The following is a 106,883-nucleotide window of genomic DNA, read 5'->3' as shown; positions in this document are numbered from 1 at the left end:
TATTGGGTTTATGTGGCAAGGTTTTGGTAGCAGGTGGGCTACACGGGTGGCTTCTGTGAGAAGATGCCAGAAGCTTCCCCAATGTCCAACAGAGCCAGTTCCAGCTCCAAGACGGACTCACTGCTGGCCAAGGCTGAGTCCACCAGTGATGTTGGTAGCGCCTCTGTGATAACGTATTTAAGAAGGGGTAAAAAATACTGTGCAACAGCAGCTGGGAGAGGGGACTGACAACATGTGAGAGAAACAGCCCTGCAGACACCAAGGTCAGTGAAGAAGGAGGGGGAGGAGGTGCTCCAGGCGCCAGAGCAGAGATTCCCCTGCAGCCCATGGGGAAGACCATGGTGAGGCAGGCTGTCCCCCTGCAGCCCATGGAGGTCCACGGTGGAGCAGATATCCACCTGCAGCCCGTGGAGGACCCCACACCGGAGCAGGGGGATGCCCGAAGGAGGCTGTGACCCCCTGGCGAGCCTGCGCTGGAGGTTTACCCAGGTTTGTACTTCCCTAGTGTTGGATGCAGTGGCTTCCAGGAATGTTTCATACATGGAAGTAAGGCCCCGTCCAAAAGTGGAAACTGCCAATTCCCTCAGCCACGAAGCCAGTGCTGGCATGACAGCTTTAAGGTGTTCACCTCAAGCACAGCATGCTGCCCATGGAAAATGGAAGTAAATACAAATGCACCTCCCACCAGGGAAAAGAATGCCAGTGGTTACACTAACACTTTCAACTTGAATTCAAAAGACCATGAGCACCTCCCTAACCAACACCATTCTAGCGTTACTTAATCTGGATTAAGTGTCTCCTGATGAATAATGTAAAGTTGAAGGAACTTCTGGCTGAAGAAGAGCCTAAAAGGCCTTGTAGGGATTGTTGCTTTTTTGCCAGAATAGAAAGCTTTCTGTTTCAGCCACTAGAATTTCCTGGGGAGGGAGGGAGGAAGGCAGAAGGCTATATAAATATAAAATTGTAAAGATTTCACAAGTACTCTGAAGAAAACAGCAGCTCCCTGGAGAAGAACTGCCACTAGCCTGGCTGGAAATCAGTAAAAGTGCTGGCCCCACAAAGAAAGCTCATGCTTCCAGTGACCTTGGAGTTTGATGCAGAATGTGAAGGGAGGGCAGATAAAAGTGTCACAAATCTCCAGGCATAAATTCTGGCTACGAGAAAAGCCCTTGAGAGCATCAGTTTTATTATATTGCACTAGGAATGCTTCTAGATTTAGAAGCAGCTTAAACAGCCACAGTCAGCAGCACAAGTCTGCGTAAGCTCACTGCAGCAGTTCTTCACATCTACATTTATTTGCTGGCTGGACTGCGTTGCATCGCCCTAATACATTAGTCTTATTGAGTCTGCTTCCTTCTGTGCCAACAGATTAGCATTAGCCACCTTAATAGGACTCTATTAACATTTCTTGATTGCATTAGACACTGGCATTGCCTGGACTCACTGATTTGATTTACAGTGTCAATTACTGCGTATTTTATTTTATTATTTTGTTTCAGAGAACGAAAAGACCTGCCCTACTTCAAAATACAGGCTAACTCCTCGGTAATGACACTTGATGCTTCTATGTCAGCGAACTTTATCAGATTTGTTGACTGATTCTTAGCAGCCAGATTTCAGCAATTTTTGCAAACAGCGTAGCAACTTACATTTCATTTCAGTTGTTCAGTATCACAATTTCTGAGGATAGAAGGGGAAACCATGTAGAAATGCAATGCCTTTAACAGAAATCCACTACATCACTAATTTGCCAGTCACAATAGTTGAACTAGAAGCACACGTGGTAGCTCCCATAGGCTGCTGAGGCAGCACGACACACTGACAGTAGGATAGAAGGGGAACATTTCCAAGTGGCAGAAGGAGAGTTCACGGAAATGCACAGGTGCTTTTCTTCTAGGAGAAGCAGAAGCAAAGTTTCCTACCTAAACTGTTTTCTTTTGCGTAGTACTGCAGGTTGCTACACTTGCCTGTTACAGAGGGTGCTGACTGGGGGCTTGCCCTGAGCACACAGCCACAATAACAGCAGGGGAGAAGAAAAAAGCAGAGCCATCTTGCAGCACCATGCACAGAAGCTGAATTCTCTAGTTAGGCTAGCACTAACTGTAATTAATTGTAATTAGGATTAATTATAATTAAGATTACAATCAGTTATTTTCTTCTGTAAAAAAGTCTTGCTTTCTTTCTTCAACAAAGAACAGCTGGAATTCCATTGGTACTTTGCTGCATCTGTGATCTGGTGACATGAGGTGAGGTGATGTGATGCATGAGTAAAATGCAACGTTGAAAAGCACTCTCTTGATTTTACCTGCACTAAATCATTTCACATTTTAATTTTTCTGTGGCTGATGCTATCACGTATCTGCATGGAGACAACTCTTGCAGGACCTACAGAAAACAATTTTCCACGTCATGGATATACTACATCTGGGTTCGTCACTCACCATACTTCACCATACACCCCAACCTCACAGTAGCTCTCATTATATAAATTGCTAATTAAAAGCAAAGTCACTTCTAAACGTTGCTGAAAAAGAATCAGTTAAAGTAAGATTTATACATTTATAATATGCTCATTAGCCAATTTACCCATGTTAGATATTGATTTCCTTACCACTAAGATGTATATGTAAGGATCACAACTGAAACCTATACCCTGTACAGCAGGAGCTTCCATAAGGAGAGAGCAGCAGATACAATCAGTTGCATCCTCTTGTGATAGGCAGTAAAATAGCTAACTGACCCCACACTTGAATGAGCACCTAAACTCATCCCTGAAGAACGTTCAGCCACTCTGACCCTCATTTACCAAAAAACCCCCCCAAAACCCAAAACAAAAAGAAAATAAGAAAATCCTCTTCCCAGGAACTTCCAGGATCTTACTTGAATAAGAATTGCTACAGAAACAGTTCCACGTCCTGTTACGTGATACTCGTACTTCTGTTTGAGGGCAAGTCAGACTGCACCTCTGTAGATGTCATCCAAATTAAGACAGGAAGCAAATTTCATCCTTGGTGTTTAGTCACTGTACATAGTTCCACCGAACTGCAGAAGAAATAGTTCCTACTCATGTATCAGCAGCTTCTAATGCTATCTATCCAAAGAAGAAGAAAAAAACCACTATGATCATGCAATCTCTGATATGTTCCACAAATAGACCTAAGGAGCAGAACAGCCACGGGAAAGGCCAATTCCACTTTCACCCACAAACACCAGCAGGGCTCATTTTCTCATAGTTTCATAAGCAAATTATCCTGCTGAAATCAACAGTAGTTGAAAAGTGTATATAAGAGAAGAATCAAGTCTAGTTTCTCCTGGTCAGGAAGCATAAACCCAAATTCTTTCCAAAGGCACCTTTTTTTTTTGGTTTGGTCTGGGTTTTTTTGGGGGGGGTTGTTTTGTTTTTAAGAAATGTGACAAACTGGCAGTGATAAGCAGTGCATAAGTGCACTTCATTCCATGTGATCTCAGGGTGTTTCTAAAAGAGAAAAAAAACCAAAAAACCACAAGAGGAATTAAAGTGACCTTACTGGTCTGTAGTCAACACTCTCAGGACTAAGGAAATGGAAGAAGAAAAACAGACAAGAAGTGAAGTAAGGCCTAAGAGGCTCTGAAAAGCACTTTAAGAAACAAAGGTCTTCCTCTGAAAATTGAATAGCTAATGCTGCTGATTCCCGACTTCAATTCAACCACTTTCCTATATCATTTTAAAAGGTCTGGTGTCCAAAACCCATTCATCTTGTAAGTCCCAAGCATCCTAAGACAGAAGGGCTCACCACTGTCACTCAATAATTCCACACGCTCTGCTATCAGTACCAAAACTGCTGTTTCAATATTACTTGTTATGCAAAGATTGTATTTAAAATGCCTGTCAAGTCAGGAGAAAGAAAAGGCATCTACTTGTTCCATTCCAGTAACTGGCATTACCTCTGACTTAGAATAAACCAATACTGTACACGGTAGGCCCCAGATCTTTAGGTGCAATACACGCGGAGATGAAATGTGTGCAGAGCACAGTAATACCTTCTGTAAAACGGAAGGAACGTTGGCCTGCGGAAATGATGTCCTCTAGTCGACAGCACACTTTACCAAGAGAAAGGGCTCTGCCATTGGATCTAATGAGTTGAAAAGTCATTTTACAAATGCACCGGGAAATAAGCCTAGCCCTTCTGTGAAACCACAGCCATGTTACCTTTCTTCACTGGTTCTGCCTTCTCCTCAGCTTAAATTAGCTTTTACAAACACTGACTGCAGCTGAAAAAGAAAACCATGACTCGAGTCATCACTGTTTACAGCAGAACTTCATCAGCAGGATCAGCACAAACACTTTGGGAATGAAATAGCAATGATTTTATACCTGAAGTGTATTTGTGAGAGGGCAGAGTAGCAGAACAGTAGGCACAGTCCAGAAGCATCAGTTTAAGAATCACTCCAGCATCTCCTAAAGGCCCCCTTCTCCTTAACAATGCACAAATCAATGGTTACTTTGTCAGGCAAATAGGACAGATGGAAAGAAAGCCAGCTGATCTGAACGCCAGTCATAGCAGCCCCTCACGTGCAGTGGCAGTATCACTAATGTACCAGGCTAGTCCAATAGACCATCCAGGCTCAGGTGTGCTTGTACCAGACCTTCCAGGAAGATGCATTCAAGCAGCCTGGGATAAGAACAGCAGTTTTCATTCGATGTAATTACAGCAGTGGGCTTTCCTGTAAAACTAATTCAATGCAATTCACGTCAGTGTCATAATATTACAGATTTCAAGCTTTGCAGCAGGCCCAGCAGTTTGCTACATCTTTTGCTTGGTAATAAGCATTTGCCAATCAAGCCTAGACATAAGCACATGCCACAGACAGGCAACTATGAAAAAAGCACTCCTGAATACTACTACCACACCAACCTAGTTAACAGAGACTAAATAGCATACAATGTTCTCATAGCTACTGAAAACTCAGTCTTTTACCTAGCAAAGTATTGAAGATTAATTCAATCTCAATAAAAAAATAATCAAAACTAGACTCTGTTGCTCAGATTAAAACATTTCCACTTGTCAAAACTTGCTTTAGAACTGTGACCATTTTGAATTCAGGGATGGTTTTCCTAATAAAACTAAAAAGCAGAAGTCATTTTTCCATTTGGAAAGAGATGCTGGGTAGAAGGAATGACCTTTGCTGTTGCCATTGACTGCTGTTGCATAATAATTCTTCTTTCTGTTCTGCTGGTTTCTGATGCCTCCTGCCCACCCATTAAGTGATTTAACTGAGCTACCCACACAGTGCTACCTAGTGACTACGCAGTTAAGACTTACTGGAGGCCAAAATTACCTCGTTATTTTCCAGATAAGCTTTATGTCTTCTTTGGCAAACGTAATACTGAAGATGTACTTTAAAAAGACGTGAATTTAACTACTGGAGGCACTCCTCAGACTGAGGAGCTCAGGGAAGACAGAGGCAGATGCTGATCCTCCCTCCAGTTATTCCAGAGTGAAAACTACAGTACGCTCAGAGTAAGCCCTCACCTGTGCACAGACCACCAGAAAAGAAGGACCGTATTGCCATTATTGTTGGCAGGGCCACACAGAACTCATCCAAAGTCACACAGTGAATCTGCAGCAGAGACTGGAATTGAAATTAAATCAGTTGAAGTTGAAATGAAATCCACTGCAAGTGGAAGGGGCTGGGGGGGGAGTGGGAGGCCTATGGAAGTGTGAGGCCAAAGGGAGAGAGGGAGAAAAAGAAAAGTGGGAGGCGAGAGGGAGGTCGGAGAGAGAGAGCACACAAGGCCAAGGGAGATAAGGAAGAAAAAAGTGGAAGGCCAAGGGGGAGAGTGCTCAGAGGGGAAAGTGGGAGGCCAGACAGGTGGAGGAGAGAAGGAGGAAAATATAAGAGAGAACCTGATGGGAGAGATGGAGGCTGAGAGTGATAGGAAGGGGGAGGGATGGGCTGACGGGGAGACAGCAGGAGGCCAAAGGGAGAGCAGGCGCAAGGCCAACAGGATGGGGTGGCCGGAGTGGGAGCAGGTGGCTGGCCGGCGGGGGAAGCAGGAGGGGAACGGGAGGCCAAGGGGGAGAGCGCGCAAGGCCAGAGGAAGATGGGGAGCCAGAGTGGGGAGGGGGGAGCCCCAAGGAGAGAGGGGGAGGAAAATAAAAGAGTGGCAGGCCATGGGGGAGGGGGAGGAAAATAGGGAGCCAGAGAGGGGAGGCAAATAAAGGAGTGAGAGGCCAATGGAGGGTGGGAGAGGCATCCAACCAGCCTAACTGGTAGCTGCTTAAAAGGGATGTGATCCTGTTTCCTTCTTCCCACCAGGGAGAGCAGTCACCTGACCCTGCAGTTGAGCCTGTAAAGACTGTAAAACCAGCAGAAAACAAACTTTCTAAAAATTTAAGATAACAAAGAGTTTTCCACCTGTTTGGTTCCCAGAACTAGACTGCAGAAGAGCTGGGGAAGCTTGGGAGCTGGCATGGGAAAGAGGTGGAAATACGCAAAATTTCTCTTACTGTTGGCAGCAAGCCACCAGATCATCAAACCATACCTTCCATTCATGAACCTGCAGTACTCTAAGTACAGGCTGAGTCGTGCCCTGCTGAAATCTGTGTACATTCACAGTCTTGTGAACTGCAGACTTGGAAGCATTGCTGGCACTTCAGAAAGAGGACAGAAGAGGAAGAATTAAAAGGGACAGAGGTGCAAGCTTTGAGGACAAGTACCAAGAGAAAGTTCCTGGTTTAAGAGGCAGCAAGACGAAAGGCAAGAAGTCAGGAGCATATAAGTGGGAGAAAAGGAGAAGAAAGGTAATCCTGAAAGGGCAATAAAGCAGGGTCTTAGAGTGAACAAAGTCACTAAGTTTATCAGAGAAGCTGCAGCCCAGAGAAGAGATGTTACAATACTCCCCCTGAGAGCAGTCCTGGGCTGACAGAGGCAGTGTACTGAGACAGGATTTCTAAGAGGTGGGAAAAGGGTTGACAGGTACAAAGGAAAAGTTGAGAGGTGAAGGGAAGCATTAAGGGAAGAATAAAGTGGTCAGTTTTGGAAAGAAAGCAGCTTGGGACAGGAAACAGAGAGGAGAAGCAGCTTGAAGACAGTCAGCAAGATCGAGCAGATACCAGGAAAGGCTAGAAAGGGGAAACGGTCAGGAGCTCGCTTTATTCTCATTGTGGCTGCATTAGTCTCTAAATAAAAATCAAAAGGAGAGCAAAGAGCACAGGTGACAAAGCCAGAGACATAGTTAAAGGCCGAAGAAAGTCCACACAAAATGCAGGTTCCCTTGTCAAGAAGTCAAGTGAAAGAGCTAACTGTCCAGACACCACTGTGGTCAGAAGTACCCAATATAACCAACTCCTCTCTCCCATTCCTCACTCAGTGTCTTTCGCCTCATAGCAATTCAGCAGTGACAAGTCCCTGGTTACCTACTCTGTACATCCTTCAACTGCTAGTTCTGCAACAGATGGTAAGGACAGGCATACATTTGCTTATTGAGTACAGGAAACAAATCAAGAAACTAAGCCATGCAGGCCTTTAAGCCCCTATTTTAAGGTACCAGTGACATTTCCAGTCTTGCACTTTATGGGATTAGTGGTGAGATGGAAGAAGAGAGAGAGGAGGTTTAATATGGCTCCAAATCCTCGATCAAGCTTTCCTGTAAATGTGGTACATCTCTTAGAGCTGTTTCTTGATGCTTCAGATGCCAGCTTCCTCACAGCAGAAATTAACTTCACCCTCCCTCTCAGCAGTATCATCACCTCCTCCAAACTCACTCCTCAAAACCAGAGAAGATATGAATATTCTCTAACCTTTTCCTGCAATGACTGTAGGTGGACTGCCTGCATTACATCTGAAAGACTCTACTTTCACAGTGCAGACATTTTGGCTTTCTGAGGAGGATCTGGCATTTTTGAGTCACTGCTGTCAAAAAATGAAGTAGGAGATGAAGAGCAGATACCACACCACCCTCACAGGGACACGTCAGGTAGCGATCTGCAGTTGCCGCTATGTGGTTTTGCAACCTACAATCCTGCAAATATCCAAGCATTTCTGCGCAGGGACTATTCTAAGTGCTTAAGATCTGGAGTCCATTAGTGAGATCTGGCTACTCAAACGAGTCAAGTTGACCACCTCTAAAAGCCCTTTATAAGCACACGTGACATTCAACAGTGATCCAGCAGCAGATTTCATGGCTACTAGAATGATGGTCTTTCTTTGTATTTGTGATAAGGCTACAGCACTGGCAGAGGCTGCAAGGCAGGGTACGTACAAGCAAAACAGCCACAACATTTCTATATTTGTGCACATTTCAGCTCATGTTGATAAAATCAGTAGGCTCAATTTATAAAAGCAGCATGTTTCCCCTGCTCCTAACCCAGATATGTTCTGCCAGAGCTCCTCTGTGAATGGTCAGTTCTTGCTTTTCTTTACAATAAGTAGTGACAACATCGTAAAGCTGGCACCAAAAGTCATATTTTGTCTACCGAAGTGAGTGGAATCACATCCAAGAGAAGTACCATCCTTTAAAATTCCTGTGCAAAGTTGGGTTTGAACAAGCAAGCTATGTATGCAGGCTACATTACTCAAGTACCGCTGAAAGTGAAAGCAATGCTCCCTTATTTTCCTACCAAAGTTAAAAGGACTGCAAACCAATGCCAAAGAAAAAACAATGAGTCTTTTTTCCTATTTGATTATTTCTTCATCTTCCAAAGACGGAAAACCACCATTTAGTTCAATACTATACTTGCATCTTCTGAAATTATTGATGCCTTCATGTTCCTGAGCGCTATGTCTCTGGGCTGCCATCAATCCATGCCTATTTTGGGGGGATAATAATAAAAAAAATAAACACTGCTGGGCAAAAACTTTGGGTTTAGCTTTAATATTACCATGCCGCTGTAAAGCTGTGCCAAGAACTGGCACCAAACACCAGGCAAGTTTCACATACAGACCGGCAGGCATTCAGTCATAACACAGTTAGGCCTTCACCTTCAAAAGCAATGGGCTCTGTATGCAACCTTAGAAGAAAACCACTTCTGCAACAGCAAAAGGTTTCTCATCTGTTCTGCTAGCTGGCACCGGTCATTCATGCAGACAGAGTACATGCCACCTGGTGCGGGGCTGCCACTGCCACCAGGCATGGCGCGTCAGGGCTTTGCTGCTGAGTATCCCCAAGCCCTCTGGCCCCAGCCCCAGCCAACCGACCTCCAAATTGCTCAGACTCTGGAGGAAGCATGAGTTAAAACATGTGAACCTGCAAGGCGCAGGAGAGACTGCATCTGCCGTTTCATTTCAGCAAGTCCGACCCAACAAGCACACCTTTATTATTTCCAGAGGAGCCCGTGGCTGCTGCGTCCCAGCCGATTTCTCCCGAGCAGGCGGCAGCGAGCATCGGCTCCACAAGGCGGCAGCCACAGAGCTCCTCCAGAGCTCGGAGAGACCCCTCCCGGCCCAGCAGCGGCAAAGAGAGCCGGGAGGAGGCCAGACAGCAGCGACCGGGGCGGACGCCCGCGACGCCCCCGCAGCCCCGCGCGGCACTCCCGCGACCACCGGCACCGGCCGAGGCGGGCGCCGAAGGCGGAGCGGACGGCGCTCGGAAAAGACGAGGAGGGGAAACGCACCTGTGTCTCCCTCACAGAAGTTTCCATTTACCGTCGCGGTGGGCCGGCGGCGGGGTCCGCCCGGCGCGGCGCGCGCGGAGCCGGGACCGCCCGCGAGGCCGCCGGTGGGCGGGGAGCGCGCGGCAGCCTCACCTCCCGCCGCGCGGGGCCCCGCGCTCCCCTCAGGGCTGCGCCCGCCCCGCCCCGCGCTCCCCTCAGCGCGGCCCCGCGCTCCCCTCAGGGCTGTCCCGTCCCGCCGCGCGGGCGCGGCGCTCACCTGGGCGCGGAGCTTTCGCCATTTCAGGGCTGCCCGCTCGCAGCCGAGCCGTCGCCAGCCGCGTCAGGTGCTCGCCCGCGGGGCCCTCCCGGCGCGGCGGCACCCCGCGCTTCGCCACCCCATCTGCTCCCGGCGGAGGCCCCGCACCGCCCACTCGCCTGCGGCGCTGAAAGACGCGGCCGGGAGACGCCGCCGCGCCGCTCGGTCCCGCCGCGCAGCCCGCCCGCCGCGGCGCAGCCGCCGTCGTTAAAGGCGCAGCGAGCGGCTCCGCGGCGAGCGGGGGCCGGGCCCGGCCAGCGGGGGGATGTGGCCGCTCATAAGCGGCCCGGAGAGAGCGGCTGGCGAGGTCCGCGCAGTCCTCCGGCGCGGGGAGGGGCTCAGCGGCGGAGTCTCCCCGAGCCCGCCCGCAGGGCTTGCCTCGTCTCGTCGCTGCCGGCAGGGACCCGAGCCGGTGCGAGGCACAGGCCGAGACCGCCTGCTACTGCGGGCGGCGGGGCCCGGAGCGGAGGCCCTCCAGGGCTGCGGCCGGCTCGCCCCGCCCGGTAGCCCCCGCGGCGCGCCCGCCGGGGAGGGGTCGCGGGGCTCTCTTGCCGTCGTGGTGCTCCTCGGAGCCGCGGGCGCGGAGCGGTCAGAGGAGGAAAGGGGACGGCGTCTGCCGCCCCGCTTCTGCCCCGCACCGTGCCCGACTCCGGTGCCCTGTCCGACTCCTCACTCCCCAGGGGAGTGAATTACCGCTGGCCTGCTGCTCTGGCCCGGGGTGCCAGAGGGCACAGAGTTCAGTCACTGCTGCAGCATTACCCGTGCAAACCGCTCCTGCAAGTGGTTGCTCTGGATTTTAACAGCCAAAATCCTTTGGCTGTTGCCAAGTCCTTTGTCAATGCAGTGGTTGAACTGCTGCAACGCACTGCCTTTTAAGTCGGCTGTAGGCAAGTAGCTTACAGTCTGCTGAGAGAATCTACGAAGTTGGCATACACAAAGGCATAATTTAATCTCTTATTTCCAAAGCTGATGCTGTCACCTATGCAGAAGCCCAGCACAAGACTTATGCTTCACATCAGCATTATTTCAAGAAACCTACCTATGCTGAAGGCACATGCTAGCAAGGGTCTGTCAGTGATGCACATCCAAGAAAATAACCATTACAGACCAGACACTGACCTACTTGCACTGTAGCCTTCTGAAAAGTCTTCATCCTTCCCATATTTGCATTCAGTCTGGGCATACAAAAGCACGAGCAATGAGAAGCTGTTCCTAGGCTGAATTCACCCAACCCTAACTAACTGCTGTTAAGCAGTTTCATAAAAGTAACTGAAGTGAACCACAGTAACTTTTGAGAAGTGTCAGGCTAGCAGTCTCCATGTCAGCTACCATGTAGAAGACACACCAAAACAGATTCTCATAATCATCTGAACAGAACTTTGAATGAGAAGAGAAGTTTTTCTAGGGCTTGGAAGAACTTTGTTTCCAGGTAGCAAACAACCAGGGAGACTCCCATGAGACATTTACCTGTCTTATTATCTCTGTCCTTCACTAACTGCACTCAATTTAATAGCCAGACCAAGAATAAAATGAAAGTGATTTCTTTTCCATGCTCCCCAAATCTTCATTGGGCAAGAAAGAGAGAGAACTTGCCTAGAATAGCTCTTCTATTTAGAGATGTGAAGCAGTTCACACAGACACAAAACAATGCAGCCATTTACACAAAATGTCTGTACAATGTATCCAAAATTGTTTTATCAATAAAATTTCTGCATAATATTCTGGGTAAATACAAATATCAAACTAAGTCAATTCAGTCTCTTCCTTAAGCAGAAAACACAAGATGCAACAATTTAGGCATTAACATGTATATGAGACTCAAGCTCTGCAAAGTGTTTTCAAAACCACCATATTCTATGCTCCAAAAAGATTTGGCTGATTTTACTGGAAGAATAACTTCTCTTCTGAAATGCCTCGAGAATTTGAACTGTATGGAGAACAAGAACAATACTGTACTCAGATCCGATAAACATTAAATTCCTCTCTCCTCCTTTGTCCTCTACCCCCTTTTGCTGACAGGGAAAGCAAAGTACAAAGACCAGAGGCAGAAGTGGAATCTAGGTGTACATTCCCAGAGCTCTGCCCACCATGCTCAGAGGTTCTTCATTAAGCAACTCCTTTCAACTTACATCACAAAGAGCAAATTTACACCTAGCAGTGACACCACACTACAGGATATATCCCCAGCTACTATATTTACATAATATGGTAGTAGGCAAAGGCTGGAACTTGGGTCAGGAGGCACTACTACCATATCAGTTTGATAGACACTGCTTTTTCCTGCCAGCTCAGCTCTCTCTTCCCTGCACTCCTTTGCTCAGAGAAAGTAGACCCTGAATAACATGTAAGAGCAATCTTTGCCTTTAATCAAAGTTATATTAGTGCCTCTTTGAAAACACACTTTAAAATCAGATTCTGACCCAGCCATTGAAAGAAGATTGGATTAGCATTTGATAACAGTTTAATAGGATTGGTTTGCAATTTGAACATAAATTGGCACCACCATCAACAGGTGCCCCATCCATTGTTCAACAATTTTTTATGGAAATCATACCAGCACACTGTACTGGAAGAACATGGTTTACAAAGCAGCTTTTCCATTTTCCATGCCCCAGATTCTATCATCTAGGAGTCATTGCAGATGTGCTGTCTCCCCACCCACCATCCTCCCCCAAGGAGACAGAAAGAAGTTAGACCTTTGCACAATAGCTCTGGATGTAAGAAAGCACAAGCTTTGTTGTTGTTCACACACACCACCACAGTTATTCCAACACATATTCATCCTTAGCGGCTCTTTTGCACTGGGCTAGATGCAGTGACTGAAAAAACAAAAAGGCTCTCCATTGGCATGGCTGCTTGAGCAGGCAGTTAACTGCAGCCTCTGAAGGCAGTAAGAACCACAATGCCTCCCTCAAGGGGAAAAGATTAATTTACATTGTCCTGAGTCCTGAAAGCAGACAACTGCCAGCCCTTGACAACATAAACCTCCAGAAATTTTTTCTTTCTCCTGAAGACTTGCAAAAGCTCCAGAGATTGCCATTAAATCCTTGTGGTACATTAAGGCACACAGTTTTTCTCACGCATTACAGAGGACATGTAGAACCTCTACAAGAGTCATAGCCAAATAATAACGTAAGAAAAATACACTAAGTCGTGCAATGGCCTGAGCTGGAATGCCTTTAAAGATATTTATACATCCAAGTACCTGTTGAGAAAAGAATCTAATTCCAAACACATTTACTCTTAATTCCGAACACGTTCTGTTTTACTGGTGACCGAAGTTCTTCTCCTTACAATATGTCAGAGAAACTCCTCTCAAGACAAAGCCTCTCTCAAAGGATGCTCGCCATCATTACTAGGTCTTCTGGTGTTGCAAGGTGTCTAATTATAGAAATCAAACCTTGTACAAAACATGGTTTGCATGCTAATTCATGCAGAAGAAGATCAACACAATAGGCAGTGCCATGTGTTAGAGGCAATGCAGAGCCACCTGAGGATGGGAGCTTGGAGGAGAATGCTATCAACTGACACTATTGACCCCTTGAAAACATCTGCCCACCTAATGATCCAAACCTGCTCAAACTGGGCCGGGAAAGTTGCTCTAGCTGTACACCTTAGGTCCTAGGCAGCAAAGCTGAAGGTTGACTGGATGTTTAATATCTCCAGGACTGAATTCAAGTCTGGCTTCTATAGAGTTGTGCCTGCTGACACTAGGTTCCATCTTGTTTAAGCAGCCTTCGGAGCCAAACCAGGAGACTGCTGAGGAAGTAAGGGAAATGGAAGATCTGTCCTCTAGAGCCAACATTGTTTGTCCAAAGTCAGAAGACAATTGCTTATTTCAAGAAGGGGTGATGCTGAGTGCAGTTCCGTCCGCAGTTGTGGGACTTCCGTGATAGAGCAGCGTGGGAGGCAAGGAAAGCAGCTGATGAGGAGGGTGCAATGAAGGTCAGGAAAACCCTTTAAGCTCAGTTTCTATATCCTCCTTGAAGTCACCGCAGAATCTGAGAGGCAGCCCTAAGGAGCAGACACCACATTGAGTCAGAGAAAACAGCAAGCGGTAGAGCAGCTCACAGCCAAGTGTCGCACGTCAGCCACCCACTAGAAATGGGTTGCACTACGCTGTTTTACTTGGAAGGACTGAGAAATTCTCTGGCACCAGATACACCTGCTTTGTGGCTGCTCATGCCAGTGAAACAGCCAAAGCAGCTGTCCAGGATCCAAGAACAAGCCTTGAGATGGCAACTCTTGGCAACATAACTTCAAATAGCTTGAGAGGCCTCTCCGCACTGTTTATATGTCACCCACAGCCAAAATAAAAAAGAGGCAGGATATGTCAGAGTCCAGCACTTTAGACGAAAGCAGCATTCTGCCAAAAACCAAAGGGAACAAAATCATAATCCACTGAGGCATAACAGAAGACAGCAATGGATGGGCAACTGGTCCCAACAAAGACTTCATGGTATTCCCAGGTACAGGGAATTGTCTAGCAGGACGGTACGTGGCTTGGTGAGGAGGCTGTGATGTTGCCAGGTTGCTGCTAGCTCTAGTTAATCCCAGACACCAGAAAGGCCTCATACATCCCTTATTATTAAGGTTGCACTGACTGACATCAGGATTACTCAGCTTTGCAGCTGAAGCTGGATGTGTGGCTGTAAAAAGTCCACAACAGACACAAGGCAGCCAGACAAATGCCTGGGCCTGGCAATGAAAATTTTCCTAACAATATCACAGGTCTTGCTCGGTAGAGAAGGAGGGTCTAACTAATGGCCAAGACAGCTGTCAATAGCTGCAGAAGCAAGAGCTGAGGGAGGCTCAGTCCTGAACCAGTCAGCCCCCTCATCTGTTACTTCTTCATTGGCTCTGAACTGAAAGATGCTCTTTCCTCCTGCCTCAAGTCTTATCAATAGCCAGAGCCTATCCAATTAAAGGTCTATCAGAGCAGGAGCAGACTTGTACTGATCAATAATGTCAGGGCTGAGGCCTTCTTAAATGCAGGCAAGGAAAAACAGTACTTGCTGTTTCAACTCCAGTGTTCTCCACTATTGGTAGCTACATGAGGAGGAAGGCACAAGGTATAAAAACAGATGGAAAGAAAGAAGATAAGAATTAAAATCACAGGATTTAAGCAGGATTTCATAAGTAATTAATTTATATCTAGTATTTGTTACCAGACTGCAGAATCACTACTTTAATCAAGACTGTCTGTTTTCTCTGCACTGTTTACAATTCTTTAATAAAAGGGAGAGATTTGCTGAGCACAAGGCAAACAGCTTCCAGTTCCAGATGGGAGACAGAAATACAGCTCACAAAAACTCCTTGGGTACAAACGAGAGGACATGGAAGATGTGCTCCAGATCCTACAGGAAAGCTCCCACATTCAAATATGCCCATATAGTCATGACTTTTCATACCTGGTAGTGCTGCAGAAAGAGTTACTTAGAAGCAGCAATCCTCCATGTCCACGCTAAATAGCACACCAAGGACAGTGATCTCAGCAATTTTCAGAAGACCAGTTCCACAGATTAAAAAAAGCAAGTGTTCAGAAACTAATGAATCAAAACTTAAAGGAATAGTATGAAATTGTAGCAGCTGTAGATTTTTATGCTGTTACTTTAGGGCAATTTTGGCAGCTTTTTTGTCAAGTTTTGACATGGGGAGGGGAGGAAGATGGAAAAGGAGGGCAATGTCTTAATTTTCAAAATGTTAGAATACAGGTCGCGTTTGTCAAGCTTTCCACTCTCAAAAATCAGGACAGGAAAGTGACAAAACACCACATTGAGAGGGAAAGGAGGAAGAAGCAAGCAAACCTAAAGATACAAGTTTTATCTAGATTGCTGCAGACACACAGAAAAAGCCTAAGTTAATCAGCATCTACCAATTAAAAACAAAAGCTAAAACCTGCCATGCCTACATACTGGTTTGCTCATACTATAATCTTATCTTTCTGGTTAGATATCTCATTCTTTCAATATGGAATAGCTCAGATTTTGTCCTCTCTTGCCTCCCAATCTAACCCACTGTTAAAGAATAACCCAGACTCCCCAATCTCCAATATTACTGATATTTGCTCTGCTTTATTGAGCCCTTTCTGATTTTTCCCATTAAAAAAAGAGGAAGACTGTGATAAAATTGCAGGGTCTCTCCATTCCAGTGGATAAGCACAGGACATCTATTCCTTCCATGTGGAAAAGTCTATCAGTTTCCCAATGTTATTTTTCATAAGGGCAGCCTGTTTTTTCTAAAACATTGTTATAGTGGCTTCATGCGTTGCTAGGAAGCCTTCTTCCCAGAGCCTGATTGCTGGTCCATAGCAGAGCAGAATGTTAGGAAACATCAGCAGGAGGAAGGACTATGATAAATGCAAGAAGATTTGTTGATGAATATCAGCTTGATCCTAAATCCATCTTTTTTTACTAAATGAGGGACTGAGTATTTGAAAAAAAAGCTGGATACATTCAGGAGAACAAAATTTAAATGCTAAAGGAGTAATCAGACAGCACAGCTCTCTGTGTGCTTTAGACAGTAGGCTATTTTTACTCATCTGTTTCCTAACTGAAATGCCGAGGGGAGAGGGAGAGACCATGATGCCAGGATTTTGAGAAGCATCTATGGAGCATTCCTGTTCTGCAGTGCAGCAGCTGTTTGCACAGACATACCCAATCGCAATTTCCACTGGCTTTCTCAGGCACAGACCAATCTCAGCTAGGGCAAGCTGCTCATCCTGCTTCTGGGAGCGACACTGCAAAGCGGCTGAACTCTGCTACAGGTCCACAGCTCATGGCACCCAGCCAGGCTCGTGGATGGCTAGCTGCATGACAGACAAACCTGCATGAACCATGCTCACGCTCCAGTCCTACTATGAGCGAGGTAAGGTAGAGGAGCCCAAGGAGTCAGGGAAAGAAGGGTAGCTGAAGTTGTAGCTACTCTATTCAGCAGGATGGAGACTTTCACACCATCCTGCCATGCCACCCATGTCACTTTGAAGTTAGATCTATCCTTGATAATTATGTGACCGTCACAGCTGAGAAACTCAGAGTGGCACAGCTAGGCTGGCATTAAATTGTCACTGTCAGATACCAATAGCTGTGTAGCTGTGGTATCAAAATGCTTATCTGAAGCTGCAAAGGGAGTTACTCGTGTAGTTAGGCCCTCTGAGTTCTCTGCTACTACAGGTATATTGCAATGAATAACCAAGTAAGACTGTCAGCTATCAACAGCCATTATAGCTTGACAATAGCATACACATTTCTTTATACCATGTTTACAGAGTTAACAGTTTGGAAAATCCCATCATAGATAAACTGGAAATGCACAATGCTCCTAAAAAAGCATTTTTCCCCCAGGACTTGCACCTTGGTTTCTGCTGGTACACAAGTTATTCAGTACCAGCTCTCAAAAACATTCATGGGTAAAGAAATGCAGATTGTTTGGGTTTTTTTTTTTATTTCCTGCATATTCAGAAGGTACAAATATTCTCAGTTCACTCAGAGCTGGTTCCTCCTCCAAATTCAGCTAAAAAATTCAGCTAATAATTTGGTAAAAAGATGTAGGGTGGGTGGGAGGAAAGCCCCCCAACCCATATTTTTCTATCCATCAACACACAAAGGCACAGACTGAGTCAAGAGACTGACTCCTGTCGTGGTTTAGGCCCAGCCGGCAACAAAGCACCATGCCGCTGCTCGCTCAGTCCTCCCGCCCGGCGGGATAGGAAGGAGAAAATACAACGAAAGGCTCATGAGTCGAGACAAGGACAGGGAGGGATCACTCACCAATTATGGTCACAGGCAAAAACCAGACTCGACTTGCGGGGAAAGAAAGGAAACCAATTTAATTTGTTACCAATCAAATCAGAGTAGAATGATGAGAAATAGAACCGTATCTTAAAAACACACCTTCCCCCCGCCCCTCCCTTCTTCCCGGGCTCAGCTTTGCTCCCGATTCCTCTACCTCCTCCCCCAGCAGCACGGGGACGGGGAACGGTGGTTTGGGTCAGTTCATCACACGTTGTCTCTGCCGCTCCTTCCTCCTCAGGGGGAGGACTCCTCACACTCTGCCCCTGCTCCAGCGTGGGGTCCCTCCCACGGGGGTCAGCCCTCCACCAGCTTCTCCAACCCAAGTCCTTCCCACGGGCTGCAGTCCTCCACGAACTGCTCCAGCGTGGGCTTTCCCACGGAGTCACGGCCTTTTCCAGGCCCAGACACCTGCTCCGGCGTGGGGTTCTCCACGGGCTGCAGGGGAGTCTCTGCTCCGCCGTTAACCTCCATGGGCGGCCGGGGGACAGCCTGCCCTCTCACCACGGGCTGCAGGGGAACCTCTGCTCCCCCGCACCTCCTCCCTCTCCTTCTTCCCTGGCCTCGGGGTCTGCATGGTTCTTTCTCTCACATCCCACTCCTCTCTCCGCTGCTGCTCTCTCCTCTCTTCCTTCCCCTTCTTAAATATGTTATCACAGAGGCACTACCACCATTGCTGATGGGCTCGGCCTTGGCCAGAGGCAGGTCTGACTTGGAGCCAGGGAAGCGTCTACCAGCTTCTGACAGGAGCCACCCCTGTAGCCCCCGCCCCGCTACCAAAACCCCACCACACAAACCCAACACACTCTGCAGCCAGCTGTGCATATGTTGGGTGACTCCTTGCATTTCACTTCATTTCCCTGAGCCCCATTTCCTCCTGTCTGTAAAGAGAGGCATGTGATGCATTTCATCGCCTGTAATACAATTCTAGATTTATTAAGATTTCCAGTAATGGTTTCTCTTGAAGCAAGCAAGACTTACCTACTACAACTCCCAAACTGCCAGCTTCTTCCTTCTTTAGAAGGTATCTGATCTTCACATTTTGAGGAAACAGCCTCCTAAGGTATTCACAGCTTCCCGCCAATAGACAATTATCATTGTCCTGCTGATACACACAGAGTGAGACCGCATACTAGGCATTGGCTATTTCAATACCGCTTTATCTCAGTAAGAGGAGTAAAACAAAAAAGTCTCTACCTGTAGGCAAAGTCACAGAATGCTGTGCAAAGGAGAGGGAAAAATCTCAACATTAATTAGAAACTTCCCTAGAAGTCACAGACTGGGGGGGATTGGGCAAAGCTGACACTCTAGTGGCAGAACTCTGGCTAAGGGTGCTCTAATTTGTAAAGTAGATTGTCTCAAGGGTCTATTTAAACAAATTAATGCAATAATGCAGCTGAGATGCAATGAGAGCACAATGACTCAATTTCCTCTGGCGATACTACTAGCAATAGCTAGTCGGTACCAGCATTGATATGATTTAGCTTCTTCAACGTGGTAAGAAGGTGTGGATTGAAGAAGTGATATGCGCCCTTCAATCCTGCTAAGATGGATCAGATCCAGTTAGGTTACTGTCTCAGCAAAAGCCACCACAGTGCTATTAAGAATTAAAAAAAGTTTTCCATTGTTAGAGTGTTTCCAAATAAAGCAAGAAGGTACACACCTTGGGCATACCAACCTATCCACTTTGGTAAACATCTGTCAAAATGGAAAAGTAAAAACATTTATTATCCAAATCAAAAAACACTGACACAGTGCATTGGAAAGACAATGCTACTTGGCGCTTTGGAGACTTGAAACTGCTCTGTGGGCATCTGGCAGACTTCAGCAAGCTTTCCTCCCACGCATGTATGTGGAGCTTTTTTCAGCTCACACAATTTCAGTTCAACAGATGAATCTTCCCCTGGCTCAGCTTTGCTAAGACATGCTGCCTAGAACCACAAATGAAGCTGATGCAACTGGATTACTCAGTTCCAAAATCAGGCCTCCATATAAGCCAGGGCAATGCCATCAGTGTAACGCAGAAGAGCAAGTTAGTAATCCATGAGTGGAAACATTCCCCCCCCCCCCCCCATTCCCACTGCTGTTAATAACCTCTCGTTAGGGAAGTCTTCATGCTGATGTTAAATGTCACTCTACACTCCTGCCTCAGACTAGTAACTTACTCACAGAACATTTTTTCCCCGTGGCACCCAGGGCCCTCTTATTTATCAGTACCATGTAAGAGGCAGCTATGGAATCATCTGTGTAATCCATAGGGAGAAACAATGTCAAGCATGCAGAAACTATGCTTCCAAGGCTGACATTTTCAAACTCCTTCATGACCCTTCAAGCTCAGCTACTCCAGGTTACAGTCAACCTTTCCCCTTCTCTGACAAAGGGGATTTTGCTACATATTTTACAATGAGGCTTCATCCTGGAGCCACAGTACCTGGTGAGCTTTCAAAGAACATTACTGGACTCCAGATATTTTTTTCCCCTGCTTCCTCACCACAACCCAATTCATCCTACCTTTTGGCACAAGCCAGGTGCATTAGGCAGACATTCATGGTTTTCAGATTTGGGAACAGTTTTGGGGAAGATTGAACCTGGCAGCAAGGCTATAGTGGAGAGAGATTTGCCTCTTCCACTTGTTCTGCTTCTGCGTAACTCGCTGCCTAAAGGGTCAGTGTCACATTTCCCTCAGGACTAAACATACACAAGGCAAAATAAATCCATTGCATCTTTCCCACGGCGTTGACACTCACTGATCCAGAGCCCTGCCCTGTCTGGGACTGGGTGGCAGGGCTCTGCTGGTCTTAGACTGGTAATGATACTGGTCCCCTTCTTAGTAAGACCCACACGGCACAACATGTCACTAACTTCCACCCCAGCCCTGGGGAGTTCTGGCTGTGCCTGCAGGTAAAGTCCAAGCCTGCAAATGTTTCCAGACTGTTCTTCAGGTTCTGGGAATGGATTGAAATCTGGATTAGAAAACAGTTTATTGGGGCTTAAATTCATAGACAAAATGTGCCATCAACAGCTTTGTCACAAAGCAGGAAAGCAAAGTCCCTGGACCTCAAGAGCATGTATTTTAGAGCCAGCACCCCCCCACCCCCAAAACACAAGGCTCACGAGGGCTGTTGGAGAAGCAAAGGGTGATGTTTCAGAAAGGGAACAAATGTGCTAGTTGCTGACTTTTCTTTGATGGGCTGTATTATTCTCTGGGCAGCCTTCATCTTATACAGTTGGTTCTGTTTTGGACAGATTCCAGGACACTGGAAGAGCCAGCTTAAGGAGCTGTCTATATGGAATAGCCCAGCTTGATCTCCCTTGAGCATTTCAAGTTGGGTCCATTTGAACAATGCTATTTATGTTTCATTAATACTGTGGACTTTTTGTTCTGTGCCAGCTCAAAAAGGGACAGAAATTGCTACAGTGAGTTAAAAAAAGGAAGAGGAAGAAGAAGAAAAAAAAAGAGAGCATGTGCATTTTAAGAGGTTTATTAATAACTGACACCGATGGTGCCACCTCCCGCTGATATAATCATTGTTAAGCATGTGCTCCTGAGGTTGTTAGAAATCCACGCTGGAAGTCTTGACAACAGAGAAACCACTCTTTTCTTTCTTCCCCTTTTAAAGAAGTTTACTTGTTCTCTGTCTCCTTCCTGCTCACCCAGTTATGTTCGGCTGTTTTTTCCTCAGCCTAAATACTCAGACTGGTTGCAGAAGCAGGAGAGGGAAGCCAGAGGAATGGGGGCTGGGGGTGGGGGGGAAGGCAGCAGCAGCCTTACCTTTAGTTAAATTGATACTACTTAGTTTCATATTCAGAACAAGCTTCTTTTCCCAACTGAAAGACAACAGACAATTATAGAGCACGTAACCTTTCATTTGCATTTCAGCCACACGTACAAACCTCAGAGACAAATGAAAGTTCCAGTGAAAACACCTTGACAGTGAGCTAGCTTTCATTCAGCTGCCTGCACTGGTGTAGCCCGCAGAATTTACAATATGAAGACCAGGGTCTTTGCAGATTGCCCCAAACTGAAGGCCAAATCCTGACAATTGCTGAGCACTATACTCCAACTGAAGTTGTAGCAGCTTGTCCCTACCAAGAATTCACTGGAACAACTAAAGACCAACTCCCCAGACATGAACCTTCATAACATTGCTATTCTCATGTTTGACTCACAGAAGGAAAAGAATAGCCAAATATAAAAAATTAAATCAGTGCAATAAATAAATGAGACTCAGATTCCCAAGAGAGGTTAAAGCCCGCAGAAATTTGGGATTTCTTAATTTCTATCAGGCAGATGCAAGTAAGATGTCTCAAGCTTTTGTTCTGCTCCTTAGAAGGCTGAGCAAAACTTCCCTGAAGACAAAGGGGGTGGTAGCGGAAAAAGAATTGCAATTTAATTAAAAAAAAATCAGCATTTTCTGCCCATGACTTCATCAGCACTGATTGTTCTCTTGCTCTGCATTTTGTTTGATCAAGATAACGTCACTGACTACCACTTGCTCAGAGACAAGTGCATTACAGAATAAGAATTTAGACTGCTGTAACAGAGCAGAACACAAGACATCAGTCCGTTCTAGGTAGCCTCACAGGGTTTACTGTATGAAGAGTAGCTGGTGCCGGACTGGCAGTGCCAAGTTGTTGATGGCCTCACAGCAGTCTTCAGCCAGGCCAGAAGACCAGCCTTTTGCTATGTTAGCCGCTGCGGCACAGAGTGCAGGGGTTGGGGCAGACTTCTTCCTCCCGGCCATGGCACCTTAAAACACCAGCCATAAAATAGCAGTGCTCTATTGCTGTCATTTGATTTCCAGTTCAAACACAGCCCGTAGAGAGACTCTGTACAGTTACTAATCCCACACAGGCCCCTGCTGAAGGACTTTTACAACTACAGGGATAATGAAGGGCTGTTGACTGGTAGAATGGGCAACCTATTGACAGCCATTTCACTCACAAAATGATCTAAGTTATAGGCTTTCCTTGCGTCCAGGCCTGTTAAATCTTATTGTTTCCTAACCTCTGACACATGCACAAACAGGAAGCCAAAACCTTTCTAAAAAGAGGCAACAACAAAGGAATTCTAATCAGTTAACACGGACCAGAGTAAGTCTTTCTGCAGAAAATCTTCTTTATAGGATATCCACCCTTCCTCCCTCTCCCAGCTCCTAAATCTTCCACAGGTAATAAGCCCAGTTTACATTACACAGTGGCCAGGCTGAGATAAACCAAAGGGCTTGGCAGGCTACAGCATCCCTCAGCTTTCAGTCCTGCAGGTTTATTCCTCTACGACAATGTGCTGTTATACACTGATCCAGCCCTTTTGGATCAGGGCTGCATCCACTCCCAACCGTGTCGGTTGGCTCAAGGTCAGGTTTATGTAATGAGGGTGTGAGAAACAACACTGAAACAGATCCTTAAGGGAACTAGATCAAGACACCAGTGACATTCAGTCCCTACTGATTTTAGTGGGAGTCCAAAGGAGTAGCAAGCAGCTTCAAAAATCACCACAGTGAGCCAGGTTCTGGCTTCACAGAGCTTTCAGGTACCAAACAGAGGGTAGAGGATAAGTGCTTATTGCATAAGGAAAGGTTACAATTCTCAGTATATACAAAGTATATGAAAAAAAAAAAAATCTGTATTATAGAAGTCCTGAGAAAACATTCCTCCCTATATTAAACAGCTAACTGAGCATGACTGAGAGCTACTCAGACATAATTCATTCTCTCTCTTTATTCCTATCCCTTCCTCCCCCAGTTCTCACACTAATCTAATGGTCTGGTGCACCATGGACTCCCCATAGGAAGTCTACCTACATTAACCTCCAGAGAGCTGGCCTGCTCCAGAAACCTGAGCTCTGAGCAGAGACCAGTCTCACTCCTTCAGCGGCACTCAGGCAGCTTTCCCGGCCCCAGAAGGAAACACACAAAGTAATCCAGCAACGCCTTCTGCAGAGCGAGGTGGAAACAGCAAGCCCATAGCCCCACACGGTCCCAAGCTGCAGCATTTTCACCCTGGTTACCTTCTCACACAGGCTAAGACCAGTAACACCAGAGTCACTGCAGCTGTGGCCAGTCTAACCCACTCAGCTCCTCTGCTCCTGCACAGAACCACGGGCTCTTTCCTTGTCGTGGCCACTACAAGATTGCTTTGTCTTGGCCCCTTGAGCCACTAGTCACAGCAACAGCACCCTCCCAGGTATCGTCCGTGGCATGCACCCCAGTTTATCAGGGTGACCCTGTCTTTTGTGTGTGTGCCTCTGGCACAGCTAGACTGAAAATACAAATCTCCACTGAGGGAAAACGGGGCAAAAGGAAAGCACCGACTACAACCTTGATGCTGTGGGACCATATTCTGTGTTTTTTTAAAGCTGGAATCTATAGCTAGATTTACACGCATATATGTGGTACAGTAGGAATCTGATTGAAGAAAAACTCATGTAGCTCATGAATTAGCTCTGAATTCAGCAATTTTCACACCCATGCCTATATAATTGTGTTAAAAGTTTTGCATGTCCAAAAGCATCCTGGCAAATCAGGGGGCTGCTTAAAAGAACATTTAAAACCGAAAAGTAAATGTATTAAAAATCAGTCCTTGAAAAATACTGCTCAGCAGCAGCAACTGAGTTTATTCTGTGAAAAGAGACATCTTCCTACAGCACAAAGAATAAAGAAAACAACGAGTAAAGAAAGACGTTGTCTCCACGAAATGAGTGGAATTACGGATTGAACTTTGAACACTGGGTTACATTTCCTTCTGTGCAGGGTAACACCTGCAATTTAAAATTAAATCCTGTTTTGCATTTATTTCAGTTCTTCTCAATGAGGTATTTCAGAAGGCAGGTTCTGCCAGCCAGACCTCTGTTCCACATGAATATTGTAGTAGTGGTTAGGAGCTCCAGTGGTCAGGCGCTTCCCGCCATGTGCTAGGAGCTGTGTGAACGGAGGCAGCTCAGCTGAGGTTGGTAAACCCTTTTACCAACACATTGCAACCTCTGTTATGCAAGAGACAACAGGCAGACACAAACACACTGGTGGAGCACAAGGAAACATGATAAATGACCACTTGGGACCACTGTCCTTCAACCTGCTTTTCTCTCAGACCAGACTACCATCCTAAAACATAAGTGCAATCTAGTACTTCAAGCATGCTGCAAGAGGGAATGTAGGGTCTTCTGAAGAAAAACATACTTGAAAAATATTATGTTCTTCCAGGACATACCTTGAGCAGATACACTGAAGCAGATCTTCTATTTGGCTGATAGTTGACTGACATGTACATCATGAACAGAGCCCCTTTTCCTACTGCTGGTGAATCAGTTCTCAAAAAAAAAACCCCAAACCCAAAAAACCCCACCTCCTTTTCCTGGAAGGAAAGCAGTCCATAGAGAAGCAGGATGTGCAGAAAGTTAGCCTCCAGGAGTAACCCAGAGATAGAGCAAGCCAAAGAGAAGAAAGGAGTTCAATTACGCTCTTACACTGACATTAATGGAAGTTGAATTAGGTCCAGCATTAGTAGAAAAAAGTAGCTCTCCAAAGCACTGGTAGAGCAAACACTGTTGCCATAACTACCTCACTCCCAGAAGCACACCGATTTAATTTCTACAGTTAAATATTTACAGAGTAGATTGCATGTTTTCAGGAGTTGCAGGAGCTGCTCGTAGAATGCAAATGCGCAGTCCTGTCTTCAGGGCCCTCACAGAGGTTTTCCAGAGTCACCCCTCCTCCCCTTGCTTCATTGCTCCCTACACACCTAGTTATCTGTCAGGAAGGAGGAGCACGGCTGCCCCAGGAGGGAGGACAAGCCAGGAGCCGAGGGTACCCACGGCACAGGCTGGGAAGTGACTGCACCTGCAGGACACAGTCCCGCAGCACCTGAGCAAGGCAGGATGGTGACAGTCACAGGTCCCACTGACAGCCCAGGCATCACCAGACCAGACAAGGCAACCAGTCGGAGCCAAGGTCAACCTGAGAAGTCCGGTCAGGGAGTCTGGATGAGCAGGGGACAGGGCTGGACATGGCTGTACCTGTGGTGCAGCTTCGGCAAGGACCGAGGACTGGCCTGAGTGCAAGTGGGGCTCTTGGCCATGGGCAGAGGTCCCAGGCAGGATAGTCAGGGCAATTAATGCCTGTCGGTGCACCCAGAATATGGCACTGCCCTTGCACCAAACTGCTCTGATATGCTTCTACGAGCCACCACCTAAATCACCCTGAATAACTCTGTAAACTTTAATTCTACTTCAGCTATATAAGACTGCAGCAATTGGTATTTGTTGGAGTTGTCCACACGTCTATAGAACCACTGAATTCTTTCATCCTGTTTTTGCTTCATCCCTCTCACAGCTCTGACACTGAAGAAACTTGCACATAAAGAATCAAGAAAAAAACAGGCCTGCAAAGATCTTACAATGGAAGATCCATGGAATCTAGTCCAGATCCATGGAAATGGATCCTCTGCAATACCAGGTAGAATAGTATGTTTTGGATATCTAACCTGTTCCTAAAGACTTTCAGCAATGAGAAACAGTGCAGTCTCCAAGAAAACGTATTCTTCACTATCTATACCATTAAAATACTTTTTAAATCTAAAACTGCTTCTGGTACTTCCCCATGACTTAGCTTTAAAGAAGTATGGACTCAGATGCATGACAGTGCTTTAAATAAGTGCATGGCCAGTTAACATGGCTCATTAGATGCACAGTTAACAATTGCAGTGGTATTATGGTTGCACATTTCAGCCCCATATGTAGTCTCTGTCAACATACTGTGACAAGAATCATGCACGTGTATAACGTTTATCCAGCTTGATGCCGATTTGTCCCTTAGGAACAATGACATGCAGAGTCACTTTAAGATGAAGCTGTACAATTATGAAATTTTTCAGGGTAGCAACTTTGTAATTGTCTAGCTTGCATGTGTAAATAAAGCATTACAAAATCCTTCCATTAAGTTCCTTAGGAAGGAACTTCACTGAAGAGTGTGAAGTCAGGGATCCTAAAGCCTTCATTCTCCACACGTTTCTGCTCCAGGAAGGCACCCAAATGCCACAAAATTCTCATCCAGAATAAAAGTTCACTTTGGCATCATCAGTCAGAGGATACCACTCATGGCACCATGGGATTTAAGACAGAAAGTATGTTTACCTTGACAGATGACGACGTTACTTCGAGGCATATGGTAGTCTGACTCTTGTAATGTTGCCAGGTACTCCCTTGCATGTTGGGTGCTGACTATTCCAAATGGGTTCAGATGGAAGTTATCTTAAACTAAAAATATGTTCAGTCCTAAGAAACAAGTGTTGTTTATTAAAAAATAAAATATCTTGAAAATACTTTCACAAGCATATATACACATACATAGAGACACTATGGCTTTAATCTTTTGGACTTAAAAACAGGCTTATCTCTATAATCTTAGAAATAAAAAAGATAGTGTTTTAAATTACAGAAATCACACATCAGCAAAGTCACACATCAGCAGTAACATTTACATCATTACATTTGGTGTAAATTAAGACAAACAAAACAGTAAACCAGGCTTCAATAAAAACAAAATTATTTTAAAAATGTATATTCTAATTAGAGGAAATTAAAATAATCTTAGAAGGTTAAAAATGATTCTGTTATAGGTTGAACACTATTGGAGAAAAGAAATTTGTCAAAGGAAACAGACTGTCATATTGTTTTTTGGGTTACCTCAAGGGTTGAATTCGCATTTCCCTAGAATACTACCATAATTAATTATTTCTCATTGCTCGCTCCAGACATAACCCAAACTAGTACATTGATTACTTGAAACGAACAAGTTAATTCAATATTGCAGAAATGCCAATTGTTCATTTATTTTGTTGTTCTTGATTTCAATGGGATTCTTAAGAGTAAGGAATGTGGGGTTGGATCACTAAATGCTGATAAAATCATATTATTTTAGACTAGTTTAAGAAAAAAAGGAAGAAGATCGCCATGATGTGCTCCTATGGAAAGGTCTCGTTTGTCTGTGCATAATGTACTAGTGATATTCAGAAACCAACAGAAGAGGTACTACATTCAGAAGTTGATTGCAAGAGTCCAAGCAGGCTGTTGGCCTATGAGTACAGCCAATGCTAAGTGTTTACATCTACTTAATGCTGTGCCATGAGAATCCTTCCTTTGGATAGCCACATCCCCAAAAGAACTAATCCTAGTATATATGATAATGGTTTTATAAAAACCTGAGATGAATCCTTGATGGACTTAATTCATTTGGTGAGCAGAATCTCACAGCCTTTTACAAAAACATGAAAAATGAGATCTTCTGACAAGACTGTTAGACTGAGGCTGACATTGCATTTGATAATGGGGCAGATCTGAAAGCATTTACTGTGCTGGCTGCAAAAACTCTGATGTGAACACAGCTTCTGCATAATCCTCACAAACATCCTGCAGCTCTGCTGCCACATCACATAGGGCTTCTTCTGTTAGTTGTTCTGCAAGACTGAGGGAGAGGGAGGGAAAAAAAGAAAAGGAAAAGGTTCAGAAAGTCAGATCTGAAATTCCAGTCATTCATTCCATTGATACCAATGCTCTGATTTTCAAAGGCAAATACTCATGTTTTTTCATTCTTTCTATTGCTTAGCCCAAGAAAAGATCTGATATGTGTTCTGATACGTGTTGTATAAGATATCAGAAATTCTTTCCTCAGTCTGCTTCATAGCAAAGGACATACTTCAGGCTTCAAAGTGTTGAGAGATCTCAGTTGCTTCCTTTTTTCAAACTCTTAGATACTAATCCTGCATGGGGAATAAGAGTTAACATACTCTTATGTTTATGTCATATAACATATGGTGCTCATCCAAAGGCCATTGAAGTAAATGGGAAACTTCTTATTGATTTTAGCTGCCACTGAATCAGGCCTTACTGAGAGCAATAAAGTTTAAGGAAAAGTGAGGCGAGAAATTTCAGTTTTCAGTGATCTCTGGACCACAGCAGATGTTACAGAAGGGAAAACTATTTTAGTGTAAGAACACAATTGTTTACTGGCCTCTTGAAAAGTTCTCTTCAGTTTTGCCTATATTCTAAAATATCATAAAGTTACTCTTTCTAAAGTCTCAAAGTCTTTCAAGCATAGCATGGCAGTGTTTCTTTTAAACATCGTGATACTATTTTATGTAAAAAGATTTATAATGCCCTCTGGTGGTAAGAATAAGTCAATGAAACATGCTGGATAGCGGATTGCATTTGTAGTTTGATTTCAAGTAACAACACCTATCAGGCAAATGGCAGCAGTGGAAATCAGCTGTCAGAAGGGGAGATTCACTGCCATTTAATCCATCTGCCAATCCCAAGAAGGTGCTGGTCCTTGAACTACCCAGCCTCACACCAATTATAAAAAGGAATACAGTTCAGAAGGCAGAATGACAGTACTGAGAACTGACAAGGCATATTTCAGTGGTTTAGTTCACTAGATTCAAATACAGTGGTCTAACCACAGTTATTAAAACATTTGCCTACTTATCCACAGTTGGGAAAACCATCAACATACATGATTAACTTCACACATGCCAGTCATCTCAAATATTGCAGGACCTGTTCCTGGAAACACTGATGCAGATGCCAAATGTTACTCAAATGAGCTATATCACTGATTTCAATGCTACTACATTAAAAATGTGTGCAGAATTTTAAAAACTTTTGGCAATTAAGCCTGATGTCCAACCTGCCAATACAGACAATTATGGCAAACCACTCCATCTACAATCACTGAAGTTAGATTTTGTAATTCTTTCTTAATACTCCAGAGTTTTCTTTCATTTCTCTCCTCCCATAGTCAGAAGTCTTCTGATTTCCACTCTGCAGGGAATTAACGGCCCCTCTATGCCAACTGATGTTGTGCCAGTATTTCTTCAGTTCTGAAAGAACAGGACTAGCAAGGTTCAAGTTCAGCCTGTACTTCCATGCTTTTTTTGGGCTGGGACTTTACAAGACCAATAGGTGATTTCTGAAATATATCATACATGCTGAAAATGATTTCTAGGCAATTGTAGGCACTCACTCAAGAAAAGTACAAGGAAATGATAACCAGTGATATAATTTAGTTGCTATACCTGTTACTGAGCAATCAAGACACTTATTCAAGCTTCAGTGCAAGGGTGGGTATTTCAGCTTACATTGCCCTGCTTGCTTAGCACACATTGAGCGTGATAAACAAATCTTCTTTGCCAGGAAGTGGACAGCAGAGAGACTGTTACTTATTGCTTCTTGACCTCTTCTATTTGTACTAAGGGATGGTAAGCCACCTATGTCACACTTCCCGCAGTGAACTCCATGAAGCATGAAGACTTATGGAAGAGAAAGCACTGAAATCTGCGCTAAGGCCAGTAGTCTCTTTTTAAAGAATATCTACTGTTGTTCCATGAAACGCCAACTTCATAATCCCTCACCACAAAGATTATAATTTGCACAGTTAGTTACTTACAGTGCTTTAATTCTTTTTCACTCAGCAAAAAAAACCCCTTAGTTTTGTTTTTCTTCAGTTTACCTGTTGATGATAGTGTTCTGAAAATTATTTAAGTTACCCTATATTTCACACCGTTGTTTTTGTGGTAACACCATAGAAAGATGTGAAAAATAATCACTCCTCCAGGACATTCTGCTCCCATATCCTTTCGCTTTATCCAACTACCTTAAAAATCCATGAACACCAAGTACCAGTAGAGAAACAGTCCAATAGCCAACTGCTTCTGGCTTTCAATTTGGAATTTAAATGGCCCCCTCCCCACTCCTTTCCTGAATAAGGACAGAAAAACGTGTTCAACAGCTGATACATACCTCTCAGCAATCTGCCATGGATTGAAACTGCCTACCGCCTCATGGGAAATAAGCTTTAAGTGATGCTTGTATCTGCTGTTATAATCCAAGATGCTCTGGAGCATATGCTTTGGCACAGAGAGAGACACATAGCACTCTTTCTGTAGAGAATTCCGAGTCCAGGGCTGCAGAATGTCATTTCCAGTCTGCAATTTCTCCTCTGCTTCTTTGTTTTCATCAATATCACTGGAAATATAAAATAGTCATTAAGCCAGAACTAGATTTTCAAGTATCTTTTTGAAGGATCAGAAAATCTCTTCCAATAGTAACCATAATTTTCTGTAATGAAAACACTACAACGAAGACACACAGCTCTCATGCACCACAGTTTAGTGCCAAATAGTATAGGCCGAATATTCTACTTACTTGCCATCAAAAAGTTTTTCAAATAAAATGTCCATTTCTGGCTCTGTGCATCTGATTAATTTGGTTATCTGAATTGGATGAGGAGATGTAGGTCTTTTAGCTGTTGATGCAATTTGTTGTTCTAGAAGGAAGAAAGTAACACTTAAAATTGTTTCTTTGGAAAAGAAAAACTACATTTACTGTAGGTAAGTCCTCACAAAGACTTTTGCTTCTTTTAAGGGGAAGTCCTTCAGATAAGTAAAGTACTGAAGGTGACAAGCCCCTAAAATGTAAATTCAATATCGGATTTCCAAGAGCTAGTGTATTAAAGCTGAGCATTTTAGAAATCCTACCTTTAGTATAAATAGTTTGTTGGGTCAGTGGATACTTCTAGAGGAGAGAGAGAAAATACCACTCTAAAACTACTGTAGTCTATTAAGCTTGGCAGTAAATCCAAGACATGGAAAAAAAATCCACCAAGATTTGGGCTAAGTCTTCACCAGTCTTATTGTGAGATTTTCCAACTGGTGTAAAACAACACAGTTCCATTAAAGTCAGTATGTAATCAGATACTCAGCTTGGAAAATCAGTGTAGCTTCACTGTTGTACTCAATCAAATAGTAGGATAAAGAACAGAGCAGGGGGATGGGAAAAACAACAAGCATAAATCATCCTTATTAGCATGCCACTGTGGCAAATAATATTAAAGTATGTACACTTATGTATGGGAAACATCAAACTATTGTTTGGAATGCTACCTCTCCTTAGTGAGCAGTTTCCTCCTAATATTACTTAGGTCCCTCTCAATTAAAAATGTAATCTGATGTGAAAAGTTAGTTATATTTTTCATCTGAAGGACTTCACATTCTTTCATTTATTTTCTATCCAATAAAAACAAGCAGGAAAAATGTGATTAATGTCAACTGGAAGCATCCAAACTGTGTTTTTTTCAAGGATTAAATACTTTTTGCTGAAGCACATTGGATAATGAATTCTGTACAGAAAAATCCAGATTTTCTGAGGCTATAAAAATTAAACTTGCATGTATGTTGCAAGTTCTAAAAACAGTATCACCATCACTTGAAAGGAATAAGGAAAGAGAAAAATCTTCTAAGCTTAAGTAATTTAATATTATCTTCTGTGTACTGCCAGAAGAACCTTAAACTGTCATGGATTCACAGCTACACTAATATTTACCTAACACTTACTCTTGAACTCTAAGCCATTTAAACCAAGGGTTTATTAACACAAAGGAAAGAAAATGGGAGAAGCAAACTAGAAGATAAATATCTGCTTGCTCCTGCCTAAGCAAATCAACAGCAGGAACAAACTGAGACTGTTTCACTATACCTTACCTCAGCCTGTGAACTCTTAAGAATAGTTTCGAATTTATCAGCATGAAAAATGATTACTGCTAAGTAATTAATGGTGTTTCAAAGGAATCAAGTCAAATGAGAACACACTAAATACTCTTTTCAATATTAAGATTTACAGATTTGCCAGTCCCTTTCTCAAAAGCGAAGACAGGCAAGTCATGAAGAGCTTAACAAGAAAACAAGTGAAGTGGCTTTAGGGTACTTCAGACTTAGAAAGTAAACTAGCCGTCTTCTGGAGTAAATTCAAGTAGCTTACAGATGAATTGGAGTTTATGTACTTAAGGAGTATCATCTTCACTGCACAAAAATCATTGCTCACATTTTGGTAGAAAAGAAAATATCTAAGCTAAGAAATGACAGATGCCTAGAAAAGGGACAACATTCAAACTTAACATCTGATGATTGGACATACGTGTACAAGATTCCTATCCTTCAGCTAAGTTGCACTAGCAGTGCTTTCCATCCAAATGCAGCCCCAATAAAGGCAAGTAGAAAATGACAGCCTGTTCTCAGAAGAGATCCTTCCTCTTTAAAATATTGATTTTAGAACTATATTTTAGAAACAGTCCTCTGAAACGAGCACCTATAGTAAAAAATGTGTCTGGATGGTGCTATTTGATCACACACAATCCAATGATTTCTATTTCAAAACATCTGAATTTAAAGATACAGATTACAGGAAAAACAAGTTGCATTAAAAAGACACTTACCTGTTCTGTCTTCCTGGGCCCAGAACTCCGAATCACTATACACAATCTGGGTGAATCTCCTGCGTACAGCCTCCTGGTATCTCTGGTTTTGAACATACAAAATTAATCAATCAACACATACCTAGCAGTTCAGCTGTACTAGTTATCACCCAATAGGAAAGCAGGTCATGATCCTCCTTGGTCAAAGTAGGCTTATTTTGCCTAGTTAACATAACACAGAAAAGGGGTAGGGGGCTGAAATCACAGATAATCATCTCATTCAAAATGCCATACTTGAAGACTCAACTAGTTGCCAGTACCATGGCAACTCCTCCCATTTCAGATCAACAGCAGTTAGCCAAACAACTGAAGGGCCCTCACGCTGTTCCTGCCTTACCAACAGTGAATTCAAATGTATGCTTAAGTGCTTCATACGGATAAGGACACTGCACAATGCAAGCTTCACGTTTCCGACTTATGAATAGATCTCTAGAAGTAAATGGCACTAAACTCAGTAGTTCCAAGTTACGATAAATTTCACTGAACACAAGGTTGAAATGGGACTTGAACCAAAAACTATGGCAAAGCTGATCAAAGAAAAATTTTTAAGAAAGCAATATATGAGAAAGTTCAAGTCAAGTAAATGATAACCTCATGAATATTTACATATAAAGATGGATCAATAAGGGCACAGGTACCCATGTATTTGTCTGACTTCCCCATGTTGCCCTGTAAAATATTTTGGATTGCCAGACCATATTTCCTTGAGATGCTCATGCTACTAGAATACTAGGATCCTATATCACAAAAAAATAAAAATAATTAAATTAATAAATATTCAAATACTCTCCAATCTGTGAGATAATCAACATAATCGCCATACTGATTCTCCCATTCACATATGATGATCTAAGCCACAAAGTCTGGAGGTGGGAAGCAAACTCAGGTCTACCAACTCCAAAGCTAGCAATAAAACCATTAGGGCAAACATTCTTCTTCTACTCTTACACTACGTTTTGCTGGAAGCGCAAACTCCTTCCAAGTCTTTAATTTCATACACTGATCCAGTCAGACCTTGCTTCATTTAAGAATGTAGATACTTACAGATATTACAATTTATGGACGGTAAACAAGAAATTGGCACTAATGAGACCAACCAAGAGAGAAAATCTTACTTCAATTTCTTCCATTCTTTGCAACATTGACTCCAGACTATGAGTGTCAGCCATGGGCAGAGCCTCAGTCTGGGGTCTCTCATGCTGCTCCATACTCCACAGTTCCTGAGCAGTATCTTCCAAAAGATCATCCAATAGCTTTTCACTCAGAATATCTGCATTTGCTGCAACCTGCTATTTAAAAAATAAATAAACAAACAAACAAAAAACCACACAGCCAATGCAAGAAAGAAAGAAAAAAAAAACAAAAACAACTAGGGGGAAGAATGCTTACAGATCAAACATTTCTTACAGCAGCTTATGACTTGCATTAAGTTGAAAAGAAACTGTGTGTTGCCCCTTTATAAATGTTTTACAGGTCTAAAAGCATCCTTCAAACAGTGGCATGAGCTTGACTGTATTACCTGTGTCCTATCTAATAGAGGTTCTAAGTGCTCCCGTACTGCCTTCGCAACTTTGTCTGCATACTGGGTTGAAGAAGCACTTTGTGACCTACACAAAAAAGAACAAATGACAATGCCATTCTGAAACTTGGTATGACAACAATAATTTAAAAAACCCAAACACATAAATGTACTTTTTGGGGGACCGGTAGGAGTGTGGAGAAGGCCATATCAGATCTGACACCACTTATTAGCTCTTCAAAGTAAGTAATTAACTTTTGTATTTTTTTCATTTCTCTTCTGCTAAGGTCAGTTAGAACCTTCACTCTTCTTGAAGTTTCTGCTTCAAGCCATGCTAGTCTTCAAAAATAAAACAGTAACAGAGGGTTACAAAATGCACATTCTAACAACTGAAGAATGAAATCACATGATTCTGAGTATTAGTTAGAAAACTTGCAAAAAACTTTAGAGAGAAAATTAATACTGACTTTAAGACCATATAAGCCAGGAAATTCTGTTGAGAACCAGGGATCCTCAATTATGTTTCTGCTACTGGCAAACAGGCAACTTCATGGCTATCCACAAATACTGCCCGGAGAGACGACTCCTTATCTTACCATGCACGCTGCCTAATACAGATCCAGCAGCTGGATAGCAGTTGGATCTCCTGCTTCAACCGCCACAAACAGCAGTCCCAAAGCAAACTAAATTTGGGGAGCCCTGGTCTACAAGATGCTGAATATAGTTTAAAATAAACAAACCTGCACTCTATTACTGGCTAGGACAAAGATATATATTTTGTCCTTCTGGAACAGAGAGATAATATCTACCTTCTTAATGCAGTGCTGTGAATATCCACTCTGCATACTGTGTGTTTTGTCAATGCCCTGCCTAGCACAGTTTGGCCTGTGACTCCCAGACAATACTTGGACCTGATCCAGGAAAAAGCATAAAGCAATGGCACTTCCCAGGCTGTATGAATGAGGCCACTTTGTGCCGAGTGGGAAAAGAATACAACTATCCAATAGTGCGCTGTGCCGCTTGCCTTCGTGGTCTCACAGCCAGGCCAAATCCATCCTATTTACTAGTACAGATACAGCAGCACTTCCACAGGAAAGCAGGGTAAAGACGGGTTCCACTAGACTGCGAACATACCGCTTAGGTGAAACCGGTGGAGATGTAGGGTTTGGAAGCACGCAGGGTGTTCTGCTCTCCTTAACAAGTCGTTTGTTCTCTTTTAGCTGGAAAGCTATAGTTGGCTCTTGAAATCGGGCGTGCTTTCCTTGAGGCTGTACCTGTCTTGATTTTAGAGATTTCGGCATTCCCTTAAAATTAACACAATCACATTAAAAACATATATTCCAATTGTTGAATTTTTAAAATGTTTTGCATTCTGCTTCAGAATTTGTCCTGAAGTCATGCCTGCTGCCTTTGTTACACAGTTGACATATGTGGAGGTTTTACAACTGATTTAAAGCGAAGTACAACCGCGCCTGAAGAGAACATGCTTAATCCTGCAACCACTATTTTTGCAAACAGTTCCAATTTTTCCGATGTTGCTCTTCATGGGGAAAAACTTCTTTTGACATCTTCAGAATTAGACTCCATGTTAACCCTTAATAAATCCAAATAGAAGGTTTCCAAGGTAACATTTTATTCAGCCGTAATATTGCCATATTTGTATTTCCTACAAGGACACTTAGACTAGTCCCCTCAGTATGAATTATTGAAATGCTTAACCTTCCAGCTCACAATCCTCACTGATAGATAGATGTGGGAAGCAGTAAAAGTTACATATGCGTACATCTATGTTACTGTGTCAGATCTGATTTTTCAAGCTGAAGGTGATACTCTGAGGAAGGGGAAAAAAAAGGCATTTAATAAAAAAACCCAACTATTTGCAAAATTTAGCACTTTGAAATATTCTTTAAAGAACTCATTTGTTTGCATTACAGAAGCCTCTTGCTGGTTGCAAGAAGGACTTGCCAGAAACCAGAATCTGTATTGTGAAGTTTTATAATTTCTGTAATCAATGAAGTAAATCTGCCTAACTTATATCCTCCTACTAACATTAGCATTAGCACAACATCACTGCTGAGTGCATTTTTCATGACAGAGGATGACCAATAAGAAGAAAATATTTCAGCTTTAATTTCAATTTGAAAAATAATCATGCTAATTTCAAACATGAAACTAGTTTTGGTGAAAGTTTTCTTGCTAATTCTGTTATTCACTGTTTCTAGTTGTACAGTGCGTTTCCAAGGAACAACAACACTACTTTCAAAAAACATTTGATAAAATAGTCATAACCACTAGAAATAATGTAGGCAGATGACATAGTTTATCCCCCTATGCCTGCTAGCTCAGAATAAAAAAATCGTGAGGAAGTGCAAAGCTTGACAGTGTCTTACACTATATAACAAATCCCAGAGGACAAGTAGAAGAAAGCATAAATTCTTTTATCACTTCCATACCTGTGATTTTGCAGGTGATAATACGCCTTTCTTCTTCAAAGGGCCGCTTTCAAGGATGGGATCTTTTTTTACAGCTCTAGCTCTCACCAATGCATCTAGGCATCCTTGTAAAGTGGCATTTCCCTCTGGAGTATGTGGGTCATTTTCTTCTTGGAATTTATTGTGCAATATATGAGCACAACTGTTTGCCTTCTGAACTGCTGAAATATTTGCAACATGTCAATGATTATCTGTATCAAAAATAATCAATAAACTTTCAACTGTAAGTTGAAAGGGGCAAGAATCATCTTTATTTCTACATTTGATACTTCTGTTATGCTAGGTAGACTTAATCATGAGCTTTTAAGCTCTACCATAATTTAAAAAAATCAAATAAAAAAAGAAAAAAAACCCCTTGTATTTCCTGACAAGTATTAAACAAATTGTCTTTCTTACACTGTTTCAATGAACAGGAGATTTTGGGGTTTGTGTGCATATACATATCTATACATATATAGATATTCGAAAATACACATATATATGAAAATCATGGGAAAGTCTTTTGGTAGTAATTGCCATATGAGGTCTAGGCAGTGATAACAAAACATTCTTTTTTAGGCAGCAAGACACGTGGAAACCATTAGATGCTTGTCAACATACTGTCTCTCTGGACTGCCAAAGACGAATTAATCTCACAGAATTCCTTTCACCCTTACCTAGGTGTAGAAGGGAATACTTACTATTCTGGTAAAAAACAGTATGAGGTATGAGAAAGACACCTCAAAGAAGAAAAACAATTAATGTAGGTTATATAATAATGTAATAAGCTACAATGGTTTTCATGAGGTGTCAAAATACTTCAGGTGGTAAATTTATCTCACAACACCTTGAGAAGGAATAAAGCCCATTTCCTTTCATATATGAAGTAAAAGAACAATAAAGTAAACCAATTCTCAACGGTTGCATGGCGAACTAGTAGTGAAAAAAACCAAAGTCTTCAGCTTAACTATCAGTTAACGTGTCTCTAGGTACTGAAACTGTGATTACTGTGCAGAAGACATTAACATTAATGAACTGGCAAGAATAAAACAGTCACCCCTCTCAAAAGTAGGGAAACTGCACAAACCAAGGAAATTCTGAGCCAAGGCTTCAGTTTATCTTTTCACTGTAAACAGTTAAACAACGATAGCTTTGTTGGAGATTTGCTAACAGTCAGCGACTTTGCATTCCAAAATAATATATTTATACAGTATTATCTAGGTAGATATTTGGAAAATTCTGTATGCACCATTAATGTCAACTTGTAAACTGCCATTTAGGTGTACACCGCAGAAAAACAATCCAAGTGTAGCCCACAGTAAAAGAAATGGACAAAAATAGGAAGACCATGATGATAATAATAATAATAATGTAGTTATAGAGAGGCATATAAACCTGCAGGTCTATCATCTCAGGGGAACAGCTGAAAAAAATGCATAACAAGGCTACGTGAATCTGATAACTACATATGGGCTGTTATACACTTCTGGCCAACAATACGTAACATACTACAAAATTGAACTGCAGATGGTAAGTTAACTGATAAAAATGTATTTAATAATTCAAAATACAAACCAGTCAAGAGACTCCTGGCAGCTGGAGGTTTTCTAGGTTCTTGTCCATGCTGTCCCTTTAAGATGAGAGGTTTGTTTTCTCCTTTTGGAGATGTAAGCTGCTTTCTGGCTGGAAATGTCTCAGCATTCCTTGGAGATTTGCCCTGAGATGCTGAAATACATTTCTTCACTTTTTTTGGTGTTTGTTTCTTTTCCAGCAGTGAATCCAGATCCTGCACCAAATATTTAGAATTTTAATTACTCCCTCAGTAAACCTGATTTAATAATGAGAAGCAAATTCAAGAAATTCTAAGTAGTTGGAACTTTTTTGGTGTGGTTCTGTTTTTGGTTTTTTGTGGTAGTGATTATTTCTGATAGCTTGTTCATGCAGAAGTTTCTTCATATTATTAACTTAAATGTTACAGAAAAGGCTTACATTTTTGTATTTACAATTGACTCCAGCAAATGATCTGCTTACAGCATGTTCAAAAAGAAATGGACACAAAGGCTACAGACAAAAAAAAAAAAAAAGGCCACATGACTATGGTAAGACAGACAGACACTTCTTCCAATGCTAAGTCCAAACTTAAACAATTCTACCTCCTTTCCTGTTCCCAGGCAGTTAGCACTGTTACTGTTTGCATAAGCAGTTCAGAACGGTAAAAATAAAAACACAGCTCTTACAGTTGGAACAATATTTAAAGGAAAATAAAATATCTTATGGCTATTTTATCAGTTGCTTTTATTCAAATTAGTTAAATACTGATTTCATAATAGTTCAGGTTACATAGGTTCTTACTTAAAAAAAATAATCTTGTAGGTAGGAACTGCAGCAGGAAACGTGAATCAGAACTTTTCTATTATACCAACAACATGTTTTAAGACATCAGATATCACTAACAAAAGCCATTTGAAGGGCATAGAGCTTAAGTAACTCTTGTAGCTACAACTTCATCTTCTGCCTGGACAATTCTGCACCCACCACCATGTGTGAGGCTCAGATGCTCATCACTAATCCTGATGACTAAAGCTTGCATTGCAAAACAATGAACACATAGACACCAATGTATAAAATGCAAGACCATCTAAGGAACCTGAAGGTGCGCAAGTCCATGGGACCTGATGAGATGCATCCGCGGGTCCTGAGGGAACTGGCGGATGAAGTGGCTAAGCCACTATCGATCATATTTGAGAAGTCGTGGCAGTCTGGTGAAGTTCCCACTGACTGGAAAAGGGGAAACTTAACCCCCATTTTTAAAAAGGGAAAAAAGGAAGACCCTGGGAACTACAGGCCAGTCAGTCTCACCTCCAGATCCTCCTGGAACCTACGCTAAGGCACGTGGAAAATAAGGAGGTGATTGGTGACAGCCAACATGGCTTCACTAAGAGCAAATCGTGCCTGACAAATTTGGTGGCCTTCTACGACAGGGTTACAGCGTTGGTGGATAAGAGAGGACCAACTGATGTCATCTACCTGGACTTGTGCAAAGCATTTGACGCTGTCCTGCAGGACATCCTTGTCTCTAAATTGGAGAGACATGGATTTGACGGATGGACCACTTGGTGGATAAGGAATTGTCTGGATGGTCACACTCAAAGAGTTGCAGTCAACGGCTCGACATCCAAGTGGAGACCAGTGACAAGTAGCGTTCCTCAGGAGTCGGTATTGGGACCGGCGCTGTTTAACGTCTTTGTCGGCGACATGGACAGTGGGATCAAGTGTACCCTCAGACTGTTTGCTGACGACACCAAGCTGTGCAGTGCAGTCAACACGCTGGAGGGAAGGGATGCCATCCAGAGGGACCTTGACAGGCTTGAGAGGTGGGCCCATGTGAACCTGTTGAAGTTCAACAAGGCCAAGTGCAAGGTCCTGCACATGGGTCAGGGCAATCCCAAGCACAAATACAGGCTGGGTGATGAGTGGTTTAAGAGCAGCCACAAGGAGACAGACTTGGGGGTGTTGGCTGACGAGAAGCTCCACATGACCTGGCAATGTGCATCTGCAGCCCAGAAAGCCAACCGTATCCTGGGCTGCATCCAAAGAAGCGTGGCCAGCAGGTCGAGAGAGGTGATTCTCCCCCTCTGCTCCGCTCTCGTGAGACCCCACCTGGAGTACTGCGTTCAGCTCTGGGGCCCCCAACATAAGAAGGACGTGGACCTGTTGGAGCAGGTCCAGAGGAGGGCCACGAAGATGATCAGAGGGCTGGAGCACCTCTCCTATGAAGACAGGCTGAGAGAGTTGGGGTTGTTCAGCCTGGAGAAGAGAAGGCTCCGGGGAGACCTTATAGCAGCCTGGCAGTACCTAAAGGGGCCTACAAGAAAGCTGGAGAGGGACTTTTTACAAGGGCACGTAGTGATAGGACAAGGGGTAATGGCTTTAAACTGAAAGAGGGTAGATTTAGATTAGATGTAAGGAAGTTCTTCACTGTGAGGGTGGTGAGGCACTGGCACAGGTTGCCCTGAGAGGCTGTGGATGCCCCCTCCCTGGCAGTGTTCAAGGCCCACTTGGATGGGGCATTGAGCACCCTGGTCTAGTGGAAGGTGTCCCTGCCCTTGGCAGGGGGGCTGGAACTAGATGATATTTAAGGTCCCTTCCAACCCAAACCGTTCTATGATTCTATGAATTCTTTCAGTCCTGAAAATGGCAAACGAATCAGAAACTGGTGCTTTGTTACCATTATCACTACCAGTCCTCATTCTACCCGGAGAGCCAATAAGGGCAGGAACAGCGTCAACAAGAACAGCAGCAGGTAGCTTCCGTGTTTAGGATGCAACTCTCTTTTAGACCACCATTATTTAGGAACATTAGAAACATATTTATACATTAGAAAATAAGGCCTTTAAAAAAAAAACCAAACCAACAGTTAGATATTCTGCCATTTCATGAACACATAATATAGTTTGCAGTCTCATATTTCACTACATCTTTTCTGCCTCAGCAAAACCAAAATGTTTTTTCCTACCTCAACTTGCAGCAAAATATCTATGATAATGTCAGAAATGGAAGAATCCACTTCTAGTTTGGCGGAACAGAGAGACAGTTGTCGAATGAGACTGCCCAGTTCCTTGTAGTGGGTAGGAATCTGCTGCTCTGTTTGATCTGTAAACTGATGAGCAAATGCCTGCAAGGCTCGTACAGCTCCTCTGTGTGCTGCTGCCAATCTGGATACTGCTCGAGACTGGAAAAAATGAAAAATAAATGCTTTAATAGCTATAGTTTCTATGAATACTGATACTATTCAAAGAATTGGTGCCAAAATTTCATGGAGAAACACTCAGGCTTGGGATAATTCTGATGGATACCAGGCCATTTGTGAGACAAAACAGGCATTTAAGTACTAAAGGTACTACACAACAGTACTCATATCAAATATCATGCTAGATTCAGACAAAATAGCCTGGTTATAACATATTCTGATGTTTCTACTACCTATGCCAACAGAGTACTGTAGTCATGGGCTTGACCCTAACGTGCAACAATTGCACAAACATAGAACATTCTCCATCCTCCAGTTTTTGTTACAGAAGAAAATACAAGTGATGGAAAAGCACAAGAGAACAACGGGACAATATTGGCCAAACAGTAGGCATGATCTCAGTACTATCTTTCTGAAAGATGCTGGGTAGAGAAGAAAATCAGAAAGGAGGCTGATAAGACTGAGTGACATCAACAGGAAGTTAAAAAAAGTACTCAAGAGTAGAACAGTGTTATTCAGAAAAGGAAGTGGAATGAAGAAGGAATTAGAAGCCACATAAAAGCAGAAGACCAACAGCCTTCCTCTCCAGTTTACTGTAGACAGATAAGAACTGAGGAGAAGAGGAAAGCAGCAAAGGCAGTATCAGACCAATTGAGACATAATTCTGTGAGAATGAGATGAATGGTGCAAGATACAAAGAAAATCTCCCTTCTGGAGAGGGCTCAGGTGTACCCTAGACAATCAAACTCCATTAGCTAGAAAACTTTCTGTCAGTAAGCTACTCACATCCTGAAGGATAATTACATCTTACCTTTTTAGTATGTTTGATTTTATGAGGACTCAGTTTCTCTAAATCATCCTGAATTTCTTTTACCTGTTCATCAAGAAAGGAGGGGGAGAGGGGAAAGTCAGTCAGAATTAGCTCCATGTCTATAAATGAACAATTAATCTTCACTGTAACATCTGAGTGAAAGTCCAAATTTTCCAACAGTCATGCTCATCTCTCTGTCCCGTTTTGAGAGAAATTAGTCACACCATTCAGATCTAAACTAGAATGCCGTGGAAGTTCAGAGATAACCCAATCAAATTTCTCTTGTTTCAGTTCATTTCTGTCAAATTCAGCAGAATAAACTAGCTACAATTCATCCCAATTTAAAATGTTGGTTCCTACCTGTTGCTGGAGTACATACAGCATCCGAGCTGACCGTGCAGCTTGTTTCTGTCTCCTAGTGCAAACTTGTTGCTCTTTATCAGGATCTAAAACTTCTCTCTCTCTCCCTAAAAAGCAGGAAATGTAAAGCTTTATGTCTTAATTTAACCTGTGAAAATCCTGATTAAGCCATGATAACAAACATAGTTTAGCAATAAGCCTCTTTCATGCAGAACCAATACAAAATGTATCATATATTTTGCAGGGCTCCCTTGAGCAGTAATGCAAGCTAGTTATTTTAACTCTACATCATGTTTCTATTTAGAATTTGACTAAACATTCTTATACAATACAGCTTATTAGTTATAGCTTACAAAATCACATGTGACGCCTTAGTTTTACAACAAAGTTGCAGGTAAAGCACTCAAAGTTAGGAATGGTTAAACCTCCGGCTAGTTATTACAAAAGAACCAACGCAGTGTATACTGGGGCTGGCTGGGATGGAGTTAGTTTTCTTGACAGTCACCAGTATGGTGCTGTTTTGGATTTATGACTAAAACAAGTGTTGATAACACACCCGTGTTTTGGCTATCACTGAGCAGTACTTGCACAGCACTAAGGCTTTCTCTTTTTTCAACCATGCCCCGCCAGTGCGTAGGCTCGGGGTATGCAAGAAGCTGGGAGGGGACACAGCCGGGACAGCTGACCCCAACTGATCAAAGGGATATTCCATGCCATGCTCAGCAATAAAAAATGGATTTGGGGGGGGGGGAAGGTAGCCATTGCTCACAGATTGGCTGCACTTTGGGTATACCTGTGGGAGGTAGTGAGTGACTGCCTTTGCATCACTTGTTTTGTTTTTTTCTTTCTTCTTCCTCTTTCCTTCCCTTACTAAACTATCCTTATCTCAACACGTAAGTTTTCGTGCTTTTAATCTGTATATTCTTGCCCCTGTCCCGCCGAAGGGGAAACGAGCACAAGAGTGTGGCGCTTTGCTGCCGACCAGGGTTAGCCCACAATACTGTCAGAAAGCACATTAATCATGCTACAGCACAGCCATAAATTAGGTGTCAGACACGTGAAATGAAATTTTGCTAGCTGTTGCCCCCTTTCTCATCACTGATAAGAATGTGGTTAATTATGATACTGTTTTTTGCAGTTTGAATATCTAGCAAATAGGCCTACAGACACCAATATTTTTCACCCATGTTATTAAATAGCCTACCACTAATTTACTATCATTGCAGGTTGGATTGGAACTCACCACAAACACTCAAGAGATACTAAACACTGCTATTGTTTAAACTGGCTCGCCATTCTAGCTTTTATCTACTATAAAAAAAGTAGATGGTTCTCAAAAATCCAGAACTAAATATGGATTCTAATCCAAGCCAAAAAACAGAAAGAAAAACAAATCAACAAACTACTGTACATTTATATAACATAATTATTGTTCAGTCTTACACCTTTTTTAGTCAGTTCTTCAATTTTCTGGACATAGCTCCTCAATTCCTTTTGCAGCCGTCGGACTTCCTGCGTATTTTTATCTTCCTTTTTGTTTACGTTTGGCTTGGGGTCCGGTCCTGTGTCACGGGTGGGTGGAGAGTCCAAAACAGCTGGTATTAGCTTTCCCTCATTTGGTGTGTAGAGATAAACTTTAGCACCAGAGGTGGTAGTCTCCACTTTGGAAGGCTGACCAAGTTTCTGCTGATATTTTAAGTGAGTTTGAGACTTCAGTGCATTTTTCTTTTCTGGACTTTCGAATACTTCAGTCTTCTGCTGTTGTGACTTCTGGGCCAACAATGGTTTATTGACAGCGTCTCCAAACACTTGCTGTTTCACTTGCTCTTCAAGGTGTCTTCGTTTTATGTCCCTTTTGGCTAGCTGAATAGCCAATTTTAGTCTCTCTTCAGATACCACTGAAAACATGCCAGAGCTTCTTATGCTGGGGTCCTCACTTCCAGCTAGATTTCTCTGATCATTGGATGCCTTCAGTTTTTCTATTATAATTGGACGGGGGTTAGAGAATCTGAAAGCCAAGTTCTCTGGAATTGCAGGAACATTTCTATTAAACTGGAGCTGTTCCAAAGTGTAAAAAAAAGCTGATGTTACACAGAACACTTTACACAGGTGATATACCTCTAATGTATAACAGTAAGGAAAATGGATCTTCTTTTATATTAGAATGCATTCTGTCATGATGGTATTTCTTCAATGCATGCAAGGCATTCCGTTCGCTCAAATGCCAGTATTCAAAATGATTTTGAATTAAGCATTTAGATCATCTTGTAAATAACATTAGGCACTTATCTGCAACTTAGGGTGGGCACCTTAGGGAGGGTACACACATTGAAAAATCTGCTCCAAAGTGACTGGGCAATGGACAATGAATGCGCTTATAAAGATTTTTTTAAAGAGTTCTGACAATGAAATTAATGAGTTATAACAACAATTAGTGTCAGTAATATAAATGGGTATGATTATATCATACTGATTTAGTATGGCAGTACTAAATTTACAAAGGTAACAGAACGAGAAATGATGAAGGAGATGCATGATGAAGGAGAAATGGAAAGCTGAAACATGGTACCAGAATAAAGTTCCTAGGTTCTGTTTCCATGTAGTAAAGTAAGAGGTTAAGACAGTGTATTGGTTTAGACTGGGATAGAGTTAAATTTCTTTATAGTAGCTTGGATGGCGCTATGTTTTGGGTTTGTGATGAAAACAGTGTTGATAGTACACCAATGTTTTAGTTATTGCTGAACAGTGCTTACACGATGTCAAGGCCTTTTCTGCTTCTTAGACTGCCCTGCCAGCGAGTACACTAGGGGTGGGCAAGAGGTTGGGAGGGGACACAGCCGGGACAGCTGACCCCGACTGACCCAAGGGATATTCCAGACCATATGACATCATGCTCAGCAATAAAAGCTGTGGGAAAGAAGGAGGAAGGGAGGGATGTTTGGAGTTATTGCGTTTGTCTTCCCAAGTCACTGTTACACGTGATGAAGCTGCGGAAATGGCTGAACACCTGCCTGCTGACGGGATGTAGTGAATGAATTTCTTATTTTGCTTTGCTTGTGTGTGCAGCTTTCGCTTTACCTATTAAACTGCCTTTATCTCAACCCATGAGTTTTCACACTTTTACCCTTCCGATTCTCTTCCCCATCCCACTGGGGAAGAGTAAGCGAACGGCTGTGTGCTTAGCTGCCTACTGGGAATAAACCACAAGAGACAGGTAAATAATATTTACAAATGCAGTTTCTGATCTATACCCTTACAAAAGGACAGTGTCAAGATTATGTATGACAGCATCATGAAAGCAAGTATGAAGATTTGACACTCACTAGTGGGCTATCTCAAGAAGCGGGTCGTAATCACCTTTTTGTAACGATCACAAAGGAAAACCAATTCAGCATTGCTGCAGAAGCCAAATAATACCTGTGTTTGTAAAGCCTTTGCTTCGTTCCTGTATAGCTGGGTAGTGAATGCAAATGTAGCATCAGACATAGTTGGCTTGCTTGGTCCCATCACATTGGCTTGATGCTGAAAATCCAGTTATTTGTCCTTTGCTTACGATTACAACTACGAACATAAGAAGAATCATACATTATTTCTGCCTCTCAAAAGCAATCCCAGGTCTGATGTGAATAACAGATAGAGAACCAACCTGAGGAGGCATGTAGAAATGGAAAATGTATCGTGTGTACTCATACAGGTGGTACACAAAATGGAGAGTACAATCCCACAGTTTAAGGCAAAATTTACAATTTATATCCTTCTTTTACACACCCCCACGGAGAGCTGAGGAGCACCATTACAGACCATGAGGCTCACAGTATGAACTGTAAGAAGACTGCCACAGAACTTTTATAGCTCTTACTTACCTAAAAAGGAAACAGTAGACTGCAACCATAAGAAAACAAAACGGACTTGCAAGATAGCCTAAGGCAGTGCTCAAGGCAGCCGACTCTGTACAAAAAATGTTAGTGTCAAAGGAAAATAGATCAAGGGCGTGCTCATACCTAAACTTCCTCACAGAGAAGGATTTAAAATAAACGCGATGTGTGGAGACAGTCAGTAACTTACGTCTCCTTCATCTGCCTCTGAGAATTAAAAAACGAGCAGGATCCAACGCACAACGCTGTTAAAACTTTCTGTCGCGACTGAACAACAGACTTTGTCTCTGCTCTTCAGCTCAGCTGCACGTCCCTCCCTTCAGGTCTCACACAGCTCGGCGTCCGGCCGCCCCTCCGGCCGCGCCTGCCTGCAGGCCGCGGTCAGGCCGCGCCCCTCGCGAGGGGGACCCCCCTGCGGCGCGACCTCCCCCCAGCCGCCCGCAAGTCAGAGCCCAGCGGCCGGCCTGCCTCACGTCCAGCCCTGGCGGCGACCGCCCGCGGCCCGCGGCCCGCTCCCCGCCTCGTCCTCACGGCATCCCGCGCGGGCGGGCGGGACCGGCACCAGCGGGCCGCTAAGGAACGGCGGGCGGGCGGCCCGGGCCCGGGCCCGCGCCGGGACCTACCGGGACGCCATTCAAACCCGCTCCTGGCAACCGCCGCCGCAGAGGCCGCCGGGAAGCGGCGAGGCGGGCGGAGCGACGCGGAACTACGGTGCCCGACGCGGAGCCCGCCCCTTCCCGCCGCCGCCTTCCCCAGGCGCCATGGGCTGGGAGGAGAAGCAGGTCCGCGGGTACCCCGAGTTCGTGCGGACGGCGCAGCGCTACCACGGCCGGCCCATCTTCGCGCTCTTCTGCGGCGACAAGGATGCCGAGGGCAGGAGCTGGTGCCCGGACTGCGTGACGGGTGAGGCCCGCGGGGCGCGCCGGTGCGGGTGGGACGCGCCGCTCCCCGCTGGGGCGGCGAGGCGGGCGCAGAGGCAGGCGCGGCGGGGGAAGCGCCCTTCGCCCTCGGCCCTCGCAGGGCCCCCGCAGCGGCGGAGCGAGTCCCGCGGGGACCGCGCCAGCCGCCCGCCTGCCGGGCCGGCTGCGCGCCCCTGCCCGCCGGTACGCGCCGTCTCTCCCCCGTTTGCCCGAGGAAGCCGGAGAGGCCGCGGGTGCCCTTCGCGGAACAGGCAGGGTGGGCCGCCGGCAGCTGCCGGTGCAGAGCGGCCTCGCAAGATCTCGCCTCCGCAGCCAGCCTCCGTTCTGGAGGATCCCGAGCGGACTGGACGAGGTTCGGGTTTCGAGCTCCAGCCGCACTTACCAAGCTCGCGAGTCTAACCGGCAGTGCAGGCTGCGACCAGGCGCTGGCTAGAGCTGCTGCCTCACTAACAAGCTGCCTGTGCTGCTCTCGGTTTTGTTAGCCACGTTCCACTGAATGGCACGTAATGTAACATGTTGTTCGGTGCAGGCTGGCACAAAGGCCCAGCAACCAATTACATGCGAATCTTACGATCAGTTAATTCACCTCTGCTTTATATGTCCAGAGGCAGAAGTGACCTACCAGTCAGTGTCTGGCAGTAGAAGATGAAGGCAGTTCCTCAGAAAACACTGCACTGAACTTTCTGGATCATATATGCCAGAGTACATATGGCAACTGCTTACCGCTGTTCTGATGGGTTTTCATAGAGACAGGAGACAATGATTATTTTTCTTACTTGTTAAAGCAGAAATTGGCCTTTAACTCAATGACGTGTCCCTTCAACGTTGAGCATGTAATAAATTCTGCAAAGCTTGTGGATAACCAGATGAAACAAAATACAGATCTCTACCTGAAGCAGACAAAACATTAATTAGCAGCCTTACTGGTCAAAGTAGAGCCGTGTGATTCTGTAGCACAGTAGAAGTATTAACTACTAATAGATTTTAAAAATTGCTCTCTAGCTGAACCGGTTGTGAGGAAGGAACTTCATAACATGCCTGATGAGTCTGTATTCATCTACTGCCTAGTAGGAGACAGAGCCTAGTAAGTAACTGTTTTAATGCCAACAACTGATATAACTTTGCTATTCGTGGACTGGAGGTTAACTAACCTGTTGGAACAACTGACTGAACTGTCCTTTTCTGCAAGGAATGAAGCATTTTTTTGAGTTTTGAGGTCTACACCATCCTTAATGTGAACTATCTGCATGCTTGTTCTGAGAAGTGGGTTGGGGAGGTGCGAGGCAAAGACCTTTGAATCATCCTTTTGAAGGAATTTTAACAGGCTAACTTCAAACTGCGCCTCTACAAGCTGTGCTTAACCCCTTCTTCCTGAACAGCTGGAAAGATCCCAACAATGAATTCAGGAAGAATCTGAAACTAACAGGAGTGCCTACACTACTTAAATATGGAACAGTAAGTGATTTATTGTATGTTCTGGATCTACAGGCATTCAAATGGGAAACTGGCAGGAGCTTATGGCTGTAAATGAATTAGTCATGCATGTTTTCTGATACCCTTTCTTGTTTAAAAAGAGCAGACAATTAGGAACACCTCTTCTGCTCCCACCCATGCACTCTTCCTGGCTCAAACAGTTCCTCAAGAGAGAACCACTCTGCTTTCTGTATAATGTTGTCTATAATAAACATATAGTAAAGAAAATATCTACACTTAGCATGTAGTGATTGAGGGGAGGAGAAAATTCTCAGCAACATATTGTTAGCTTCCTGACTTGAAGCTCCTCAAATTTAAAAAAATCCAAATGCTGAATTACAGGAGTGGAACAAGTTACGTGCAGTATACTCTTGATTCAAACAGACTACAGCTCAAGTTTTAACTTGTGCATATTATTTAAATTAGCAGTTACCTTCTTAGAAATGCCTCTTCCAATGCCAGAAAACCCTCAGGCATTTTTCAATTATTCTTAACCTTGCTTGCTGCACCCCACCCTCCCCAGAAAAACAATTGCTGGAGTATGGCTAATGTTAGTATGTACAAATGGCTCTAGTCTAGAACAGTTTTTTGAATCGCCCCTAAAACATCTCAACTTTTCTTTCAGCCTCAGAAGCTGGTTGAAGAAGAATGTTTTAAAGCAGAGCTTGTGCGTATGTTATTTACTGAAGACTAAATCCTCCAGCAGTCAATCACTTACGAAGATGTTAATCTCAAGTTATTTGCAGCGTCCTTTCAAGGAATCCTTAACCTTTTTTAAAACTTTCATGGTTAATTACTTCAGACTAGTCAAGATAAATGTCATTAAATTCTAGGTCCAAACCTTCCACTAAAACCTTGCAGCAAAAAACTGTATCTTTCCTTTCATGTTCAAATAAACTTGAGTTTGCAAACAGTCTCTTTTCAAAGGAGCTGAGCTCATGTTATAAACTGAGAGAGCACCCTACAATTACTGAAGAGTAAGACTCAACTGCTAAGTTATACCTTTAATAGTGAATAAGGGGCGGGGGGGTAGGAGAAACAGAAAAACCTCCTTATTTTTCCTAAATCTGACTTCACATAGCTACTGAAGCTGTTAAGATACATTTTCAATGCCAAAGATGTTTAATGGCTTATCTGTTCAGTCTAAGTATGATAAGCTGAAGGCTGACAGTCTTGGTGTCACTGATCACGTGTTAACAGGTGCAGTGCCTGCTTCTACAAGGATATGAAGTACAACGTGAATGCAGCACGAATACAATCTAAAATACGAAAATTAAATCCCTGACAGCTGCCAAGATCCATGTTCTTAAAATAAAAACTACACAGGAATAAATGGCAAATGCCTCTCCAATACTGCAAGCATTTACACCTTTTTTCGTAACACAAACTGTTTTCACTACACATACTGTAGAGAAGCCTAACAGCAGCCACTATTTCACTGGCAGAAAACCAAGATTAAGTAAGCTGACTTTAATGGAATAGATACAGCTACAGCCTATTTCCTTCTGTTGAGTATCTGCGAAGTTTATTATTACTTATCTCTGCTCCACTCCTGCAGTCCTTGTCTCGTCACACTTTGATTTCTATCTGTAAAACATGCTGTAAGGAAAACTGTAAGATCCCCCCCAGCAACAATGATTACCAGGTAAACAGAAATAACAAGTAATAGCTCAGCTCGGTTTCAAGGCAAAAATCCACAATTTAGATTTGGTACAACATCATCACTTCAACTTTGCTCATCCTGCAGTTGTAAGAAGTAGTACATGAGGGAGTTCTTAGCCACACTTTGAGACACATCATTATTCTCCAGGGGAAATGCCTCCTAAGAACAGACTTCTGAGCTACACTTTTGTTAGATACTTAAATGTCAGTAAGTAACAAAACTAAGTTTTGTTTTCAAAATCAAGACGAATCAATAACTACAGTAAGTAATGCTCTTACAAAATGTCCATGCTACAAAATAAATTGCAGAAGGAGGTGTTTATCAGTCTTGTATCTTTAAAAAAGTTGATGAAAGAAAAAAAAACCCAGTCACTTGATAAATCAAAAATTAAGTGTACACACACCCAGAGCCAAACCTACAAAAAGGTTCATTCCTCTCTTGTAAATACTTCAGCTGACACAAAGTACACCTTATCATCACTCTTCCAAGTGTTTTTCATTTTACAGAGGTGTTGTTTTGTTGCTGCTGCTCTGCAAGTGCTTGCTGGAGGCGCATTCTTTTCCGTGAATAGTGCTGCCAGTGAAGAATCTGTTGCTCATCAATAAATTTAGCACACTGAGCATTTACCAGTTCTTTACGGAAATGTTCATATTGGAGCAGCTCTAACATATGCAAACATTGAGGATACCTGGATTAAAAATAAACATATTTAATACAAGTTTTTACAAGGTACACTAAAACTGGAGTCTCCAATAATTCTGCAGTTCATTATTTTAGTTTTATCATGTATGTGCTTTACTCAAGTATCAAACCACATAAGACTGTACATATTCCACACACTGTAACTTAATAACCAGTATTAGGCTAGGAAACAAGGAGTCCAATAACAGTTTATAAATGCATATACATGCTTGCTTAGAGTAGCTTTTCTAATTGCTACATTTTATTAAAGCGAATACATAACAACTACAGTATCTGTTTCCAGAGCTCATTTAAAGAACATAACCAAGAACTGGTTTCCCAAAATTTGAAGGAGTTTGCACACTTACAAAAATGCAAAGTCATCCTTTGTTTCATGCAAGCATCAACAATGCAAAATTACTCTTAAATTGTACTTACTGGGCCTAACTGAAGTAGTTTTGTACCATAATGTTCAATAGTTTTATTTTAAACAAATGGTAAAGTGCAGATGAAGGCTGCAAAGGAAGATTCCATGCACGACTCGTGAAAGACAAGTTTTATAATTTTGCCTGTTCTTGCTACATCTGGACTGTTGGAAACAGGAAAATTTATGTTGCATATAAACACAGTGGGGAGGACAAAGGTAAGGTTACAGGCAGAAATCAAATACTGACGTGCTGCTGTACAGTTCATAACAGAAGATAAACATCAAATCATTAAAATGCAGAAGCCTAAGTGATTTTAACACTTACTTCAGGTATTTTGCATATTCAGGTTCTTTCCAATAAAGTAAATATTTAAGATAATTTACAAAAGCTTTATCTTTGAAGTAGCCTCTTTGTGCAAGAACTGAAATAAAATGACAAATAAGGAATTGTCAGTTACAGATGCATGAAAAAAATCTGCCAAACTTGAAAAATACATATTCACAAAACTATACAAAGAGGCACTTTAGTCAAAACTTTATAATTACAATCAAATTTTGATAATTCAAAATGAAAAAAAAAACACTGGGGAAAAAGAAATATTTTTATGTCAACATACTAGGCATAATAAATTAGTCTCATCTCCCTTACGGTATGTACCTTTCATACAACAGCAAGGAAGAGAACAGCTTTTTGAAACAGGAAATTTTGACTGTAGCATCAAAATTGGCAGGGAATTAAGTATAGTACCTGAAACTATTATTAACATTAGTAAAATTCTGTTTTCAGATAAAGGAATACTGTTAACTTGACATTACTTTTTAACTACAGGCTTGAACAACTTATTTTTTTCTCCACCAGATAGATACATACTTTTTTTTCATTTCAACCCATAAAACATTTTACATTTTAAAAAACCCAGCTGTTAGAAATCTAGACAAATTAAATTATTTAGAGACTACCTGTATGCTGTGAAAGACGCATTCCCTTTTCTTTGTTTAGCCCTCTCTCTCCCTGTTTAACATTACCAGTAATACTAAACACCATTAAACTATATTCATTCCTCAGGCTCCTGATATTTACTTTTAAGTACTCACAGTTGAGGTAATTTGGATTTGCCAGACATTGAACAAACTCTAACTCCAGCTGGAACCGAAGTCGATTTCCTGTATCATCTGATATACGAGAAAAACAGTAAGAATTGGACCCACACAATAGATTTGAAAGTAATTTTCTCAGTTTGAGCCATACAGATAGAGATAACATTTAAACAGGAGAAAAAGCAGTAACTCCCCGTAATAAATACGGATTAACTTAGCAAAGCCTTCATTACATGAATCAGTGTTGGGCCTGCATTAATATACACACTGGTTTGGTTTGGGGTTTTTTTGTTGGTTTTTTTTTTTTTTTTTTACAGTCAAGCAAGTACAAAGAACAGAGGAATGCCCACTGACACTTTGTTTAGAGTGAAGAAAAAGGGAAGAGCAAGAAGCCTGCATATTTGTACAGGGAAAATTAAGAAGGTAAGAACAGGGAACTGTGAACAGCCCACTAAAATCTTAGTTGTACGTATTTTTAGAAGTAGCGCAAGGCAGCTTTTTTTTTTTTTCCCCCAGAAAGGTATCTTGATATAGTACACTAGTAGGAATACTGCAATGTTCTCACAGTACAATGTACACTAGTGGTATACTGTTGGGGTTGATACGGGATCCAGTGCTGTTTGACATCTTTATGACCTACATGCTGTGACAGACTGCACACGCAGCAAGTTTGTAGATTATATAAAACTAGGAGGAGTGGCTGAAACACAGGAGGGTTGTGCAGCCATTCAGAGGGACCTCAACAGGCTGGAGGAATGGGCCAACAGGAATTTCATTAAGTTCAACAAAGTGAAATGCAGAGTCCAGCACCTGAGGAGGAATAACCCCGTGCAACAGCACAGGCTGGGGGCCAACCTTCTGAAAAGCAGCTTTGCAGAAAAGGACCTGGGGTCCTGGTGGACAAGTTGAATATGACCCACAATGAGCCATTGCAGCAAAGAAGCTCAACGGCATCCTGGGCTGCATTAGGAAAAGCATTGCCAGCAGGTCAAGAGAGGCGATCCTTCCCCTCTACTCAGCGCTGGTGGGACCTTATCTGGTGTGCTGCATCCAGTCATGGGCTCCCCAGGACAAGGAAGACAGGGATATATAGGAGCAAGTCCAGAGAAGGGACACAAAGGTAATTAAGGGACTGGAGCTCCTGACATACAAAGAGAGGCTGAGAGAGCTGGGACTGTTCAGCTTTGAGAACAAAAAGCTTGGGGATGATCCTATCAATGTGTATAAATATGTGATGTGAGGGAATGAAGACAGAATCAAACTCTTCTCAGTGGTGCCTGGAGAAAAGACAGGAAATTTCTTTTAAATGTAAGTTTGGGGTTTTGTTGGTGGGGTGTGGTTTTTTTTTTTGTTTGTTTGTTTTTTTACTGTGAAGGTGATTTATCATAGGAACATGTTGCCCAGAGAGGCTGTGGAATCTCCATCCCTGAAGATACTGAAGACCTTACTAGACAAGGTCCTGAGCAATCCGGTCTAGTTGACCCTGCTTTGAGCAGGGGGTTGGACTAGATGATCTCCAAAGGTTCCTTTGAACATGAGCTATTCCGAAATTCTCCCAAACAGTCCCATCTTGAATGGTGAAATATGGAAGAACAGCCTACCTACTTGAACCCAATACTAAATCAAAGCTGGGGAATGACAGTTTTTTGCCTGTCCAGCACTAGTCATAAGAAATTCACTTAATATCTGCATTTATGCCCATGACTATATGAGCTGGGGGCTACCATACCAGAAGAGAGGAATAAAGAATCACCTGACTTTCTTAGAATCATGCCAAAGTATCTTCATTTTAAATTTTTTCTTTTTCATTGTCACTGTATTCTAGAAAAAGGTCTCTCTGCTATTGGTATAAACAATGTTATTTGATCCAGGTTGGTTATTGCAGATTTTCCATCACCTATGTTTGTATTAATTTTGAAAACTATTAAATATTTCATTGAGAACATAAGCTCTAGGGGATCTTGATGGGGAAAAAAAAAAAATCCATGTAAATAATGACTCTACATTTAAAACTTTTTTTTTTTTTACAAACTACTAACCAGTCATTTTTTAATCTGTTTAAAATAGCCCACACTGCCTTTAGTTCTTTTAATTTTTGTAGCATCAACGAAGACTAAATAAAATATTTTAAGTAGGAAATAATTATTTATGTAATGCTTATAAAACTTCGGACATAAAAATTAGGTGGTAGTAATCTGATAAATTCTATTTGCTATTATATTGTAGTGACAAGCCTCTAATTCCTTAGTGACTCCATCTCACACCTCAGAGCATTTCCATACTAGAGAGAAATTACTATGTCCTTAAAAAAAAAAACAACGAAACTTGAACAGAGAATACAAGAGCAGTACAATGCAAGTTGAGAACACGGGTAACAATAAGGAGAACACCTAAGTCTTAACCATAACGAACACGTAGCAAACCCTTACTGACGGAAGACAGGCTCTCCATTCTCAGAGCTCTGCTGTTACCGCTAGAGACCACTCATTCACAGGACTGCGAGGCCAACTTTCAGTTCCCAGCTGCGGCCATAGACAGACCTTAACACCAGGATATACATGCTTCTGAAAAGGCTGCATCTAAACACACCTTCCTTCTTCCAAAAAGCTATTCAGGCATAGCACCTAGCCCAGTGTGAAAAACCAATGCTTTCCACAGGAATAAGGATGAAGGACAGACTGGGACTGACCGAAGGCCCTGTGCTCCCAGATCTGCAGCTCCGATTCCTGAATCAAGAGCAAATATTAAAAGTGAGGTCGGGCTGCCATCCGTGGCAAGAGCTATTTAAGAGTTTTGGGAACGCGGGATTTAGCTCTGCCACCACGGACGCGCCCTCTGACGCCCTCTCGCCACCTCCCCTCCCACGGCCTCCGGCAGGGTGAGCGCCGCGGGTACTTCCAGGAGCGCCACAGACGGCGGCAACGGAGCAAACGCGGCGCCGGAGCCGGCCTGACCGGGGCGGAAACGGGAGGGCCCGCGGGGCAGCAGGAACTTCCCCGAGCCCCCTTCTCCGAGGAAGCGGGCTCAGAACCCGTCCAGCACCTGCCGCCCGCCAGGGCGGCGCCACGCCGGGCCCAGCTCCTGCGCGGCAGGGCCGCAGGCGGCCCCTCCCCGGGCCGCAAGCGCTCGGCCCGCCCGCCCCTCGCCGCGCGGTCCCGCCGGGCCCAGCACTGCGAGCTCCGGGAGGCAGCGGCAACCGCCACCCCTCACCTGTCTCCATGGCGGCCCGCCGGGCTGCGCGACTCGCCCAGGCACAAGATGGCGGCGAGGACACCCGCTGCCGGCGGACGGAAACCCGGCGGAAAGCAGCACTGAGGCACGCTGGGAAGGCGGCGGCGGTTGCCCGGCAACGGGCCGGGCCGCGGCTCCTCCGCCCGTGAGGCGGGGTGTGCGCCCGGGGCCGGCGGGAAGGCGGGCGGCGCGGCGGCGGGCGGGCCCCGGGCGGGCCTCGGGCGAGGGGCGGGCGGCCGAGCCCGCCCGGCAGAGGCGGCGGGGCGGCGGGAGAGGAGGCCGCTGCCGGCCGCCGGCGTTTGCGGGAGCCCGCCGGGCGCAGCGGTGAAGGCCGCTCGGGAGCGGACTCGAGAGCCGCGTACTCCGCCAGCAGGGAGCGGGGCGAGCAGGAACGGTCGGTCCGGTGCTGCCTTCTCCTCATGCACTGCAGTTGTCCCACGGTAAAGAGAGTTCCTCGTGAAAGTTTTCGTTCATCATTCTCAGACGTATGGCGACAGGATTCCTCATTCTGCGTTCGTTTTTAGATGCTGAGATAACATCCCTTGGACAAACGCTGCGTATTTGAAATTTTCAGTTTCCTAAAAAATTAGTTCCATCAGTTTCATGAGGGAAACGTACACTGCTTGGAGGGAGTATTTTCCCCATAACAATTCTACACAGAAACATGTAGATAAGATACACAGGAGTTTGGATTTTGAGTATAACAGCCATCATCCATTTACCACTGTAAGGTAATACCTCCTGTTGGTTTTAAAGTAGCAGGGCATATAATATCTGTAGTTGAAAAGAATATTCACAATATCCAAATAACCCAGACTGAATATAGTATTGGAAATATTCCTCACTTTTCAAGTTGCTCTGCTGTCCTGTGGTCTGCTGCAGCTCACTTCAAACTTTAAAGTGGCAGAAGTCAAAAATCAAAGTACTCAGAAACCAAAGTACAAACTCCACTGTATTTTTAAACGACCAAAGTTCAGTTTTACATCAGTCATTTCACTCTGAAAACTTTGCAAGCAAAACAAATGAACCTCCGAAAACTTTACTTACCACTTTTATGTAGCAGTCTCCAAAAATCTGCAAGCTTTCATCATCTGAAAAAAAAAGTCACATATGCAATGCTAGTTCCAATGGGATCCAGTGTAGGCATAAAGACAACATCCTTATGACTACATTTTATAGGCTTGTTTCCTAACCAAAAAAAGAATATTCCTTCTAACAGTAATATGGCTGGAAAGGTTAGTATTTTGTCAATGTTATCCAGATATTACAAACCAGCCATGTGACCTGTCCTGGGAGATGAGTAAGGAGGACATTTTAAGAGCACATTTCTCAGAGTTCTGTACTGCCCCAAAGCAATAGCAACGCAACAGGATTTCTGGAGGAGATCGGTAGATTAAATGTAACTGATCTTCCAGAAATGATGGACTTGTTATAAAATGGGTGCAGAAGTCTTTTCCAAATGTGGCATCAGTTTGGACTGGGACATTGCAAAGCTGGCTGGAGAAAGAGCCTTAAGAACTACTCGTGTCAATAAGCAATTTGGTGCTTATGATATAAAACAAGTGCTCTGTACTTAAAAATTAAGCAGAAATGATTATCTGACATTTTGATCTCTTTATGATCTATATTAAGGGTTACTGCTTTTCTAACTGTACAAAATATTTTAAGTTTGAATTCAATATAAGTGATTTAAAAAAAAAATCACTTTATTAGAGCTAAAATGTGCCAACAGAAATGAAATAAGACAAGTAAATCCATGAACAGCAGAACTTACAAAATCTATTTTTCTGCAGCTTCTTTCTGTGGAGATTTTATAATGTCTAGAACTCTAGCTGAGCTCATGTTAGAGCCCCCTCTCAGTGGAACTGTAGGAGGGTTTGTCTCCAGACAGTCTTTGCCTAGAGAGCAGTCTGCCTTAAACCCACAATGAATATCTCAAGGCTAGAATTTTTCATTCTACTTACCTGGCACTGTTGTTGCTCTTCTGGGAGGCAGTGGCATGGCTTGAAGTGCTCATTTTTGCCATGGATCTTTGCATTTATGTTTTTATCATTGCTACCATTAGCGAGCCATAAATCCTCCAGGTTTCTCAGGAAGACCTTGTGTTCCAGATCTGAACTGTTCATGCTCTAACATCACAGATTTAATGATATACAATGTGAGTAAACAACCTTTTGAAGAAAATTAATGTTGGAGTAATGATTTGTTCTGTCATGTAAGGGAACTTTTACCATATAGGCAGTTCAGTTCCAATTCCATTAGAAGGTAGCTTTGGGGTCAATGTTCTAGTCATGTTTTTTTTCCCCCAGATAGATAAATGCTTGAGCTGGGAAGGACAGAAAAAGGATGATCATGTGTTTATATTTGCAGAACATTCATTTTAACTTTGTGCTAGACAAGCCATTGTTTATCACTTCCAGAGCAGAAGGAAATGCAAAGGAGAGACTCAACCCTAAAATACTAAGCTATGTTTTGATTTTTTTTTCCTCTTCCTGCATGTTGGACAGAGATTTAAGCTTGGACTTTGTTTTGTTTTTCATAGCAACTTTACAATGAGCCAAGTAGATTTCAGTCAACCTCTGCACTTAATTCTTCATTCATTAAAAAAAATTGTATAAGAGTGAAACCAGTTAATAAACAAATGCTCCAAGAGTGCAGAGAACAACTGCGCTGTTGCATCAGCACCCTGGAGAGGAGCCCAGCTTCTGAGGTTGTAAATTTATTCCAGAAGTTGCAGTTCTGCCTGGTGTTACATACTGAATTTTCAGAACTTGGCTGAAGAAAAAGCCCCAATGGTTTAGTACTGTCAAGCTAGCTTAGTTTCACTGCTACAACAATTGTATTATTAGGCACTTGTGCAACAGTACACCATATACAAACTTACCTGAAATCTGACTGATTCCCCCACCCCTTTTTTTTTTTTTAAGTGATTTGCTATTTTCATTTGTTGAACTATTTTCAGTGTCTGAGTTAGCAATTTTCTGTAATACTATCTTTTCCTATGCACTATGATTTTTTTTTTTCCCTGGGAATTGGGTTACAAAAACCATCTAAAAAGGATTTATGCATAGTTTTTCTTAATAAAATAGGGTTGCCTTTTTTAGACAAGGTTTTAGTGGTTGTGGAATACTACCATTGCTATATCAAAACATAACAAGTCACTCCCCAGTAAACACAGACTTTGGGCTAAAAGCAGAGATCAAACAGATCCCATGTGTCTGCATTGCTATTCTGGAATGTGATTTCTCTCCCAAAACTGACTTCAGAGGAGAGAATCCTAAAAAAGGATTGGTCACAGGAATAAATTACTATGTAGGTTTGCCAGAGTTAAGTCAAACATCTCAATTCTTGGCCATCAACACTAGCAACAAAATTGAAAGTCAGGATCATAGTATAATAACTAAGAACATTCTCTAGGAAAAGTTTGAATTTTTTTTCTGCTTTTAAATATCAGTTGAGTCAAACTTTCAGGGTATAAGTGTTAACATATATGACTGTGAGCCAGGAATTTTCCATATTGTTGTGAAACCAGGACAACATCACTGCCTCAGTTTCTTGTTTTATAGGGACTAGACTGCCATTGCTGTTGTTGTCTGTCTAAAAACTGTTTCTGGAACTTTATTTTTTTTCTGAGACATTTTGACAGAGTATGCTAAAATTATAGTGGCTTTATCTATAACACACATATATTATCTAACAAACAGAAATAGATGAGATAATGTTTTCTACCTTAAGCAAATTAAGCTGTTGAAAGTTGAAAACTGCATTCAAAAAATGACACATGGCTGCAGTAGTAATTACAGATAGTAGCTAAGTGACAATAAAATCAAGTTTGTGACATGTCTTTGTAAATGCTATGTTTAGGAAAACCACAGACACCAGGATACCGAAAGGTCTTTCCTGGTCCACAAAATAACATAATGTTTCTACTATCATCAATTATTTGATCTCAATGTCTGGATGTCAACCTTTTTCCAACTGTCACACAGAACTTTGGACTTTTTTTAATATTAAATGAAGTATCCTCCATCTTGCCAAAAAGAGGTCTCCTCTTTAATATTTGAGACATTATAAAGGCACTTGATTCTTTGGAGGACTCAGATTCCATTCAAATTGATAACAAAATATCTCCTGTAGATAAAGATCTCACATGTTCATGTCTATGACTTAGTTCAGAGTTACTTCTGAGGGCTTAAGGGTGGAAACCATTATCTTTTAATTAAAAGTTGTCTATCCCAGTCACCTGTAGTGTTTTCCACACTGGATACTTGTAACTGACAAAAATATAATTTTTAGCTGGATATGCCTTCCACTTATTTAAACTTAAATTTTACACTCACGGGTTTCAGAAAATATTAGAAGCTATAGGCTAGGTTCTGGCATTTTTAGTCACGTTGATTAGTATTGCACTGGCAAGAATACTTTTTAGAAAATGGAATAGTTTATGATGACAAGTACAATATAACATTAGAACTGGCATAGAAACACAGCCATTAAATGGAGCCACTTTTGGGACGTGAAGGCACTGAGACTCCATTAGACACAGGAGAAAAAGTCTTGTCTGAAGTGCTATTAGGTCTTGAAGGTGGACACTGAGGAACTGAGATGTTGCAAAGGGTTTATCTATGACACCGTAGTATAGTGCATTTGCATTAGAAAGAAAAGAAGATCCAGCAAGGCTTCATGATTGAAAACTGATCAAGTGGAACAGTATTTTATACCTAATGCTTGGAATCCAAGACATCCCCTTTTGTTCATACATTTACCCATCTGCTTTAGAATAGAATGCAAACTTGTATTGACATGGATAATGACATCTTAAAGGATTTTACCCATAGAATGCAAGACAGAATTCTGCAGACTGGAGAGTATCCTGCCTCAAATATGGTTAAATAACAGAGAACAGAGTATGCATTATGTTATATTTATAACAAGCCAGTACAAAGTCTGCAATTTTTTTACTCCAATGTTATAATTGTAATTCAATAGAAACAAGATCATAGTTATCAGTGACTGAAACAATTGTCAGAACATATTTAATTAAAGGCTTAACTGTTCACTGAGTTCTATTTTTTGAGGTCAAGAAACTGGCAGGTAATGTGCATCTCAAAAGCCAGCCTATGACAGTCATGGTAGAACAATCTTCATCTGAAGAGTGTTAAACACCATTCAATGGAGCTGTAAATTTGGTGAAATGGTGTGAAAAGACTTAAAAGACTGTGGCTTATTGCAGATGCTGGAATGTGTACTTACATGACTATGGTACTCCTCTAGCTTCAGACAACCATTAGAAAGCAAAGATAAATTCAAAATTAAATGTCAAGTGTCAGAAAGCGGTTTATGTTTTTCTTTAACAAGTTGGTTAAAAATACGTCAGTCTTCTATCCTTAGGACATCTGGAAGGCAGATGAATTTGAGGTCAGCCATTTGCCAGGAGCAATATGCATTGAACCTGAGAACAGTGGTCTACAAGAAACACCTTCACAAAGGTATTGCTTGCCGTTTGATGCCCTTTTTAAGGTGCTCTAAGGAAAGAATTCTGCAGCGAGCCAGGATATGTGGGGCCTGATCTGAAGGAACTCTTATCCTATTGAATGCCAAACAGGCCAGAAACAAACTCATTCCCTAGTGATGAAGGAATGTAAAACTTCCCAAGTCTGAGATCCATAGACAAGCTTGCAGAACAATAAACTGAATGTTATCTATTTTATAATGGTTGCAAATATGAATACTTTCACTTATTTTCCATTATATTTTGGATTACCATTACAGTTATTTAATTTTCCAAATAATACTCCAATAATGATGTCATTTGATCCACTTTCTATGCCATTTCATTTTTAGGCTCTTCTACTGTGGCACTGAGCAGAAGGGCGTAGGGGAAACACCAGGAAGAATTATGTATAAAACTAAGGAAATCATTGGCATTAATTTGGAATTAATGAAAAATGTATCCCCTTTATTTTATAATACGTTTTGACTGCGTTCAGAAAGAAACAATTAGTTAATTTGGTGCTGAAACTAAAAGGTATGCTCACATAGACTACAGGTGAGGGCATTTTTCTTAATAATCACAAGAATAGACCAACAGCTCTGCCAACTGGCATGGCAACATATTCCTTACATGAGAATGTGTTTTTTTATTTAAAAAAATAGGGAAGTTTCCTGGCACTACAGCTGAGAACGGAGGCTTGAGAATGCAGCCTTTTCCTCCAATATAGCCTAAAAGCTCAGGAGCCAGATGACCCACACACAGAGTTACTGTGAGTAAATATAAATTTTGGATATCTAGGTTTAGTTTGTTTGGATTTGTCTATACCACACTAGCAGATAGGGTTTTTTTGTAGATTTTGTAACTGGCACAAATGTTAATCCTACACTTTTTTTGTTGGTTATTTCCAAACATGAATAACAGAAATTAGTAGTGGGCTATTGCACAGAGATTCTCTGACAGCTCAGAGACTGAGTCCTTGTGTAGTGAATGAGGTCAAAACCTCAGGTCTTTTCAGAAGTTTTGAAAGGGAGGGCTGGCATAATGGTCTAGAGAAAGAAAGCTGATGGTAGACAAGCAAGAGCATTCAACTTGCTCATCCCTAAAATGCTGAATGGGCCAAACTGCTGGAACCTGAGCTGCAAGCTCAGATCTGAAGGAGCTTTAGACTTACGTGGGGCCTTGGCAAATCAGACCTCTCAAAACAAGTAATACTAATTATGTGGAGAGCCAGACTTCAAAGTGTTGGGCTTGTAGGTGCTACTTTAATGCTAGTGATAACAGAGCATGAAAATACACACTGATGTACAATACTGATTCAGACTCAAGACTAACTTTCCCCAGGTATAAACTGGAGGAGCAGCTGAAGTTTAACAAACCTGCCAGTTCTCATCAGCTAAGGATCAAAGCTATGAAATCCCAGGAATTAAAATTCTGATAATAAATGACTAATGCTAATTAAAATCATTGGGGCTAAATAGAAAAACCAAGCAATTTATTTCTAGTTTTTAAATCGCTGTGTCTCAACTGCCTGACTTAAGAGAATTGGGGGGCGGAGGGAGGGGGGAAGAAATCACATTCTCCTATTCTTGCACAGGAACATCTAACTATACTAGATATAGCACTGCAGTTACTTTTATAGATAAAGAAGAGAGCTGGAAATGCATGGTCTCCAATAATGAAGATATGATTAGTGAGATTCCTTCCTGCTGGCAAGTAAAACTCTAAATATTCTGTCCACTCACCCATAACCTCACCCACTCATGATGAAAATAACTTTAATTCTTGGTCATTGCAAAGGTGGTGCACAAACAGAGTTTCACAGATGCCTACATCAATATTTGGCAAGAATATAAACCCTCTCTTTAGCTGCATGCTAGCCAACCTGTCAGTGCTTATAGTCAAGATTATACAGCATTCAGGCAAACAAAAGTGCTGAATTCCTTAGGGAGGAAATCTAAATATACTTCTTGTAGGCAAGGCCCATAACCTTTGAATGCCAGGCCTACAGTAGAGTATGTTTGAATTATGTCTAACACATAAACTTAAATAACATGAAGTAACCTAGAGCTATGAATAATTACACAACAGTATAAAGCACACCTTGACATGTTACTTGCATTACATTCAATTTTTTTTTTCTGTACCGCAGAGTTAAAATTTTAAAGTATTTTGAGATTAATTACCATAAAAACACAGTTTCTCTGTGGATGGTTTCTTCAAGCTCCCTTGGTTCCTTGCTCATATCTTACAATTAGTAATATCTCTGTTCGTTAGCTGTTTTTCCTAGCTCAGTGAAAACAGCCTATTGTTTTTTCAATCTATTCCTTTTCCTAGGCCACTTCATGTGTTAAAAAATAAAAGCCACCCCCAAACAAAAACCCCAAGATTTTTAATGTATAGTTTTATATAAAGAAAAATGTGAAACTATAACTCTCACTATAATTATGATTTCTGAGATGCCTGATCTTGCAGTCCTTCAGTTTAACCATTGCAAAAAGAAAAGGGAAAAAAAAAGTCTCAGGATCTGATCTTAGGTTATTTTTCCTTTCTTATGAGCATATTAAAAGCAATACAATACTTTCCATTTCCTTAATTGGGCTTTGGGTCAATCATCACCCCAACTATAAGATTTGCCTTGGAAATTCAAGAGGGAAAAGCTGAAAATTTTAGTGCAAGATGAGCATCCTGGGATGATCACCTTATACACTTTTCCTTCACCAAGATCTTTCCAAACATAAGATATGCATATGCTAGCTGAAAAGAAGAGTATCTCCACTGGTTTCAGTGCAGTTGCAGACATGAAGATCTGGTGGTGGTAGAAAGAAAATCCAACCCAATAATTCTCAACATATATAATTTTAACCAATCAGCTTCATCCTTTTTCACCGGGAGGCTGAGGTAATTTTAAAAAAGAAAGGGAAAAGGGGTACACGTTGAATAAGTGTTCAGCTGGGATCCACAGTCACCCTTTCCAATCCATGCAGTGGATTCATCATTTGGCTGAATCCACTCAGTGCTGCTCTTTTCAATCTCTAAGCAGGTGAACAATTACCATGTTATTACTGGAAGATGCTATGTTGATGCAGTGTAAGCATTAAAGCTAGCAAGACAAAAAAAAAAAGAGGCTGTTAGCATAAGCACTATTTGACCCTGCGCAGCAATGATCTCCATCACAAACACCCTGTGATGGATATTAATAGACACATAGTCATGGAGCACTGTTCATTTCATTGGAGACGTACATCTTGACTTTACACCCAGCTGAATATCTTGGCAATCTTGCAGGGCATTGCTTGCTTTTCTTTCTTGTCCTTATCCCTACACAAGGGTAAACACGCTCCCCTCTAAGATACCTCCGTGTGCTTGTATTACAGCTCCTGCTGTTCTAGGAATGTCTCCCTAGCCATCCAGTGTCTTCACAGCATTTTTCCTAGGTGCTTTGCACCAGTATCATCTGTGCATCTTCTCTGAAGACTAGTATTTTGAACAGTAAATAGCAATAATTATTTAAAGTGTCATTCTTGGAGCACTAGAACTAAAGATGCAGATTTCCTGTAAGCAAAATTTCTAGTTATGATTTCTGCATAATCAAAATTCTCTTGTGGCATTTCTTTGTAACTTTTCCTATTGTTAGGGCATAACCAGGTCTCTTTCTTCTCATCAGGTACGTATTACCCCAAGACTCTCCCCCTGTCCAGGAAACTGGACTGAAATCAACCAGTAGGTTTTTGGAAATATTTGGACACATACACTGACAGTGTAATTGCAAAAGCTGTGTTTCCACTGGTCTGCTGTAGGGACCAGAGTGGGACGTAACTCTGATCATGGACTGGATGCTGCCTTGTTATTGCTATCTCTGAATTCTCCTCTGTCAAGGGACCAAGCCTGGACTATATCTCCATATGATCACAGCCTGTGCTGAGAGAATTCCCAGTTAACCTCACCATGAGGCAAACCCCTTGATTTTGCACAGGTAGGGACCTCAAAAACTGGCTGTGAAATACACTCGTCTAGAGGCAAAGTCAGAAGTGTTGATTTGCAACAAAATTCCAGTTCAGGGAGTCTAATACATCCAATTATAAATATTTTAGCTTCTGCCAAAGTCAAAGCCAGGCTCTGAGAGACCCTTGTCTGAATTCCTGGTCCTCCAGCTCCAAGGCATGGGAGACTGGAAGAACCCTAAAAATACTCAAAGAATCAGTTGATTGCACTCAGATGATCCAATATTACTACTGGCCATGGCAACACAGACCTTTGTATGTGACTTTTGACACCTTGACTTAGTCATCTGATAGAGACCAGCACGTATGTTGTGGTTTAACCTCAGCCAGCAACTAAGCACCATGCAGCCGCTTCCCCCTCCCCCCTCCCAGTGGGATGGGGAGGAGAATCAGGGAAAAAAAAGTAAAACTTGTGGGTTGAGGTAAGAACAGTTTAACTAAAGTAAAATATAATATAATACTAACTAATAATAATAAAAATATAATAATAATTGTAATGAAAAGGAACATAACAAAAAGAGAAATAAAACCCAAGAAAAGACAAATGATGCACAATGCAATTGCTCACCACCCGCTGACTGATGCCTGAGCAGCAATCCGCCCCTCCCAGCCAACTCCCCCCAGTTTATATACTGGGCATGATGTTCTATGGTATGGAATATCCCCCTGGCTAGTTCAGGTCAGCTCTCCTGGCCATGCTCCCTCCCAGCTTCTTGCACACCTGCTTGCTGGCAAAGCATGGGAAACTGAAAAATCCTTAAGTGCTGCTTAGCAACAACTAAAACATCAGGGTGTTATCAACATTATTCTCACACTAAATCCAGAACACACTGTACCAGCTACTAGGAAGAGAATTAACTCTATCCCAGCTGAAACAAAGACAACATAAAACTTTTTGGTTTACAGCTGTTCAGGGTGTCACCTCATGTATCTGTGGGCCCACCTCCATCTACAAACAAACTGCGAGTCCTTTGTAAATGATCGTCAACAGCCCTTTCATCATTAGGAGGACTTGGGACTCGAATTCCACAAAGGGGGAAAAAAACCCAAACCACCATAATTTTGCTTTATTTCTTGAAACCATGTAAAAAGGGAGATGCAGCCCCATACCCTCCTGCTCCTCAACCTGAATAGCTAAATGCCTGAGCATTCAGGAGCTGAGCTGCTCCTCAGCAGTATTTACCAAATGCACTGGATTATCTGGAAACCTAGCTTGAACTTCCCTCTAGGATTCACCTCTGAAGCCCATGGTCATTCCTCAGATGCTAGGTTTCCTGAGTGGAAGAGACATCCCTGATCTCCTGTGGGTAAACAGTACAGAGTAAGGCCACATTGCTGGGAACAGTGTTCGAGGATGCCATTTTCTTTTACTAGAAATGCCAACATCATCTCTATTCCTTGCACAGAAAGGCTCATTTTAGTATTTTGGAAGAGAGAGAGAGGAAGATGAAGAAATCATTGCCAAGCTTTGTCTTAAATCACAGCATACTCAAGGCAGCCACTCTGCAATTTTCTTACATGATATCATAGCTGTTCAGCAGCAATTTTTCCTGTTGTCTTTCACCTACAGTTATCTTAATGAATGCCAACAAACAGTCCAACTGAATCTTTAATAGCTCCTGTGCAGGACACTTTAGTAGGAGGAAGATGTTATTCACAGATTGTTCTTTCCAGTCAGGGAACAGGCATCTCCTATATCAGGAGCATTCAGAAGTGACAAGAAAGAAGAACATGGCCTACCCACACTTTGAACAGCAGTATTCCTGGAATCTAGTCCCAGTTCTGGAAGAATAGTCAAAACAGTCTTTATTCCTAAAATTGCTTACCACCGCCTTCTCAGTGCAAGAATTGCAGTAGGAAGTATTAGCACAGCTGTCCAGACATCATGTACATCTTTGGTTAATCTCTTAGTTAAGAGGTTTCCAGATTCCATTATTACAGGCTCTTTCTGTTGGAGCTTTACTGCAACAGCTCCAGCACTCTCACTGCTAGAGGTTTTTATAGTATGCAGTCTTCTATTTACAGAGTGACTCTGCTACACAGGCTTTATAAATGCTTTACAAAGCGTATGAACTTGGAGCTCTCATCTGCATAACATTAATAAGTATAGGCATTCATACCTCCCAGTATTTATTAGTCTTTTTCTGATCTTTTGACTTCTGCTGTTATGGGGCATCAAGTTACAGCAGAAAAAAACCCCCAAACACTTACCTTTGTAATTTCCATTTCTTAAATGTTCCTCAGGAGGCAGAGAATCCTGACCTTCTCCCTGACCTTAATTTATTGTGCAGACCCCAACCAAATGATGGATAAATTCGAGTGGAGTGGAGTGGAGTGGAGTGGAGTGGAGTGGAGTGGAGTGGAGTGGAGTGGAGTGGAGTGGAGTGGAGTGGAGTGGAGGAACCCCACACAGCTAGGACAGCTGCTGCAGTGAGACATATAAATTAGCAAAGACCTGAGAGGTGTTTCATGGAGGACACCTGCACCTAATTTACTCCCAGAATGTTGGTCATCAGCCATTTAAGTCACCCCCCCCCCAAAAAAAAAAAAAAAGCCAAAGAGCTGGGCCAAGATCACCTGCCAAAAATGTCAAGATTTATTTGTTTGACCACCGTTCAAACAAAGGTGAAGTTGTTCCCCAATATGAGTCCTCAGAGGGGTGATTTTAACCTGTGTATTTTCAGTATCCTAGGGTGACATGTTCGGATTTGCTCTGTATTGATCTGACATCTGTAGACAGATATGAATGAAAACAGTCAAAGGTGAGCTCTGAAATGAGGTGTAAGACAATTGTGTGTGTGGGGAGGATGCTCCCAGAAAAGTTTATGTTGTTTTTTCCCCAGCTTTTGTTATTCAAAGAGGAGCTAAAGTGTCCTGTGTTCCGCGTCCTCATCCCTACCCCTCTTTTTCAGAGGAAATTCTGTTTTCCCCAATTGAAGGATAACTACTCTTAGTGATGTGCACAAAAAAATCCTGGGTTTCTGATTTCTGACTGTATAGCAATGACAAAATATTGAAGTAAAATAGATACTTGCTCCAGAAATAATCATTCTTTAATTGAAAGATTTTGTTAACTTTGTTTCTGGTGGAAAATTTGATCTTCAACTGGCTTGCTAAAATATTTGCTAAGACCCAACCCATGTTATTGTTCACAAAGAATAGTTCACAAATGAAACTACAACAAACTAGTTTCAGTATCTGGAACATTCAGTTCTTTCAAGAATATGGTTTGTCTATAAAAATAATGTTTTATGAGCACTGTAATGAGGCTCACATTCTGACCTGGAACAGTTTATGAAAACTCACCGAAGAGCTGTGTGCCAAATAAGGCTAGCGAGTAATTTCACGTGGGTAAATAAAGTACTGAAGCAAACATGGGAAGGATAACACCTTTTTTCTTACAGAAGAAACAGCCTCTTTCTTATGAGCAGAATCTACAGTCCACATTTACACCGTAATGAATGGGCAACTATTGACTTAGTGCTCCAGAAAAACCTAAGTGGGCAAAAAATAGTTTCTGTATAGTCAGCTCTATTTTTAAAGAGCTACCAAACGTCTTATTAAGCAGTCCCTAATCACCTCAGAGCAGCATGGTATGTCTACTTTTTACTCTGTGCTTCCGAATGGTGAGGGCTGTACTTACCTCTATTCCATATAGGACACAGAAATTCCGTAGAATTTCCTTCTGGAAGAAGAAGGTTCTCCTTCACCATGAAAAGCTACAGGTATTAACTAGCCATGCAAAAGCACAGGATAAATAAGTATATTATTTTCAGCATATTGAGTTCACAGTTACTATACTGGAATGCTAAACCACAGATTAAATAACAAAGCATTTGAGAGAAATCTACTATAAAAAGATAAAGGAACTCCTGATAAATATAGTTTACTTTTTAGGCTTATATTCATGTGCAAGTACAACAAATGGCATAGGGATTTAACAACAAGGGGAAAAGCAGAGAACAACAGACATAATAGACAAGAAATGCCACATGCTATCAGCGTGGACTCAGTATTGCTTTGCACTGCAAATTGCTGCACAAAATCACAAGCCAAGCCCTCAAAATTGCAAGTCTGCCTTTAAAACTAAGTAATTCAAAACTGAAACAGTGAGTTCCTATTACTTATCTTCTGGTTTTTGAGGCTTTAGAGTTGATATTCAAAGACTTTCCTCCCATGCTGTCACAGCTTTAGGCTTACTTATTGCTTCCAAGAAAAGTCGGGATTCCTACATGACTCAAAGAGGTAGAACTTCAAGAATCACAGCAAATTTCATACAATTTGATTGAACTCACAGACTTTAGCAACATAATTTATTCATTAGTTAGGCAAATCATTTAATCTTTGTCTTAATGCATGAATTAGCAGGACATTTCTAACTAGTTTTACAGGTTGATACGCGTGAAATACAACATTTCAGACTGAAACAGAAAAGTTAAGCAACTTGCTTAAAGTTCGAGTAGAGTCCAAAAAAAGCCTTAATAAACCAGTTTCTGGCGTCTTGCTTTATGCTCACAGTCTCCCTTTAATATGTATACTTTCACAAGTCTTTTCACACAGTTTCCCAGACTAATTTATACACTTACTCTTACACAATCTAGACTCACGTGAAACACTCAGAACAACTTCCTTCCACTTTATATATATGTGTATAATACATATATATAGAAGTGTATAAGCAAAGCGTAGCACACACAGAACTTGCTGGTGTTAGAAAAGCAGTCAGCCTTAGTAGCCCAAACACAATGATTGTCAGCTGGGTGGAGTCAGTGCAACCCTACTGAAGAGCTCCTAGACATGAGGATTTCAATAGACCTCAGTCTGAAAAATAAAGGGGATGGTTGACCATTAAACCAAAACAGTTATGGGCACAAACAAACAAAAATAAACTCTCACAAACTATATCACCAGAGTTCAATAAAGGGTCATTTCATGTTGTCATTTATTAGCTACAAGACAGTGGTGTAAAATTCTAAGTCCAGAAAATCTTTAAGCAATCTTTAGGTAATGTCCTGGTTTCGGCTAGGATAGAGTTGCTTTTCTTCTTAGTAGCTGGTGCAGTGCTGTGTTTTGGATTTAGTGTGAGAATAATGTTGATAACACCCTGATGTTTTAGTTGTTGCTAAGTAGCGTTATCCAAGTCAAGGATTTTTCAGTTTCCCATGCTCTGCCAGCAAGCAGGTGTGCAAGAAGCTGGGAGGGAGCACGGCCAGGAGAGCTGACCCGAACTAGCCAAAGGGATATTCCATACCATGGAACGTCATGCCCAGTATATAAACTGGGGGGAGTTGGCCGGGAGGGGCAGATTGCTGCTCTGGCATCGGTCAGTAGGTGGTGAGCAACTGCGTTGTGCACCACTTGTCTTTTCTTGGGTTTTATTTCTCTCTTTTTTTTGTTATGGCCCTTTTTATTACTATTATTATTATATTTTTAATATTAGTAGTTAGTATTATAGTTATTATTAGTTAGTACTATTAGTATTATTAGTTAGTATTATAGTTACCAGGACAGGTAACCACTATCTAGATATAAGTCTTCAAAAAATGCTCATCAGCGTTCTAGGAACTTTCTTTTTTCTTCCTTGAGTGTCTGTTGATAGTAGAAGCTGGATTTTAATGGCTGTCCAGATGACAAGCCTAGCAAGTGTCCAGTAATGGGCTGCTGGGATTGTGCTGCAATGCACAGAAGTGTGGGAGACTTCACAGTGACACAGCCACCCTGAGCACTGTGCTAAAGTCACATTTATTCACCCACACTGGGAAAACATTGTGAAAACTATCTGTCACTTGATCTAAGTGTTCAGGATTCATTACTACCCTCTTCTTTCCATATTTAGCACAGACATTTAGGGAAAAAAAGATGTGAAGTATGTAAAAATGTATACGATATGTCATTACTAAAAAGAAAGAGGTGCTTTTGTGTCAAGGAATCACTGCTGGATTTTGGCTAGGACTGATTCAGTGATTTGGTTTTTTTCTGGGCTGATTTTCACCAACTGTCCAGTTCCAACACATTGTCAGCAAATGTTTTTTTTGTCTACAACCAGGTTATTGCTCTTTCAAGTGGTAACACACCTGAGCTGGAAAACGAAGTCTGAATAAACCAAAGACGGAGTTCAAGTGAGATCAGAACTCAGCCAGAATGAACCACCTGCTACTCTGAATTCAGCAGCTGACACCAACCAAAGAGGTGACCTGCATAACATAGCCCTACTTCAAACTTAGGGCTCAGGCAGATCTCTACAGTAAGCCAAAGAAGAACATACTCATACTTAAGAGAAAACGGGATGACTTTTGCATCCACATTAAGCTGGAGTCTATTTCTGTCTGGGTGCTTTTTTCAGCTTGGTGACTTCTAGATGCTATATAGAATGCTGAAAGGTTTCTCTTCTCCATTCCACAGATCTACATGTTCAACACACAGGCAGGAAATACCTTTGTCCTCCCTTTGTATGTTTTCCTGTAGTTTGGTCATTCATGAGCTCATTCACACATATGTAACCATTCCCAAACAGCCAGGACTTTGTGGGAATGTCTGCACACAGATACATGAACTAGCAGGAACAAACCCTGTATAATAGCAGCCCCTATCATGATTCTGCAGGTTTGAGACATTCAACATTTGCAGAAACAGTATTAGCAACTTGATATTCTGCGAGAAGAAAGGAAAAGTCAAGGACATTCTACAGAGAGTGAACAGCAAATAGGAAAGCATTAATTTAGCTCCTTATAGGCAGCACTGCTGGCTGTCATGCCAGCTGGACAGCTGACATACCCATTAACCACTAGGAATCACACTCTGCCCACATATGATAAAACAGGAACTGTTTGCTAGCTCAGTGTGGCTGAGTAACCCATCCTGACAAAGTCCACACTGAAGATCCTCCCATGTTCTCTGTTGGCTCTGGTGGTGCATCTTTTGAAGTGGGGGACAAAGGGATTCCTTTATGCCACTACCTTAGGACCATCACAACTTTTGCACCTGAAACAAAAACCCTTTGGTGAGAAGAAAAATAAATGCCATGCAAGACAAGCATCGATCATGATACTTATCCTTCCACGCAGGAAGGGGATGTAACCTCGCTCCAGTAACAAAGCAATTGTCCTTGCTTTACCCATTGTAAGTAACACATATATTTCCTTAGGGCACTGGAACAGGACGACATGCATGCTTGATGCTGAAGAAAAGCCTGTTTGTGCCTGTTACACTGGAGAGTTTGTACAAGATTAATTCTTAAAAACTAGTTGTGTTTCTTAGATTTTTATAATCTTTTAATCGGAAATGAATGAGACAGCTTGTAGGGTATGACACCTGATTTGGTCCCACCTGAGCATTTTCAAAGATGGAAGCTTGAGTTACCACTTAGCTGAGGAAAGAGGAGGAACCATTGATATATAGGTCTGAAGGTACTTAAAGCGGTATCCAAATCTCTGCTTTGCACTGATTCTCTATGGCGTGTACCCTCCTGGATCTTACTGGAGCAATACCATGCTACAGTGGAAGCTAATGTAGAAACAAGTGGTCCACTGTGTTACACAGGAAACAATCCATGCCAGAGAGGAGACAGTTCTAGTAATTTTTTATTTGCCAGGTTCTAATTCTGCAACTCACCCATTTAAATTAAATACAAATCAATCACAGGACGTCATAGAAGTGTCTCAGAAACATACATTTGCTATTAACAGGACAGAGAGGTGACACATCAAATACACCACAGTTATAATAAAACCAGCTTTCTTTATTACCCCGTATGTACGTTCCCCCTGCCCCGGCACTCCTGTCAATAAATCATCCTGTGTGACCATTGATGGAAATAACACAGCAACAGAGGGAAGCTCTTCCCTAGTTGAGATGAGGGCACTTTCTCCCCTTCAAGAAACTTTCAGAACATTCCTTTCTGCAAATGGGGCAGGGAAGTGTCTGTCCTACGGGTTTTAGCTGAAACCAGTTTTAGAGGAGTTTTGATCTGCATGAACTGAGACAGGCAAGCTCAGCGTTACCCACCCATGCAAGCTCCACTGTATGTTACTTGCAATAGCGAAGAGCAAGCACCATGAAGTACCTGGCAGCGGTGAAATGTCCTCATACTGTGAAGTCCATCAGAAGGCAGAAAAAGTCCCTTTCTCAAATGCATTTAGATACCTACAGATGCAAATCAGCATTAAGTGGTGACTGCCAAAGCACAGAAGGTGCTTAACTGTTCCTGGTTTCAATTTCTTCGAACAAATACTGTGATAAGCTTCAGGTGGTGACAAATGTCTGTGACCAAGCCACTTCCTGGCACTAGAACTGGCCTCTTCCTTAGGCAGACCTTGCAAGTGGAACAGTGTTTATCCACATGCTCCACCGTTCCATGGAAGAGGTATGAGGCTGCACCACACGCAGCCAGCTGGCTAGACAGGGTGCCACTGGAGGCACCCAGGAACAACAGTCAGTGGAGAGTTTATGGTGCCCAGCACCTTGAAAGAGCACAGAAGATAAAGGCACGAAAATCAAACCATTCTTGAAGTAGTTTTCTGCTCAGAAAAGCACCTGGTCATTTTGTGGATAAATACTTTCCTCACTTTTAAAGACAAAAATGTGAATATTTTTCCAGTTCTATAAAGAACATTCACGTTAATAACAAAACTATTAAATATCCTACACACGCTACTATGCTAGAGGCCAGATTCTCTGGCCGGAATTCTCTAGCCGGAATTCTATGATTCTATGATTCTATAACTTCTACCTTGCACCCCTTATCATGAGGTGGGGAATCACCATGGGTGCAGAATTTGACCCTTATGTCCTCACAACACTCTTGTGAGGTAGATAGGTACCATGACATCTTCTTCAGGAGGGGAAACTGAGGCAAAAAGAGGTGAACTGACTTGCGTGAGGCTGCACAGCAAGTCTGGGAGCAGAACTCAGGTCACGCCCACAGATCTCTCCACTGTAACACGCTGCCTTACCTCCCACCCAACTTCATCTCCAGGGCTGAATGAAAAGCATCCACATACCACTGACAAAATACACCTAGTCCAACACTAGTCTTTCTGTGGACTACTTCTGCTTCAGAAATGACATAAACAGGTGCTACAAAACACTTTTCTCACAGGACCTGAATTCCAAAATACACAAGACAACTCCCATTGCTGTCAGCCAGCACAAGCCCTAATATCTGGGCCCCTAAATTTTTACAATGCCTTCAATTAAAGCCTTTCTCATGCCTTGTCTCCACTCCAAAATTCCAGAGTTAATTAATAAGGCACATCAGGGGCTAATCCAGGAACTTTCACAATAGGTGTCAAGTCCTGTAGGCCATTGGTCATTTCCAGGCTGGCACTAACAAAACGCTGGTTGGCATGTGAAACCACATCCTGTGGCCGGGAGATGGAAAGGCTCCTGGCCCTGCCAGTGCCACAGTGCAAGAAACACAAAGCCAGCCTTAACTCATCATTGCCCAAGACATCAGCTGAATCATGACCAGCAGGGAATGATGTTATCTCAACCCTCAATAAGGGTGTCTAAATGCAGTGAGATTTGGAAGTGAAAACAAGGCAATGGAAAATGTGCTGGATGTTGACTTGGAAGGATTCCACCACATGGCTGAGGCCCGACTAAAACATAACATAACATAACATAACATAACATAACATAACATAACATAACGTACCCCTTCTTTCTCTAGACAAGTGACAACAGGGATTTCTCTGTACAGCTGCTGACTTGTGGATATAAGCAATAGTTAATGAATTTTCAGCCCCTGCCTGAGTGCAGTGTTCAATGCTAATGATTTACAAGTACATACCAGTGATACAATAGTTCAAACCATTTGATACAAGAGTGTGCCCTCTCTTTATTTGAAGTTCGATAAATTCTAAATCTTGACCTTGATTGGAGGTACAACGGATCACTTGATCATACTTAAGATCCAGACACATGATCCTTAGGGTTGTGTAATTAAACAGCACTTTTGGCTCCAGCACGACCGGAATAAATTTGAGTTGGTTCATGCCTGAACTGATGTGTGACTCCCGGAAGGTAGCAAACACCTGACACTGGATCTGAAGTGGTGACGAGACTCTATATGGGGCTTCGGGCAACAGAGAGTAGTATTAAGGGTCCTTTTCTTGTTTAACACATTAATTCTTCACTGCTCACTGGTTAGTTGTGCTGTTTGCCCAGGTTGGGAATGTGTCCAGCTCAAACATAGGTCTTCCCCATGTGTTGATGGCCAGTGTGACACAGAGGACTCCAATGATGTTCATCACTATTCCAGATCTAACCTGTGAGGACGAAAGTCCAAACGAACAACAATAACCAAACACCAGCACAGCAAATTGCAGCAAGGCCTATTTGTACATACACAAGAAAGACACATGGTCAAATAAATCGCAGAAATAGCCATCGTACCCACTGCCCTATGTTCTTGCTTAGGTGGAAATACCAGGGAACACACTGTGCAAAGCCTTTGAACACTTTGCTATATAACTAGTCTAGGAGCTTTAAGGCATGTACAACAAGTTGCTCTTATTAGTTAACGAACAGCTTCTGCCCCCTTCAAGTCTCCAGTTCGAAAACCGATAATGTTTGGGTGTTCGGCACAGAACCTGGCACTGTGTGGTCTGGCAGGCAATCAGAGGACCAGAGCCTAGGGCAACTGATTGTTACCTTCTGCTTTCAGCTCCAGTGGAAACAAGGCTTCAGCTACACTCGCCAAAGCCCCAGAAGACTGGAAAGCACTGACTGCATTTTAACCCTTCAGTGTTTGAGAGACTTACAACTTGTCGGTTTTTAATTTCAGTTGGGCTGGGCTGTATGTCTGCCAAAGCCTGTGAGAAAGGTACTGTTACATCAGAGATGCAAATCTTTATTGCAATATTAACACTGCGTAAGAGAGGGGCATAGGGTGGTTACCCATAAGAGCTTCCTGGTACTTTGGAAATACCTGGCTAAGAAAATTAAACTCTCACCATATTTCAGGATAAAGGCAATGGAGAGCTTCAGATAAGAGACCAGGCAATTATCATCTTACCATATCCAAAACACGGATGTGGCCATAGGAAAACACTATCGCATTTGGCGGTGTTGCAACAGGTAGCATGAAGGCAAAGGAAGCACTGAGAGTACCAGGCAGCATAACATACAGAGGATGGATCTTGACAGATGCAGCCTGCAATGAAATGGAGAGAATATCACACTGGAGGTGTTCCAAAAGAAAAGCATAAAGAACGTTCCCCAGACCATTGAGACACACAGGCTCATTTCATTTCCTGGTATTATATCACCAGAGTAATTTACATGCATTTTGTTCTGAAATCCACACGTGCTTAAAGATAACTTTGCTCTCGTTTCCTGTCCCACAATACTTAAAAACAATGCTTGATTCTTTCTTGCTTGTTTTGCTTTATGGTATAATTAGGCGTTCTGGTCAAATTTATCCAGCGATCTTCACTTTGACCTCGGACCACACTTTTGCCAGGGTAACACAGGGATGGGATTATAATTACTAGGCACATGGAGTAACACTCTTAGATGTTACATAAACTCTGTGGGACTCAGAACTTAAGTGCCAATTTAAGTCACTAATAGCTCAGCACCTTGATTGGGATAATTTTACTTTATGAAACGGTGTAGAATAAAGCGGTTGTACTTTCCAAATTAAAGAACAAAGTAACCTATTTTTTCCTTTATGCTACAATTTCAATTCTGCTCAGAAAAGGCAGCAAAACTTACCAGCAAAACTTACCAGGTTTTCCTCCATAAGTTTTAAAATTGTTCTGGCTTCCTATGGAAAACGACACATTTCTAATAATCAGGCCTACTACTTTCTGTATTCTAGCATAAAACCATGAAGATGAAGGAACCATTCAAAGGGATGAATAACAAGTGTGGATTTTGGTTTGGGTTTTGTGTGTGTGTGTTTTTCCAGTTCTGAGTTGATGGTTCAAATACAAAATGACCAGAAGTAACTGATGTTTGTTGATCTGTATTAAAAAAGTGACTCTCACTTCACTTTCTCTGGAGCCAAGGCACACACCTTACAGAAGGCTTGAACTGGCTTCGTTTTCAGTGGGGGTGCCATGGGATAGGCATCCCAAATTAGCTTCTTCCCCCAAGAAGCTGGTTCTCAGGCTTCAGGCATATAGGTAGGGCAGGTTGGAGAAAGTTTGCATTCCTACTTTCTGTCTACATATGATGCTATAAACATAGCAGTGAACAGCAGCTAAAATCACTATCCATTATGGTATACTGTCAGATGGACTGTTTCATTACTGGCTTTCAGATTAACACTGGAGCAACATTCAAGACAACAAATATGATATTGCTTTGCCACTAGAGACTGTCAGTTTAACTCTGATCTCCCAGCTGACAGGATAACAGGATGGAAGTAATCTTACCATGGATGAAAAGACAGGTAGGAAGAGGGTGGCTGTGGCAACATTACTGGTGCATTCGGTGAAGACAGCTATAATAAGCGAAAGTACTGTTGCAATGGCCCACGGTGGGATAGATCCTAGTGGAGTCATTTGATGACCCAGCCAAGCTGAGAGCCCAGAGTTCTGACAAGAAAAAAAAGTGTTTTTCAGTGAGGCTTAGAACCCCTAGCTCTTGAACAGGGAACTCATGTTATGTGTAACACTCCTACCAAACAATGCTAAGTGACTCCTGAATTATATAAACACCATCGGGGAAAGTACAATGATCTGTCACAAACACTAAAAGAAATTCCTTGCCAACTAGACATAATACTGAGTCCCACTTTCCTGATTTTTCTGGAACCCAAATACTTGCTCACACTTTGGATACAAAATTATGGGTTTTTGCTAAACAGAAACAATTATTGCTGAGATGATTGCAAATACTTAATGTATCACTCAGAAGTTTCCTGGCATGTTTTTCTAAGGTTTCTGAAGATACTGATGCTGTATGAATGCTCTGTTGTAGGAACATAGGCAGTGATTGACTCAAACAGCTTACAAAACCTTTGACTTGATGGCTTCTAATGCTCTGGAGCTTTAATAATGTATGTATGATGAATGTAAGACCCTAGAGCTTTAATTTGCCCCATGGTTTAAAACTACCTAGCCACAAAACTTAGATCTGAATATGTATTTCCCCAAAGCATGGCACTGTTGATAGCTAAGGCTTGCTTTGATTTAGACGCATCTTAGCAGTGATGAAGGAAACAATATTGTTCACCTCACGATTCTTTCCTGTTTTGGGAATTCATCTGCCTTTTCTGTGAATTTATGAACATAGGATCAAACCATGGGCTTATGGAATACACCATATCGCCTGGCAACAGCCACTGACAAGAAGTTCAATAAACCCCACTGTACACAATTTTGGAAGATATCTACCCACAATGATTTTCTTCCTGACCACTTCAGTAGTGGTTTGGTTTAAATCTGGAGATATATATCCTTTAAACAAACCTCAAATGGTTCTGAAAATCTTACAAGTGTTATCTGTACTTCTATTTTTCTAGCCAGGGCTGGGATTGGGATGATAACAGAAATAAGAAAGGCTGCTTTTCTGGTCTGTCCAGCCAGTGAAGATCCCCAACTACTTGGCAGCCTCCAAGAGGTAAGATAAATAGAAGAAACTTGGTCAGAGCACATAAATTCCTGAAAGAGAGGCACGAACATTCACCTCTCCTCCCAATTTTTGCTAATTTGGATCTGCCTCCAGATCTGAACATCTCTACTGGGTTTGGCTTTGGGTGCATGCCCAGTAATACAGGACTAGATAACAAACCAGGGAAGTTCGCCTTTGAGTCAGAGAAAAACAGATGTTCAGGACATACTGCGCTTGCATCAGCCAAAGCAAAACCTCCTCCCAGCAGCAGCACAATGCTCCAGGGCATCTTCCTCTGAACCACATTCCAGTCTAGCAGCGGGGCTGATAAAAATGGCTTTTTTATATCTGAAGTGAGAAATGAAAAGCAGAACATGTTTTAGGAGAGTGAAGACATTTTGTCTCCTTTTCTATAAGGTACTAGGGAAAGACCCAACAGACGGATGCATATTACTGAGAAACCTGCACAGGGTAAGGCTAACACACATGAGCAGGGACCATGCCCCAGCCCTGCCCAAGAAGTGAGGGAGGTGAGCTACCCTGGACAACTGCATGCAAATCCAGTATATGTTTCTGCCACGTTAGCTGGAGCTGGCTAACTCTTTCACAATGTTACAATTCCTCTTTTAAATACCTTCTTCAGTCTGTTCAGGGTCAGACATGCTTGGATTCCAGCCTATGAATTTAGGTTTATTAGCAGGAAGGATAAACAGTAGCAGGGCAATAAACACAGCAGGAGCAGAATCAGTGATATACCTAAAGAAGAAAAGAGAATATAGCTTAGAAAATAGACATCTTTCTCCTAGAAGATGGCTGCCTTCCAGCGTTGCAGTCATGGCTCTTTGTCATCCTGTTTGGGGCTTGTACATTAGCAAAATGGGTCATTAGTTCATGACTGAGATCTCTCAGACCTGCCACAACACAAACACAGTAATAAAAGAAACTAGCTACAATACACATTAATAACCAGACTCACAGATGATAACGACTCCTGGGAGCAGGGCTCCTTCTCTGTGGTGAAGCCAAGATTCAACAGTTGTATCTCAAAGAAAGATGTGTAAAGAAATGGCCTGAATGATAGTCCCATCGTGCATTTTATGTTCTTAATATGCCACAGACATTATGCAAAGAAGCCATTCAGAGCACCAAATCAATTTCCCAGTGAATTCTAAGCTATTGTTTAGTGGTGATATTACCAAATATTCAAATGACACTGCAACTGATTGGAGCTCATGCAAACAACATACTAACGTGTACATCAGTGTGACTGAGACCAACATTAGAGAATTTTCTCTTTCTTTAGGAGGTTCAGCTTGCTCCATGTCCCAGTCTCCAGCCTTCATTGCAGTACAGACTGTCAAACAATAGATCAATTGGTGATCTCACACACAAGCGATAGGATCAAGCTCAGCAAATGTGAATTCAGATAAGGTCGGAATGAATGACCCCACACTCAAAATGGAACGTAAGAGCAAGGGAATCTGATTCACAACCAAGAGGGTACAGGATGAAAAAAGTCCTAAAAACTTACTTTTCTCCTTCTGGGAAGAGTCTGGTGGCCCAGCCTTTTACAAAGCCTGGGTGTCTGGAAAACCACAAGAGAACCAGCAAAACAAACATTAGGAGGACATTGAATTCAGCGTAAGAGATAGGGCCTAATTTCTTCATTTCTGCCTTCAGCACGTTGTATGCAGCTTTTTCTTTAGCAGTTCTCTCTGTCCCACAGCCCCAGCTTTTTTTAAAGCTTTAAGAAAAAGGGAGAAGAAAATACTGTAAGTATTAACATTCTAGAGGGACTTAACATGCTTGCCACTCTGAAGCTGTCACTCCTGGGGACAGACACAGACTACAGCAGAGGCCAGGAACAAAGAAATGACAACAATGTCAAAGTATTTCTTGGGGATGTGCCAGTTCTCACAGAAGAATGGGGTCTATGAATGGATGTAAGTCTCTGTCCAATTTGGAGCAACCTGGGATGAAAAACTCAGTTTTTCAAGGGTAGCAATACAGATATGCTAGCTCTCCTAGGGTTGAAATTCACAGCTGTCAAATTGAAAAAAGAAAAGGCAATTCTGTCTGAACATTAAGAATGTATAAAGCTTTTGCCGTAGTGCAACTCCCATGAACGCAAAAGGTTTCCAGACCTCAAAAGATGCTGTGAAATGGAACTGCTCTCTGCTACAAAATTAATAACTTGCCAGTGCATTTGTTTTATCCAGATTTCTCAGTAAGGTGATCTGCATTAGCTGACGGGTTTACACAATATCATGTAGTTAAATACTCACTTGAGTCCCATGAAGGAGCACTGTAACCAAAGCCAAGCTAGTACCAACATCAGAATCATGTTTGGGAATGCAAACCCAAACCAGGAAGCAAAATTCACAATATCATTATTGTTGGGGTATAACCTGAAAGGAAAAATGCTTTCTGTATGAATGTCAAAACATTCAGTAATCTACTCTCCCTTTAATATGTGCTAGTGACAATTAAACATGTAAATCTAGGACAACCATTACAAGTAATCACAGGCAACATCCATAGCCTAACTGAAGTCAATAGGAAGGCAGCCTGGATTTCAGAGCAGAACTTAAATGATCCTCAGTTTTCTCTGTAGTTTACTTTAATGCATACAGAAGCTCATGTTGATATTTTAGGTCTCAGTAAGGCAAGCGCTGCTGAAAGATCTCCCACACATTCTAGGTACCTTTCACTTCCAACATGCCTGCTCATTTATCCCAAGACAAGACGTTCTTTCTTCCTCCCCATTCATTCTGATAAGAGAGAAAGAATTGTCTTTCCTGAAATTAATAGCTGCACTTCTGCTCACTTCAACAGAAGACAAAGTTGCTAGCTGGCTTAAAAGAATGAAGCCAGTGTTTTAAGAACAGCAATTTTTGTTCTTCCCTGCGTCCATCAATGATGACTGGAAGAAAAATACCAATAGCAAATTTCCAGCTGGGTGTTAAAACCAACAGATAATGTGGCAGCTGAGGCTGAAGTACTCCCAACAGAAGGAAGCAATGTTAAGGGACTGTTGTGGAGTCTGCAAAACTTCCACTGTAGATTAGGTTGCATTTAAATCAATTCCCAAACTCCATTTAGCAAAGAGAGTATTTTGTGGATAACTCCTTTCCTTTACAACAGTATCTGTACAGTTTCCACAGCCACAGCATGGAGGAATAATATTATAGGTGAGGCTAAGCTATTTTTAGCTCTCTTCAGTGTGCTTCTGAGAAGAGTTAATCACACATTCTTCTGATGCTCTTCACTGCAGTTCCTCTGCTGATGCGCTGCATTTCAGCTTAAAAGAAGGAAGCAGAAGAACCAGTATCTCATGATCAACCAGCTGTCTGCCAATTACCAGCAAGTATTTCCAAGTTTCTCAGGAGACCTACAGTACCAGCACATACCTGCCTAAAAAAGGCTGAAGCAGAAAAATGAGGCCCATCACTTCATACACATTCCTCACTCTCAGTTCAACTGGTTTGCAACTGAAACTGTCATCTAAGACTAGTCAGTTGGTCACAGAAACAGTAAGATAGTATAAGTAAAAGAAATAGCGAGAATCACTTACTGATTCATCTGGCCTTTCAATACCATGTTTGGTCCTGTTCCAGTGAGTGTTGCAGTTCCTCCAATGCTGGCAGCATAGCATACACAAAGTGTCATTCCCTTACATACACGCTTCCTCATCTTCTTTTCCTCAGAAGATCTGGGGTCATCAGGGACTTGTCCATTGCTTATGACTAGACACAAAGAACACGACTTGCCTCAGATAAAGTTAGGGAGGCAGAGAGTTCAGGACGGGGTCTGCAGGCTCAGCGCTTCCAGTTTGTGTAGGCCATTTATTTTAATTTAAAAAAAAACACAGATATGTCCCTAAATACTTTGGACTCATGTTCATGAGGAGCTGAAGAGAGAGGTTGACAATCTGGGTCTACATGATCCAAGGATGCTGTTGTCCATATCAGCGCCACAGCTTCTCAGCAGTAATTTCCCGTTTCACAGAGAGGCTTACCACCAGCCAGATATTGTAGTCACTGGAACCATTCCAATACCACAGTGAGAACCCAACTAGCTTTAACAGCTGTGAATATGGGCAGAAAAAAACCCACCCAAAACCAAATTCTTGCCTGGCATAACTGTTAAGATCAGTATGTTATGTCAGCTTACATCAGCCGTGAAATTTTGCTGCTGTGTCCATTGTTCTCTGAGGTTAACAGTCTAATCTTGAAGTCTAACTGGACTAATGGAGCAGGACAATGAATTTACGGCAATTACAACCAACTCAACACTACCAAAGGGTATTTTTCACGCACACGTTTATTACCTTCACTACATGTTAAAATACATCAGTCAGCAAAGCCAAGCAGATCCTTCTAAGTGGACAGAAAACCAGCAAAATTATTATTAGTGGTCTTAGAGCAGAAGTCCGGTTTTGGGAGTCAAGAATCAACATTAAAAAGAGCATTTGCAAATATGAAAACTTATCTTTAATACAACTGTTTGGAAGCTAGAAGTGAGCAACCTTACAGAGCACTCTGTGACCAAGTGGCATTCTTGTGGGCTTGCACATCTTACATAAACATGGTGTCTGAGCTTTGCATAATCATAGTGCATTCTCCCTTCACAAGTGAGGTAAGAAATGAAGCAATCAAAAAGCAGAGATCACGGTTGGATCTAAACTATGCTTCCAAGGTCCAAACAAATATGGCAGTTATGAGTCAATCTCAGAGCAATGTCTGGCACACATAAAAACCCTTCTTCTACACTGTGTCTTCCATGGACATGTAAGCCAGAAAATGGGCATGGTGTGTCCCAGGCAGGTGGCTTGAAATGTGGGACACAGTATGCACTACCAACATTTGCACTCGTTCTTGCACACAGTCACACAGGGAATTGTGGCAGATCAACTTGCTAATTCAGTGAAATCACATCTCCATGAAAATCCCCAAGACAATCCTTCCTCCTCTGAAAGAAAAAGGCACCACGGATCTGATCTTTAATGGTATTTAATAATATAGCCCTCTGTAGCAGCACAGCAGAGCAGTGAAATCAGACGGACTGAGCTTGTGCACATGGTTCAAACCAAGTGAAACCTACTGCAGAACCACAACATTGACAGAAGGACCTTGTGGAGTCAAGCATCAGGGTAAGATCACACTTTAAAGTGTTCCAAAGAGTTGTTTGTCTACAGTGAGTCAAACAACACCAGCTCCTCTTTTCCAAGTAGCTTTTAAAGTATTCCTCTTTCTTCTCCCCACCTCCACATACAATCTGGTCCATAAAGAGATATTTATTACCCCAGAACCAAAATAGGTTGCGTTTGCACAAAATTTTTCAAACATTCCTACATGGCTTAGAAGCTGAATCCCCACTGATAATCACAAGATTTAGAAAGTCGGATGCTGGGGGGTTGGATATTTCCCACAGGATATGCTTTTCACTTCCCTGAGCAGGCTGTTAAGACTAGGAAAACTATGGGAGGATGACCCCAGCTTGAAGGAAAGAACATAACAATCTGCATGGGATCTAACACTAAGCATAACAAAATGGCAGCCACCAAAATTGGAAGCCATTTTGTAAAACCTAAATGTCATGCATTTAGGGATTTTCAGTCAGGTTACCATCCTCTTTCTTTGGCAAAGGTACAGAGAACTCCTTCTAGGTCAGGGAGCTCTGAGCATAGCAAGTTCAGTAGAATCAACTCACTGCTGAGTAGGCCCTTACCATGCACTGAAATGGGATCTGATGCATTCTTTTCCTCCAGCTCAATCACTGTATTTGTTTGCCCGGTTGCTTGTTCCATCATGGTCACGTCATACTCTGTGTTGTCCATTTGATCCAGGACAGCCTGGACAATGGGAATCATCATGGCAGTGGTGGCTGTGTTACTTATCCACATGGACAGGAAGGCAGTGACTATCATAAATCCCAGCATGAGGCTGAAAAGAGAGAAACAGGCAGAGAAGAATGGAAGAAAGAAAACAGATGCTGCAAGGCTTTGTAGTCACCGTAATATAGAGAGTAGAGCCCAGACAGGGATGTGTGTAGCATCCAGTAATACAAAGCAGGGCCAGATTCCCTTCTACGACAGCTCTGCCACCTTCACTGAAGGAATCCCAGAAAGCAATTTAGCTCCTTAGTCTGCGCATGATTAAGTCTGTCATCATTTTGTCCCCAATGGCAAGCACCTAGAATTTAGCCAGATGCTGGTTTTGGCTAAAGGACAAATAAACTGTTCCTGCTGCCAGACTTCACCTCCAGAAACTCTGTACAAGTGGAGCTAAACAAGTTCTTGAAGGTTCCTTCTCTGCCGAGTGTTAAACACCATCCCTAGGCCTCTGCTAAATTGACAGAGGCAAGAAAGAAGTAATGTAATACTCTTACAGCGCAGGTTTCACCCCAAGAATCAGCAGGACCCTCAGCGCAATCCTTTTGTGAAGATTCCACTGTTCAACAGAAATTGCAACAATCAGCCCTCCAACGAAGAGCATGTTTGTGTCATTTAGGTACTGCAAGCACACCTGAAAGACAGAGAAGGTAGGTCAGGAGCCCAAATGTCGCCTCTTGCTACCTTCACTAGTACATTTTGCCTTCCGTCCTCTCAAAGCCATTTATTGCACCAGGCCCCATTCCAACATTGGCAGAAGGGGCAGTTGCAGCCTCAGAGCTACCTCCAGTTTCCTGAACCCTTGATCCCCTGTTTAAGTGCTGAACTGTCTAGTGCAGGGGCTCTTTGTGCATCATGAACCTTCTTTTTGGATCATCAGGAGTTAATAAAGTACAAAATGACAGCAGTTTCCTAAAACATTGTTAGGGGCTCGAAGTATTGTGTAGGTACGAGAAATGCTGAGCTCCAAAACGGACTTCTCAGCACCTTTAGCAACCACACCTGCCCTTACCAGCTTGTTGGCCAGTAGTGAACCTGGGCTACGGTACCTAAATACAGCCTCTCTCCCTTGGACTGAAGTACTAGCAGAAACAGCCAGAATGAACTTTGGAGGGGACAAAGTGTACTTGCTGGCATCATGCTGTCTACTCTGTCAGAAGTTTGTCCCGTGCATTTTGAAATCTCCCAGAGGATATGTCAGCACTGCTCTCTCATGGGATTGGTTATGAACACACAAACTGCTGGCACTAGTGGGATGCTCTCCAGCATGATCCATGCCCAGAAACGGACCTTACCCTTTATCACCTCAAGCCCCACACCCTTAACATTTTGGGCAAATGTGTATTTAGTTCAGCATCTTCCCATACAGGAACCCTGAACACTGCTCAACGTGTTCAAAAACAGCACCACAGAACTGGAGCGCTTTCCTATCAGACTTGTTTGCTAAATATTGATGGGGGATCAGAGCAATGGATATCCCTGCATCAGATCTGGATTGAGCAAGTTCCTTACTGATTTAGAGCTCTGAACTCCAAGCAGAGGGAAAAATACAACAGGCATGAGGGAGGTAACAGCCAGTGGGATCACTTCAGTGCACCAGTACACAGCCATGATGATGATGATATATGCACATTTGGCCTCCTGCAACATAATGGAAGACACATTTAAGCACAGAAAACTATTCTTAAAGATAAGAAACACATTGGTAGCTCTTATAAGGGACCCAAACACTCCATTGTCTGTAACTTAACAGGTTATGCTGAAATAGGTAGCAGAGACATGAGGATTTAAACTTTTACTTTTAAACCTTGTTCTGAAGTCACTTGCATAAAAAGATCCTTTTGACCACAGTGCTTGTTCTAATGCACCCACACAAAATGTAGGGTGTGAGAAAAACAAACCTTCCACAACTAGGTAAGTACATAGCTTGCAGCATGCAATTACCTCTTGGCAGTTGAGGTAAGCACATTTCACATCTAGGAGCCAAGAATTTTTAATAGTGTTTGTAGATTTGGGAATTTCTATTTTGAGTTAATGATTTTTGAATGGATGGCCAAATTTCCCAGTGTGGATGATTAGGTTGTCTGAAATTCAGAAGTCTTCCAGGTGTGTCCAGTAACACACCTGAGCCCAGAAACTGTATCACTGAATAATTTAGAAGTTCTTAACTTTTTAAAGTAACTCTTAGAGTAAAACTCTTACCTTTTTTTTTTGGTGACTAAGCATGTTACAGCTATTTAATTACTTTCCCAAATCATACTGTGCTTACCTACTAAGGGGATTCCCCAGATTAGAATGTTGTAATACATCTTTTTATACTGTTGATCAGGCATTCTGTAACCTAGCCTTCCTTGGTCTGTACTTTCAAAAATGTTAGGAGAAGCAAGCATTCATTAGCCACAGTAAACAGTGTTTTAAAGCTTAAGGCAGTGTTCTGTAGTTGAGAGTTTGCTCATATTTAGAGTATGTGTTTATAGGATTTTATTCTAATACAACAAATGGGACTTTATTGCAAAAATAAATGGCGTTACAGTGACATTTAAAAATTGCCGTAAAGTGATATTTATAAATAGGGGTGTGTTTTCCTTCATTTTGTTGAGAAGCTTAAGAACCAGAAAACAGCCTTTGTAAGTAATTTGAATTTTTTTTTTCTTCAGGTTTCCAGGAGATTAATTACAAGTTTTGAAAAAAATATTTCTTCAGAGACTAAAAGATATCAGACAGATCCTATTTAAGCCTCTTCCCTTAATAAATATGATGTAAGCTCATGACACAATTTATGCTGTACCACAGTAACTAAGTGCTAGAACTGACTGTGGTTAATCTGTTGCCAGTATGAAAGACAGATAAACAACCCTATGTGAATAAAATTCACAATACAGAAGAAACACTGGTTTTGTAGAGTGGAGAGTAAATAATTTATGTGAAGTTAAAAAATACAACCATGCTTATAAATTAACTCCAACAACCACAGCCAATTCAAACAACCAAATATCTGGAATTAAATATATATCTGTATCTATACCTATATCTATCTGTGATTTATGGGAACAGTCACAGAATGTTTCTTCGGTGTCTCTGTACAGTTGACAGGAAACACAGTGATCCGCCTTCTCACTAAGAGCTTACAAAGCAATCACTGACGGAAATGTTACTCTCCCATTGTGAAATACTGTAATTTCCCAGATTTCCCCATCTCATTAGACTGATGACACAATATTCCTACAATACTGGAAAACTGAAGACATACTTATTTTTTCAGGGAAATTATTTTTCCTAATATTGATCACAGTGATGCCTAACAGTCAGGAATTCCTCCTTCTATAAAGCACCAGCAATCAACTGAAAGGCAGGGCTGATATTACTTAAGACAGGTAAACCAGAATGGCTGGCAATTTTGTTTATCAATATGCATGACATTTTCCTGTACTTTAAAATACACTGAGCAATACAGGTCACTCAGAAGAAAGACTGTTTTTAGCATTAGAATAGCCTCTGAAGCTCTAGTAGGCTAAAATACTGTAAACTGAGCTTTCACATTTTGCCAAGAAGGCTACAAGACATTAAAGACTAAACTCTTCACTGGGTTATTCCAATTTTATGCTGGTATAACTCCACTGAAAGCAAAGGAGTTGTGCCATCGCCATCACTGGAGTAAGATGGATGTGAACTGGAGGATATTGCATTTGAAACCCTGTTACGATCACTGCATAACACACAATGCATGGCTTCCGACTGCACCACTGATGAAGAATGCCACTCGGCAACACTCTTTAAAGTATCTCAGAGCCTCAGCAGCAGAGTGAGCTGGAGAACCCAGAAGTCCTGTCTTTCAGTCCACCGCCATCATTCCTAGATAATGCAAGACACAATTCTAAATCTGCAGGCCAGTTATGCATATATTTATCTTTGGCCGAAGAAGAATTGCATCTAATTTGCAAGATGGGTTGGGTCTGTGGGAGCCCCAGGTCCTGGCAGTGGCACAACCCTTAGGATGAATAGAGATTGGCACAGAGCTGCTTCTGCAAGTTCAGCTGCCTAGCACCAGCGTCTGAAGATCATCTGGGAGTGAAACCTGCAACACACGTTCCCGAGATCTGGGACTGAGTCGCTCCCTGAGCTGCACAGAAATGCCTCAGGGACCAGGTGGCAGGAAGGATCTGCTTCAGTCCCCTGTGGAGAAGCGGAACTGCATTGGCAGGGATCGGGCACCGCCTGCTCAGGTGGCAAAGCAGATGCTGTGGCGAGGGCGGACTGGGTGGCCAGCGCTGCAGAGGGCGTCTGGGGCACGGCCCCGCACGAGGCGGGCAAGCAGGCTGGGTGCCCAGCAAGCCCGGACAGGGCCCTGTGTGCCTGGCTGGGACAGGGGCTCCCGGGCAGCAGGGCCCAGACCCGGGGGGCAGGGGGGCAGGCTCCTTTCGGGCAGCAGGGCTCACACCTGGGGGGCAGAGGGGTGGCTCCTGTGGGGTAGCAGCGGCCGGACCTGGGGGGCTCTGTTCCCCGCGTGGGCCCCGCAGGCACTTACCCGCGTCGGCACAGCGACCGGCAGCGGCAGCAGCAGCAGCGGCGTGAGGAAGAGGATGGCGAAGGACCGGTACCTCAGCAGGGGCCGCAAGCACGTCGGGGCCATCTTCTGTGGGGATACACGGTCAGGGCGCGAGCGGGAGCAGCGCCCGCCGCCGCCGCCTTAAGTACGGGGCGGCGGGGCCGCGGCGGGAGGGACATGGCGGGGGGCGACCCGACCCGCCCGCGCCCTGACGGGACACCGGGCCCGCCCGCGCCCGGACGGGGGCCGGCCGCTCCCGCCCTGACGGGGCACCGGGCTCGCTCCCGCCCTGACGGGGGCCGGGCAGCCGGGTAGCGGTGCGGACAGGGATCAGGAGCGGGCGGCAGGCAGGAGAGCCGCGGGCCTGGCGCCAGCCCAGCGCCCCTGCCCCGCGCCCGGCCGTGCGCCGTCCCTCCCTCCCCACGGCCGGCCGGCGGCAGCCCTGCAGCACACGGTGCCCGCAGCCCCTGTCCGACACCTGGCAGATCTCCTCAGACGGATCCAGACCAAGCCGGAATGCGCCGGCCCGCTCCATCGTCTGGGCGCCGGGACATAACGTGGGGCGTTCCCCATGTCCCCGTGCCTGACGTCCAGCTCTGTGCCCGCGCTTCTGCAGACCCACCGTGAACAAGGAAAGCTGCTTCGTGGCTGCGTGTCAAGCTACCACACCAGCTGTGAGAACGTTTTACGAAAAACCTCCCTGCTCATAGTGCGCGCTGAAAGTTGCCAGTAAGCACAGATTCTCGTAATGCACATTATATGCAGGGACCAAACTGCTGACACACGGCTTCTCTCAGGTGCTGGACTTTTGGGAGGTGCTGATGATGCCCAGGGAGGATCATCTCTCACTCATTTACACAGTGGTGAGGAAGCACTGCGCTCCTTTAGGGAAACGGAGAGTTAAAACCACAGTGGGGGTCTCCCCAAAACAAAGGTCTGTGCAGGCATGCATGGCTGTGCTTCACTGCCTATCATTTAGTGAGGGATCGTGTGTCTGCGATCTGGGTTAAAAATAACCCAGAAAGGTTAACTTGAAAGGTTGTTTTTAATGCCGTTCATTTCAGTGATTTGGTCTACTGTGTAGCCACAGAATCAGAATCAGAAGTGACGGCACTACTGAAAGGGTGGCAAGCACTATCAAGATGGCAGAAAGGAACAACTGGAGGGACTGGAAACTAGACTGAAGACAAATAATTTGTTCATATTTTATGTTCTGCTTCTGGGATGTCAACAGCCACCTGAAATTGAAGGCAGCATAAATAATATCATGACAATTTGATCGTGCAGTCTCTTAGTACAGTCTTACCAAGCAGTTATTCACAGAAATAAAGAATTTCAGATTCCACAGCAAGTAATGAGGGAGCTCTGACTACAGCTTGCACCATTTGTCCTCTGCTGACCAGAGGAATTTGAGTGACAGAAGTTCAAAACAAGACACTCCAATGTTACTGTTCTGTTTGTAAAAGCAGTGAATGTCCACTACGGAAAATAGTAGCCAACCGGATCTGGACAGATTCCAAATCTTCAAACCTTTAGCAGCAGTCCCTCTGGGTAACTTACCAACACAGAGGAAACTTCACACCAGCGCAAAGGCTAGCAGAAAGTGGGGAATCGGCCAAAACTTGCATTCCTGTGGCCAGTCTCCAATGAAAAAACGGTCCCTAGTCAACAAAGAAAAAGGACTACAAGCACTTAAATAAGATGATGCAAAGAGTTAACTCTAAAGGAGTTGTACTAAGGTTCACTTTGATAGACAAGTGCAAATATGATTTGCACTGTCTTGTTTAAATGAGATGCAGTGCAGAAAAGAGAAAATAAAGAGAAAGGCCATGAATGTGTGTTGATACCTTTAGATGGACTAATCCTGTGAAAGGAAACTTGCTTGCTGTACCTGGGAATGAGACCAGGGACCCCTGCAGGCAATTCAATTAGCCAGTCCGTGCCTCAGTGTCCTCTTTTGTCAAATACAGATAAAGGAATCAGTATTTCCCTATTGTGCACAATTATTGCAAACTTGCCTTCAGTGTGCCATGCAAAGTACATTCTATGATATGGAACAAAACAAAAAAAGGATTCACAGAAAAGAACAAGCATCTGAATAATAGGAAATCAGATTGAAAGATCGTGGAGTACCCTCTTCTGCTGTTCATAGAGCAACTGTCAAGCAGAAGGGTGTACCTTTGGGAGGAGAAGGGGAGGGATGTGAGAAACACAATGTTCCCTAGGGATCTTAGGAACAGCTGACTTGGGACAGGGATGAGAAGACGGTGCAGGCCTCCCAAGAGATTATAGACCAGAAAGGAAGGAGCAAAGGAGGCAAACAGGGAGGTGTCAATCAAGACCAGCAAGTACCTGACCCGTAGAGATAAATACCCACTTCCCACTTCTTCCGGTGGAGCTGCCTGGTCAATACCAGTTGAATGAGAGAGGGAGATCTAGGAACAACACTGAGTCCAGATTTGAAAGAAAGAGTGTCTAAATCTCCTTCATCTGAGCATGTTTTTATCTGAGACCCAGGTCCCAAACTAAGCAACTGTAATCTTTTCATGAATCAAGACCAGCACTGATAAACTGAGTTTAGAAACCTAAATTTAAAGGCATTCCCAGCACTTTGACTAAAGAAAAAAAGCTGGGAAAAATCTTAAGCGTGACCATGGAAATGAGCAACTTTTTTATTTATTTACTTTTTTTGCAAAAGTAGGCTCCTTTCCTAGAGGTTCACTTCAGGAGGAGAGCAGGTTGGTTTGTTGGAGTGTGTGTGAAATATTTGTTCATGAAAAATGTCTGTGCTGACTCTGCTGAGAAGAAATTGAATTAGGGACAACTACAGTTCCTGTGGAAGTCTGCTAGGAATTCAGGTAAAACCAAGCAAAGCAGCTGGCTGTTGCAGAGCAACAAAGACAAAGTCCTGCGCTGGACTGAACCTGTAATCTTGAAAGGTACATTCTGACCTTGTTACCTCCTTGCTCAAGCCATCCTGCCACTGCACACTTCATATTTAAGATACCTCCATCACTATTTTATAAGCCATTGGAGGCAGGAGGCCGAGAAGTTGACTGAATCCAGATGTTAGAACCACATATTCACATATCATCGCAAACAGCAACAACAAGGGCAGGAAGAAGAATACTGAGTGAGGACAAGAGAGGAGACACCTACATTCAGATAAGGAGGTGGAAAAGCTGTGCAATGCATAGTCAAGATGCAGGAAGGGGAGAGCATGATTGGATGAAATGGGGGAAGAGAGCAGTTTACGATGCAGGCCAAGGCTGGGCACTGCTCTCTAAGGGATCAGCGTGCACCAACAGAGAGAAGCACGGAGAAGCACGTTCGATTTGGCAAGTCTTCCAGCTGTTCCTTTTCTCCCTCAATCTGTGCTTACAACTCAGATACATTTGGCACTGGCTGGATATGAGAGCTACAGGAATGGCAGCTCTTTCACATAATTTGCCCATGAGCTTCCTCTTCACTGTGCCAAGGAGAAGGCGGACAAAGCTTTGGCTGCTTGCTTTACAGAACTAGTCTGACAGCCGGGCAAAAGGAAGCTGCAGAGAGCCCATCGTGCTTGCAAAACCTCCAGCAGGAGGAGTTTTAGATGGTTCAAAGAGAGCATTCAAACAAAAACCTCCCACAGCCTGAAATTCAGCTCATGCTGATTGAGCACTAACTGCAGGCCTTCAAGAAAAAAAGAATCCTTTCGTCCAGTCAGTACTGCTCTGAACATAGCAGAGACCAGAGCAGTATTTACAAATATGTATGTGAGATGTGTGGTTTCATGGTCTTTAACTACTGCTTTAAAGACAGTAGGTAAAATTAGCTTTTGGTTGCAGACACCATTTAGAAGCGGGAGACTGTAGCAGCCTTTGGGCTAAATTTTGATACCCTAACGTTGAATAATACGTTGCTCTTGTCCTTCTTGGTAGTAAGTTTTAAATCAGTTTACAAAGGAACTCAAATCTTTGTGTTACAAAGAGACTTAGGCATGGTTGGTGACATGAAGTGGAACCAGGAGCAGAATCAGGTCTCTTGTAGCTGAATACCTTTCCCTGGTTACTAGACACCACTGCTCCCATTTGCTGCTGTGCTACCCTAATAAACACAGGTATTTTAAAGCATATCAAGAACCAACGGTATGATGCAGTAACAGAGCCAAGCCCACCTCGTGTCTCACTGCCACTGACCTGCCCTGGCTTTCTTGCTGTTTCTCAGCTGGTGGCTCTGAGGCTCAGTGGATTTTAACTTGACAAAGAAAGCAGAACATTTTTCTGCTGAGTTAGTGAGCTGAATAGGTTCAATGAAGTGTTCAGTGAGCACCAGAGCCAGCTCAAGAGACTGGGCCACTTGTGGCTGGGAACAGTAACAGCTGGGACAGGAACAGCCGCACCTTTCAAGACAGCAAATTCATAGATGAGCTTCACAGCATTGTCGAACCACACACAGAGTCTTGCAATCTTCTCTTTTGTACTTCAGATACCAGATTCAATGATGTGAGCCACTGTAAAGAGTTCCACTCAGAAGTGGGACGTTGCTGAAGGCTAGTTAACAAAGGCTGACCTGCATTGTTTAGGTTAGCAGAAAGGGACTAGAAATCAAGTCCTCTTGGAAGGCAGGAATTCCAGGGTCATCAGTCCACATGGAAAAATTGGAAAATAAAGATTTTAGTATAGTCTAGGTCATTCCCAAGAAGCTGCTTTTCTGATACATCTTATTCACTACAAGCCAATCATCCCAGTTACTCCTGTTATTGCTGAATAGGAATGGTCTGTGGCAAGGAGGCTTTACAGGTAGCAGATGATTAATTTAATTACAAATATACATATTTTCTGCCTCTAAGTCAAATGCTGTCCAAGCACACAAGTACAGTTTGCCTATTTTAAAGCAGTCCATTTGACCTAGATAACTGCTATTCCCTCTCAAGACAAAAACTCTCCTCACATTCTTTTTAAAGTTCTTTCATGTTGCAGTCTCCATGCAACACCCAGAGGTACAAAAGTTTTGACAAAATTATATTAAACAAGGACTGTAAGACCTATCATACCTGACACGGAGAAACAAAAATGAAAACAACAGACCCTGAGACATTCTAGGACTTAGCAGAAAAAGAAGTGTCTTCTACCCAGGCTTTTGAAAATCACATTTAAAAAACAACCAGCTCAGAACTTACCTTTACGTGATGCTTGACTTAAAAAGATGCCTAGAAGAAGCCTTGTACAATACTGTTATGCACTGGAAGGTTTACACAGAATTTAAATGGAAAGAGTTATTACCGGCATTCAGAGAAAATCACTGTTTCATTACTTTCTGTTTTCCCTCCAATCAGTACTTTCCAGCCACTGCCAGTCCACTGTGTAGCTTTAGGAGTATCTTTCAACTAAGTTCCCAGTGGAGCATCTGATATTTTTCCAAGAAAAGCTTTTGAGACTCTGAACGAACAGTCCTTTCAGTACAATCCCTGTGCCCAACAACTTTCTACATAAAAGCCCTCATTATGAATTTTGAGTCAGTGGGGTTTTCTCAGTCAGTGTGTGTTGCTGATCAGGCTTTCTTGACCTAGAATTGGTATTTCCCGTATAGTTTGCATGAAGCCCTAAAGCACGTTCAAATGCTGTGCAGGCTAATGACTACAAAAGAAAAAAAAAACAAAAACAAAAATCACATTAAAAAATTTGATTTGAAATTGGCAACTCTGTAATCTCTCCCTTAGCTGCCATCTCATTAACATATTTGTTCAAAAGCCTTTTCTCTGCTTCATTACATAATTTGTGTTACAAAATCCAGATAAACACTCATTATTCCCAGGTCTAAATAATGGCTTATTGGGCTTCCTTTTTCTTCTTCTTCTTTTATTTTTCCCAGAGAAAAATGGGGGACAGAAGGGGCTTGTTTGGATGGGAAATGAACCCCACCAATTTCTGAGTAACATCTGGGACCTCTGTTGTGTATGCCATTACAATACATTATGCAAATACTAGTGAATGATTCTTCCCAATACCTCTGCAAAGTAGAAGATTTAATATTATTGTCCCCATTTTGCAGACTAAGAAGGTCAGTTCACATTTTCTGCATCTCCTGTATCTCATTCTTCCACACTGGGCAGAGTCTACGACATCAGAGAAGAGCCGCTTGTGTCATACTGCTGTAAGGGACCGGTTGTAGTAGCAGGTACCAGAAATGCTAGGCCTTCCATCAGAAAATTCTGAAGATACTGGTATTGGCGTTTAAATGAAAACGTGAAGTTCTGTTCCTTTTTCTCGCTAACTTACGTTTATTCTGAAGTTCCCTGTGTAAAAATGTAGAGCTGTATGACCCCCAGCTGAGGTCCAGCGACAGGCAGGACTTGCTGCACCTGGGGCCTCTAGTGCTGTCGCTCAGTCCCAACCATGTCAGAATATCACCAGAGAGAAGAGGCAAAGCTAGTTAATGCGGGCTGGAGATTTCACCTTGCACATGCTTAGATACCCTGAGGTGGTCCGAGGGTCACTGGGGAAACAGTGGGGCCTGCGAGTCTGCTGGGGCAAGGCTGAGCAGCCACGTTGTGGGGCTCAGTGAGGTGAGGCTAGAGGACCGATGCTGGGTTTCTCCTCCATGGTGATGGTGGGCAAGTATTTCCTCTCCACTAGCTGGCTGTTTCTGTCTGACTGGGACAGCATTGCCCCAGGGAGGCCAAGGTGGGTTTGTGAGGCTGGATCCTACCGTGACCACCACTCCAGAGGTGGAGGGGGCTGCAGCGTGCTCCTGCCCTCCCTGCTCACTGCAAGCCAGCCCTGTGGCCCGTCAGCGTGGATGGGCTGCGAGAACAATGGCTGTGGTGACATCAGCCGGGCAAGGGCTGTGGCCGAGCGGGCAGCAGCCGTGGTGGGGCGCAGGGCAGCTGCCAGCAGAGCCCGCTGCCCACAGGCAGCCCTCCTGGGTTCGGACCGCAGCGCTCGAGGGTTTGTTTCATGGTGCTTCCTCTCCCTCTCTGCTGGCTCCTGCCCAGACTACGACCTGGTAGACTGCAACGTTATGATTTTCAGTAAAATACCATGAAAGGTGAGTTCACAGGCAGGGCTGCCATGCTCCCCGCAGGTTCCTCTGTGGACAGGTGCTGGTGCTACACCTGCACAACTCGCAGCACGGGTGCTGGGCAGGAAGGGGCGATGGGGCCCGAGGGCTCCCCACAGACATTGCCACTCCAGGCGCGGAGGGGAGATGGTGGCCGGCGGGCTCCCCACGGCCCTCTTCGGGAAGCAGTGACAAAGATGGTGTCCTGCTGCCTCTCACACCCCTGAGGCGCTGGCGGGCGGGCGGCCTGCCACAGCCTGCTGCCTCCCTCCTCAGGGAGCCACGGGCTCACTCGGCTCCTCGGCTAGAATCTGCAGTGGGCAGGAGAGCGCGGACATGCCTGGGTGTTGGGGGGTAGAGGCCGGCCAGGTCAGCCAGCCCTGCTGCAGTGGGGCAGAGGAACACCTCTGCCCCCGACTGCTTCAGGCAGCTCTGGGCGGCAGCCCTGCCTGCTGCATAAACCAGCTACTGTAAATTAAACTTATTTGGGAAAGAAGGAAACCGACACCCCGTAGTTCCTTGTCGTGGTTTAACCCCAGCCGGCAACTAAGCACCATGCAGCCGCTCGCTCACTCCTCCCCTCCCTGCTCCAGTGGGATGGGGAGGAGAATCGAAAAAAAAAAAGTAAAACTTGTGGGTTGAAATAAGAATGATTTAATAATTGAAATAAAATCAAATATAATAATGAATAATAATAATAATAATGAAAAGGAAGATAACAAAAAGAGAGAGAAATAAAACCCAAGAAAAGACAAGTGATGCACAAGGCAATTGCTCACCACCCGCTGACTGGTGCCCAGCCAGTCCCTGAGCAGCGATCCACCCCTCCCGGCCAACTCCCCCCAGTTCATATACTAAGCATGATGTTCCATGGTATGGAATATCCCTTGGCTAGTTGGGGTCAGCTCTCCTGGCCATGCTCCCTCCCAGCTTCTTGCACACCTGCTTGCTGGCAGAGCATGGGAAACTGAAAAATCCTTGACTTCGGATAAGCGCTACTTGGCAACAACTAAAACATCAGGGTGTTATCAACAGTATTCTCACACTAAATCCAAAACACAGCACTGTACCAGCTACTAAGAAGAAAATTAACTCTGTCCCAGCCAAAACCTCTAAGGACGAGCAAACTAATCTCAATGTGGAACTCGCACTAAAAACTAATACTTGTCTGGCAATGCTGCTGTTTCTCCTTTAAAGAATTTTTGGCTAAGCAGCTGTTTGGGGTGGAGTTATTGCAACAGAGGCTTTCAGTTTCGTTTTTTTTTCCTCTCTGCTCTTCGAAGAAAGGATATCGAGCCGAATAAAAAGAAAAATAATGACAGAAGAGAGCAGGTTCTGCAAAAATTGGTAAGAGATCTTTCTCCCTTGCCACCCCTACAAAGTGTGGGGATTTCAAGAGTTTTCTAGGATTTTCCTTAATGTTATCTAGGTGTCTTGTAACGGGGAAAAGAGGAAGAACCACACGGCAGGAGGGGTGTATGCTAGCCATTGAGTAGTGAACAAAAGTATTTTGTATGTATTTTCACATTTCCAGGTTGCTGCTTTCTTGCTACTTTGTTGTGGAGAGGTTTCTTCCATAGCCCTCTCCCATGCTGCATGTTCTCTTTTTACATAATATCCCTGTGGGTAATTTTGCAGTATTTGGCAGAGGAGTCAGTGCATGGATCATGCCAAACCCAGCAGCTGCCTCAGTTTTCCACCATGGCTGATGTTTCTTTCTGTTGCTATATTTGCAGTTAAGTGATAAAATACTCATTTTTTCAGGGTAATTGGCCATCTCTCATACAATAGAAGGCTGAAAGGGGCCATAAGGATAGCGTAGCTTGGTGTGTCTCAACTAGTAGCTAGGCCATTGGGCAAATTATATATACGAAGACTGTGAAGCACTGCAATTAAAAAAAAGAGTCAGACAGGTTAAACATGAGTTTAGCCTCAATTTTATTTGGTCACAAAGGAAAACCAATGCTTAGCCTTGCACAAAGAGAGCCTGTGCGTTATGTTCTAAAAGGCTGTAGGGGATGCTTTGAATAAAGTACTTGCTGCGCACTGATCAGACTCCTTGGCAGACCTACTTTGCCTAAAACTTCTGATAGATGCCTCTAACCAATTCTTAAAAACTCTAGTGACAGAGATGACACATTCCTACAGGAAATCCATTCCATTGCTTATCCATCATGATCATGAGAAGCTTCTCCTGATGTCTAAAGCAGATTTCCTTGAGGCAACTTACCTTCTCTAAGAAAATTAGAAGAGTTCTCTGCCCCAGGGCTTTTTTGCTGTGGCTGCTCTGTCTTGGGGCTGGGCTGTTTGTAATTTATGTGGCCTCATCCTGGCCATTCCCTCCACATTGAGTGACCAGAAAATATGTTGGGCAGACTGGTTCTGTGGCCCAGGCATGATGTCCAAGTTTGGAACAAAGACTAGTGCAGAAAGCCCAAATGGCATCAGGTATTCTGCCTCACACATGTCCTCGAAGTAGCAGAGCTGGAAGTGTACATGTCCTTTCAGGCAGTCTTCCTACTCTTGTAGGCCAGAAAGGTTGCATGGGCTTACCTCCAGCTGCCACGTCCTAAGGACCATCACTGTCTTGTGTCAGGCATCAGTACCTCCTGCCGCAGGGTCCTGGGCCCACTGCAGCAAAGGCTTTGAAATGACAGGGATACACCTCACCTCCTGTTGCCTGGTGCACTGATGTCTCTGAACCTGAAGCGAGAGCAGTGAGGCAGACATCCTAAGACGGGTCCCATGGGATCAGGGTCCCATGGGATCAGGGTCCCAGGCCCTGCTGGCAGAGGAAGTCAGACAATCAGCTGGTGTGCACATCGGTCATCCCGAAGCTGTTTCAAGGGGACCAACGGAAATTTTACACTGCTTAAGGTTTGCACCTGGAAACTTCTTCAGGAGGTCTTACCCAAGCCATATTGAACTGTATCTCAATTCTTGTCACTAATGTTGTGAACACATCAATTATTAAAATAAGTGATTTCCCAGATAAACTTAAGTGGCTGTTCCTGAACCCACTGAGCATGGTGACATCTGTGCATCTCAGCTCAGAGGTAGCCTTCATCTGAACAGAGCAGCTGCTTGACTGGGCTACCTTAAATTGGTGCACTGGGAGCCAAAGAGCTGTAAATTTTGTGATGCCTTAGATGACACCCAGAAGAGGGGCCCTTCTCTTCTTTCCACATCTGTAAACAACGGCCAGAGCTTTTTCTGAAACAATTGTTGGACAAATATACCAGGAGCCTCCAGCAGCTGCCCTGTCCCTTTCAGACGTATTCCTGGTAATATGGCAGAACAGAATGAGTAACAGAATCCAGTCTCTAAATGTCTCATTAAGATGAATCGGAAAGACAAATACTTATTTCTAGTTTTTAGGGACAAACTAGTTGAATTGTAACCAGTTGTACTGGGTCTGGCTGGCATGGAGTTAATTTTCTTCATAGCAGCCGCTATGGCGCTATGTTTTGTATTTGTGGCTAAAGCAGTGTTGATAATGCACCAGTGTTTTGGCTTTTGCTGAACAGCACTTGCACAGTGTCAAGGTTTTCTCTTTTTCCCCACTCTGCCCCCTCCAGCGAGCCGGCTGGGGGTGAACAAGAGTTTGGGAGGGGACACAGCCGGGACAGCTGACCCAAACTGACCAAAGAGATATTCCATACTGTATAACCTCATGCTCAGGAACAAAAACTGCATTAGAGGAAGAAGAACAGGGTTGGGGTTGATTTTTTTTGCTTCCAAGGTGGCTATTGTTCAAAGACTGGTTAAGCATAGGTATGCCTGGAAGAGGTGGTGAGTGATGTCATTTGCTTCACTTGTTTTTTCCCCCACCTCTTTCCTTCAAGTATTAAACTGTCTTTATCTCAACCTACAGATTTCCTCCCCCATCCCACTGTGTGTGTGGTGGGGCAGTGGTGAGTGAGCAGCTGTGTGGTTGTTGGCCTGCTGGCCAGGGTCAACCCACCACACCAGTTCATTTACTTTTCTCTCTTTCCCATTTATGTGCTCGGTAGTAAACGAGATGTGTCTGCTGCCAATTTCTCCCTCCATGAGGCCCACTGCTTGCGGTATCTCACTCTCTGTCCAGAATGTGATGAACCAGTTGCCCAAAAGGATATGAAAGACCATCAAACAGAAGCACACAAGCAGGTGAGGAATGCTACAAGTTCTTCAGGGTTTTCTTGCAAATAGCAAAAAGCTCTGCCAGCCCTGAAGGAGTATGTTCATGGTACTGTGCTCTATATTAACTGGTTATGAACTTCTGTAATTGTTTGACCAGAAAATCTGTAAGGGTCTGATATGACCCTTCAGGCCTCGTTATAGCACCTTTTGATCTTATTGCAGACTCAGCTTAAGAGAGTAAAGCTTCCACTGTGGTATCTCAGTTTCCTCAGCAATACAAATTACAGATCAGGTACGGATACATGCTCCTAGTGCTTGTGAATTAGCCAGAGCATGCAAGTTAAATGATTTGATTAAAGGAAGACAGACAGTACCTGATCTGCCATAAACCTTGCCTGTACAAAGCTATGACATCAATGCACTTTTTTAACAAAACTGAACTGGCAGAGTAAATTTATCAGCTCTTCATATAGTGAGGCAATAGCATTTTTAGTATAGCATTAAGAACCCTGTAGCTAGAGGTACTATGTTGAAGCATGAATGCACAGGCATGACTTTTTATTCTGTCTTACTAGTTTTATTGTTTTAGCAATCCCATTGATTTCAGTTACTTAACAGAACACATGAGCAGCTCTCGTGGCAAACCTATAGAAAACTAGCATACCTCCTATGTTTTCAGAAGGGCTATTATAATTTAGACTAGCTGAATATCAGACCTATACTTTTAAGTTAAACCTCAGTCAAAATTTTGAATACACACTCTTTATTTCTCATCACACTTTGCATTTCACACGGGCACCTTTGAGAACTGGATCCTCACACAGAATGACAGCTTCCTGCAGAATCATCAGATATCTGTTTTCCTCAAAATCTCATCAACACAGCTCAGGCCTGACAGAGAAGCAAAAATTCACCAACAGCTTGTCGATGATTGGGATGAAAATGACAGGAAGATCACCTTAGCAGCTTGAAGTTGTATTGACATATGAAAGCACTATCCATCCTCCTATGCTCCCAATGAACTGCTGTATGTTTTGCTTGCAGGTCAGATGTAATCTTTGTCACCAAAGCATGCAGCAGTACCAGTTGGAGCATCATGAGGTAAGTATGGAGTGCAGTACTTCTTACCTTCTAGGCTGACCCTTTTGACCAGCCACCAAGAGTCACACTAATGGGGTCAACAGCAAAAACATGTAAATCCCTGACTCCTGTCCTGGACCATGAAGAAACTTAAACCTCTCAACAGTTGCAGTGTTTTGGCATACCTTTTCCCCCTTGTAAATAAGTATATCCCATGGTGGTTGCCCATCCAGTTGTGATGGGACAGTCTGTTCCAGGAGATAACCTATTACTTTCTCATCCTTGGCACCTCAAGCTGATGTCCTTTGAGGGCTTCTCAAAGACATTTCCGTCCTGCCCCCCTACTCATATTACCTGCTTTTCCAAAGCAGTGGTTATACAAAGTGAGAGGCAAGGAAGCAGCTAAGGAGGAGATGCACAAAAGAATTGTCAGACGCTGGGAAGTGAGAGCAGCCTGTCTGTGCTAGCTGTAGTCTCACCATTTCGAGGAACCAAAGCAGTGAAGACACAGCAGGCTTCCCCTGGTGGTGGTAGCTGAAGTACTGGAATTTTCTAGGTGGGCTTGTGCTCTCTTGCTAACCTGTACTGATACAGAATATCGTCACTGCTGTTCATTCCCGTTTTGCCTTATATTGCCTAAAGCATCCTAAATTAAAGATAGCCTAGATGATAGGCGAAATTCTAATACAGCTAAGCCTGCATTTGGTTGTGTAGATACCCCTTAAGGAGGGCATTCTTAAACAGTCACTCATTGCTCTCTCCCAATGCCCTCTTTTAGTATTGATAGAAAATTTGTGATAATTTCCTCTATTCATGTGCAGACCAAGGAATGCCAGAAACGAGCAATGAAATGCAAGATCTGTGAGCTTGAAATGCCCTTCAACAAGCTGCAGGAACACCTGAACACCTGTGCTAGCCGAACAGAGCGGTGTCGGGAGTGTAACAAATACATCATGTACAAAGACCAGAACAAACACAAAGATATTTGTCAGAACAGTGGTCTGTCCTATCATAAGGATGTGAACTTTCAAACCAGTGAAGCATCCGCTAATGCAACATTTATTTGCCCCACTGGTAAGCAAAATTCCTCATTGTCGTGGACTGGGTCAACTCTGTTAAATCTCAGTGAAAATTCTCCTGCCTCCTCTACCATTCTCAGTAATCCAGGGGTTGTTGTTTAACCAACCACAGTGAAAGGGCCAAGTGTTGCTTTCTATTATGCTGGTTATTGTAAAGCCAGAGTGATTCCACTGACTGGTAGCTCATTGGCCATGTTCTTTTATGCCTCCCTTATATCCTAGAAGTGAAATTCCTTCTATCAGAAAATAAGTGGAACTTCTTCATCTTTCTATTTGTCACACAGGAGAAAACATGATTTAGAATTTCCTCCTACTTCATATATAAAGCCAGCGATGCATACCTTGATTCTTGAAGTTGAGAGCAGCTTTATTAGGCCTAAGGTATTGGACACAGTATGTCAAGACAAAAAATTCATGAATCCTGTCAATGATTCCAGAAAAGAACAGGCATCAGTAGGTGCAGTGGCTGGCAAAATAAACTATAGAGAGCAAAACCCCCTAGCAACAGAATTAGCTAGGCCAGGGTAGGAGTGAAGCATCTTGAGCCACAAAACATGGGGCTGGAGTGGAATTTCAAATATCCTGAAGTTTGCGAGAAGGGACGGTGGATTGGTTTTGAGTGGTGCCAAAAGCAAAATGTAGTCACAGCTCTAATTCCTTCTTGGCCAGTGGAATCAGCATTCTGTGTTTCTCTAGAACCAATGACCACAAGCGGATCTGAGCAGCCTGTCTAGGTGACTAGTGTCAGTACTGTGTTTCTCTCCATTTTTTTTCCTTCTGAAGGTACTGGTGGCAATCTTTGTCAGAAGTGCAATAAGTCATTCCCAGATGACCAGTACTCCCAACATCTGGTAAGCACATTTGAAACTGAACAAGAGAATGGTCTGTGCTTAATTTCCAGCCAGGTTATTTCTCTGAAAGGCTATATATTAGGTAAGAAAGGGCAGTGTGTCTTGGCTCTTCAAACTATAGTTTCATGATACAATCTACTCAGCTGAAGCATCACTGTGAGGTGGTGTCCACTGTCCCTCGCCATGACTCACGTCTGTCACAAATCACAACACACGACACAGTTGGGTGTAATGCCAATCTTCACCTCATTATGCATGCTCTCTTTTAACAGAATAAATGCAGTGCAGCCCATAAGCTGACAAAAATTCTTGCTGGCCAGTTAACTTCAAAACTCAGCAGTGATCCACCGCAGTCGTCTTCTTCCCTGGCTCCCTCTTCCTGCTCTGAGAATGCAATAGTGTGGAAAGACGTCCGTCCCAAAGAGAAAGAAAGGAACCAGCCATTGACCTCCAAAACCTTGCTTAAACCCCCAAAGAACAAAAAGATTGGCTTTCCCTCTCCCACAAGAGGCGGACTTTCCACATCACCTCAAGGTCTTAAAGACACCCAGTCTTTTGACATGCTGGTGACCTGTGCCCATTGCAACATTCTTCTGCCGCTTCCAACCTTTCAGAAACATGAGGTAAGAAGTGACACATTGGACTTGGCCTCCTACATGCAAAGGGCCATACCTATAGATTCACTACTTATCTCTACACTGCCTGGGGTCCCAGTGCCCGTTTCTGGATTCCATAGCTTCTTGAAATGCTGGCCATAGGTACACTCTCTCTGTAAAGCATGGAATTTGTTAATTCCATTGACTACTTATGCTCACATCTACACAAACAAGATCCATTGCCTATAGTCTGCTTGAGTTTTAGGAAAATAATAACCATGACTCAAGCCATTAACTTTAAGCTCAAATCCTGGAAAGTCTTCAGCAACTGTCCTTATTTGCTGAAGGCTGATATTGTTCCTGCTAAGCAAATGGTATGATTATATCTCAGCTGCATCAGAGATGGAGCTCTAGATAATTTTCCATCCCAACAAAGGGGCCCAGTTGCCTCCCTACTGAATATGATTGCATGTTGAATATAATGTTAAATTCTCCTCTGATATGACTGTTACTTATTTTTCTAGATCAAATGTCTACGTTTGACATCTTTGAAAAATGCTAGGATAAAACAAAAATCAAGCCATGGAGAAAAAGGTACTACAGAATTTCAGAAATTTGGAATAGAATTCATCATTCAGGATTATTCTACATGGGGTTAATAGGAACAATGGGATATTTTGCAGAGGAAGCGCATCTAGAAAAGCTAATACTCAGAATATCACAAAGCTCTTTAGATTCCAACATGCAGTGGGATCCCATGAGGTTGCATTAAGCAAGCATTGCTTCAGAGCCATTACGTTTTCACTCTCTTGACTCAGACTAACATGTATTGTGCCTCTCAAATTATGCTACTATGAACAGTACAGTACCTTCCCTGCTGTAAGCAGGGATCAGCACAAAAGATTTCACAGAACAGATGTTCTGTCCCACGTCTGTCTGCTCCAACACTGAATGGAGACTTAAAGAATAGTTTCAGAAGACAAGAAGTAAAATTATTTTTTCTCCATAGTAAAAATTGCATATTCAGTAGAAGCATTGATATAATTATGCCAGACAATACCTCCAGTTGAGCTTGCACTGATCCATAGGCAGCAAGTAAGTCTTTCCTCACCCTGTCCCAGACAGGCTGTGAATCTTAACACTTCTCTCTTTGCTAACATCCCCCTCTGCTTTTCAGTTCCTAAGCAGTATCATTTCCTCTCAGTTCAATTAATTAAGTGAAACTGAAAGCAGTTCTTCTCAATCTTGTCCTTGTTCTACTCAATCTCAGTCCTTTTTCTACTTGGTTCAGTAAATGAAGTATTATTTCTCCCTGTAAAACTTTCCTCTCCTGGTAAGCTAAAGAGAGAAAGCACCGAAGTGAGAAATAGGGGGTTTGTCTAGTTTTGAATTACAGGACTCTAGTCTTGAAATAAAAGTAAGTACATGGTAATTACACGGATTATTTGACTTGCATTGTGGTTTTTTTAATATTGTTCAACTGAGTGATGACATAGGAAGGCTGTAAAACTGAAACTTTAAAAACACTCATAACTGGGCTTTGTTTGTTTTACAGAAGACTCTTCCTACAGCACTCATGATTAAATCTGGAAATAGAGGCATGTCTTCAGATTGAAGCTTCAGCTTAGCTTTAGCAAAAGGCACTGAAAGTGCGATAGCTTCATCAACAAATAAAACTGACTTGCTACTCTGGATCAAGAACAAAAAGTGACTCAGATTTTTATTCCTTATCAAGAGAGGCATTTAAAAGGTTTCACCTGAAAACTGTAAAAGTGATGGGGGCTCAACAGCTGTTGTCATTTCAAATATTTCTATGTAAGCTTGCCTTAGGAATGTACTTTTTCCACCTGCTTAACATCTTACTTCTCAGATCCAAACGTGTTGGTATCTGCATCATTTAAGCACAAGCACACATGGGATGCAAAGTCAGGCTGAATTCATAAACTCTCTCAGTGGTTCCGCAAGGGCCCAGGCTCATTTATGCATATCTTAGGCATATCTGTATAGGCAGGACTGAGCTGAAATGCACCAATAGACGTTCCACTTGCTCCTTCCAGCCGTGTAACCCCTGGGCTAGTGCCAGCATTGTGAGTGGGACAGCGGCCGGTCACGTGGCCTGACAAGTGTTAGTGACTTCTGAGGCTCCCTTAACCTCTGCAGCATAGAGACTGTTTGTAACAATCAACAGCTTTTCCTACATGCTTTCAGACCTCATTAATCTGAATCTGAAACTCTGCTGCTCAAAGGCCAAGAGCGCGTAACTTCACTCCCTGTCTGTCCCAGACGTTTTGCTGATTGGTGTCTAGTGAATTGCATTTGAAAGCTTGCAGGAGTACTCTGACCACATTTAAG

The 106,883-nt window shown here is 43.0% G+C and overlaps 5 protein-coding genes across 10 annotated transcripts; 2 read left to right on the top strand and 3 right to left on the bottom strand.

Moving 5' to 3' along the window:
* Positions 1-26,953: 26,953 nt before the first annotated feature.
* On the bottom strand, positions 26,954-46,449 carry KIAA0753 (KIAA0753 ortholog). Of its 2 annotated transcripts, none has more exons than XM_050909149.1 (14): positions 46,312-46,449; positions 44,340-44,952; positions 42,895-43,001; positions 42,535-42,597; positions 41,490-41,705; positions 38,549-38,759; positions 36,956-37,155; positions 35,637-35,806; positions 34,503-34,590; positions 34,099-34,272; positions 32,945-33,026; positions 30,880-31,000; positions 30,475-30,699; positions 26,954-28,141 (listed from the first exon to the last, which is right to left on the bottom strand). In XM_050909149.1, the coding sequence occupies exons 1-14, from the start codon at positions 46,399-46,401 to the stop codon at positions 28,024-28,026; spliced, it is 2,478 nt and encodes an 825-aa protein (XP_050765106.1). In that variant the 5' UTR covers positions 46,402-46,449; the 3' UTR covers positions 26,954-28,023. The 2 variants fall into 2 exon arrangements, with proteins under 2 accessions (XP_050765106.1, XP_050765108.1); XM_050909151.1 differs by having other exon boundaries at positions 36,956-37,152.
* Positions 46,450-47,527: 1,078 nt separating this feature from the next.
* On the top strand, positions 47,528-50,078 carry TXNDC17 (thioredoxin domain containing 17). The gene is made up of 4 exons (XM_050908869.1): positions 47,528-47,672; positions 48,692-48,773; positions 49,069-49,144; positions 49,788-50,078. Exons 1-4 carry the CDS (start codon positions 47,531-47,533, stop codon positions 49,854-49,856), a joined length of 369 nt encoding a protein of 122 aa, XP_050764826.1. The 5' UTR covers positions 47,528-47,530; the 3' UTR covers positions 49,857-50,078.
* Positions 50,079-50,265: 187 nt separating this feature from the next.
* Positions 50,266-68,066, bottom strand: MED31 (mediator complex subunit 31). 4 transcript variants are annotated; one of them, XM_050908867.1, is made up of 7 exons: positions 67,969-68,066; positions 58,227-58,391; positions 57,310-57,353; positions 56,242-56,840; positions 53,029-53,106; positions 52,259-52,355; positions 50,266-51,513 (listed from the first exon to the last, which is right to left on the bottom strand). In XM_050908867.1, the coding sequence occupies exons 4-7, from the start codon at positions 56,681-56,683 to the stop codon at positions 51,321-51,323; spliced, it is 810 nt and encodes a 269-aa protein (XP_050764824.1). In that variant the 5' UTR covers positions 56,684-56,840; positions 57,310-57,353; positions 58,227-58,391; positions 67,969-68,066; the 3' UTR covers positions 50,266-51,320. The 4 variants fall into 4 exon arrangements, with proteins under 4 accessions (XP_050764824.1, XP_050764825.1, XP_050764821.1 ...); XM_050908868.1 differs by lacking the exons at positions 56,242-56,840; positions 57,310-57,353; XM_050908864.1 differs by lacking the exons at positions 50,266-51,513; positions 52,259-52,355; positions 53,029-53,106 and having other exon boundaries at positions 54,600-56,840.
* A 5,259-nt stretch (positions 68,067-73,325) lies between these two features.
* SLC13A5 (solute carrier family 13 member 5) lies at positions 73,326-89,860 on the bottom strand. The gene is made up of 12 exons (XM_050908990.1): positions 89,739-89,860; positions 86,726-86,854; positions 85,711-85,847; positions 85,051-85,265; positions 82,895-83,066; positions 81,606-81,728; positions 80,852-81,064; positions 79,955-80,076; positions 79,550-79,668; positions 78,141-78,302; positions 76,775-76,912; positions 73,326-76,025 (listed from the first exon to the last, which is right to left on the bottom strand). The coding sequence occupies exons 1-12, from the start codon at positions 89,841-89,843 to the stop codon at positions 75,897-75,899; spliced, it is 1,764 nt and encodes a 587-aa protein (XP_050764947.1). The 5' UTR covers positions 89,844-89,860; the 3' UTR covers positions 73,326-75,896.
* An 8,135-nt stretch (positions 89,861-97,995) lies between these two features.
* XAF1 (XIAP associated factor 1) lies at positions 97,996-106,458 on the top strand. 2 transcript variants are annotated; one of them, XM_050909026.1, is made up of 8 exons: positions 97,996-98,150; positions 100,817-100,952; positions 101,970-102,026; positions 102,827-103,079; positions 103,868-103,935; positions 104,208-104,558; positions 105,056-105,125; positions 106,090-106,458. In XM_050909026.1, exons 1-8 carry the CDS (start codon positions 98,119-98,121, stop codon positions 106,113-106,115), a joined length of 993 nt encoding a protein of 330 aa, XP_050764983.1. In that variant the 5' UTR covers positions 97,996-98,118; the 3' UTR covers positions 106,116-106,458. The 2 variants fall into 2 exon arrangements, with proteins under 2 accessions (XP_050764983.1, XP_050764982.1); XM_050909025.1 differs by having other exon boundaries at positions 106,087-106,458.
* The last annotated feature ends 425 nt before the right edge of the window (positions 106,459-106,883 follow it).

The sequence above is a fragment of the Gymnogyps californianus genome, chromosome 20, assembly GCF_018139145.2.
Source record: "Gymnogyps californianus isolate 813 chromosome 20, ASM1813914v2, whole genome shotgun sequence".
In the NCBI taxonomy this organism is placed as follows: Eukaryota; Metazoa; Chordata; class Aves; order Accipitriformes; family Cathartidae; genus Gymnogyps; species Gymnogyps californianus.
The sequence above is the reverse complement of the archived record's forward strand: the minus strand, read 5'-3'. Positions and strand labels throughout refer to the sequence as shown.

Excerpts from the sequence above, each read along its gene's own strand:
- KIAA0753 (XM_050909149.1), bottom strand. The coding sequence starts at position 46,401 with ATGGGACCAAGCAAGCCAACTATGTCTGATGCTACATTTGCATTCACT. Across the intron at positions 34,591-35,636 it reads CCACCGGTTTCACCTAAGCG|GTCACAAAGTGCTTCTTCAA; the intron begins GTATGTTCGCAG and ends TTTTTTGTGTAG. Across the intron at positions 34,273-34,502 it reads CTCTATTAGATAGGACACAG|CAGGTTGCAGCAAATGCAGA; the intron begins GTAATACAGTCA and ends TTTTTTAAATAG.
- TXNDC17 (XM_050908869.1), top strand. The coding sequence starts at position 47,531 with ATGGGCTGGGAGGAGAAGCAGGTCCGCGGGTACCCCGAGTTCGTGCGG. Across the intron at positions 47,673-48,691 it reads GTGCCCGGACTGCGTGACGG|CTGAACCGGTTGTGAGGAAG; the intron begins GTGAGGCCCGCG and ends ATTGCTCTCTAG. Across the intron at positions 49,145-49,787 it reads CACTACTTAAATATGGAACA|CCTCAGAAGCTGGTTGAAGA; the intron begins GTAAGTGATTTA and ends CTTTTCTTTCAG.
- MED31 (XM_050908864.1), bottom strand. The coding sequence starts at position 56,683 with ATGAGGAGAAGGCAGCACCGGACCGACCGTTCCTGCTCGCCCCGCTCC.
- SLC13A5 (XM_050908990.1), bottom strand. The coding sequence starts at position 89,843 with ATGGCCCCGACGTGCTTGCGGCCCCTGCTGAGGTACCGGTCCTTCGCC. Across the intron at positions 80,077-80,851 it reads CTCTTCCCAGAAGGAGAAAA|GTATATCACTGATTCTGCTC; the intron begins GTAAGTTTTTAG and ends TTTCTTCTTTAG. Across the intron at positions 76,026-76,774 it reads ACATCCGTGTTTTGGATATG|GTTAGATCTGGAATAGTGAT; the intron begins GTAAGATGATAA and ends TCGTCCTCACAG.
- XAF1 (XM_050909025.1), top strand. The coding sequence starts at position 98,119 with ATGACAGAAGAGAGCAGGTTCTGCAAAAATTG. Across the intron at positions 103,936-104,207 it reads ACCAGTACTCCCAACATCTG|AATAAATGCAGTGCAGCCCA; the intron begins GTAAGCACATTT and ends CTCTTTTAACAG. Across the intron at positions 105,126-106,086 it reads ATCAAGCCATGGAGAAAAAG|AAGACTCTTCCTACAGCACT; the intron begins GTACTACAGAAT and ends TTTGTTTTACAG.